Source organism: Apteryx mantelli, chromosome 1, assembly GCF_036417845.1.
Source record: "Apteryx mantelli isolate bAptMan1 chromosome 1, bAptMan1.hap1, whole genome shotgun sequence".
Classification (NCBI taxonomy): Eukaryota; Metazoa; Chordata; class Aves; order Apterygiformes; family Apterygidae; genus Apteryx; species Apteryx mantelli.
This window is the reverse complement of record NC_089978.1, coordinates 198,030,032-198,174,210: the sequence shown is the minus strand read 5'-3', so window position 1 is coordinate 198,174,210 and position 144,179 is coordinate 198,030,032. Positions and strand designations below refer to the sequence as shown.

The 144,179-nt window shown below is 38.5% G+C and overlaps 2 protein-coding genes across 2 annotated transcripts; both read right to left on the bottom strand.

Annotated features, from left to right (window-relative positions):
• Window positions 1-70,796: 70,796 nt before the first annotated feature.
• LOC106495900 (ADP-ribosylation factor-like protein 8B) lies at window positions 70,797-98,921 on the bottom strand. Its single transcript, XM_067315487.1, has 7 exons — window positions 98,643-98,921; window positions 94,140-94,220; window positions 77,837-77,910; window positions 76,966-77,059; window positions 74,650-74,717; window positions 73,236-73,306; window positions 70,797-70,997 (listed from the first exon to the last, which is right to left on the bottom strand). The coding sequence occupies exons 1-7, from the start codon at window positions 98,829-98,831 to the stop codon at window positions 70,948-70,950; spliced, it is 627 nt and encodes a 208-aa protein (XP_067171588.1). The 5' UTR covers window positions 98,832-98,921; the 3' UTR covers window positions 70,797-70,947.
• An 11,441-nt stretch (window positions 98,922-110,362) lies between these two features.
• SPAM1 (sperm adhesion molecule 1) lies at window positions 110,363-118,213 on the bottom strand. Its single transcript, XM_013956463.2, has 3 exons — window positions 117,248-118,213; window positions 114,895-114,984; window positions 110,363-111,076 (listed from the first exon to the last, which is right to left on the bottom strand). Exons 1-3 carry the CDS (start codon window positions 118,211-118,213, stop codon window positions 110,363-110,365), a joined length of 1,770 nt encoding a protein of 589 aa, XP_013811917.1.
• Between the last annotated feature and the right edge of the window lie 25,966 nt (window positions 118,214-144,179).

The window sequence follows — 144,179 nt, the reverse complement described above, 5'->3', positions numbered from 1 at the left end:
CTAGCTGAAGATTTTGAAAATCATCACGAGTAGTAAGCACTTAGATATTTTCTGAGCACTCTACTGATCCTTACTATCTCCTGTATTTCAGAAGTAAGAAAAGCTGTCAAAGCAGTATGTAAATGAGGCATAATTTGCATTTACTTAAGTAATAGAATTATTTCTAATGAACTTTTAATTCATTGTTTCTTGCATAATATGTGAAGGTAATATGAAAGAGAATTCAGACATACTGTTGAAGTATGAAAAGGCTTCCGAGACTTACTGAAAATAAAATAAAACCAAAGCATGCTGCTGCTAAGTTTATGAATAGCCTCCTGACCTGAAGAAGATAAACAGCATTAAGAATGTCTGGGCTTGGAAGTATGAGGAATGAGACGACTTGTTCAACAGCTCAGCAGAGCTTATCTGAACCAAAAAAGTGGAATAAGATATGACAGCATACCTGGTAAGCAAAATAAGGTCATTTTATTAGGCATGTCTTCTAAAACCTATAATCTGTGTTGCTTAACAACTCCTTTTAAACAGTATATAGAATGTCAGAACTGTGGATATGCCACAAAAACATTTATTCCAAGTGCCAGTCAGTGATAATGGTTCACATCACTTTGTCCTGCACTCATTATCATACATCTAAATGACTTGACTAGGTGGTGTCCATCTGCCAAATGTGGTTCGTTCACTCTCTCCTCCCCTCCTGGAGTGTCTTCCTTAGAGTTTAAAAAGTTTATATGTTATTATATGTCACTATTAGCAGTCAGCAGTTTCAGGAGTGAATACAATATAAATAGGACAAGAGGGATAAGTCTTTCTTTCCTCATGCAGATCCTACAATGAAAGTAGTGTGCAATTTGTAAAGGAAAGATCCAGAAGAAGTAGGACTACCTGGAGTCCATGGGACATCAGATTGCCTTCAGGACAAACCTGGTGTTTGTTGTCCAACCACAATATAAATGAATGGATGGATTTTTGCACCTTTCCAAAATGATCTGAACTTTTAGAGAAGGGAACTAATGTTCTTCTAGAATGGTATCAGCATGGCAGAGCTTGAGATTAAAGTTTAGTAGACTGGAACTGAGTAAGTAAACTGGTCTTCATAACAGCCTTTCAGCACTAAAACTCAGGAAAGCAAAAACCGTGCTTGAAAAGAGAGTAATAAGTACATTTTGAAAACCTCCTCCTTTACTTTCTGTGGCATGGTCGAAGGGAGAAGCAGAATAATAAAAATTACTAGACCCAAATTATATCCAAGCTAAACTGGAGTGAATGAGAATCTCTGTAGTACCTTTAATAAATAATGGGGCCATTCATGCCTGTGATTTTTAAGTTAATCCAGAATTGCATGTAAATCAGTGACCAAGAACAGAAGATGTATTATTTCCCTCATTAGCTGGTAGTAAACAAAATGTGCACACTGATGCAAGGGCTTATTTCAATATAAAAAGCTAAATGTTAGTGATAATATCCTCCTCTATGGTATGAGAGCTAGCTATGGATCAGCTATTACAAGTTATTCCTAATACTCAGTCAGGGTTTGTCTAGAAGGTACAAAATGTGGAGAGAAAAAGGCAACAGAAAATATTGCCTCATGAGAAACTGAGATGCCTCATGTAATCACTCCACACTGAATAACACACAGTGACCTCATCAAAGCAAACAACTGGTTTTTACTTCACTGCAGTTCATTGCTTCCTTGGTTAGAAGAGTTCATCAATCAGTCACCATTTGGGGTGGAGGTCTCCATTCCTTTGAGCCTTATGCATTATAGTGGTATTCCATCTTTCTCCTGAATGATTTGGAACTATAAATCAGGGCATACACCCTAACTCGAAGGGCCTCCAGGGCTGGTAGTTTGCACAGAGAAGGGCCTTTGAGATAGCAGTAGTTGAATATGCATGTCTGGAAGAAATCCTAATATGGATGGGCATGTCCTTGATTCATACACCCAAGCAGCAAAGCAACTGTCTACCTATGAAGGCTAAAAGGGGTCCTGTTATCATTAGAGAAATATCTTCTAATGTTTATCGGGCTAGAAAAACGTAGTCATTTACTGAGATAACATGAACAAAGACAGTCCTGCCTTGCAAAGTGAGGGCTCTGCTGGGGCATTATATGCACTTAAAATTGAATTTTGTATGCCCTCTACATTTGCTTTGCCCTTAATGCTATCATGAAATGAATTTCAGGCATATTTGAAGTTAAAACTGTATTAATGATAGCTAAGAGTGCTGTGAGATATATTCATTACACAGAGATGGCTAATTGCTGCAGGTAATTTTATATTAGGTTTGTACTGACAGAAATGACTTGCTAAGGCTTTCAGTGATATAAAAAAGTGGCTTACTCAGATTTATACTGAAGGAAAAAGAAGTTCTTGCTAAAGTTTCTTCATTGAACACATACTTAGCCGAAGTTTTTTACTGGAGACAAATGCCTTCCTAAAACTTGTACTGATTAAAATTTACATGTATTGACAAAGTGAATTTATTTTTGGTTTGATCAATGCCATTTAATGCTCCACTCCTCATAAGTGCAGCTCCATAATTTCAATTTTTCCTTTTGTTTAATTTGTCACAGACAAGTTGCAAGTACACAGCATGGGAGAGGATAGGGCACAAGCAACTGGTGTTAGGATGGGACAGAACAGCCAGAAAAAAAGCCAGCCATAGCAGAGTTATGTCTTCGAGCACATAGCTCTGATGCTTTGATATCTGATTTGCAAAAGCTTCATAGCTTGTGTTTGTAATGGTGATAATGCATCTATAGCTTTTCATGTCCTTTTACATTACAAGATGGTATAAGACAATAGGAATTGAGAAGTCCTCTCTTAAATAATTTCTGAGTCCTCTACTGGTCTATACGTTCTCTGAGTTTCAGAAATCACCATCACCCTGCTATAATATTAAAGGTGAAAAGGTTGTATTGGTGAAAAACACCATGTCCTTGCATGTTCTATGGACATTTATTGGATTTCTTACCTGCACAAAAGCCACCTATGGTGACAAAAGTGAACTCTTCTCTGAGAGAGGGGAATGAACCAACACCTTATACTCTTAATAAGAACATGATGAAAGTCCAAATTACCAAAATTTTAAGAGCTTTCTGTGTGGCTAATAGGGACACAATATTCATTTCTAGTGTGTGCACTGACATTACAGGTGCTTTGTATTCACTGATCCACATGGCTTTGCTGAACTTGTGATCCCTTATATGAAATATCTCTCAGATTTCAGGGAATGTCAATGAGCTTGTCACCTGCCCTCCCTTTATACACAGTGTAGAGCAAGACACACTTTTACAGTTATTCATCTGACCTAGGTAGGACATCTACTTTTGGAGGAGGTAAATTTCACTGCAAAATGTCTCTCTCTTTCTAGTGGAGATAAAGCCTATATAGGAATTCTTGGATAACTAGCTTAGATGTAGATAGCTCTACTGTATATGTCTGCATGTGTTAAGGTGAAGCTCACCTTTTTTGTTCAGGGTACATAATAATAAAAAAATCAGTAGGAGCCATTACTCTTCTATTTCCTATTTGTCTCTATTTTTTATAGTGAGCAGACTCAATTTCCCTTCACGATATGGATCACCAGAATAAAAATAATGAATATAACAATTTATTTCTCAAGTAGATAATGCTTTCTTTGCTTTTCTCTAAGCTTTCCAAGAATCAAAGGGTTTAATACCATCTACGCTCATTCGATCTACACCAAAAGTTTCTCTAATGAAAAATTCCAGATCTTTTCCTTACATCAGTACTGATTTATGACACATTCATACAGCAAAAATGCAACAAAAATAAAACAGTATAGCAGACCTAATGTGCCAAAAGTGTGCATAAAAGCAGAGAAGAAACAATCTCCAAGATAACCTTCCATACTGAAACCAGTCTACTATGCCCTCTTATGCTCGTTTTTGCTACACAGGAGCTCATTTGTTGCATTCTCGTGTGCGCACTTTGGCAGTGCCAGAGCTTCTTAATGGTACAGCCTCATTTTTAATGAGATCAGTAATACAGCAATATAGAAACAGGACATGTATGGTATTTTTCTAATGATTATTATTTATTTTTCACCTCAAACTCCTAGTAGTAGGTCAACAATTATTTAAAGAAGAAAAGGATTTTATTATTCAAGTTTAAGGATGATCAAGGTGAAGCTAAAATCTGAAAAGTCTAAATTACTCATATTTTACATGCAAATGTTCATATAGACTTTGAGCTTCAATGTACTTCAATCAGTCTAGGCAAGGCCTTTCAAAACCAAAATCCACTGAAATAAGTTTTGTTCAAAAGCTCAGCATCATTTACTTATTTTTGCTGCACTTCTACATTGATCTGACACATCAATATGTTCATGTGGAGTAAATGTTTCTTAAAGATTAGAGCAGTTTGTTCACTGCTGATTCCAGTGTGCAATCTTTTTTTTTAATTCACCCCAGCAATTACCTTATGAATGGGAGCAGTTTTCTTCACATTTCGGTATTCTAAAATCTGAAATATATATTTTTGTAGACACATCACAGGTTTTTTTCCTTCTCCAGAGTTAGTCTTAAGGTTTTTTTCTGATGCTAGAAATTATCTTGATGAAGTCTTTATGAATCTTAGCCTCATAAATAGTCTGTCATTAATAAATAATATCCTCATTGCTTTATTATTATTTTTTAGGGAAAAATGTATATTCAATAGGTATAGTGAAATGGGGAATTCCCCTGTGTATTACTCTGAAACCATACATGTCTCTGAGGCTATAGAGAGAGATGAAGACTGGAGATAGGATACTAATTGAAGAGAATGTATTCCTGAGGCAATGCTGCGCAAGTGACTTAGGTGTGCTGTAGAGAAAGTGTCAATGCTTGTAGGAGCATAAAGAAAGGTCTTGAGGGCATTTAGTATAATACACATCCATGCCAACTGATCAGAAGCTAGACGCACGTTAAAAAGCTAGAATCCAGTGACCTCAGCCCACAGGTGGGAAAGGCTGGTGATGCTAAGCCTGTAGGAAGCAGTAGCCAGACAAAAGCATTAACTTTTGAAACTTTTCCAGAGCATAGTCCAATTGCTGGCATTTGCTTTTGATGACAGGCTGGAAAGAACAAACAGCAGGGCCTCATTAACATGCACACACTGTAATTAAAAAAAGAAAAGATGAAAATACAGGAAATGTTTCATCTTCAAAGTAAAGATTTCACTGCAAAGCTCTGCAGACCAAGATCCTGTTCAATTTACCAGTGCTTCCTAAGACAAAAATGATATCGTGCAATTGCCAAAATAAGCAACCAGGTATGTAACATTCTTTATTTTTGTTGTGAGACTGTATGTCTGCTAACACAGCAAATTCAATTACTCATTTAGTGTTCCCATAATTAGAGATGGGAAGTAAGGGTTCCTTTGTACCAAACACTGTTAACAACATCAGAAAGCTCACACATTCTGTTAACATATCAAATAAAAGGCAATCTAAGAGGGTAACATATTGTCACCTTCTTAATTAAATATGTATTCTTATTTCCTAGTGTGTGCATAGTCAATTTACAGTGTATCTGCAATGTGTTTTTGCATGCATAGCTAACAGAAGGAATACTTGAAAATTATGAATCTAGTAATAATTCTACCAACAGCCCAGTTCTGTAAACTCTTTCCCATGTGAATCATCATTCTAGATCCAAGGAGATTAAAAGGACTATTCCTGTGAATATGTGGTTTCACAATTTGTTGTAATGGCATTATAATCTACGCAACAAATATATTACTTGGTGTTTTCTTAAATAGCCATGTGACTTCTTTGTTTTCTGCTTTACAATACACTCAAGTGTTGATTTATTCAGAAGAACAGTAGTCAGTGAGACTCAGTACAGATTTTTTCAAAATGGTAGCATCTCTGAAACAGACACTTCGTACATTTCTTTGACATGAGACACTTAGCCATTGAGGATGTTAGCATGTGAGCTGCCTTTGGAGAGTCCAAAGGAATGTGTGAAACTAAATGATAACAATGTGAGCTCAGAAAATACTTGTTTTGCTAGCAGGTCTGAACCCCAGCCGTCAGTTCAAGAATGCTTTCATATTTGGGAATTGTTTTTTTTAAAAAAACATTTTTAAAGAGAATGAAAAATCCTGGGAAAGAAAGGAGAAGCAGAAGGAAGGAGAGAAAGAGTGAGAGCTCTCATCCTTGAAATAAATGTGATTTGTCAGGATTATAATCATGTGTACTCTGCACTGGGGAAGACAGAGTTAGGGGATACTTTCATAGCTCAGAAGTGGAAAAAAAGATTTCAAGATCAGTCTGCTTTTATGAAAGTTGGTAAAAAGACAAATAAAATCTGCTGGTAGCTCACAGCACATTGAAAGGGGGAAGAATTAGCTTTTTTGCACTTTTCTCTTTTGAAGGCAATTCCATCTAGAACTTCTACAGAAAAGAAACCTCTGAGTTTCCTTTTCTGAGTGTCACATGGCAGAAGTTGCATTTCAAAATGAAAGAATAAATGTCCTCAAATTTCTCTGCCCTTTGAAATTTAGGTATTTCTTTTTCTTTTTTTTTTTTTGCATTAGTTCATGCTTTTTCCTTTTCCCTTTTCTTTCTGTAGCTCCACAGCAACTCAGTAATGATCATCTCTTATTTTACAAGCTAAGCAGAGACCAACTCAGGGCACAGTTGGCAAATATTTTAAAAAGTCGATCCCACTGCAAGCAAAAGATGTAGCAAGCAGCAAAGAAGATTGCTTTCACGGGGCTTGTCTTTAGTAGGCAGTACTTCACAGGGGTGTTTGAGGTCTATATGTTGTAAATGGGATATGTGCTTTACAGTCCTCCTTTTGAGCACAACTGATGGACAGTTAACCCTCAAGCCTAAACAAGAGAAGTGCTGACTTAGGCAAAGCAGTTTAAAAAGCCTCTCATTATTGCTAAGTGCTTTCTATTCCCTTTCAAAAGGAGCTCTTTCTGAGCTTGCATATGCTATATATGCCCAAAAGGCTGGAAGATCAATGAGGGGCTTCCCTATATGTTCAAATACCATCTCATTGTTCTTCAGACCATTCCATCCATATCTGAATACAAAGCATGGCCAGAGGTTAATTGCTGCATCCTATCATTGATTCATCTTTAAATTCTTCTGGAGAAAGGTCCTTTTGTGTAGACCAATTGTATATCCCATGTTTCTCCCACCAGCGTGCCATAGTGTGTTTCAGTATATTCTTTAGTCTGGGAATTCACAATAAGCTACTGCTTTTCCATAGTTTACTGATGACAATTCATCAGTTGAAAATGCCTCTATCAGAGTTTTTTTTCCTGAGAGCAATACCACATGGTGTGTCTCATGCACAGAAATCAACATTTAAAAGCCCTTGCTTCATTATTTTGCCTTATTTCCTGTCCTGATTGAGCAAGAAGGGCAAAGGGCAGGGAGCCTGATGGTATGCGATTGTGGACAGACCTCGGACTGCAGCGGTGAGGAAGCTGTTCAGAGAACGTCACTAAAGAATGAATATTTATGATTTCTTATCCCATAACCTATTTCAAAGTATAAAACCCACAGCACAATAACACTCAGGGCCTGGCAAAACCCACAAAGCAATAAAAATCATTTATTCCGTGAAAGGGAAGACTTGTGTGAAGGTAATTGTAGGCAGATTTTGACCATGTCTTTGATATTGCCTCTGCCTTAACTCTAAATCTAAGGGCTGTAGTATGTCTGCAACTATCCCTGTGGTGAAGAACCAACCAAGCTGGGTGGTTGTAGATAAGAGCAGAATCTATCCCATGATGGGAAGTTTGGGAAGTAGATTCATTTCTTGGGGGAAAGGAAAATACAGAATATCACCTTTATGTTTTCATCAATGCTTTCTTGAATTCTAGATAAGAATAGTTTAGTTTACCAAAAAAAAATTAATGATTTTTTTTATTATTTTGAATGTTTCTATTTTGATAAAAGTCGCAAGAACTTAGATTACAAAGATGTTTTTGTTGCAAAATGTTCCATTTCATCCCTAGGGCCACTTTTCATGTGGCCATTAGGCAATAATTATTCCTAGCAGTCGTTGACAAGGGGAGGTATTCAGAATTCCTGCCCTGGTCGGTAGCCACTTCCTTCGTGAACCTACTCACTTCAGTGGCAGCTTACTCTAGGAAGGTTGCTGTGGATCCTGCTCTGAAATGTCAAGCTCTCTCCCTACAACTCTAAGTGTGGTACCACAATATATGTGGCCTTTTTTGGACTCCATGTTTAAGTGCTTTATAACATTCCTCTTTCCTAGGTGTAAAAATTAAGGGATTGCTCCTCATCAGTCTAGTGCTAGTACTGCAGCAATGGTCAATAAGCCAGTCATGCCATGTTCACACAACTCACCTTTGCTGCTTTCTCTCTCTAAATTGTTAACCCGTTGTGGAACTGCTGAAGAGCCCTTAACATCGCTCTTCCTCCTGGGCTGGCTACCTTGTGCTGCTTCTTGTCCTCCCGGGTGCAAAGGCCTAGACAGAGCCGAGTCGTAGTCCTTGAAGGTTTAGGGAGGAGACTTGGAGGACATCCCTTCTCTAAGCACCTGTATACACCCAGGATGACACTGCGCATTTGAATCTCGGCAATCCGAAGTTTTGCCCCTTGTGCCTGGAAGATTTCTTTCACCTGACCTTCTTCTAGGAAAGAGAGGGGAGAATGTACTGACTAGGAAATTTAAGATTGGTATCAGTTTGCTTTCTCCTCTTTTGCAGATGAATCAGCTTTTACCTCTGCAGTCTGTGCGTGTGTGTGTGCACACGCATGTGTGATTGATTGAAAAATGTGCTTCCAAAACACAGGCAAAATACAGAGATACGCAGGGAAGAGAGCAACACGACAGCATAGCTTATAAAATGATCTGAACCTCTCCAAGCTGAATTTGTGCATTAGGGTTTGGCAAATTGGGCATTATAACATAACCTAGCCTTTCAGTTTGTTTCAGTTTGCCTGGACACTAGCAAGATGTAAACAATGTTAAAAAAAAAAAAGTTTATTTTCAGAAGTGGAAACAGTTTCTAGATTAATATTCTTTCTCTTCTTCCTTGCCACATTGCATGACACTGCATGTTGTCCTGGCTCTGCTCCTCACCACCCACGAACCAAGAGATTAAATTCATTGGCTTCAGTCTCCCCATGAATCTGTATGAGTTATCAGGCAGCTCCAGCTACCCCTTTGCATTATTTTTCACTGTAGCTTTGACTTGCTAGCTCAACAGTAAATCTTCAGTTCATTTCTCTCCACATCCTCTCATTGCTTGCAGGGTCAGGCAGAGGGAACCTCCAACCCCACCAAACAGGAACTACTTTCAAGATGAAAAACGCTCAAGGCATGAGCACCCCTGCAGACTCTGAGGTGGGTTGTAGTGGTGGTAGCTGGTGGATTGTAGAGGTGACTAGCTCAGCCAGAATACCAGTAAGACATTGCAGACTTCTGGCTTGCTCATCCAGGTGAAAAGAAAATAGATGGTTCTAACAAAAAGCCTGTTTTATTGATCTGTGTACATCTTCCTTGATAGTAATTAACTGTGAAATGTCTCAGATTCCTACAATAATGTCTGTTAATTCTTTTTGCAGTTACAGATAGACACAGCCCTTCCTGCATTTCAAACATCAAAAATTCCAGAACAATAAAGATGTTTTTTGCACATTTCAAAAAAATCTCAATGCATTTTTGGGTATGACATTTCAAACAGTTAAACCCACTTATATCCAAAGTGAACTAAAAAGTCATTCAAAACCAGATCATCTTACTCAGATCTGCCCCAGTTCTCAAAGCGCTGAGGTCATTCGCACATGGACCACAGCATCTTGGATCAGTTTCATTTGTGCACAACACTGTCCTGAATCATTCATGAAAATGAAATTTACTCACAGGTATACCTCTCTGTAAATCAGGTTTCTATGATATCTCAGATCAATACCCCAGTCAAAAAGAAGCAACCTTTGCTGGCTACACCCAGCTAAAGAAATAGAGAGAGCAATAAGGGAAAGGTCACTTTCTAGTTGCCATGACTACTTATGAAACAACAGTTATTGAGGGCCCACCATCACTATGTTGCAGTGGTTACAAGCACATTTACTGCAGAAATCCCTGGTAAAGCCTGCGTGCATATTTGGAGCACAACTTGATAGGTTTATTACAATATCTACTTTGTCAATGCTAAACAACTGTGCTACTTGACAGAGACTTTATAAAGCTTTTTAGGAAATGAAAATGCCTAATCTGGTCACTAAATGGAAATTTTAGGCATGAAGTCATTCAAGCGCAGATACTAGTCATACAAGACCTCTGAACATGTATATTTTGTACATCTAATTCCTGGCAGCAGAAGGAATGCCCTTCTATATAGATGTCCTCATTTGTTTGCAGCAGTGGGCATGACCTCCTTCAGAGGGTTCATGAGCTTGTCCTTCGACAAACAGAAAGCAAACAGCTCCAGCAGAAAATGGTTGTGCTTCAAGGTAGCAGAGCTACAGCAAGCAACAAACTATTCTGGCTGTTAAATATTTCAATGCAAATAAAAATGACTCGTATAAGATCTAGACTTATTTAGTCCTTTATGTTGTAACGCCTGGCTCCTAAATCTCCTCCTCCCTTTGCCACAGGGAATCTTTTCTAAATAGAACCAGTCAAGAAATAAAACTGTCCCTGTCTCTGGAGACATTCTTTTTCATAGCATTTGGCAGATAGAAAAAGAGTTCAAGGAGAAGAACAATCTCTTGTAGCAGCCAATACCAGTTCCAGACGCATGTCTAAATTCATAATGCCTTCTACAGTGGCCAGGAAAGAGATTTCTGTCTGCAGTCTCCTCCTTTGGCAACAAAGGTGAAAAGAAAGATGCCCAGAGTTTTAGCTAGTGATGCCTGTATTTTTTATTTAAATTCTTTCCTGGTTCAGAGAGTATACATCTTTCATAAACCTACATATTTTAGCAGAAAGTGATGGTTATATACATCAGATTCTTTTGATTTGCCAGTCTGCATTAAGATGGCATAAGATGACATGAGGATAAAAACAACTAGTAACTTAGCAAGCAATCCAGAGTGTGCTTTCTAAATTGTTTGGTTGTAGGGTTTTGTGAAAGTGATGCCTAGCACTATCTTCTTGCATTATGGGTGTTATATTATGTAGACTCTATAGGTGTTCACAGATTCAGGGAGTAAAGCATCCCTTTTTAAAATTGGTATCACAGTTAAGCAAATATAAACGTCACTATGCACTATATTTGCACACGTTAATAGCATAATAACTTGAGTTTAGTAGCTAAGCATAGGTCTATAACAAAAAGTTACAGACATCTCACATACAGCTCTTTTCTGAGGAGTCAGTTGCAAAATCAGTTACAACTAATCTACATCTGTGCTGGCATTTGAAAGGAGCAGATCCATCTTCTCCCAGGTGCCAGCTGTTAGTTCCTGCTTCTTCTTCTGTGCAGGCTCTAATATGTAAGTGGGTACGGAATGAGCCCAATCAGTGACCTGAAAATTAATCATAACTTCCTGACAGAACTGTACTTCAGCTGGGTCAGGTCCAACACAATTGCCTGAGCACTAATGCAGCTATAAGGCATGATCTGATGATGTGCATTGGGTTTTAAGGGGTACGGACAGGGACTGGGCCTTTGGCAACAGTGTGAACTTAGATCAGCTTAAACTCCTTGTAAAATTTCATCATAAAGAAATTTAATGGCAAAACTCCACTCAAAAGGAGAGCAATTGGGTGTAAAATGAGTGTTTTCAGAAGACTAAGAAAACACTTTTTTGTTTTGATTCATCTTTAATTAGATGAGAGACAAATATTGCATCACATGCTGTTAGGGCTCAATACCAGGCAATCAACAATATAAAGTTCAATGTTATTTACATTTGGTTACTCTCCCCCTCACTCCCCAATGCATTCTGGTCTTCCCACTCTTTAAAGAGTCACATACAGATTTTTTTTCAGTTTATTACAATGTGAAGGAAAATTACACAGCTAGTCCTCACACAAACCCATACAAAACTTTTGATTGATCAAATTCAGGAGCACAGGATATCCCTCAATATTGTTATTCATCGGCACTCATTGTGCCACAAGTTTGCATAGCAATCCATTAACATGGGAGAAAATAGGTATTCATCAGTTGTTATCCCCAAGATGCAAGATGTGTCCTCTGCTCCCACTGCAGCAGTCTATTTGCAACACAAAATACCTACTTAAGATGAACCTAAAATAACTCATTTTGCCTTCGGATGCAGAGCCCAGACAGAGTTATCCAAAGCTCCATATAGTGTTCCAAAACCAAACCACTCAGGCACAAGTTTCTTAAGTGGGAATAAAATTATTTTACATTTTATCTCCTAAGGTATATTTTTACAGGGACATAAAACAAAGATGATGAAACAGCTTGCACTGGACCGGTGCTAGCAGTCTGACACAGAATCTCTAGGCATGTTTTGGATATGGATAGGAACCCTGCAATGTTATTAGAAAGAGTATTATTACCAGGAATTGTTCCATAGAGGAGGTTAGTATAAACAGCTTGGAAAACACTTTTTCTGTACATGACAATTGTCAGGTATCTTCGTTATGTAGTCACTGAAACAAGAAAAAGGGTGCTGTTTAGACTGGATTTTATCAAATAATAAGACTCCAGAAGTTGTTGTAGAAAATAATCTTGGATTGAGTGGTGATGGGTTATTTCAGTTTAAATTAAATAGAAGAATAAAAACTGTCTGTCGCTAAGACTATTTTGACTGAGAAACTATTGATAAGTTAAAGAAAGTTCATAGTAAAATAAGCTGGATGAAGGCTCACAGAAGACCTTGAAAATGATGTGTCTTCATATCAAAGGAGTTAACGTGATCAGGAATCTGTATTCCCCAATGAAAAAAAAAAAACTAGGACAAGGAACAATCTGATCTACTGGAATAATTGAGGTAAAGAGTCTGAGAATAAGAAGGATACTAAAAATAAGAAGAAAATAGAAAAGGCACAGGCATCTCTGTGCTGGAATTAAAGGAATGCAGCGATTACTATAGTAATGACCATCAAGCTGACTTCACCCTTCTGAAAGGAATTAGAGAGCAAAGCTGTCCAGCCATATCAATAAGTTAATATAGAAAAGAGAAAAGAAGGGGAGCCAGTAACCAGTGCTAAAGAGATAGATAATAAGTGTAAGATAATACTAGTGTGTCCCAAAGCTAAATATATTCTGGTTAGCTTTCCAAGACCGACAATGATGTTGAAAACCTAAGCAAAATGAAACCAGATAATGAGAATGCATGTATAAAACTGGAAATTGTCACAACTGCAGTGGAGGAAGAACTTACAGAACATAGATCCAGAAGTCAAATAATTTTCTCAGAAATGGTACTGAAATTGTAAATTCAATAGCAAGTATTTTAACAAGTCTTTCTGTAAAATTAAAGATAGCTAATGAGGTGCCTATATGTAGGAAAGTGATGTGAGCAATTTGAGGCATCTTAGTCTAACCTCCACCATAGCAGGCTTCAGAACTGATTTGGAAGGAAGGGATGATTGAGGTAGCTGAGATGAAATTCACCATGGCTTGTGAAGTGGAGTTCATGTCAGATTGATCTGGTAGTGTTCTGTGATGTTTTCTAACTGGCTGAATGGCAGAGCTCAGAGGGCTGTGATCAGTGGCGCAGAGTCTAGTTGGAGGCCTGTAGCTAGCGGTGTCCCCCAGGGATCAGTACTGGGTCCAGTCTTGTTCAACTTCTTCATCAATGTCCTGGATGAAGGGACAGAGTGCACCCTCAGCAAGTTTGCTGATGATACAAAACTGGGAGGAGTGGCCGATACACCAGAGGGCTGTGCTGCCATTCAGAGGGACCTGGACAGGCTGGAGAGGTGGGTGGAGAGGAACCTCCTGAAGTTCAACAAAGGCAAGTGCAGGGTCCTGCACCTGGGGAGGAATAACCCCAGTCACCAGTACAGGTTGGGGGTTGACCTGCTGGAAAGCAGCTCTGCGGAGAAGGACCTGGGAGTGCTGGTGGACACCAAGTTAAGCATGAGGCAGCAATGTGCCCTTGTGGCCAAGAAGGCCAATGGTATCCTGGGGTGCATCAGGAAGAGTGTTGCCAGCAGGTCGAGGGAGGTGATTCTCCCCCTCTCCTCAGCCCTGGTGAGCCCACATCTGGAGTACTGCGTCCAGTTCTGGGCTCCCCAGTACAAGAGAGATGTGGCACTACTGGAGCAAGTCCAGCGAAGGGCCTCAAAGATGATTAGGGGACTGGAGCATCTCTCTTATGAGGAAAGACTGAGAGAGCTAGGCCTGTTTAGCCTGGAGAAGAGAAGGCTGAGAGGGGATCTTATCAACGTGTACAAGTATCTGAAGGGAGGGTGTCAAGAGGATGGGACCAGACTCTTTTCAGTGGTGCCCAGCAACAGGATGCGAGGCAACGGGCACAAACTGAAACACAGACAATTCCATCTGAACATGAGAAAAAACTTCTTTAATGTGAGGGTGACAGAGCACTGGAACAAGTTGCCCAGAGAGGTTGTGGACTCTCCTTCTCTGGAGATATTCAAAACCCGCCTGGATGCAATCCTGTGCAATGTGCTCTAGGTGACCCTGCTTGAGCAGAGGGATTGGACTAGATGATCTCCAGATCTTCCAACCTCAACCATTCTGTGATTCTGTCACAGAAAGTGCTGTAGATCATGTATATCTGGATTTTAATAAATATTTTCCTGCTCTTCTGTAAATATGCAAATATTAGTTAAGCTGGAAAACATGGAAGAAAAAACATAACAGAACATGATGGACAGTATTCAATATTCTAAATTCTTTGTTTTTCACTTATGTTAGAGTCCTTTAAAGGAGTGAGTAGGTGAGGGACAACCCGTGGCAGGAGGAGGAGCTTGTTCCTTCTTTTGGAGATATGAAACAGGTTTGAAGGTAAGAAACTTTGAGAGTCTGCAACTTGCAGTGAACAAAAGAGAGAATGAGAGAAACAATACACAGGTCTGGGAGCCAGAGCTCAAGCAAAAAAAAATCAGAGATTACCGTAAGGATGAGAGAGGGAAGGCAGGTCTCAGAGGGGACAGAAAGAGATTCCAGTGGACCGGAGGTGACCGGGCACTTTGCTGCAAGTCAAAGTCATCGAGCTGACTAAACTAAGCCAGAAGCAAAAGTCTTCCTATGAGGACAAAGTGGGCAGGATTGTATTGATTACCCCTTTTTTCCTTACTCTGTCTTACCTAGCCACATTGAGTTTTCTCTGCTTTGGAAGTTAATTATTTATATTCTAATTAAACTTGACTTTTTGAGTTTAAAAGTTTTGTGGCCTTACTGGAGGAACAATAAGGCCTTGCCTACTTCATTTCAAAGTTGTGGCTGACTCAGGGTCCTGTCAGACTGGGGAAGAAAACAGCATAAAAGAAAACTAAAATGGGTAGGGCTGAAGGGAAGGATATTTGGGGGAAAAGAGGTGACCAGTGCAGTTTACCAAGAGCCATTTTTTTCATTAGTGACCACAATATAAGTAGTGGAGTGCAAGCTCATGAAATCTGGATGTGGCACAACACAGAAAGCAGCACAAATACAGGGAGTGATGCGATATCATACAAAGAGAAACACGTGATTAAAGGAGTAGAAAAGTAATGCAATGAAATAGTGTAAAACTAACCAACAATATCAGCTGTGAACTCCCATGAAAAACAACAATAAGTTGGGAGCTCTTCAGGTGGAAACAATAGAGGAGAAGACTGATATGAGTGTGATCGGACTCAGAATAACTGAATCATCAACATGTTGTGGCCAGAATAAAGGCAAAAGGGATTCTATGATGTTTTAAAAGGGAGATTTCTCATAGAGTAGTAAAACTGTTGATACTTTATCAATTGTACAAGGCATTACTAAGTCCTTGCCTAGAATACCAAATACAAGTCTGATCTCTTACATTCAGAAAAGATGAGGTCAGACCAGAAGAGGCATGAAGAAAGACTATGGGGCTGAGATTCTATACTTTGTGAGAATAATCTAAATAAGCCCAGCAAATTGAAGCCTGAGGGGCAACTGATTGCTTTCTATAAATACATCAGGCAAGTATACGACAAGCTTTAAAGAAAGAACCCCTTTAAGCTAAGGGATAAGCTCAAGTCAGAAATAATAGATATGGCTATGGTGTGTTCATTAACACATTTATGGAAATTAGAAGGCTCCTAACAGTCTGAGAAAATAAGTTCTCTAACACCCTCCACTGAGAAGGGTGGAGGCAAATAGATTAAATAATTTTAGGCAGAACCAAAAATGATTTTTAGATGGGACTTCTGCCTGCAATAGCAGAAGACTAGAGTCCTGACTAAGGAAGTGTATTCTCATCCCATTTCCCTGTGTTCTTGGAGAAGTTAAAGATCAGCAATTAAGGTGAATGGGTTTTCTGTGTCAAAACTGTGTTGGAAGAAACACTTACAAATTAAGAATGATTATATGCAGGCTCTACAAAAAATGGAACTTGTCTTCTATTAAACTGTTTCAACATCTTTTCTGTCTGACTCTAGAAGGAAACATAGAATTACACAGTAGATGCTAAAATTTATATCTACCTGATGGTCTGAGGAGAGCAAGTGTTTTGTTTTGTTTTGATTTTTTCAAAAACATTGGCTCTACTGAAGAAAAATGCCAAATGAAAAGACTCCCTGGTAACAACAAAAATGATGATTTAGAGAATAAATACAATTAAAATTTCATATATTTCTTTTCTCAGGTGTTTTCCCAGGTGTTTTTATATAATCAATACTTTAATGAGAAGCCTAGCATTTTTATCTGTCTCTGATCAAGGCTATTAGGTATGAGGTCTAATGCAATTACAAAATTATATGTTTTGCCATTCATGTCGTTCACATGTTCTTGACTAACATGACTAACATTCTCATGTTTATGTCCTCCAAAGGCAGGGCACATTCTTCAGCCGTGTTTTTTCTGAAATAGATAGCTGGATGTACATTAAAAAAAAATAAAGTGCTATAAAAAAAATGAATGTTGTATACTACATGCATGAGAGGCTGAGGAAGAGAATGAACCACATGAAACAGATGGTTGTCATGTTGCTTAATCAATTACTAGAAAGTCCTGAGATATTATGAAGATGGCACTGTAAGAGAAACTATCCTGAATGACCAAGATTGCTGTTTAATATCTAAATAAGAGATTAGTAACAATCTAGGGCATGTTTGAATTTCATCAAACTTTAAAAATGCCTTGTAATTTCTACTTACATCATCACAGCCTAACAATATTTAATAAATACTTGTGTGTTATCATCTTCAGACTGTCAAAGCTGAGAATGCAGCATCAAATAGCACCATAAGCTTCACCTAAATTATAAATTGCATGGCAAACCATGATTGATTCCTTAATTTCCATTTTAATGGCACTGCAAGTGGCAATATTTACACCCTTTTTGGCACTGCACCTCATTTTGGAGCCACTGAGACTGATAAATAGCATTTTATGTCTATTACCAAGAACATCAGTTGTTTACAATCTGCTTAATCTTGACAGTTTAGATTTACATAAACCAGATAGAGAATAAATTTTGTCTAAGATCTAATATCTGTTTTCTTCAATAATACTGTCTCCAGAGTTGTATTTGGTTCAAAAGCCTAAATAACAAGATGAGCAAAAATAGATGAAATCTTCTGGGATCAATCCTGCTGTTTGCTGCAGTAGAAACAGTACTGGGGTCATAGAACGAAAGACCAAACCTTCTGGATTTTTTGATTAGCAATATTGACTTTAATCTAAGTTTTCAATAGGACAAATATGGAGTTCCTTACACTTGGTTAACACTACCAAATATTTGATGGTTAAAGGAAGTGAATGTCTATTCTGTCAGGATAAGTCAACAAGTAGTGTAATCATCATTCTTTCAGTTATAGTTAAAGATCTGACTTTGTTATGAATGAAAATATCATTTAACATTATTAAATAATCCCCTAAAAATGTTTATAATTTTATATAGAGGCTAGAGCAGCCATTTGCTAGAGAAATTGATATTAGGCAAGTAGGTTTTTGTTTTTGTTTTTGTTTTTATCCACTTGATAAATGTAAGTATTATTTAGCCTGGAAATAAAAAATGTTGTATGCATTCTTCATTTCCACTCCAGACAGAGCTGCTATTCTGAGCCCCTGAAGCTTCTTATCTGGTTGGAACTGTCTATTAAATCCAGAAGTGACCACATCTGGGATCTGATTAGAAAAGAAGTGAAATTTTGCATAAAGACAGTTCTGAGTGTGTTCTTTGCTTTTGTTTTTTGGTAAGAATATTTATACTGTGTAAGACCAAAGGTCTATTCAGATAGTAGTTAGTCTTTGGCAATGGCCAGAGATGCTTGGGAAAGCATAAGAGCAAGGTCAGCATATAGTAGGATACTTCCAGGATACCTTCTTAATTTGCAGCAGTTTCTGGCCAGTGTTAGAAAGGAGAAGATTTCCACAATCTCGCAACATTTTAGGAGTAGGAAAAGGAAAATTAAGGCTATTATTTCTGCATCTAAACCTCTGGTGTTTCACTTCTGCCAATAATTCTCAACCAAAGGATTTTCTGCAAGGTCATTCATAGAGCCACAAGAATAGGGAAGCCAGTTTAATTTAATCACAGTTCTGGTTTTGACACATTTGCCTTTTGGTTTAGGCAATTTGAGGAGGAAAACCAGAGGCTCCACTGCAAATGGTGAATTTTTATGGTGTGTTCTGCAAATTTAAATAGTGCTAGATGGACCAACAAACTTTATACACAACACAGTATAAAACAGTAATTAAATTCACATGGCTTTAAATGAGTTGTTACGCAGAAATACAAGATTTTGTATATAGGTATATTGTTAAAAGGCAGACATATGGAAGAATTTCCCTTTTTCCACATTAAAATATTACTCTTAAGAGAATAATACGCATCCACATAAAAATTTGTACCTTCAACACACCTTAGAAAAAAACTAAATTAATCTTCACAGCACTCTTACAAGGTAAGTGAGTAAACAATATAATACACAAGCAAAGTGGATAAAGAATTATCAAATTATGTTTCTTGTGAGTTCGCTAATAAGTAAATAAACCTGAATCATAGCTCTCTTATTCCATTTTTCATCTTCTGTAGTATTTAACTTTTAACATTTTATACAAGATTCCTGACTTTGTGAGATGCCTTTTCATTAATCTGGTCCTGCTTTGATCTATCTAGAATTTTTACAAATGTTTAACATAGAGATATCATCAGGGAATAACTAGATTCAGAGACTCCCCTATATTATGTCAAACTGCAAGCAGGTATCTGGGGAATAAAGATTCACTTAAAGGTCTCAGATCAATCTTACCAATAGTAGACATTAGGTTAGTGAAGTGAAGACAGGGGTTGGAGACACGGACATATGGATTCAGTTGTGGGCTATTAAACACAATATGACTTTCGTCTTGGAAATTCCCTAAGCACAGGTCAGTGGACCTTGGAGGCTATCCGGAAAAGAGTTACTATATGCATCCCCCGTTCTTCTGATCCTCCCTGGTGATCTGCTGTGAGCGTTTTTCAGAGACAGGACACTGGGCAAGGTGAATCTTTGCTCTGATTTAATACAGCCACTCTTCTGGTATTTTCTTATATTAAAAGCCAAATGATGTGTCAGAAGTTGTTATTGGTTAAAAAAGGAGATTCGGTGACACAAACTCTTTCAAGGGTGATCCCTGTCAAATAGAGAACCGAAGCTAACACAGCCACCCATGCAATTTCCAGAGCTGCTTTACTGCTCCTTCTGCTTTGGGTTTACAAATTAACACACTAATAGAAACCAAATGAAATAATTCTTCTTAATTTGAGAAGCAGTCATCAGGAACTCGCACCTCTGGTGGGGGAGGAAAACCCTCTTTGAAATTCCTTTCTTGTGTAAGTTTGAAAAGAACTATCTACAGTTATAAGTCACTTTAAAAATAACCAGGCACTAAAGTACAATAAGTAGCTGAGCATCATGCTGAAGATCATCATTCACATAGAAAAAAGAGATGAAGCCTCTATTTTCTTTTTTCTAATCACCTCCATTACAAATGAAGGTTCAGTAGTTTAAAGGCTAATCAAATGGAAGTGAAATTCTTGTGGGCTGATGTTCTTGCTTTTTTGTCTAATTGTGCTTTTCTAAAGTAGCCTACCTGAAGGCTGTCCTTAGACTAGTCATCTCTCACTGAGTGACACCTCTCTGTGTGAAATGAGCTTCACAGTTACTTTTCCTTTTCCTGTATTTTCTTCTTAGATAACGGAACACATATAACCAACTGTCCTCAGAAGCAGTCACTTACCAGTATTTCTCAAAATAAATGATAAGGTTCAATTTATATTTAAAAAAATCCCTAACTTAAAATCACAACAGAGAAAAGACATTCAAGCATTTGTTTATCCATGTAATGTTTTAACAAAAGAATCCTTAAATGTATTAGGAAATTTGGATTTTCAAATAAAGGTAATTCTAGATAGAATATTAGAACTTGCATATCTTTAACTAGAGCTGGCCTAAGCAAAACCTTCAAGTTAATTAAAAGGTCAGTAACACATAACAATTTCTCTATTGCTGTATGGTCCAAACTTCAGAACATTTGGAAGGGAGATAATGATATGATAAATAAAAGTAAAAATATGCTCAGTATCCAGGATCAACACACTATATATAAGCAATTCAAAAAGGGCACCAGTAATAACTCTTAGAAGGTTTATATGTACACTGTACAGACATTCATTAATCATCATAATTCCTAGCAGGCAAGAGGGCAAATGCAGTAATCGTCATTTGACAGATAACATGAGAAAATAAAGTCACAGCTTGATCAAGACTGCATGATGAGCCACAGGCAGAGCACATATCAGACTAAGGAGCAGATTATCCACGTGCCCTATAGTGCCCCATAGTGAGCCCATAAAATAGAGACATTAGCAATCAGACAGCAACAAATAACCTTAAAGATAAGGAATGCCATCTATGTTGGTAACTGTACTTTCTCATATTACATACCTGGTGTAACAGCATACCCTGTGGGGCGTCTCAAAATGGAACTTGCCCAGCAAAGTGTTTGGGAAAGTTCTTAAACTGGACTGGACTGGAGTCCTTCAGAGGACACATTCGGTCTGAGGCTTGATGATTTTTTCTTCAGCCAATTGATTGTCTGTTATTTTCTCATGCAAAATAAACGTGCTTTATCAGCAGAGCTGATCAATCCTAAGCAACTGTGCCATACAATTTTTAGCTGTCCTCTCAAATCATAATATGCTACCAAAGCTGAGACAACTGAATTAGTGGGCTGCCAAAGAGCACTGGCTGCCAGGATTTGGGCAGCTAAACTCAGATGCGCTTTTTTTTTGGCTCAATGATATTGCTTTCTCTTTCAAGGATATTTCTTTCCCTTTCCTGGCTACTACCAACTTGATATTTGTATAGTTTTTTGTGGAAGGAGACAATGCTATGCTATGCCCTGACATCATTATCAACACATGGCTTTGGAGTTTTCCACCACTGAACTTTATGGACAGTAAATTTGTAAAAAAGAAAAGGCAAGACAGTTTCTCCTCATCAAAGGGAAAATTCTCACTTTGTGTGAAACTAGGGAAAATTACCATCTCTCTCAAGGGCTTTGATGTAGGAAAGAAGCACGTTTACAGACTAATATGCTGCTTTCACAGTTCACCTAAATTCCTTATGGGGAATACTCTGCCTTCCTGGCCTGACTACCCTGCTGGTAGTAAGGGATAGAGGGATAGCAAGAGAGAATATGTATACATAAAATAAAAATTGTAATCACCTGTTAATTTAGTAATCCTGTAAAAGTTATCATATCTTCCGTCATTATAAGCAAAATAGGATTTGCTTTAGGTTTTCTTTTTTATGATTGTTTTTAAAGCATCACTTTGGATCCAGTATACGTTTCACAGATACTTGTTTTGTCTAAACACATTACTATGGATGTAACGTTGTACTATGTGTGTTGGCATAAAAGAATATAAAGTTTGAAGTATCAATACAGAGCATTCAGTTTTATGGCTTCTGCTTTGCTCAATGTTATCTAGCTACTCTGAGATGTTGGACTTTGACAGGTCTGCCACAAATGTTTATCACTGTAAATACGCAATGGTATTTTAAACTTCTCTGCTTTCAGCATATTCACATTTATAGCATTTGTAAAATACTATAATTCAACTGAAAATAGGGCTTTATTGGTCAGAGCAGACAGAATTTACCTCTTATGAAAGAAAATATTTTTTATAATTCTGTGAGCATCTGATTTTTTTACTTTTTAATGACCCAAACAAACAGTAACCTTGATATTGTTAGGGGGTAGAATAAACACTACTTTAGAGCGTTTACAGTAATATTTTAGGCAACCTACTTTTTAGGTCATACATTAGAAATTGTTCTGTCTGTGCTTTAAAATATTATGGTAACCTATCTTTTCCTTTGCTTATAAACTAGTGGTGAGTATTAGCACCATGGACAGGCTGATTCTTGTAATATATGACAGAGAATGTTATATGCAGAGAGTGCTGTATAACCACACCTTGAAACTTGGCCAAACTCCATATGAAAACTTCAATGACTGGTCATATTGCAGTCAATAGTTCTTACCCATGACAAATATTGTTGTTCAATTTTGTTCTATTAAGAAATCCTGAACTATAATTCAGTATATATAAATACATATGGTGGTCCAAGCCCACAGAGCTTGTTCATTTAAAACTCACTAAAGAAATCAGATAAAATTATCTTTTTACTTATACTAGAAGTATTCCTTTCAATCAGGAGTATATCACTTACAATCAGGAGTCGGATTCACTAGCCTTGTGAGCTGAGTGTGATGTAGAGTGAAAAAAGGCTGATGCAAGTTGTGACAATACTATGGAAAACCTGAGAAGCTCTGGAATACCTTTTTTTTTAACATTATACTCTTTCTCCAGAGCCCAGAAGGCAGAGGAGATGCCCAGGAGACACAGTTCTCGTTGCTCTTACATACAGGCATGCTCTGAAAGCTCAGCAGTCTGCTGTGAACACAGAGTTGGCCCTGGGATTTGGCAGAGTTTTGAATAATGTTTTGCACTGAAGCATGGCCTGGGTAAGGGAGCAGACTCCAGTGCAGAAAAGTTGTCAACATGAGCTACCAGTTTCTAGTCAGGGGTGCAGGATAGACAGTCAAGAAGGCAGCAGAATCACTCTTTGAATCAGTTCAGATTATGTCATTATGTCAAGTACCCCTACCCGATACAGGGCAAGGCAGATGGAACAGGGCAGGGTGAGGGATGACAGGCTAGGCAGCAGTGCTGCACAGAGCACAGATGAGGCAGGGACAGGCGTTGATGGACTGGGTCCAAGCCATGGCTGGACACTTTCTTCTTCCCAGCCATTCACCATCTGGCAAGGCAAACGCACACAGAGGTTAAAAATCAAATCTATCACGTTCCTGATTTTCAGGCGGGTCTTTCTGGCAGCGATACTTTCCTTCTTGTGTACCCTGACCTTTGTGGAGAGCTGTGATGCAAAAAGAATCCAGTCCTTAGTCCTGCAGCCTTTGGAGGCAGGGCCAGTGTGTTTCTTCCCACTGCAATACCTGAGCGGGCTCTTTTACCGTCTGTACCATTCAGTGCCTCCTCAACAGGAGGTCTCTCTGGCTCCAGAACAGCTATTGTCCTTACTCTTATTACACATAAACTTTGAGCCTCTACTGCAGTGATTTATGGTTCACAGTTATTCCCATATCTCCATATGTTTCTGTTTCACGGAGCTATTTGGTATATTTTCAACAAATATGTTTTGCACCAAATCTTCTGCCTGCAGTAAAATACTTCTGGGACCAATTTTGTGGACTGGAGCCCTACATCCATTTTCTTTCAGCTTACAGCTTTCTGCTGGCTGCAGCAGGCCCACATACCTCAGGGCATTTTGGGTTGCAGATTCCAGGTTTGTGCACTGCGCTGATGGGACAGACAGATGGCTGACATCTGCAGGTAGCCAGCGGGTGGTACATTGCGAGGAGGGCAGCAGCCTTCCTTTCCACTGTCCTGTGGATCAAGTATCTGCAGAAAATAACAGAAACAGGATGCAATGCAGATTTAAAAAGGAGACAGAAACATCCAGGATCACTTGCCTGCTAGTTTTGAGACTGGGAAGGGTGAAAGAAGGATATACATCCTTGGAGCTCTAACCAGTTACTGCTTCTTTTTACACATCAAGGGCATCCATGGCAAAAGACATGCAAAATCTGCATGAGCATATTTTCCTTTTCAATTCTTTACATTGATGTCAATTTCTTAAACATTGAAAACTGTCATCTTTAATGATTTGAGGAAATGTATTACAAAAATTAACCTGGCTGTGAGAGAAACTCACTCCCATTAATATTTTTTTCTCTGACTGTTAGCAATTACAACTTATCAAGAATACCAAAAATGTAAACCTAACATTGGTAACCCCAGCGAGGCCATATGGAGCATATACCAGTGTGCTTGGACAGACACCCAACAGACACCTCCTCAGATACCAAATACTCTTGCTCATTCCACCATTGTCATTCAGTGAATGTGATATAGAAAGAATCAGTGGAAATGAGCTTTTCCTTTTCCAAGAGTAATTGCTTACTTAATAGTAGCTGAGTTCTCTGCTTCTCCTTCAAATAATAAAATTCCTGAAGTGACCAGATAACTCGCTTCTTATCACGCTCCGGAACACAGTGAATGTTCCCACTGGGTCTAAAAAACTCTAATTTAAAATCAAAAAGCTCTCTCTTGTTTACCCATAATTTACATTGTAAAGTGTGTGACAAAGCTAGAAAGTCCCAGAGGGCGATGCCTTCTCTCCTGTCAGTTTGGATATATTCTCATACATCTTGCAAGTCTCCAGGATTTTACAGTTACACTGAATATCCCAAGGCAAAAAAAAAAAAAAAAAAAAGAGAGAAGAGAAGAGAAGAGAAGAAAGAAAAAAAGCCTAGAAATCTCATTGTGTCTGTGACTCTTACAAACAACCTTGTCTCTTGTAGAGGATTTTTCGTTATCAGTAACATGATGCAGACACACCAGACTTTGGATGAGCCATCCTCTGCCCATCCCATCTCCTTTCTGTGGAGAAGTTCCTTCACAGGAAAGGGAGCAATGTTAGAGTGGTCTGCACAGTTATCAGGACAAAGAATGAAAATGGTATCTACTTTCTCTCTTCTGTATTGTTCCAGGATAACAAGAATAAAATTAGCTTATTAGAATAACAAGGATGTGTGAGTTTTATTTCTTCATTCCTCCCCCCATAATTTTATTATGAGTGGTACCATTTTGACAATGATGGAGACAGAAGTAGAGAACAGCTGCGGCGTGGGTAACAGAAGCAGAACCTCTCTCTTTGTGTCCAATCCATATTGTTTAGGAATGAAATGCAGGAACTACATCTCTAAAGTGGTTGAGTATATTGCCCATTCTGCCTTTTTCCTCTCTGTTTAGGCCTCCTGAGTGCCCTGCCAATTAGTTCCACTGGCGAGATGGGTTTATCTTGTGGGAACCCACCCACTTGGAAGACAGTTTTCAGGTCTAAACTCCCAAGGAGATTTAAAAAAAAACTTTCAGTCACAGAAATCTAAAGAATGCTGAAGTGAGAAGCTCACAAGGATGCATTTATCAGAAAAGGATTGGTCTCAGGGGTGCTGCAGGGGACAGTAGTTGGCCCATTACAGTTCAATATTTTCATCGCTGGTTGGGTGTCCTGCAGAAAATGATTGCTGATACAGTGTATTCATGCTGCACATCACTGGGGAAAGAATCGACAATGGTGAAGAAATACCTCCAAAACTAAATATTTTTTTTATACAGAAAACAATTGGAGATGCTGTATACAACTTCGTGCTTTATGTTTGCTTTTAATTTATGCAAATAACTTCTGCACTGAAAAATCAGTTTATTTCAACTAGAAATTCTTCATGAACTTGGCCCAATTTCTCCAAATATTTTTAGCCAAACAAATGTGTTTGAGGGAATGGTGTTATTACCATTCCTTTTTATCCACTAGCTTAGGCACTTGTTCGCTGCATGAGAGACCAGGGATCAAGCCTTTCTGCCTGAAGGGATCTGAACTCACATCTGCCACACACCAATAAAGTATTATCAGTCTGTTAGAGTCGCTGTGCTCAGTGTAAACTATTTAAAATTCATTGAAGCATCATGTGAAGGAGTGAATCATTTCACTCCCTAACTTGATCTCCTGGCACTGTGATAGGATGTGGGACATTTTCATTCTCATCGCTGCTCCAGTGAGTCTTTTAATATTAATGTGAAATAGAATACAACCAACAAGAGAGACAAAAGGCACCTCACTGTGGGTTGATGGTATTTATACCAGCGTGGTATTTAGGGAAGTTTCCTGAGAAATATTGGTTCAAGTCTTCTCAAGTAGAGCACAGAAATGAACATGAGTCTTTGACCTTCTTGAGGATTTTGCTAAGCCCTAGAAATTGGATAAAAGGAGATCAATGACTAAACCATCACTAATTCTAGCTCTTCATTTCCTTTGCTGATCTTAAATTGCCTGAAAATCAAATATTCTGTTCATGTTCAATGTAATGCTTCATTAAACACGTACCAATCTTTCATTTTTTCTGGTTTGGCAAGGAAACAACAAATCAAAATATAGAATTTGTTTGATCCAAATGAATTTATTTATTATTTTGTTCAGCTGGTGAACAGAAAATCAGCTACTCACAGGGCTTTAATTACATTCATTTAGGGGGAAAGGATCCTTAGCACTGTATTCAATTGTCACCTAAAAACTTTATCAAGCCTTTAATGTGCACTTGCTGAAGTCTGAATGATTGTATCGGTGGTGACTGAAAGCCTATTATGTGATTTTAATTACTGAGAGGGCAATCAATCTCTGTTCCCTGCAGCTATTACTGTGCAAAGTTCTGTTTAGTGCCCATTTTACTCATTTTCTTTTTTGGGTAGAGGAAAATTAACCGGATTAAGTTTTTCCTCTAGTGGTATAAACTGATCCCCAAAACATATATTTCATTTTAGGGTTTAATTCTAGTTGCCTTACTGAAGCAAGAAGAGCATCTGAGAGCAGTACATTTCCCAATATCAGCAGAGGGAATAATATTTTGCCATAGCTTTATATTTGCTTGTTGGAAGCTTTGTTTTGCATATGAAGGTTTTTTGGCTGGGTGGTTGTGTGGGTGGTTGATTTTCCTGTATAAAATAGTCTAATAACAAAAAAAGTGATGGCTTCTTGGGAGATGGAAAGATAAAAGTGTTTTCCAATTTTAGATTCTAGAGAATTTGTCCCTTTGGTTATTTAGTTGTCTAAAGCTGAGGATCTCAACAGGAAAAGGTTGGTAAGGCTGGAAGCCCTCAGAAACCTACACGACAAAATGATACATGCTGTCCAATCTTAAAGTAATTGTCTCTTGCAAAATGAAAACAGTTTTTTTATTTTTCTTTTAGTCCTCCTTGAAGTCATTCTGCTATAAGTAAGGCTTAAATAAGAGCCCAAGATAACCCAGCTGTTCCTTGCTTAATACTTTTGTTGCCATTTATTCTGTCATGAACCTATTCTGCAAGCAGTTTCACAAGCGTCTAACTGAATTCAGTGTGAGTAGTCTTGCTTGAATTCCAAACTTTAGTAATCCTTGGCTAAATCAGGACCACAAGGTCATTATGAGTCTTACAACTCTCTTGCAGCATTCCCTCACTGTCTTGGAATAATATATCCAAACCTCCTGTCTAAGGTGATACCTTGTAAGTATTTGACACGTTCATTTTTCTTAAGATCAGGTAGTCTTTGGACCTACAAACCAATTCATTGAATCTAAGCTAGTTTCACTGTTCCCACTATAGTTAATGAGGGAGAGTGAGTCAAAAAAGAAAGTATTTTCTCTTAGACACTTTCTCTTGACTATGATTGTAAAGAGGATCTAGGTGATTTGCTTAGACCTTTAAACTAATACTAGCTGAGCTGAATTCCATATGGCATTTAAATGAACTAAGCCCATTTCTAATCAGTATTAGGATTTGGAAGTCACTGCTGATTTTCAAGCTTCGCTATCTAGCCATTTTTATATTTTCTATGTCATTGTCCATGAAAATGTTTCACTAGTATCTAGCATGGCTGCATTTAAATTAATGATATGCTCCACAGAATATTTGATTTTATGTGGAGAAGCACTTAACTATTCTAAATATCATAGCGTATTCTTTGTATCCAGTGGACCACTCCTGCACTAATGAATGAATAAATGATAGAATGAACTCCAGTATGTTTAATTTTTCTATAGCATAGAATCTCTAGTGTCAGTTGTATGTCATGCAATTAAGTCAGTTCTTTATAAAATAAATAAATAAAATCTGTTGAAAGATAAAAATAGATCAAAGGTCACTTTGGATTAGGAGTCTCAGTGACATATAATCATCTTAACTTCATCTCTCACTATAGAGAATACTGTGACAAGCAGGACACTGCAAAGACCTATTCAAGGTTTTGTGAAGCTTTGAAGTATTAAAGAAGTCAGTCCTGGCATGAACCACAATCCCTAAGATTCATTCTTTGTCAGTACTATTTTCCCTTTTCAAAGAATGACTACTTAAAAATCCTTCTACAGTAAAAGCTGCAGTTACTGTGGTTCATTTCTTGTGAGCAGCAGAACAGAAAAAATGATAAAGAATTGAGATAAATGTGCAGAAGACTATTCTGCAGATGCTGATCTTTCTGTATTAATGGACAATTTCTTTGAGGATATTATATATACTGTGCTGGCATATAGTTTTTCATTTGTACTTTTATCAACTGTAACTTCACAGTTCTTCCTGTTTCATCTCACTGACTCTTCATTCTCAACTGTTCAGATTCAGCCTATTTGAGAGTGAGTGGAGGAGAGAGGAAAGACAGCTCAGAAAGAAATCAGCCTGCGAGAAAGTGCAGCAGCATAATATGAAAATATGATCAAACTGTCACCATGATTAATATTTTTAGCCTTCCTCTCATCATCTTCTCATAAAAATTCCTCTTTGCCTGTGGTCTTAGAACCAGCAATATCACTTCTCTTGATTCTACTTTACCTCTAGGTCTTTTACTTTTTTGCCCCATCCTTCTGAAGTTCAGTTTTGCTCTTTTCACTCATGCTCCCCACCTTTTCCCTTTCCATTACCCACAGGCAACCACTTTCTCTCTTTCTGAGAGAAAAAGATGGCTTGAGTGGCCATTTGCCATTACCAAAGAAGCTCTGCTCAACTCAGCCCTGTGACCATTTCCTTCACTTACAAACACAAATACACCACCCTCTCCAGGTCCCTGTTCCTGCAAAAAGCTGATCCTGTAGCTTTCAGCCTATCCTGAGTGAATGTGTTTTCATCAACTAAAACACATCCAAGATAAAAAAGAACTAGAACAGAATTTTTAATCTAATTTCTCTAATTTTTATCTAATTACAATAAGTCTACTTTTGTAAATGAGGAAGATAGATAGAAATTAAAAATAAAATGTTATCAAGTTTAGGTGATCTGGAGATCTGGTCAATAGGTACCATAAAAATCAGATTTCATAAAAAACAAATTTCAGGCCCACTCTGAGCACAATACAAGAATGTAGAATAATTTGAATGGACTGAAGAAATTTTTCCTAACACAATTTTTTAATATTGGTTGGTTGTAGTATTTATATTAGAATGATAAATCACAGTTTTGACAACAAGTAATCATAGCTGGTTACTGCATTTCAGATTGGAGAGTGGAGAAATGACATTTTAAGGATTTTCTTTTCTAATTTACTACTTTTCATTATATTAAGTTATTTCAACATTTAAAGCATGAAACTTGCCGATTTGCCAGTTTGTCCTCACTCTTTAAATCCATCAGTTATTGTACCCTAACATAAATTCTGATCAAGCATGTCACAGCAAAGCTAAAACTTTGCATGAGCAATCACATCTACTTGTATTCATAACTTGCAGGTTAGGAATTCATCTCCTGAAATAATTCAATCTACAGCTAGATAGAAGTATTCATCAGAATTCAGTATTGCTACCAATCACTACAGTATTTAAAAAAAGATAAGGAAAAAAAAAAACAGAACACCATAAGTAAAGGAGAAAAACAAAGTTAAAAATAAACTTCTCTCAGTGCTCTGTGCTTCACACAATCAATTTTTGCTTTGTCTCTAAGGGACACTCTTCCTGACAAATCTTAAGTCTAGCAATTGCTAAGGTTACGTTCTACAGCTGAATCAACTGTGGCATCAATTCATTGCAATTGCACACATCTGGTACACAGTTATGTAGTTTATTTGCTTGCTAAGGTAGCTGAAAAACAAATTTTAAATTGAAGGGATAATTTACAGATGTTTGAAAGGATACGAAAATTGTAGGTGCTTCCCAGGAGCTATCTCATTATTTAAACAGGACTGTATAGAAAGCTGTGTATTAAAATTTGAGTGCTCAGTGCTAGATATTCAGGTTATTCTGTCTGAAAGAAATGCTACCAGATGTAATGAATAAGGCTGACATTGCATACTGGCTAGTGGAAGAAGGCAGGAAGTGCTTTTCCTTTTTTTTGTTGTTTTTTATTTTGCTAGAAGTCCAGCCACTTAGATCTCCCTATATTAAAGAGCTTTTCCTTACACTAGAAGAACAAATAACTGGACGAGTTCCATAATATAATATTTTCCTTGTGTTCCAGGAAGATATTCTGTTCTGTGAAATCATGATACAATCCATCCTTCCCTCTCCATTCTTCTATAGTTGAGTTGGTACAACAAACCCTCAGCACTGGAACACTGCTTCAGCTGGCATACTCTGAAAGGGTAGGAGCCAGCAGAAGTTGACCCTGTTACTTCCAGTGCCATTTCTGTCTTAGATCTTAAACTCAGGAAGAGAAAATTAAAGGTAGGATCCTACCTGAATAGTTTATGTTCCTGCTTTCAGCATAGTTCCATGTAGTCCTGGCTGAGGGGATGCAGAGTTGCTATCATTCAACCTTCCTCAGATAGCTGTTTAAATTCTTGCCCAGTTAATGGAGAAAAAATGCCTAAAAAAAGACTCTCTATTCTCCATTGAGTTATATGACTGAAGAGGACAGGTCAAGTTTGGAAACTGCTACTTCCACTGAGAGTACAGATGACTCAAATGGAAATGTTAGGAGCCTTCATCCACCCAGGATCCAGTCTAAAGGGTTCTCTTACACAGGGGACTGGAAAAGAGCAAGAGGGATGATAGTGGTAGGGCATGACATCTACACTGCTAGAATGCTCCCCAGGGAAAGAATGCCTTTAGTCTTTAGTCAGTCTGAGAATGGTGCCACGTCTCTGATTCCACCTGAGTATCTTAACCACTAAGCCATGAGCTATGGAGGGTGAGAACAATGTTTGCCTGCATCCCTGGAGAGGAGTTAGTAGGCAGTGAGGAACACACATGGAATCAGAAAGACAGAAGAGAAGAGGGAGCCAGGCTCCTTCCTGGAAGAATTCAGAACAAAAGTTTCCTATTCCCAGAATACATACTAATTCCACATAACAGCATCATTGTATTAAAGAAAAGTAGGAATAACCTCGAGAAAAGGGAGCAAAATCCCACTTCTTCCCAATCAGGCATTAAACTAGCATTGAGCTACCTATTATTTGACCTCCCTTTTGCCCTGTCATTGACATGTTCCTAGGTATGCAGCAGCTTGGAAGAGAAGTACTTCCATCTAGGATATTCATAGCATAATTAGGAAACTCATTAAGAATGTAGATTAGTTCTCATATAGACAGAGGATGCATCCACATTAGCATTTCAGTTTGGATCAGAAGTGCACTTTTGAAGAAATGTTCCAAATATCCCTACTTACCGTGCTTTGGTTCACATTGAAGAGTGTCTTGGAATGCATTAACTGGATTTTCTTTGGACAAAGCTCAGTTACAAGGTGTTTTCCAGGAACTCAGCTAACATGCTCAAATTGCCTATATGTGTTCAGTCTACAACACTAGACAAGAGCTTGTCTGGAGTAAAACCTCCTGACATGTACAGCAAAGACATCATGTCTTCAGCACCAGCTGTTTTAATCTAGAAATCTGCTCCTATCGGGGCTGTACTATTTGTCAGTGAAGAGACAGCCTCAGAAGGCTGAGTCCTATTTCCTGATGCAATGCTCTATGCAGTAGACTGTTATACAGAAGATCATCATCACTAATCCAAAGATGTACAAGGAAGGAGGACTATCTAACTTCAAATGTTAAGTCAATTCTTGCCTTGATTCACTGCTTTTCTTCCACTCTTAAATTTCTGTTTCCCAGTTGTAGCTTTTTCAACAGAAATGTCTAAAAACACTGCCCATGATAGCTGGCTTTGAGAGGAAAAGATCTGGTAAGGGTGGGAGAAGAAAACTTCAGCCTGTAAAACCTGCCCAGCAAAGACAACTCAGAGGAACTGCAGATGAGCATCTGTGGTGCATCAAGATCAGGTAGAGGACATAAGCTATTAATGACTTGCTCTAGAATAGTATTGGTACCATGGGCCAAATAGATCTGAAGAGACCCTTATTTCATTTAATAGATACTCCATCTCCACCTAGAATTTGCAGCTGCATTTGTTTCTGAATACATACCGGTACACGTTTGATTCCTTGGCACTTTCCATTCCAGGTTTCTTGAAATTATTTGAGGCCAATATTTTTGTGGTTGTTGTAGGTCTTTGCATCAAAATTTGCTGTGGCATCTACAATCTTTTAGAATTTGGAGAGAGAGAAATGATATCAGTTAACATTTTCTGGCTAAACTATAATTCATGAACAGTTAAAATAATATTCCTTTAGATATGTGGATGTATTTTGTGCCCAGAATACAGAACTGAAAGCTGGTTTTATGACAATAGTATTCAACTTTCTCTCTCATTTGGATAGCTGAAATTATCACCCACTCAGCTTTCCTGCAAAGATTAATAATAATCCTGATGTATTGCTACAGAGATATTCACCACTACAATGTTAAGGGAGACCGGTAGATAGGTAACAATTAATAGAGAAAAACTATCTATGCGGGCAGAGAAAAAGAGGCCAAATAGATTTCAGAAGAACTAAAAAGTATTGTCCAAGAAGATTTTGAGCTGCTTATATTCAGCATGACAAGACAGTAGAGAATGGTGAGACCCGATTGCCCTTGAATTACAGACCAAGGTTCTGCTGTCATACAGTGAGAGGAGGCTGCAGTGGGTAATCTTATGGCACTAGGGTTAAAAAAGGCTGAGTCAGGCACCATTCTTCTGCATTATCAGTAGCCTTAAAATGGTCCAATACCGAATGTTTTTCCCCACACCCTTCTGCTTTCTTCTCAAAGGAGAGCTACTTGAGGGGAAAAAAATAAATATACTGATATATTGTCAGCTGAAAAGAAGTAAACCTGAGGCTCAGGAAGAAGAATTACAATGTTGTTGTGGCAACAGACATGCCCGTTTGTTTCCAAACAGAACCCCACATGAAATATAAGTATTAAAATAAAGCCAGTGAATTAAAACTGCACAGAATATGTTAATATTCCAGCCTGCAGAGAGCGAAGCCATGTGTGAATGTACACCAGCTGCAAGTCAAATGACACAGAAAATCAAGTGATGGGGATGTCTCAAGGCATTCAAAGTTTGAAAGCACAACCAAACTCCCCCAAATTCTGCAGTCTCATCCACATTCAGCACCTGAATGTTGTGAAAAAACACCCCTTAGATCATTTTATTTCTGAGAAGGTTTTTATGCCTGCTTTTCCTTCCCCCTTAGTATGGTGGAAATATCGATCATTTCTACCCTGGCAAAATAAACCCAGCAGAGTGCCGTTACTCCCCGACCCCCCTTGCTTCTTTATTAGGCTGTTCAAAGATCCTCATAAAGGTTCCTGTGCTGTTCAATGATCCTCATAAAGGTTCCTCCTGCCAGGGAGGGTTTCTAGTTCTACTGTTGTTAACTCATGAAAATAAACTGATCTCTAATGTCATATCTCTTTACAGTTATGTCATCTTCCAACCAGAATTTGTCTTAATATACCCTTATCTTTAACCATATCCTTTTTTTAATATCATGCAGTAAGTATTCCTAATAGGTCTATGCGACTTTTTTTTCATTGAATAATAGCATTCAGCAAAAGAAAAATATCTGAGATATTGAATAGCTTGTGGTTAGCTGAGTTTCTAGATGTGCACTCGAGTTCCTTCAGGTCAAGGAATGAGTGGAATTTCAGCTTATTCACTGGAGGACAAGTACTCCAACCACTGAGTAGTTGAGTAAAATAGTATAATATTGCCTCTGTAATGATAAATCCAGTTTTGTCTCTATTGTTTATCTGAGAAGTGCTTGGAAACAAAAGGGTTTTTTGGACTGAAATAGTGTGCTATTGTATGTGTATATATATATGTGTGTGTGTGTGTGTGTGTGTATATATGTATGTATGTATATATGTGTGTGTATGTGTATATATATATATGTGTGTGTGTGTGTGTATAAATATATAGATATATAAAGTATGTTTCCTAATGTATTTTTATTATTTTGGCAAGAATTAGAATTGAAATCTTCGCTTTCTCTTCTTCATTTCAAAGCCAAAACAAAAAAATATTATTTAGACAAATAATGTTGAATGGGACTATGGTTGTAATACAACAGGATAAGAATTTCTACAGAAGGATCAGAAACACTCATCAGGTATAGGTCCAGTGGAGTCCAAAGCAAGTACATTTTGGGGAATTTAGTCTATGAGGATTTGAAGAAAGTGTATTTCAGAGGGCATATGAACTGAAATGAGGTGACTGCAGGATTATATGAGTTCCTTGCATTATCTGAGAAAGAATAGAACCGATACGGGATCTGTAGTCAGACCATTTGCAAAAAGTTGTATAGACATAAGGAAGAACTGAGACTAAGATCTAAGTGTTTTCAATATGTTGATGATGATGTTAATTTGCATTGTGTTAGAATAACCAGGTCATCTACTTTGATATTTTCAGTATGTCTGAAGACATAATCTTGAAATAGCACTTTAGCTAAAGAGAATTACTGCTTACCTCATATTATACATGGCTGTCTGCTTATTTATCACAAAGGATAGTTTTTTAAAAACTTTTTAAAAAAATATACCATATAAGTCATTTATTTTATCAGCTACTACAAACGATAAGATCCTCTTCTGAGGAACCACTATCCAGTCAGGTATCCCATATGCTATAACTGCCTACTGACTCTCATGGTACTCCCATGTGAAATTTTTAGAGAGCAATTCCTCTGCCGAGATTTTGATATGAAACAGATGATGACACGGATGACAAGTGCTAGAAAATAATTCTCAGTTCATCTTCACTCTCTGAATGCAATTTCTCTTTCTAAGCCCCTTCTGATTTCCTTTTATTCTTCAGCTTTAACTGACACTTGAGCAGTATGATTATGTGTGTTAATGTATATGTTTAAAGCTCAGTGAGTCATGGGGCCTTTCCTCTATCTGAAGTGGCCACTGGATCAGAATTCACATAGCTCAGCATAAAATCACCAAGGTCCTTTACGTATGTACAGCTTCCTACTTCATAATCTGCCAAGAGAAGTGAAAAATAGCATTTACGGGGTAAAGTTCAGCCACCTCATGGAGGAGATTAAATACGCCTTTGCGTACATCTAATCTATCACAAATGCCATGGAGCATGCATCCTTACAACATTTTTGGTTAGCAACCTTTTCCCTTCTGTTGTAGAGGTTTCCTGAGTACACCAAAGGAGAGGTGGAAAATCAGTGAAGGTCTTAATGCTTCTGAAAAGGCTCTAGAGCTAACTAGTGGGCTGACCACAGCATCTGCACATAAAACCCGCCATCCTGCCATAGGCTGGCATCTATGGGAACTGTATCTAATAAGCAAAAAGTGTTTTTATTCTTTCTTTTTTTTCAAATTGTTCCTTATTCACATGACAGTTAGTTGTAAGCTTTTGCCTCTGGAAGTGCATGTTGCTCTCTGTCAACTGTAAAGGAGGCCAGAACTGCTTCCCTCAAAGAATGGACAATCTAAATAAATATAATAGAGGCAAAGTGCCTGGCCAGAAATCACCAGAAGGTTGATGGCAGAACTCGGTTGCCTCAACCCCAGTACATTTCCTGACATATTATACTATTTGGCCTCTCAACATTAGTGCCCCCAAATCCTCATCACCTTAAAAGGAAACGCCATTCACCCGACAAATTATCAAAGTGCATGCTGCTCCGTCTTTAGTGCCTTTACATACACTTCCCTCTAGTGTTAGAAGGGAGCAACTGAACAAGCTTCCTGGAGCAATTAGCTTGTCTTTTATTTTTACACCTAGTGTGAACGTCAGTTTTCTCTCTGCTGCATGATGACATCAAAATAAATAGTACCTTAAGTATCACAGCAAAACAGTAAGATTCTATCATTTACTGTCTCTCCCGGGCTATTTCAAGCACTGAGAAGAAACACAAAGTGAAGGTAAAAGGTCGAGGGACATAACATATTCATTAAATTCTGTCAGGAATTTGTGCACTACAGTTGTGTATTAATATGGGACCTGACTTTCAATCATCACCGAAGACAGCACTGCTGGTATGAGTATTCCTAAAGAAGAGTATGTTCATGTCTGAACATCAAGTAAGGATGAACTGACAAGCAAAGCCTTCAGCATAATAACCTTAGCAGCCAAATTTAGAGGACACATTTTGCAAGTCTCTTATTCTAATCTTGGTCAAAGAGGTCACTGACTTTGTTAAGCTATATCCTGGCTAGAAATTTGAAATTGTCCCCAAGAAGTGAAATGCTTCAGGATAGACATTCTAATCTATAAACATGAAGTGAAAAATTATTGCTAACCAAAGACTGGACTTAAAATAAATACGAATGTTGCAAATAGAGTATTTGAGCTAACAGAGCCTCTACTTGAAAACAGACAGATCTTCTGCTGAGTTTGCAAAATTTGTTCAACAACAAGACCAAAACTTTCTCAATATAAAAATATTATCTTTGTACTTGAACAATTAGGTATGTGATTTGATTGGTCACTTCCTGAGGCCATTTCTACTAGGGAAACATACTGCAATTAACTAACGTGACAAAAGGTATCAACTTAGCTATTCTAAACACTGTCCTTATGCAACTTGTTCCATCTTTTTATTTGTTAATCCAAAAAATGTTCTAATTAAACCCTTTAAAAAGTCTCCATGGCTGCCTTCTAAGCAAAGTTTGAAAAAAGAGTATGAAGGCTCCTGCAATTCCTCACAGTAAGGCCAATACACAGTTTCCAGTATTCTCCTGCCTTTCTTATTTACTTTTTCAATTCCTATTTTCATTCCCTACTGTCTTGAATCCCCGCAGACAAATGTGCTGATGCAAATTAACGCAAACTGTTACTATTCTGATTAGCTAGTGTTTACTCCATCCACCTCATATAACTGTAAGCGTCCAGAGAAGATCAAAGACACAAGAGATTTAGCCTCACTATTCACAGGACTTTGTTATGACATATTCAGGAACCTAAACAGAACATCTGAGTAATGCCATTGCAGAGAAATGTTCTGGGATCCATTTGCTTAATAAGGCTCTCTGCCTTAAGTTCTCTCTGCATGAGTGCACTTGTTGCAGCTTTAAGATTTTGGGAAGTCACATATATACCATTTGGTTCATAGTTCTAACCAGGCAATGAAACATGCAGGATCAGGTTCTAAATTTTGGTAATTTGCCTAACTTGAAAATTTGCAGATTTGAAATAGATAAGGACTGAATCCGGATCTTCTGAAGAAAGATTGGGCAACATTTCTTGGACTGCTAATTTGGTTATTGAAAAAAAAGATGTTTCAGAGAAATTGAAGCTATTTGTCGTTTAGGTTTGAATTAGCAAATGGTTTTGGTCATGAAAAGGAAGAAAAGGAGTTTAAACTTTCATTTTAAGATTTCTGAATTAAAGATTTTGACACCAGCACATGCTATGGTTTAATTTCTAAAACAAGGTACAAAACATCTAAAACCAAAATGAAAACTTCTTGAAATTCTATCATTTTTCTGGGTTTTTGTTTTGACCTAAAAGCTAAAATGCAATCCAGGGTTGTAACCACACATCTCCTCATATCCCTATCTTTCTTATCCTTAAGTGTCCCTTTAGACTTTATCAGTAACTTGTACCTCCAGACAGATAACTTTGTAGAGTGTTTTAATTTGTGTGAAGTATAAAATATGGAAGTCTCTTGAATTCTGCAACTACAGAAAGCTACTTAAAGAAGAGAGGCAGAGCTAGAGAGAAACATAAAGATATATTTATATTTATACTTTTATATGTGTTTATACATGAAAGTGAAAGGAACATGACTAAAGGGTACAGTGGTATCAGCTGGAGGGATATGGAGCTGTTCACTTAACCACCTATCTGTATGAATTCTGCCTAAAAAATGCTACTACCATTGCATAGTTTCTCTCTTTATGTGAATTGTGTATCATTTTACTCCATGAGTAATCCTCTTTGGAGAGACATTACTTAGAGGAAAGAGCTCAGCAGCATGACCCAAGGCAATACTTAGGGGCCTGCTGTGCATACACATTAACAGCCTGCAAAGGAAACTCCCTTGTTGGTAATTCTCCTGCACAGCTGAAGTCTCTAATTTGCAGAAGTTTAGTGGTTAAGAAGAAAACTTTGGGTATGATTCATCTGTTTTAACTGAAGTCCTCTAACAGTTAGATGTCCCAGTCTTGCTACTTACCCTTGGCTCTGTAGAGTCAACAGAGAGAAATAAGAGCCTCTAGTAGATGATTCATGTGACCCATCTTGTTTATGGGGATGAAATAAAACGACCTTCTGGAGGTGAATATTTCTCTCCACTGACTGTAAAAGAAGCCGAGAGTAAAAAAAGGCAGACATACACTTCTAACTTTTAGATGACTAATTGGGGCAGATGAATCCCACCATTAGTCCACCAAAGCCAGTGGCTGTCACCACAGCCAGATGAGAGGCTATTCAGAAGGATAATATCTCTCTCCTATTATGTGTCAATAAGTTTGTGCTGAAGTAGTCAGTCTAGCTGGAAGGCAGAATCACAACAATCCTCATAAATGCCAAATAAACTATCACCCATTCAACTGGTGTTGGGTTTTTTTTGATGGGAAAGGTCAGTTTCTGGAGAAAAGTTGATAGTTTTTAGCTGTGGGTTTTGAGGGAAAGGGGCTAAACTACTTTTTTGTTTGGTTGGTTAAATAAGCTAAAAATTTTTTGAATAGAAACAAAGATAGGCAAGATCACTTGCAAAACATTGTACTTGTGATGTTAGTTATAAAACTTACAGTACAGATTTTATTTTCTGTTCATTCAAAAAGAGGAACAGAAAACATTTCCCTGTTAATACAATTACTATCCAGATCCATTGCAGATCTTATTTTCCAGTTAACTATTTAACCATAAAAGCTTTGGCCCTCTCTGCAATCACTCAAATTCTGTGTAATGTACTGTGAATTTATAATTTGCGACCACTGCACATCATCAGGATCATCAAAACTCTGAAATACGTTTGATACAACTCAGCCAAACTTATTTTTAATCATTATTTTTCCATTTTATTATTATTCCATTCAGGAGAAATTCAGAGAAGCTAGATGTCAGTATGTTTTTATCAAACTTGTTCAAATCATGTCTGCAACTGCATTTTGCTTAAGACATCAGTATGCTAAAAGTAAGGGATGCTTCTGGATAACAGGGTATAAAAGTAGGTCAATATATAAAGACATCCTCTCAGTGACATTTTTATGACTTAAAGCAATAGAACATCCTAAACTACTTTTATTTTGAATTCTAATAATGAATTTATCAAGTAAAGTTATGAAATTAATATAAGATTCTCCAGCATTCAGAAGAGGTAAGTTCTCTCATTTAAATCTGCCAATGGAAACTTCAGTTCTAGGTATTATCCTTCCTAAAAGTTCAAAGTTAGCATAAGAATCACTCAGCTGTCTTATTCCTTCTTTCCTCTCAAGGCGAGTTCTTGCACCTTTGCACTACACTGAATGATATGATCTCTATAACATTGAATGTTTAAAAATGACAACTTTAACTAAACCTGCAAAAACACAACGGTGGGGCAGTTAATGAGTAGGCTAATATTCATTAACATAGACTAATATGAGCATTGGAGAAGGAAGTACAATGTTCCCAGCTGTTGAATCTGTTCTTTAAGCCTGCACTGACCTCAGTAATACACATGCTTAAAAAATAGGTTCCAGTAGAGAACCAAATGGTTAAATTGACTGCTTAGTTAAAAATGTGAGTTTCATTTCACCTTTTATTTTCTGTTTGCCAAAAATTTGCAATGCCATCTTTTATCAATAACCACGGTTTAATTGGAAGCATTACTAAGAGACTAGATTTTGAATTTGTTGACTGTAATTATTCATTTTAATTATGCAGTATGCTACCCAAGACTGTTGGTATTGTTCCTGCTCTCTGCCTGTGACACAAACTTTTTGACTGATGAATAATGAATAACGAATGACAGGCAGCAGTCCAAGATTTTAATCGCTTGCAGAAAAATATTACAGAATAGTTCTAGGGATCCACAGACATTTGCATACAATAGACCCTAGTCATGGTGACATTTGTGCACAATGGACCCCACAAAAAGCCACAAACTTAAGGCAGCTCCAGGTATTGTGGGGAAACTTCAGTCTCAGCTGCTTCTCAGGGAAACCATGTTTCATGACTTTTCTAGGGAGTGTTATTCTGCTTGGGCACCTCACTCACCTTTTGAGTCTTTTTGGATGAGTGAATATGATAAATAAAAGTATAGTAGAATATGGCTATTCATCTTCCATCAAAAGAGGTTTTCTTTCATAGTAGATGAAAACTAAGACCTCAAGAAATAATTTTAGTGTCATTTCACATGGTTAGATTTTACTTTGCATCTGGGTCCTGCAACCAGTATGATCTGTTCTCTTTTATTATCTGTAGTCTGGTAAACTCTCAAGGTTTGAAATGGAGCTTAATCCCATGGTGCTAGACATATCTCAAACACAGACGACAACTGTTTAACTGAAGCTCATACAATATACAAAGAAATGTAAATAAGTGTGAAAAAAATCCCCAGAGTATGGCACAAGCAGGCTTGGCAAAATGAAATAACAAAGACAGCTCAGGTGGCATAAAGTCAAGGAGACTTCAGCTTTTGAGTTCTTCTCCGATCTATTAAACAGCAACAGTTTTGATTTTGATTTTGTACTTTTAGAAGAAATATCAATAGTCAGAAATATCCTCAGTTAGAACTTTAAACTTGAATGCCTATAAACTTTACTCTTAAATAAATAAATAAATAAATAAGCTATACTACAGTCCATAGCACAGTACTTTTTTAGGAAAGAAAGCTGAGTCAAGTAAGACCTCAGTTTGAACACTGTCCAGTTTGGGACGCGCTTGGTCCTTGGACAGGAGAAAGCCACAGACCACTTATAGTCTGGTGAACAGCAGTCAGAGTGACGAAATGTCTAGAAAATGTAGTTGCTAAAGGCTGATTGTTTGACTTGACATTAATGATCATTACTACTTTCATGGGGTGAGGAAATTCTTTGTGAAATGTACACTGACTAACATACCCTTGCCTCATATAATGACCTCCCCAAACTGAGAAAGTTCAACAACAAAATAAATACATAGAAAATAGATGGCAAACCTCAAAACTCTTCTTTGAGTTCCTTCATTACTGTAAAATTGAAAAAGTTTCTGCTGTCTGAAAGTTCTCGCTCACAGTGAGACTGTGTATGATCATTCTCAGGGTGGGAGTGTACCTAGAGTGTAACTCTGGACAACACCTAGGTACCTAGGGTATCTAGGCAGAAAATAAAGTTGGACAGGAGGAGAGAGAGCAACAAGGACATGCAGGAAGAGAAAGGAAAATACAGAGAAGATAGAACCTGAGAGGGCGAGGATTAAACTGAAGTCTTGTACAACACCAAGGAACAGAAGGAAAGTGATGAAATGAGACATGTAGAAAGCAATTTTCTCATCTTTGAAATAACTGAAAGATTTGGGAGGATGCAAAAACCTCAGGATATCTACCTATATCATGAGCAATTCACAAACCAAGCAAGGAGTGAGGCAGGAGAAAATGAAGGATATTAACAGAGAAGTCAAATCTCTCAGATTAGGATAATTGGAAGGAGAGTTTAATCAACATCACTGTTCTGCATTGGAGGGCAGGGGTTTCCCAGAGAAAGTCCAAGGACAAGTTATTAAAGTCCAATCCAGTCATTTTCAGGCAGCAGAAAGAGAAATTACTTGTCTGAGAACTTTAATGGTATGCAGGTGAATGCAGAAAAATAAAAATATTCTTACTCACGCTTGAAAGAAATCTGGTTTTACTCTTGAAGACTCCAATCTTTTTTTTAAAATCATTTGAATCCTGCAACACCAGAATCAGATCATAGCAAAGAGCAAGGAATAATAGCAACCACTTAAAGCAGAGACTTCAATAAAACAAAACCAGAAAGGCACACTCAAACAAAATTTTTCCAAAATTTTTGTAAGATTTTCCTAAATTGAAAATCAAAAAAAAAAAGATCAAATAAAATCTCAGGGGAAAGGAAGCGAAGGAAGAGGAAGAAGGAAAAGGAGTAAGGGAAAGGAAAGGAGGGAAGGGAGGGAAGAGAAAACATGAAAGGAGGAAGGAAGAGAGGGGGAGAAGAAGGGAGGAAGGAAGAAGTTATTTCTTTCAAGAAGAGAAGAAATAGGCGAAACATTATATTATGAAATCCTACTGGCTCAGCTTGCCTGACTAAGGAATACAGGGACAGACTCTGGAGACAGCAAGCCAGAATAAGCCTTCATAAAAATGCATTGGACTGTGATGCTGCAAGAAGTGAAAATGGAAAAAGATTAAGAAACAAAGGCTAAGAAAAAAAGGAATTTCCTTGTATGCTGTCCATTGATGAGCAAATAATCTGAATAGTCAGTCTGTGAACTCCAAACAATTTTTTCTTGTAGGTTTGCATATGTTTTAGGCTGAGTCAGTTTTCCCGGTCTTATGCTCTTGGCATTTGATTATTTCAACTAACATATAAAGACAACAATACCTGATAAGAGTATGATTGCAGTGAATACAGTAATTAGGTTGTTAGAAAAGTGAAGCATCCTTTGAAAATGGAAGAAGAGGGTCAATATGTGCATAGTCTGAACAATCTAACATTTGAACAGTACCATTTGAGGCTGAAAGACTTCTTGTTTAAAGTTTTTGTTGAGGAAGGTCTTGGGTGAAAAATCACAGAAAATGAAGCTGGCAGGGACCTTGGATGGTCACTTAATTTTCCCTTTGTTGTGCCCAATAGCAGGGTCCACAGTATTTCATTCCTCAGAGAGATGTTTAATCTGTTCTTAAAACCCTCAACAAACAGTGATTTCACTGCTCTCTTAACTTTCCTGCCTTATTTTTCTTATTATCTGTCCTAAATTTTCTTTGCTCCAGCTTAAGCTTCTCACACCTTCTCCTATGTCCAGTGTATATAAGAACAGTTCATTCGCTGCTTCTTTGCAAAAATCATTTAAATATTGTCAGACTGTAGCTATGTGTCTTGAGTTTGCCTCTTCTCCAAGCTAGACAAACCTGCCTCCTTCATTCTTTGCCCACAAGTCATGTTTTCCTGATCCTTCTGTTGATTTCTTCTGAAATTCATCCAGCTTTTCCGTGTTTGTCTTGACTTGCAGTACCCCAGAATGAACACAATACTTCAGTTGATGTGTTAATTACTGCTGAGTAGAATGAAAGGATTGCTTAATGGGCTCTACAACCATACTGCCTGTTTATATAGCCTGCTAAAATCCTCTTTTTTTCCTGAAGGACAGTTTCTTAACCAGTCTTTTCCTATCTTGATTTTGTGCCATTGATTATTCCTACCTAAGTCTAACATTTTCCACTTTTCCCTGTTGAATAGCCTCCTATTTCTTAAGTCCATTTTTACAATTTTTGAGATTCAATTTTGAATTCTAGACCTGTCTTCCAAAGTGTCTACAGTCCCTCCCAGCCTCAGGTTGTCTGTAGATTTAATAAACAAACTCTCAATTCCTCCATCCAAGACTTCAATGAAAATATTAAACAGACTCACGACAGAGTTCTGTGGAACTCTACTCCATATAAAAGCTTTCCAGTCTGACAGTTATCCATTGATAGCTGCTCTCTGATGACCTCAATCATGTTATTTTAGAAAAATTATCTGAGTGTGTTTGATCAGTGTAGGAAGGAGTATTATGCAGATACTGGGATGATGATACTAACATAAAATTTTAGAGATATGAAAGAAAGTTTTAACAAGGAACACAAATTGTTATTTCTAAAGATCTTCTGTAATTCTCTTTTACATCTTTGAGGTGTCAGAGCAGTATTTTGAGTCTGGAGTTCTCTTTCAGGAGACGATCCCCCCCTACGGTTAAGAACAGGGAGATGTGGATTCTGTGCCATCCTCAACCAGGGTACCCCAGTGGTTTGGGTTGAACACCTGCTAAAGCAGAGCTTTAGGGTCCTGGGAAACTTATTAATTAAAACCTGCCTTTCTAAGGGTTTACCTAAGTGTGTTGTGATTCCCACTCTTACATTAGTACTGAGGCTTAAAGGGCCTTATACTAGTCTCGGTGGCATGATGTTGTTTGGTGTTTCTGGATCTACATGACTAGCCCAAGGCCACACAGCACAACCTCAAAAAGCTTTGAAGTGGGTTTTGGTGACAGTGTCCCATCCCTGCTCTAACATTAGTTTTCTTTGTCATTATATTTAATACCAGGTAGTTCTGGGAACAGGGTTGTTGTTTCCTATGATCCTTATTCTAAAAGTCATCACATACAGAGCTCCTTTGAAGATGACTGCATAGCTGCAAAGGCCTGTCTATGACAGGCCAGGGTCCTGGTCTATATGGCACCAAGCATTCCCCCAGAGATGGAAATAACCAGTGCAACTTCACATGCCTCATTTTGTTGCTCTCTTTTAATGGTATTGGTTTGGTTCCAGATGCTTTCCACTATAAGAAATATTGACTAAATAACAAAACATACATTCATGAAACGTAATGGGGGAATAATATCACCACAGGTCATGCAGTACCAATTAATGTGAACATAGCATCTGCAATGTATTGTTTAATGCTGGCTATAGATAGGCACACCTTTGGAAGCACATACTGGTGATTTATCTCGAGGTAATTCCCCTTCTTAATTACCAATATAAAGTACAGTAAGACATATATGAAAGTACCTCTCATGTCCAAATGGATTTCTGGTGGCTAGATGAAGGTTAAAACTCCTGTTGGCTAATTGCCTCAATTTAATACTGTTAGCAGATGCATTTATAGTTTTAAAACCCTTTTTATGATGTCTAAGTAATTGTATCAATTTGGCAACCATCTACTTAATTTTAAACAGCTTTAACAGAATGCCTAGAGTTGAAAACAATCCTTGTCAATGCTACATAAATTGGCTCATTTTATCTGTTTGTTTTTTTTTTTTTTGTGAAAGGGGGCAATTTGAACAATTACTTTGCATTGAAAACAGCTTTTGTCACTGCTAAATTGAGTCATTTGAACTGTTATTTACATGTACCATAAAATTTTATTTACTGTCAGAGGACTTTTTTTGCAATTGAATTTACATTGTGACTCTAAGATTTTGTTTAGAGTGAAATGGTTAATTTATTGCCTTTTATTATGCACTCCTAGTTGGCATCAAAGTGATTAGGAACAGACATTTTTTAAATAAAATGAATCTCCACCCACCACTAGTCAGGTAGAAATCATTGCCATTATTCATTTCCAGTAGTAAAAGAACATTTTGTGAAAAGTGGGAGAGTCATTGATTGAGTTTTCACCATCTTCCATCTCAAAGCCCAGCTTCTAGCACTTTGTAGCCATTTCCAGAAGACAGCCCATATAGACACTGATTTTGACAGGTTTTTGTTATTGACAGAATTGCCAGGGTAGCTGTGGATTTAGTAATTAATCCCAGACAAGATGCAAAATATCCACTTCTCTTTAGTGACTAGCTCCTATCCATTAAAAAAAGACACCCTCAACAGTACTGACATTGGTTGTGTCACTAATATCTTACATCTACACAGATGTAAGTGGTTAAGTGGTTGTCAGAAGAGCCAGCTTGACAACCTTGGAGACTAAAAATCTTATTTGGCCAGAAAGACACGTGACAGAGGCTGTTTTCCCTGTTCTGCCTTTCAACCTGCTTCACCACTGACCCCATAGATCAGTGGAGAATTCAGCCTACAAGACCAATTTGTCCTTTGACCTCTTTCAAAGTTTACGAACAGAAGGGATCTGTCTGTGCAGTCACAAGGTGGCTGTACATATGTGTATGTCCAAGTTAGGATTGGACATCTGTCTGGTGAGAAGTTATTTTCTCTGAATTTGGGGCTAGAGTTGAACTGTTAAGTCACAAAGTGAGAGGTCTTAATTAAGACAAGAATTGCAGGAGTTACCTGATGTTTTTAAATACCAGCCAGTCCTCCACAGCAATACAAAATGGTCATACTTCATGAATGAGTTTGTATTTCTTTTGGATTCCAACATTCTTGCACTCACTATGATGTGGACTATTTTGCTGGTTCCGGAAAATAATGGGAAGAAAGGTTAATTGTGCCATGGGCTAGTGGGTGCATTTAGTGACCTCTCTAGATCCCATTCAATCTGAATTTCTCTGATAATTCTTCAGTTTATTCTACCTCCATGCTCTGTAACATGTTCTGTCTCACAATTTTTCCTCAGTCCTACAATTGCTCTACCACCTTTACCTTCGATGTATTACAAATTCATTCAATGTATACCGCTCTGCTGCTTCTGCTTGCGGTTGTCAGTTTATTGGTTTTCTTCTAGCCTGGCTATTTCTTGCAGATCCACATGCTGTTTCATTGATTTTCTGATCACACACACATTCTTTTCACTCATATTATAGGTATCGCTTGTGGAGGATATTGTCAAGGTTCTTTGCCCTAATCTTCTTGAGGCTGCTGTCTCAGGGTTTTGCTGCAAATTAAGTACAGATCTTTGTTTGTTTTTTATGCTATGGTATGAATGATTCTCTTGTGCTAATGGCAAAACTGTCACAGGCAGAAGAATCTGTTGTGTTTACTCAACAACAGTGGTAGCAAATTGCTATTATCCTGGACAGTTTTACATTTCTTTAATGCAATTAGCTGTTTTGCTGCCAGAATCCCAAATGTTATTCATCTTGCTTCCGAGGATTTCTTTGACCTTCTTTGACTTTTTTTCTCTGTTTTTGCAACAGTGGTAGCAGAATAGCCAGATGCCATCTCTTTCTTCCAGTTTAACTACACCTTTTTTCTCTGTGCTTGCCTTATGCTTACTGCATAGGCATTCTGAGACAGATATATTTAATTTTTACAAAATAACAACCTACTCTGAACATTTGGGCATTTTCCAGTGAGTCAGACTGATATATGGTGGGTTGTTTTTTTCCTAATCTGTGTTTGCTACCAGATCAGAAGTCACTCTACATCTGTATTACACATAAAAAAATTTTCTCTTTATAGCCTCCTGCTGAACCTATGCAACACTGACCACTGAAACTAGTTGGAATGCTAAGCTAGTTCTTTAATTCTAAGTCTTTAAAATGTTTTGCAGATCTAGAACCTTTCTACTTTGTTGAAAATCTGGTGCACATTTTGGAAGCCTTCCTAAACATCATGAATCTGCTGTCCTACACAGACCATCGGGTAGCCCATCTGCACTACTGAAATGCAGGATATTCACATACATACTCAAGAAGTATATTCAAGAATATTAAATATATTATTCTTTGAATATCAGTATTCAATAATTTAAATGTTGATAGTGAATATTGATATTCGAGAATATCAAATATATTTAAGAAGTACTGGTCTCAGCCAGAGGCCTCTGTGTGATCTCAGACCCATACTCTGGTGTTAAACAGAGATCCCTCAGCAGAGTTCTCTGGAGGATGATAATCCAGTCTACAACTTTCAAAATGTGAAAGGTATTTTTATTTCATATGATAATAAAAGAAAATCTTTCAAATATTTTCCTAATAAGGGAATTGTATTGAATTCTCTCTTGAGGTGGACAAAGCTAGCCTTCACAATTTGCCAGGCATAGTCATATAGCAATAATACTGATTCAAAGCAATTTTTATTTTACTGCTCAGATCACTTTCAACCAGAAAGGCTAAGAAGTTGAAACAATTCCCTTATTTCTTCCCCTAATGCCCAAATCACCAAGTGCAGGGTCTCTGAGGAAAATATTAAAAGCGCTTCTGTACTTCCATGAAATATTCTGGTTTAAATGAAACATACTTTGGAGACGTTTATGTAGGAAAAATGTTCTGCACTGGTCACCTGGTACCTTCGTGACTGGAGCTTATTCAAGTAGGGAAGCTCTCACCTTCCTCCTTCAAATGAGCATTAGGGCCTCTGAAACTCAAGAAACTCCTGTAGCCACCCTGATTCTAGCCACCAGCTCCTTTGTATCATGCCTTATGTTCCTAAGAAAGCTCTTACAAATGCTACCCATGTTCCTCTACTCAAATCTAATAACCTACGTTTATGTTTGGCCTATCTGGACGCAGGCAGGGCAAAAGCCTGAAAAAACTTTGGTAGCACCTGACGATAATCTTCAGCTGTTTAGAGATACTGGGCAAAGATCCCTTTCCATCCTCCTGATACTTCTTCAGCACTTACACTATCAACACTAGGTACAACGGTCTGATATGAGAAAGACAGACAGGACCCAGGCATCACCTGCCATCCTGACTATGGCATAGAATAAAGGTCCTATAAAAATAGTATGTGATCATGTCAGTAAAAGACAGAACCATGACGTACCTGAACCACTGGGAATGTACAGGTATCCTTGACATTAGGCACTTTGGAGTGCTGAGTTTTGTGGTTTAAGACTATTAGAGTATCATTTGTTGTGTATGATTAAATTTAATTTGGATGAGACTTTTTTGTGTGTGTGAGATGCTGTGGTTGTTTAAAGATCTTTAAATCTTTAGTGAAGTAGTGTTTTTATTTTTGCAGCAGGTGCATCAGCCTTAGTTCTGGTAATTAAACATGGAGCCCCTGTTAAGCTTAGAAGGCTGCATTTCAAAAACGGCAGATATCTGAGAGATGTGAAACTAAAGTCATTGACTATTGAATGGCTTCTGTGAGAACATTTTCTTTTGTAGCACCTATAGTTGAAAACCACTTTAGTCAAACACGTAATTGAAGGATGTTCTGGACAATTCAGATAGGGACTGAAAAGACCAAAGTAAAGAGCAAAGTTGTTACAGGAATAGAAGTCCTCTCTATGTCCTTGTCATAGTCTCCTTAAATGGTAAATGCTTTTACATCTGCATGAATGGATTTTAATTAAATGTATTCATAAATAGCATACTGAGATGACACATCTTGTTGCAAATACAATCTGTCAGCAAACAGCATCTGGAAAAGATGTTGCTCCGTCAGCTAAAGCAGATAGAGGAAGCCTCAGCTCATTCCCATGTGAAGATGAGAAGAGTGCAACCTTGCTAACTGAAGGCGATCCATGCAGTCCCTTATTTTTCTAAGATACACTGAAGGACTAAATCTCTGATATTAGAGCCAGGCTAACTGTACTGGACACCATTAACAAATTTCTAATACCCCATGCTGAAAACATCTATCAGCCCATCTATTAACCCATGTTAAATTCATCTATCAGCATCCATGAGCTGAGGTAGAAAGCTTATCTTCCCTTCGTCATTTTCTAAAAATGTCTTCATGGCAAAGAAAAGAATGATGCAGTTATTATCAACAATGAAATAATGTGGACATCCAGTGTAGGCCTACTTGCATTTTAATATCTAGGGCACCTGTTAAGAATAAGATCATTCTGAATAATAAATGTGAACAAATGAAGGGATGGTACACAAGAAGGACTGGCTGTGTGCCAGTACCATCACTGACTGCTACACTGTGCACACATGGCCACCTGCCGTATATGGTGAGGGTGTTTTTAAGCAAGGCCAAAAGCAACTTATTTTCAATATTCTATTTTTTCTATCATTCTTTCTTGCAGTTATTGTTTTTTTGACTGGCTGCTTTAAATCTCAAAAATGTAAATGCCGATCACTGCAGTTCATTCACTGTTAAGCACAAATACTCCACTGAGATTTTCTCTCAGTTTACATACCTGAGATAAAGTCAGTTTACATATCAGCAGACTGTAGGTGTTCACCTTGCTACTTGCTTTGATCTACAGTGCACATTATCACAGTAACGCTTGCAGCCTGAGACCTCTGAGCTCTACTGTCCTATAATAATAGCACTTACTACAGCTGCATGGATATAGGAAAAGGGAAAAAAGCATGAACCTGAGCACAGCAAGGATCTAGCAGTTTTCTGTGGAAGATACCAAGCCATGAATAGTTGCACAGGGGTTATGGAGATTATTTTCGTAATAAAACAACTGCAGCTTTTGGTAGGTGCACTTAATTAGCAAGAAGTGACACCACCAGTAGGTACATTTTTCATGAGAGTGCTATTTATTTACTAGGAACACTGAGTGTTTTATATAATACTAAATCTGAGGGGAAGCTGTCTAGACTTAGCATTGGATTCCTCCATTCGTTAAGACCAGGGAAGGTCCTGAAGTCTGACTACCTTTCTTTCCAACACAGTGAGCTTATCAACAGTTCTTTCACCTCTTGTTAAAATTAAATAGTTACTTTCTCCAAAACCCTTTTGGACTTTTCTAAACTGCCCAACTTCGTTGAATGTCTTTTCTAACAAAAAATGCAAACATTTTTGCAAACTTGAATACATTAGACATCCAAGACTTAAAAATATCTTTTTGATATCTTTTTGAAAGCATACATAGATTAATAAAAATTGAAGCCAAATGCATAGGGATGGTATGGGAGATCCTGTTCTGTCATCAATGTCAGGACTGAGATCAAATATAATTCCAGAAACTGTGATCTTTTTAATAAAAAACATTTCTAAACATTTATAATGTTTTACCCTTAGCCTTTGTAGTCTTTTATTATCCCTCTGAACTGCTGCTAAGTACACTTAATATTACCGTGAGTCTTAAATACTTCCAGCTGATTTTTCTCTGGCTCAGAATAAGCATATTCTTAAAAAAAAGAAATGCAAAAAATCAAACCTAGGAACCTTGAGCATTATTATATGGCCAAGGTTGCTCTTAGTCCATCCTTGCAGTGTAACACAGTGCAACTTAGAACTAAAATGCAATATGTGCTGTAACTTTGATATACAGTATTGCTTGGGCCCTGCATTGCAGAGATACTGACCACATGAAACTCTGCTGAATTCAACTTCAAATTCATTATTTATGAAAATTATGCCATGGAATGGGTATTCTTATTTCCAGATATCTAGGCATATTCCTGGAGAACTGGTATCCTTTCATATTCTTTGTTCATTTGTTGAGCTGCGAATTAGGTTTCTGTTTCCTATTAAGAATTGCTACATGTATATGCGATGTTTCTCATGAAAAAGATTTCAATAAATACAGCTTGGATTAAGAGGGTCCTTTCCACAAATTTACGTATCACCAGTAGCCATAGCCTTGAGTTCATATTCTTGTTACGCTTCATTAAAGGCACAGAAAATCATGGTTGGACAAAAGTGCTTTGAACATGAAGATCAGCAGAAAGATACACCTCACCCAAGCCGGGGGTATGAAGAAGTGCGGTCTCTCAACTGTAGATATCAGTGAGGGCACCTCAATTTCTTAATGCATATAAAACTACACAACATCCCCACAAAGTGCTGTCCTTTCCTTTTTGCACATGGAGGAGGTAGGCACAGTGAACATTAACTGGATTACAGCCCACCCCAAGTTAATATCCAAACCAAATTCATCTTAAAATCAGGCATCTGTCCTTCTAAATGTAATTCAAACTGCAGAGAAAACATGCTTAACTTCCCTAAATACACAATGGAGAGAACAAGACAGCTCTGCACACCTCCAGAGAGCAATTTAGGGTTGCAAAATTAGGCATTTACATCTCTCAACTGAGTATATATAAAGAATCAGAGTGCTACTTGTCCCCACATGGTTGAACAGGCAGTCATCTAGAGCCAACCACTAGCAAATCCCAGGCACGGACTCTCAGCACTTCGGTGGCAATACAAAATGCAGCAATGCTGTTGCTTTTCTTCCTGCAGAGCAGCCTACCAGCTTGAGAGCTTTTCCCAGCAAACAGAAACCCTGGATTTTGGCTGTCCTCAGTCTGAAAGAGTTAATGCCTGAGCTCCCTGATTCCAGAAGAGTACCCTAATATAGGGATACGAGGCATTCATGGCAGAAATACTCCCCCTTCTCCCTGTTCAGTGTAGACCACTATAAAGCCACGAACATAAGACCCTTGGGCTGGGAGAATAGCAGCTTGAGAGAGTCCGATTTTTATGTAGAGGCTTAAGCTCTTATTTAGAAGATGGCAAAGTCATGTGATGTCCTGTACTCCTTGGTCTGCTTTTGTCCTGCAGAGGTCTAATGTAAAATGCATAAACACCCTCACATGTAGGTATGACTGTGACCTGCAAGCATATGCATGAAGTAACCTTATGAATTCAATTAATTCTGTCTGATCTTTGGAGAACATGACTTTCCTGGGCCCATAACTTCACTGACTGTATGTTTGCAGTAGAAAGGGTCTGAATGTCTAAATTAGATCTCTACCATTTTTAATACGCTCCACTGCAGATGAGCAAACAAACAATTTCAAACAATAAAAAATTAACAAATAATATTCAAATAATAATTTAGTAAAGTCATCTTGTTCATTGACAACGCACAGGCAAAAAGAGAGGAAAAATCTGACTCCCAATTTTTTATTATAACTCAGTCATCTCTAAAAAAAACACATATCATCTCACATATTATTATGGTTATTGAGCTTAGCTATATTTCACTTTATAGCAACTTTAGACTAGAAAAAATATTAATTAATTATAGAATATTAATACCTGTGAGGAATGAAAAGACAGTTCCATAGACACTGAGACCCTAATTTTAAAGGGACTAAAGTTTACATGTAAATGAGTTAATTAGGCTATTTAGATGTGTAAAGTTGTGCATTTGTTTAAGTCTTTGTGTTATTAGAATACTGGTGTTTCTCAGATCAGTTTAATCTCAAATAACTGTGCATGCATAAGAAGTATTGCTCCTTTTAACCATTTAAGAAACTGATATAAACATATAAAAGTCCTCAGGGCATGAACTTAAAAATGTAATTGCTGCTTTCCCTTCAGTATGCTTTTTTTGGCTTTTAAAATAAAAAAGCCCAGACAGTGTACTAGATACAAACTTTCACAGAAGTGAAGAACTTTTATCCATCCTAGTGGCCATACCCTGCTGTGCTGACCGCAAACGCAGTCTCTGCCTAGGACCAATAGGTTAGATGTAGCCTCCAAAGAACTGACTCCAAAAAAACTGAATGGTAGGCCTCTATTGTGGTACATCACGAGTAAGAGGATAATGAGCTGATGGCACTAGAGAAACCTTGGCTTCACAAGCAATATTAGATGAGGGAAAGGCCCTCTCTCTAGCAGCCTGACTTTAAAATTTACTGTTTTAGCAGTGTGTGGGAATTCTATTTTTCCTGTCCTGAAGGTTGTGGTTCTCATGCTGAGGGGATTGCTTGGTTATAAATGGGCACAGGAAGGAAACTAACCCTTTATTCCTTTTTCTAGGCTGCTGTAGGATTGGGTTTTTTTCCCCCTTTGCCATATAGCAGAGAGGCATTCACCTCTTTCAGAGGTTATTTTGATTTTATTTGCTTCTTTACATACCATACCACAGCAGAGGGACTCCAGGTTTAGCAGAGGGTGCAGTCTGTTTAACCTGTAGCTATAAAGCTTCTCTGGAAATATTTCCTTAGTGCAGCAGAGTTTGACTTGGTTTGTTAGAAGCTCTGCTGCAAAGGGAATTCAAAAGAAAGCCACTTTGATAAAGCAAACAGTTGCTTTCTTACGACCACTGCCATTAAACAGAGAAAAAAACAGCTGTGACTAATAAGTAGGAGCACAGATGGATAACCAGCCATTACTAAAAAGTAAAGTAGCAAAACAAAACTTCCTGTGTAAATTCTGAGTTTAAAAGGAATCTTCTTGCTTTTCACAGAAAAGTGGATATATTTTGACTTCAGAATTAACATATATATTTAGAAGTCTGCCAGATAGCAAAAACTTACCAGAGAGACTGATTTCTTTGTTGGGTTGATGACTTGTTGATTACTTGACTAATGGCTTAATGACTACTTGATTAATATAATGAGACTGGAGAACCTCATTTATCCTCACAGTTCTTTGAAGATATTAATTAGTTTACAGAACTAATGTCAGAATTGAGATTTTTAGCGTATACCTTTTCAAAATGAGATTTATCCCCTCTTGCAACATTAACTTAGTGTCACTGAGTTCCCAGAGAAAGAGGCAAAGTTAATTTCTCAGACACAGGGCTTAAAAATATTACATTGCGTCTGTTGGTACCTCACTGCCAGTTCATTTGGGCCGATGATTTTCCTTGTAGTATAATGTCAGTCATGGCCAAGAGATGTCTATAATTATTCCTCTGGCAGCTTGCAGAGAGAAGGAAGTCTACCTCCCAGCCATCAGCAATGGTCAGAGCAACTCCTATGGCCACCTACAGTATGGCACAAGGAGGCCTGAGCAGACTGGAAACTGTCCTCGACCATTACTGACTGATGGGAACTGATGAAAGGAAGGCTGTATTTCATCATCATTTGAACCTTTAATGGTGTTTCAGAATGGAAAGTTTGTTTTTTGAAGTTCAGGAACAAATACTTCATGTGGCTCTTCCTTCCTTGGTTTCAAAGTGAAAGACAGTGGAAGTGACTTAGATTTTGCAAAAATAACAGTGGTATAAATTGTATTTGCTGAGTTGGAGCTTAAGTTATTGGAAACCTAGGAAGAATCAAGTCCTATCTGCTAAACTTAATTATTTTATAAAATATCTTGCCATAATATTATATAAAGAGATATGAATTAATTCTAAATAGCAGTTAAACATGAGATTCCTCCTTCACACACACAGACTGGTGTACAGACTCATGAAAAAGGGAGCATGAGGATACTTCAATAAAAGTGAAAATTTCAGTAATATTTCTGCCACTGATAGACTAGCTGCTTTTATCTCAGCCTGATCACTGGATATACTCACCAGGAGAATTTTTTTTTTCTCCAGTTAATTATCTGTAGAAAACAGGAAACATATTTTTTAATATCTATGAAAGAATAACTGAAAATGTTTCCCAGATGGAAGCTTCTCAAATTCTCTGATGTCTCTTAGTTATTGGCAACTCGTCCGTTTTTCATTTTAGAACAATTTCACATCTTCGCACCCACAGCAAAGAATTGATCTCATTTTGACACAGATTATTAAAGATGTTGTGGATGAAATTCTGGCATTATTTAAGTCAGCAGGCATTTTGCCAGTGATTTAAAAAGAGTCAGGACCTGACTGTCTATAATGCCTGGAGCTTTACAGTAAAATTAAAGATGTTCATTCCTCCCACCAGAGTCAAATCTGCTCCCTTATTCAAAATTCTAGTTTTTGGACAATGTGATACCTTTGAGATAAAGTTCCTTGTAACAAAAAGAAAGTGATGTACAGGTTTTTAAGGGCCCTCACAACAATGAACCATTAATTTGTGGAACTTACCTTACAAGATTTCACTGAACTTCACAAAATTACTGAATAGTTATATAATTAATATGAAAATCCGTAATCATTTCAGTTTGGGTTAAATAAGAAAAGTTTGGAAGAATCTAAACCTTCAAACTATGGATTACAAAAAATATTGGCAAGGATAAATTGATCACAGTATAATGTTAGCTTTCACTGTATCTTCTTGAGAATCTGAGCAACCGGAAGGATTGTAAGATATTGAGAAAAGTATTAGAATGTAAATCTATTAAAATTATTTACCTACATCCCTATCATTCTTACTTTTTTGAGGTTTAATATTCTTCACTGGTATCTTGAAACACATATGTTGGAAACATGTACATTTGAAACATGTATGGCTATCTTAAAATGTGATAATGACATGGTTGTCATTATTATTCCTAATCATATATTTTCCATTCTTATTCTGAAGAAAACAAAAGGAGATGAAAAACTCTTGGCCTGTAGGAGGGATTGCCAAGAAGAGACAGTTGAAAAACACTTGACTAAAGCAACAGAAGAGGGTACTTTGAGGACAGCTGAATTCCCTCTCTCCTTCAGTTTCTTAATAAAGAAGTGTTTCCTAAGAGAAGACTTGTAGAGGGAGACACTGAGGACAGGTTCCCATGGCTAGATAACTTTCATTATCATATAGATAAATTAGTTTTTTATAGGTAAAATAATATCATGTTAACCTATATCATGTTAACTTGTGTCTTCATGGCTCAGGATCCCTATTATGCTAGATACTATATGCGCAAATAACAGAGTGCTAATGTTGTCTTAAGATATAGGGCTGAATGTCTGTTTGGAATGATCACCAAGACACATCGATCAATACTGGAATTCCTTTTCATCCCAGTTATCATCTTAAATATGTTTTCCTGGCTAGACTGACTGTTGTGTGTCTCAGAAGTGGCTACTGCACATGAACAGATAAATCACGCCACTCACTCCATCTGTGCAGGCAAACAGTTGTTGCTACACCATATGCTCAAAGGGTCTGACTGGACATTACTGTGCATGTAATATAACCATCCTGTGCACACATAGTGTATGTGTCTGAGATGATGGAGAGCCCTCCAGAAGTATTGTGCCCATGGCCTCCAAAATCCTTAAGTAGTTTGGACAGCTATTCACAGAGTTTACAGCTGTCAAAGGGTAGTCAAGGAAAAAAAAAAACACAACAAAATAGATGAGATGCTGGGGTAGGAAGCTGAAATTTAAAAAAAGCAACAGAGTTTAAAAGAAAAAATGAATCTTTGTCCAACTTGTTTCTGATTAAAGGATGTCAACTTTAGCATGATACAATGAGAAGAGGGAGGGCTGTTAACTTGAATACATCTGTGTTTATAATCTGCAAAACAGCAATAAAGAAAATACTCAACACTTTCTATTTCTGTTTATCCAAAATATGTTGAAAGTATTCTAAATAAACGATTAACTGCTTTGTCTGAAACAGCATGAGCAGAGACAATATTGATCCATCCCAAACCTGTGGGCTTTTTCATTCTATTACGCCTGAAGCACCAGCAGAATCGGCCTGATACCTGCTCTACAGTCTGCCTCACAATCAATTACAACCTACACCAAACTTTTGCATGTCACTATCACTCTGCAAACAAAGCCAGCTCTTCTGAAAGCTCTTCCTTTTCCTTTTTTTAGGGCATTGTACGATCCTAGTTAATGTTGCAAAAAGGCACAACTAGCATTTTATAGAGGCATTTGCTAAAAGCCACTGTTATAATATTATCTATAAAAATTAATCTAATATTTTCAAGGAATTGTGAGGAACTAACAGAGTCCCTTGTTTTCACTAATTTATCCAATTCAGTTAAAGTAGAAATAGACCTTCCATAGACTACAAAGAGTTCAGATTTTCCTGTTTCTCCCAAATTTTAAATACAGGACTATGGAGTGCTGGTTCTGTTCTTTTCATCAAAGCAGCAGCTTTCCAGCAAACTTACTGGTCTATCCAATAACCGCTGAGTGACAACGGGCACAGCATACACTCTAATAAATTGTCAAGCAGAGTCCAGTAAAATCTACAGAAGTAAGTAGCCCAAAGCCTTACCAGAGATTTATGTTGTTTTAAATAGATTTTTCTTGTTGGAGTATCTGAAATTTAGCTCAGGGTATTTCATAAGCACAAAGGCAGTGGCAAACCTCACTATTAATCTCAGGGGAGAATGATGAAGGTACATCAGCTGGCGGCAAATAGAACAAGTGAATGATTCTGTATAACCTATTTATCTTTCTGCCACTCAGCCCTCCTAGCTTGCAAATATATAGCCATAGTATTTGTCCTTAATGATGATTTCACCATCAAGAGCAGGATGAAGTTTGCTTTACATAACTACTGAATCTGAGTACCTAAGCATATATCTAAATATCTTACTGTATTTTTCTCTTGCTTAAAGGAGCACAGGGCATATAGCACATCACTTACTGGTTTTGGCATAGTATATTTACCAGGAGAGTTTCTTCAGATTAAGTTTTGCTCTACATTTTTTGAAATATTCAGCTTCTGATAGAGAGTTGAAAAGAAAAGAATTTTAACAAGCAAGAAACTAACAGTCCATTGACTTACAAAGCAAATTTCATTTCATTACAACTGCAAAAATAATATCTGTTGAATTTCTTTGATTCTCTGTCTGTAAATGTAGCCCCAGCTAGAGCAAAATGATGGTAAAATATATCTTTGGTACATGTCCCCTTGTTACCCCAAAGCTATCTATTTCGGCAATATCTAGGCTGGCAGTTTAATAAACACAGCATGACACAAATCTCTCTAATTGCCAATGAAAATAAGTTTCTCCAACTGACAAAAAAGAGTTCTGCTTGGCTACATCAACCCCATGCTATACACATATTAAAGGAGCATCATATGTTGAAAAAGATGGAATCAAGTGTATAATATCCATGGGACTGTCAGAGATAACAATCCAAAAGGTATAAAAAATAGCTTATGCTGTGTTGCTGAAACCTTCAAAACCAGATGATTATCCGAGTATAAAAAGCACATGCAATGTGCATGTGTACATGTTTTGGTTTCATATTTTGCAGCCAGATTCTAGAGCCTTTTTCCCTTGAAATAGGCCTGCCAAGGACCCTGGTAAATGTTATTCCACACATACAGAATATTAACGTTTCTATTTTTAAGACCAAAACCATGTGGGTTTGGTGAATTCATGAATAAGACCTATCTGTCTGCAGATAGGTAGTCTTTTTCTCACCCATCCAGTTTTTAACAGAGGTCTTTGCATAGAGACAGTACACTAGTCCATGGAAGGATCTGGAAGTCTTTATTGTAGACCATGGCAACATTTGCTTAAACTGATTTTCAAATTCCCAGAACTTTTGTGAATATGGACAAACCAATAGAAGTTTATGCACTAGTGGATTTCACAAGCCTTCTCGAACATCCAGTAGGGTGATTGCCAGGAACTCCTTGAAAACTCTTAAAGTTTATGTGCATTACTCATACCCTGCTATAGGTCACAGAGCTTGCCTGTACGTTGTCAGTCAAAGGAAGACACATCTGCCTCTCAGACTCTCACACCAGTAATTTTCAAATCAGCCAGTGCAGCTAATACTAAAACACGTCCATCACCTTTAACCCCCCTGGGACAGTGTCTTGGGGAGTCAAGCACTTCTTAAGTTTACCAGCTTCCTACTTCAAAAGGTTGTATGTAACATATGCCGGGAAGGAATGCCTTGACATTTGAAAGTGACTTTAAAAACAGCTTTATTTCATGGCAGGCTAAGGTGAAAGCAAATAAAAGTATATATTTGCTAAATACAAATCAGACAACAACAGTTTCAAAATATGAAACCACAAATGTTCAGAAATGAAAAGAAATGAGCCTATATCTGTAATAACTATCCTATACTTGCATAAGCACTTAGCAAGTTAATGAGTTCCAATGTTTTTCACCATAAAAGCCCTTCACACTCAGCCATGAAATGCTCAAACTTCAGGCAGAAACTCATTAATATATTTTATCTTATATTCAAATAAAAAGTGCATCAACTATCATACTATATATATATTTGTATATGCATATGTATTTTTATATGTACATATATACGGATCCTGAGTCCACAGCTTTAGAATGGGAACAGACAGCACAATAACTAATCACTTTGGAGCAATAGTGCATTTGGGGTGAGCTGTCCCCGAACCCTTTCTTGGAGGGACAGGGTACAATGGTCTGGTTTTGGTGAGATCTTCTCTCTTTTTCTCCCTTCCATTAGTTTTCTCAAACAGACCTTGCTCAATATCGTTATCTTCAGAGAGTGTCACCATCCATCTCACTTCCTCAAGTAGGCTGCCTGTTGCCTAGCATCCTTGGGAAGTAGCTAATAGTACCATTTCCAGAAAGAAAGAAGGAAGGAAGGAAGAAAAAAGTTCTAAGATTAATTACTCTCCAGTTAAGAGCAGAAAACACATTTGTTCTGACATATTTATCATCTCACAACATTCAAAAAGGCTAACATCTTGCACTCTAAATAAAAAGCCAGGGACCCTATTCTAAAGAGCTTGAATCTTATTTCAGGTGCAATGGAATGAAGATGATGGGGAAGGACTTTTAGAAGGAAGATGGAAGTAGAGATAAGTAATCACATAATTTCTCGGTAGAGCTTTGTGTGCAGTACAGTGGAACAGAAATGACGGGTTTGATTTATGCTTTGCTCAAACAGATGTCTTTATTTTTTGTAAATGTCACAGTAGAATTGAACCTTACAGAGGATCTAAAGCCACTGTCCTATTTTCATTAAAAACAGGAGGAATTTTTCACTGATCTCCATGGACTTGGGCTGAAGCCTTAACAGACTGGCTGTGACTCACAGCTTCTGTCAGATTTAACTCTGGCAGCCAGAGGTTAGCAGAGAAAGCAGGAGTACAAATAGCACACCCATGGCTCAGTCACTTCACAGGCTGGTATATTAGCTTAAATTGCCATCCATTTCTGTTGAATTTAATATAGAGGCTATGACCTGCAGCAGCGGAGACACAGAGCTGCTGCCCATTCTACCACCTCTGCTGTGAGGAGACAAACTCTGGCAGAGAGATGGAGTGACAACTTGGGGGAAAGGACTTGCTCAGCAGCAACAGCACAACAGCAATCAAAACAACTCAGTGAGGATCATGAATCAGAGGCCAGAAAGATGCAACCCCATGTGCCCTAACATCAGTCGAGCACTTTGCATACACAAGTGTCATCAGAGGAAGGGGAAGGCAACAGTAAGTGAAGCAGACAAATGAGAATCATTAGGGAACAGCATGAAAAAAGGAAGCCAGATGAAAGTGATAAGGGAAACAGTCACTTAAATCTTCTTCCCCTTTGTGTATTATATTAATTTATATGGTTGTTATTTTTGTGAGGAGATATTTTTCCCCAAGGAGTAATCTGTCAGTTTTCATTAGCCCCTGGACAGGCAAATCTCAGCCTGCACAGATGACCTCTAATTCCCCTCCCCAAATGGTGGCTTTCCATCACCCGAGGCTTTGCACAGCGTGTTTCTCTGTTTACGTTACCTGATAGACCAGATTGGCTGCACTTGGCACAAAATAAAGGATTTGAGCCTCAAATAGTGTAGATCTGACTCCACCGTCTTCAGCCGAGGTTCACTGATCAATGCTCAGCATGAAGCATTGAATTTTATTGCATTAGGACTAATAGCAAAGATTTTACTGTCCCCATTAAAATTCTTCTGTTAAAGACACAAAGTATGACAGTTAAATGTAATTAAAACTATCCAACATAAATATGAATACATTTTGTTGCATCAGTGTGAAAATAACTCTTGCTGAGCCCTAATCTTTCATCTCTTGTTTTAAAGATAATGATATATTAGTTTACAGCTTCAGTAAATTCAGAAGGCCTGATGCTTATACTTCTTACATCTGACTTCTGAGTCTAGTTTCTCAAAAGTACTGCATGGTTATTTTGATAGTTATGCTAGATTTAATTAGAAAGCAGTTTTCCAAAAGTTCAGATACTCTGTATTATTTTGTTAGTGTTTCCCTCTTTTGTAGTAAGTTCAGCAGAGACTGAACTACAGCTTTGAACATTGTTTTGATACAATGTAAGGCAATGTAACAGCTTTGACTTTATTATCAAGGAAAACCAATTAATACACATCAGTAAGAAAATCCTTAGAAAAACAAAGCCCCTCTGAAGGATAATCCCTCTCTTCAATAAAATCTTCCGTGTTCCCCAAATCCTTTAGTTTTCCCTTTTCACAGAAACATAAACCCATTTGTAAAATATCTCATGATGGTCATATAAATGTAAAGGTAAAAAGGGAGTTAATGACCTTACTATAATTTGACTTCAAACAAATAATCAAGAACCAGTTTTAAAGCAAAAAATTTGCAGATGTGTGTAGGATTAATAGCTATATCTCTTTACCAGTATCTTGAAAATATAAGTCATAATGTATTGCACGCTCTTCCTCCATTCCTATAAACCAAAATGTTTTCAGAAAGAATGGTTGGTTCTGGCACATGGTTCTGTGTAGTCTTTGCTGAATATTGCTTTCTTGAAGCATTAAGGATACAATTCTATCAGCATTTATAAGCGATTCAGCTCTGATTTTTTTGTGCAATTGATGCAAATGAAGCATGTAATAATGCTTTGTCAAATGCCTGAAAAATAGCTTTAGGACTTTCTAGTTATAGGAGAGATAAGAATGAAGAAACTTTGAGAAGGTAAAGAACAGGTTAAGGACATGTAACTTATATCATTCTTCCAATACGCAGAAAAGTTTATGCTTTGTCTACCTCCAAGCCTGAATACGCGTGCTCACCTTAACATTTTGCAGTAAGGTAGTTTTGCTTCCTAGATTACACAACAAATACACCTAGTATATTAGAAGCTGCATGGATGATATCTACATGACATGTGCATTTGCTGATGATTGTGGGCAAATGCCAAGCACTTTGGGTGACAGCCACATATTTGGATCATCACCATATTAACTGAAAAGCATCTCCAAATACAGACATTTTATGTTACATATATTCATTTAGTGCATCTACAAAAGTGGCAGCTCAGAGCACAAACCACTGTTAAGCCCCAGGGCTGAAACTCACAATTAATAAGATTTCAGAAATTCAGTACAGGCTAGGGCATAAACACTGAGAAAATCTCAGAGTGCAGGGAAGACTATATAGAGTCAAAGATGTAGGACTTGAGGAATTAAAATGGTTAAAAGGTCCACTGCCAGTATAATATTTTTAATATCTGACTTCCTCACAAGCAAAACTAACAAAATCAGACTCTCAGGTTCTTGGGGATAGACAGCAGGCCTCCTGAGTAATTCTCAGCCAAGCAATAAAACCATATTTTCCTTCACTTCATTTCAAGGCAGACTTGCTTTACAGTGCCAGTAATTCACCTTTCTCAGAGATTAAGTGGCTTTCTATGGATAGTAAAACTTCCTTTTTGAACAAGACATTTCTCTACTCCTGGAAGGTCCTTTAAGCAAACTGGCAGAGTTTTCCATATAGCACAAGGGAATAAACTGGCTGATGAACAGATGCATGATATTGTTGCATTTCCCTTCCCTCAGTACTGAACCTGAGGTTGTACAAATGTCTTTTAATATGTCATTCTTCAGATTAACATTCAGCCCCAAGATGAACAAGGCATCTTCCATGTGCTGCATAACAAGCACTTAAGAAATGGGCAGCGTGATGGTTTTGGAGCTGAGTTTTGGAGTGCCTAGGAAGGGGACTTTGTGTCAAGATGGAACATACCGAATGCAGTCAGATGTGAAGTGATATCCAGACACTTAATTAATCTGATCTGCAAGCTGAATTTTGTGGCATAGTGTATAAGAAATACTGAATATTGAAAATGTATCCAGACATGCTGGGCTCTTTTGCCCATTAGATCAAGTACATATTCTTCTAAAAAGCTATCTAATTTTGACCTTATTGAAATAGGCAGGGAGCCAACTAGTCATTTGCAGGTACAGCTACATGTAATGCACATGGATGTACATTTGTACATCCAGTCAGAGTAGCTGCATGTGCACTTGTGTACATGGATAAAGACCTAGTGTGTAGATTGGATTTAAGGGATTAAAAATAAAGGCAAGGATATGTCTTCAAAACTCAGTTTACTCCTCTCTGGAAACTGATAGTGGATGATTGTTTTTCTAAATGCCTCATTTTAGCTATATCTTGAAGAACATATTTAAATATTGACCAAGAAATGTCAAGAATTTTTTTTTGTCTATAATTGATATACATTTTGCTATATCATACATTAATATATAACTTTCTATTGTAGCTTCTGAACTGAAGAGGCATTGGATCACCTCTTCTTTAGCCAGAAAGATGTTTTTCTGCATACAGAAGAAGCACTTTACCCTGTTTAAAAACTGTTCATCCCCAGGATTTATGGGTACCTATGTGAGCAAGAAGGTGAAGAAGAGTAGACATACAATATTTTTCCATCACACTTCATCGCATATGTCAAGAACAAAATACAGACCAACAGCTTTTGTGGGAACCTTTTAAAAATTGAAGTGCTACTGCCAAAAGAGTGGGGAAGAAGAAAACAGCTGAAGGAAGGTATAAGACGCCATGCAAACAGTCGTGACTGCATTGGGATCTACTCCAGCCTCTTTTTCAGATTGGAGGAAAACTTTCCATAGCTCGCAAGGGTGGAGAGCCTTGCTTAGAGATCCCTTCCTCTCTCAGAAGGTCTTCACCTGGTTATTAGTATTACAATGGGCAATTTGATTTAAAAGGTGGAAATCTTTTATTCTTCAACCTCTATAACAAGGTTCTTGGTCTTATATGACTGTACTGCACAGTATCTCCAAAACAAGTGACATGCTGCAAACTTGCATTCCTTGTCCTTTAATTGATAAATAAACTTTAAATACCAGCAGTGCATGTGTCTGCTTTTACATTGAAGGATGGATTAGGGAAACGTATTGACTTGTTTTCCACTTCAGTGAAAATACTTTCCACGCAATCTATAGATAAAAATAAGCAAAGAGTCAAGCAATGCTGCTTAACAAACCCATTTATTTTAAATGCACTTCACTGCAAAAACCTTGTTCCTGAAAAAGTATATTGCCTACATAGATATATCATAGTGCTTCAATTTTTGAAACTGGAAGGCAGATGAGCTACCTTCCTTGGGGACCATTTTGTAAAATTATGTGCACTAGGTGCAGTCTGGTCCATTCACTGTCAAAAAACAAAAGCATTTTCTAAGTGTATATCTGTGAGCCCTAGGGATGAGTTGTCTCTGGCAGCAAGGATTAAGTGTTCAGACATGACAGAGAAATCACCTCCCTCTTTCTCCAGCTCCTGAGTGCAGGGCTCCAACTCCAGTGCAGCATGTGCTAGACAGCACAGCACAACACATGAAAAGCAAAATCATCTAGAGAAGCAGTTCTCAGACTAGGGCCTTAGGTACCCAAAGAAATCTTTGAAGGCTACTAGGCCCCATAACCTGTCCACACTATCTTGGCCTTGGAAAGCCATTGCAAAAATCCAAATAGCAACCTTCGAGGACATGGCTAACCCTTCTGAATGGTCTTTCAATGCAGACACCAAAACGTATTTGATACACCCTCCTCCAGAGGGGCCAGATCCACCAATCCATGCCCCAAGGCAGAGTCTGTACCACTTAATGCTAAAACACTACCTGCCCACCCTCTTAAAAATGTGCTTTTGCAAAATCTGACAGATGTGGTGATCCCAGGTCCTTCTTTTACCAGCTTGGCCATGCTCCGATTCCAGCAACAGGAGCCTGTCAGAAGAAATGCTGTACTGTGCCACAAAGAGCTGGACACTCAGCTCACCTCAGGGGAGGACTCTGTGGCAGGGCCAGACCCTTCCTCACCCTGCTCCTTCTCCCTCTCCCAGGTAAAGAGCAGAGACCCACAGATGGCTACCGTGAGCTGCACTTCACCTGGCCCTTTGCCTTTGCAAGACAGCAGGCCTGGGGTCAGGCTCATCAAGTGCTGAGCTAGCAGTGGGCAGCTGGTCCCAATCCTCTTAGCTACGATATGGCTATGATGGCATCAGCCTTCTTCCCTTTCCTACCAACCAGCAAGGGCCAGCTCAGCAACCACATCTGGAAAGGCAAGAGAGCAGCTTTTGCCAGAGCCAGTATGACAGAAGGCACTATCACACAAGCAGAGAAAAGGCTAAGAGAAATGGGATTTGGGGTACAGTATATTCTGCAGAATACACAAACCCTGCCATTGCCTGCTGCTTGGCTTAGTCCCAGTTCTCAGCCTACTCTTTCCCACCATGCTCCCACTGCTTTCCTTCAGTTCAAATTTGCTGACATGCTAGACATTGGCAAAAGGGACCATGACCATGAAGAACCCCCATAGAAGTGTCCCATTCCCAATCTAAGATCACACCAGAAACAAAGGTCAGAACAGTTGAGGTCATCAAGGGATGACTTTATGCCCCTTCTAGAAGAAGACTGTGTGGACTATACCCATTCTGCCCATAAGTTAAGTTCAGAGAGAATGGGAACAAGAGCCATTCATTTTGTGCAAAAAAGCACACAAAAATGAATCTCTTGTCTGTCTAGACCTATCTTGAACATTACTGTCTCTGAACCTGGCTCTCCCACAAGCCCAGTCATGTGAAATGTGCTAGGTGCAAATAGCTCCTAAACAAAGGTTAAAGCAAGTATGGACAAGTGACTCGTGCCTGAGCTGCAAGAAAAGATGGCTATCTTGAAAGGGGGCCATCCTAGAAAGGCAGGAATGTCCTCCTTCTGTAGAGCTTAGTACTGTTGAGGGGCAATGCTCAACGGCCAGTAGGCCACAAGTAATTTGGAAAGTCTTCTGTTGAAAGCTTCAGGAAGCAGAACATCTATTTTAGTCATCTGTCTTTCACGGAGTCTTTGTGTCTGTACTGACGGAGCTGAGTGTGACTCCTCATAGACATCCCATTTCAGTGGGTTCTGCGGTGGGGGAAGAACATCAGTCTGCTCAGTCCCAAGCCTTGGGTGGCTTTTAGATGATCACAACATTCTGAGGACCTGGGATATTGTTTTTTGTCAGTCACCTGTGATGGTCTGTCTATGCCTCTAACCTGACTGCATGGCAAGGATAGTTTGATTTGGACCATAATGGTCATATTTAGTATCTTGCCAGGGATAAAATGCATCATTTGATCATGTCACATTTGATGACACATGAAACCATCCTTTCTCATAAGTAAGGAGGACATAGGGACCTCTCTTCTCGCACTCCTTTGCCTTCAATAACCTATGTTGTGTCACTTGGTGCTGTTAAACTCTGCTGACTCTGGACCAGGTTTGCAGACAATTCCCATAGAAGATGGCATCAGTGCCCTAGGTCCCAGACCCAAAAAGTTGATGGAGAGATATCATGGGTCCTGCCAATATACCCCAGAATCTTTGAAGGGAAAAGCATAAATGTGTCCCGCTCTTTGAAGGCATTTAAGTAGGACATATCTATGGGAAAAAGTGCTGTATAGACAGTCTATATAGACTGCCCTGTATAGACAACAAGGCAGGGACTGGCCTTGAAAGCATAATGCAGAAAACTAACAGCCCAGAAACCAGCCCCTGGACCATACCACACCTCCCACACACCTTTTTATGCTACGAGGTTATGGCCTGAGGTAGGCAGTGTTTATTATGTAAGGCCTTGCAGGATCACTGGGTGTGCGTGGCACAGTCCAGTGTGGGTCATAGCAATGGTAGAAGAGTCTTGCTGAAGATGCCAGCCAAGGGTACAGATTGTTCTGTTTTACAAGCTTTTAAATATTTTTCGTTACTATAGACAATTTTTTTATTTGTTCCACTGGTCTGCTCAAAAGTCTCATGACAGTTGGTATGTACACCCTGTCATAAAGCACAGAACAAAGGCATTCAGTTTAGCATGCTGCTCAGGATGCTGAAGTACAACTGTTTTACAAAATGGCTTATTCAGGAACATATTATGTATGTATCACTGCTCTATACAATAAATGTGGAAGGTTTTATAGTGTATTTGATAAAAACCTGACTTTCGTTTGTTTTCTTTTTTCATATCATTTAACTAAAATTTAAGTTTGGAATTGCTTTCTAAAATACACAATGCAAACAGAAAAGAATACGGGGAAAACTGCATCTCTAGCAGAAAAAAAAATCAATAAAAAGTGCTGAATGTAAAACAGATGGGTGGCACCTGGTGGCTCTCTATAGCCCTGGGTGACTGTTACGCTATTCCCATGCTTGGAGGAGGGAGGAAGGGAAACATGTCTGTATCATTTTTGTACTCTTGTTATTTCAGGGCTCTTGACATTGTGGGGTCTGGGGTTACCAGCTGTGCCTGCACTGAAGGTTAGACCTAATTCCCCAATTGTCCAGACCGCAACCCAACATTGCTCTCTTCTCATACCCTGCAGGGATGTTGTGCATGTAGATCTCATCCCAACAGAGTCAGGGTATGACTATCTTGCACCTCTGGGGATCAGGACTGCCAAGTGTGCCATGGCACTTACTGCCTCACAGCAGAGCCAGAGCTTGACAGCACCTCATGCTGCTCTGTCTGTCTGTCAGCTCTTCAGGAGTGCTGAGAAGCAGATATCGGTGACCAGGCTGGTCACTCTGCACACCTCCACATCTGCTCTTCCTCTGAAACACACCTAACATGGGACCTGTACAAGGCACAGCATCACATATTGCTGACTCAGCAAGGGGATGCTTCCCTGCACAGACAATCCTTGTAGGAAAAAGTGTGCAACCAAGCAACTTTGCCACAGTTCTGTCTCCAGCAGTCTAAACCTCAGTAACACTCCTATGCTCATGTGCAGTCTCAGAAAAAGGGCGTCAAGAGTTGACAGCTACAATTCATCTTTCTAGCAATTCTACCGAGTGTGACAGCAAACACCCATCTTCAGCCAAGCCCATTTTGAAAAATCACTTCAAGGCAAGCTGTTGAAAACAGACAGGCTGTTTCTAATGGCAACAGTGAGGCCAGTTCCTGTGCTGAGTTGCCTCGGTTCAGATACAAGGTCACGCAATAGGACAAATAAAAAGAATTCAGCATATGCTTTATAATGGAACAATTTTAATAACAAAATCCCTTATTCCCAGCTCTTGTTCATAGAGATTCATTAGGCCAACCTGGAACCTAACCTTTTCCCTCCAGAAGCTGTCCTTAGTTTGCGTAGGTACTTAGTGATGTGTACCAAAAGTTAACTTTTCCTTGTTAACTTTTTTGGATCTCTCTTAAGGAAATATCACATTAAACAAAAGCAAGGGGAGGATAGAAGCCAGCACCACTTTTCTCCCTAGGGCTATCTTGCAAAACAGTGGCTGGTTCCAGTCAGTCAGCAAAGAGCGAGCTTACTTCACACCCCACAAACTTCCCACAGCAAAGGGGCAGAAGTGGTTCAAATTAAGGCATGATGCAGTAAGATTTGATATGGAGCTCCTATGCCAGTGACATGAGCTTGCATGCCATATTAGTAGGCGGAAAGGATGAGGCATTACTGTCAAAAAGCATAGCTACAGGAAGGATGTCAAGAACATGGGTATTGACGTGGCTCTTCTCTTGTGTTTTACACAGAATGACTACAGTTCTAGCTCCAGTGCCTTTTGCGATGGCTCAACAACTTAAAAAGACCACGAGCAACAACAATGAAGTGTTTCATATTTACCATTTTAGCCATCTAATGTTGGTTTTCAGAATACGAAATGATTCTAGATGGATTATGTCTCAAAATTTGGAGGATTGTTTCCAATATCCCCGATCAGCAGACATCCATTATTTACTTATTTATTGAGCACTCAGCATGTAACACACAGTCAAATCACACACTTAACTGCTAGAAAAAATAAGCCAGTCTGGTTAGGCGTCCGCATAAAGTATTGCAAACATGTACAAAGAAGTGCTATACCCTATCATGTTTGTAGTAGCATTCCTGTGACACTTGAGATAGATAGATTTTATCACAAACAATGTTTTAAGCAGCTTATTAAAGCCTCCAACCTAAAAGCATCCTCAAGTGGAAGACTTGTCAAAGAATACTATTTTTATTGTTTATGTATTTAAGAATTGCATAAACTTATAACTTTTTATAATGTTATAACCATCAGCTCATCTACCATATCTTTATACCAGAATCCAAGAACCTCTCCCTGCTCTATCTATATAAAAAGTGTCTTTGAAAGACTTGGCCATTGAACATCTATCCTGCTTAATTCTATCAACTAAGGTTGACATTATCTTTCCATCTTTCACAGAATTTTCAAAATTCCAAGAACAGATCCCATCAGAATGCTTCTAAGTGAAGCACTCATAAGCAGATGATCTCCAGGAAGATAGCACATAAAAGTTTAAGAAGTGAATTTCATCTTTAACCTCTTTCAAAGGAGCTAATCCTACTTCAGAGCCCAGCTATATCAGGCTGCATACTGGGAAATTCTGTAAAATTCAGGAATGAGAGTAGTAGTCCAGAAGCACCATGAAAGTTACTTCAAGCACAAAAAAATGCTCAAGAAATTCATGAGCTTTTGGAATAACCATGTCAGTTGGTCCACACAGACAAGATGCACATGATCTCATCTGCTCTCTTTGTGTATCTCCATCTCTGTTAAATACAGAAAAACTTCCACTGCAGTCCCAGATTCCTTCCTCCCCCAGCAGAGGGGAAGATTGTCTAGAAATTGTTACATTTTTCCATTCCCCAAAAATATGCATATGAATCATTTATATTTGTGACTGAAAAACTAGATAACTACAGATACGTGACTTCTGAAATAAATTCTCCTCAATATGAGTACTCAAAAGTGTTCTGATTAACAATATTCTGTCAAATAAGAAGCTTTTAATTATGTTTTTAATTAATTATTGATGCTTAAATACAGATGTTCATAAGAAAAATGTTTTGTATTAACTATATGATACCATCAGAAAAGTCATATCTGTTTCCATTGTGAAGTTTATTCAAATTAGAAAAAAGTTACTAAGTATTTCACAATTCACATGCATAAACTCAAACATTACAGCCCAAAAAGTATTGATTTCTTTTCAGTCTTATATTAAGGCTTTCAGGAATTTCACCTAGGCAAACAAATATCTGGATTTAAAAAAAAGAAACAAAATAGACAGACCATAATTCATTTAAGTTTTATTTCTGTTAACAAATATGATCAAAGTGAGTCCTGGTAGTATGCAGTTGCATTCTTTATCTTTTCAGTAGTGTATAGCTGATAGGAGTCAAAGTGATCGGGAAAGAAAATTTATCTTCAGCAAAAGTTTTCTTCAACAGTGTCTGGATTTGGAGTGCTGAATAAGCCATTGTAATGTTATGTCTGCCAAGATAAATAAAACAAAATGAAAAACTGAACAGCTTATTTGCAGAGTGTAAAGGGACAATAGAACACCAGCAGGTCAATACAATTAAAAAAAAAAAAAAAGCAAAACCAGAAACCACAGGTTTTCATTCACACTTAATTAAAAATTAATTGCTTAAGACACCAGTTTTTTTTTATTGCTGTTGTTGTTTTTTTGTTTGGTTTTAAATTATGTGCATTTTGTATTCCTGAAACATGATGACTGACATTAAGTTCTCTAAACCACAGATCAAGAACAGCTGAAAAAGGAAAGATTTAAGATGACCATAAAAAAAGAACTTTAAAATTCAAACTATAATGAAATAAAGTGTGAGACAAAGGTCAGAATACATGATCAGAAGTGAAGAGAAGGGCAAGCATCTGACAAAGCATTAAGAAGTCATTTAGGTAGAATGTAGGAGTCCAAGGTCTCTAAAAAACATGCAACATTGGATTAAAATTTAACAGCTGAAGTCATTACCTCTCCTGATACAACCTAATGTGTTGGGCTAAAAACTGGAGCAGTTTACAGACTGATTCATGAGCAGATAAGATGTTTTTGCCTCAAGGCAGTAACATCTGTCAGGGATGTAGGAAGGATGTCAAGGGGCAGCAAAAACTTCAGCCCTCAAATCTAAATTTGCTGCCACATGTCTGTCCTAAGTTCAAGAGAGTACTCTAGGAATTTCCTACCAGACCAGCTTAGGTACTGAGATTTCAGACAAAAGCATCCCATGTCACCTAAAGCAGAGCTAATAACCATATACTGTTCTTCCTCAGACAGTGTCTCAGGACACAGAAACCTGGCAGCTTTACACCTACATCTCCTGATGAGTCCAGTTCACTTGCAGTTTGCACTGAAAAATGACTATCTCATATGACTGCATTGACATCAAACAAAAATTCAGAGGAAGAGCTCCTACCCTGCTCCTTAAAAGCCTAGTAGTTACATCACTTTAATAAGCTGAATAAATTTAGTTTTTCATTATAAAATATATTTGCCAGTCCTTTGATCTCCCCAGATTCTTGCCTGAGCTAGTTTTTCAAGGTCTTCCTTGACCTTGTCACAGTACTCTAGTAATGCTCAAGATAGTTCCAAATAACATGTGATATAAGCAGTCTGTACCCATTTGCTGTTTCCTTGTGCAAGGAAATTCAGGAAGCAGATTAGCCCTTTTAGGCACAATGTTGCACTGGAAGATAAATTCACTGATTCTCAATTAGGACTGGCTTTCTTCTCATTTCCATTCCCACTGTTTCCCATTCAGCTGAGTTCTACAGAGCTGACTAGCTCTTACAGCGAGTTTGGTTTCCTCAGGAAGAGGCTATAAATAAATATTACCAGGCTGTAATCCTCCCATCTAGCACCACTTGTCTTAGCAGTATATGGGAAAAAGGGTGGGAGAGAGGCAGCGCGCCTCCAGCCAACTGCTGGCGCAGCCTGTGCCTCAGGCCGACTCAGGAGTCCCAGCCATTACTGCTCTCCATCCCTTTGTCCTCAGTAGCTCAAAGCCAGCACTGAGTTCTTCACCTGGTAGCCAGAAAAGGGAAAGGGAAAACATGAAAGAGAAAAGGGACAGAAAGGCAAAGAAAAGATGAAAAAGAGAGAGAGAGAGAGAGAAGGGAAAGAACAAAGGACAGATGGGAGGAGACAACTGCATGGGGCTTTTATATGTCCTTACCAACTTCAGAATAAATTTTGCACCTCTCTGGTACCGCAGGGACACTAGTCCCTCAGCTTGAGAAACACCACCATACAGTCACATGAATGTGACTACTTATAGTAAGGCCTACTTATAAAGTAAAATCATGTATGGAGATGCATTAAACATCACCTAAAATTGGAAGGCTGTCATATCTAGTTACCAATTCTTGAAAAGAAACATAGTTTTTGTGATGGATTCAATTACTTTGTTTTTTTATACAATGCTTTTCCAAAGGCATCTGTCAAATTAATTTCATAACTTCTTGCAGAACTAAATCACCCTATGAATGACTTATCTATATGCCTTCTAGTCCTTCTAAATTACATATAATTGTATATAAAAACAAATGATTGAATGTAATACTTGCGACAAAATCTTTCACATAAAATTGAGATTTTCTCTTACATACAGGAGTTAGATATCCAATTCTCTCTCTCTTTTTTTTTTTTTTAATCTGATCAGTGGTGTGAAGTATATACTAATGATGCTGTAAAAAGAAGCAGCAGCTTACCTATGTTATCCTTCTCTTTACAGGAAATAGAATAGCAACAGATTTCTCTGTCTTGAATAGCTGAAAGGTTTCTACAAAAAGAAAATTTCATTAAGTAGTGTTACACCTCCACAAAAGCTGACCACAGAAATTTCCATTAAATTACATCTTTTCTCTTTTTTATTCAGTGGGTTCAGTTCTACTCTCTGATATTCAATTTAAAAAGAATACACTATTGCATACAACAAAAACATTTTTTAAATTATAAAGATTCAAAGGCTATAAAGTCATTTCAAAAAAAATTCAAATTTCTCATTTAGTCACTGTAATATAGAAAGATAGAAAAAAGTAGGAATCCATGAGCTGAAAATAACATTTTGTAGTGGTAACTGGGTAATGGTGCCTTGTCTTAGCAACCATCTTTTATCCTTTTGTATTAGAATTCAAAGTTTTTACATGCACTAACTCTTATACTGAAACAACAATATTCAGATGAGCACAGCATTAATCTTCAGGAAGTTCATTATACCATACACAGCTTAAAGGTATCAGATCAGATTCCTACTGAAAGGATGCTTCTATCTATAGGAAGAAACTACATCTTAATTAACTTTTGTTTCTTTCTGTGAATTCTTGCACCCCCTCAAAGTTTATGAACACTTCACTATTTTTTTCATTTATTTATCCTCCTCCAAGTCATGTAAACATGCAGGAAGCAGATTTTATTCCTGGTGAAGATGGAGAACAGACATACTGAAAAGGGAAGAGTCTTAAGATCACATAGGAGACACTTGAGTAAAAAAGGGAACAAAATGGCCTCTTAAGTCCCAGTTTAGTTGCTTAGCCATCAAACTATCCTTTCCTACTTAAACTTCTTCACTTCACTTCCTACTGATTAAAATTATGTCAGTTGAGGCACAGAAACCTATTCTGCAAAATTATTGCTATACTAGCCATTTTTGCATAAATGTATATTTCCCTTACAAAATGCCTCAATTTAAGTTAGTTTCAGTAATCTGTAAGAATTTGCTTTGGATACATGCCAAAAATATTTGAATTGCTTAAATTTACAGACAGTGGTTTCAATTGATTCTGTTCTAATGCCATTCAAGCATTAAACTGCCACTACAATGTACTCTGAGAAGTGTAAGTGAGGCTATTACTCTCAATAGCAGTTGCATCTTCAGTGATGGGAAAACAGGATATCTGAAACAACTCTATACAACTGAAACAATAATCAAGAGAGGTTCAATTTTACTGCAGTCAGTTATCAGCCTAGGGTGCTATTTCAACTGCCAGCAGAGCTCAAAGCGGAATATCTGAGAACATAAAATGGAATCTGTTATCACTGGCTATTGCCATAGACTACCAATGATTTTCTCGTATGTATTGACTTTCAGAGTGCCTCAGCTTTTTACACAAGCCAGATACTTACAATTTCTCAATTAGCTGCTTTTCATCCAGTGCACCTGGGAGGTCTCTTTTATTTCCAAGGACTAACACCTAAAAGAAAGAATTCCTATTCATTGAAAATCCAGGAGCAATAAAAGTTTATTTTTGTCTTTAACCATTGGCATTCTTTTGGATCTTGCAGCCAAATATTTAAAACACAATAGCTGACACTTTCAAAATTACCAGTGATTGTGGGAACAGACTAGAAGTCCTCCCACCCAGTCTGTGTTAGATGCTGAGTTTCCATCCTCTGAAAAGTGGATCCATCCAATCACCTGAGGGTGCATTAGTATGTCAGCTTGGATCACAAACCCACTTTGGAAGTCAATCTCACAACTGTCCCCACTTAATCTGTTTTGGATCACTTTATGGGATGGTGTCAGATTGCATAAACTGGATTCCTTTTGCATGAAACTAAACCTGAAGGAGAGCATGAACCACTGCACTCAGATCACCAGCAGACACTCAATCTGCACAACCAAGTTAAAGCTCATCCAAAGTAAGCACCCCACAAATATACAGAGTAGAGGCTGGGTCCTCAAGACCACCTGATTCTCTCTACAGTCCCCCTCCTATTTTGCCCACCCACCTCTTAATGTAGACATAGTCCACAGGCAGGCATCCAAACCATAAATCACCCAAACACCAGCTACTGACTGATTCCTCTACTACTCCTTACAGCACCCATAGTAGAAATCAGAAAGGCTGCCATTAGGAGTTAAGATGGAGAAATAAGAAAAGTTTACTGAACAGATGCTGGGACTAAAAGTTCCTAAATGATACTCAAGGCCTCAAGTATAAATAAAGGTCAGATGAATGAGTTGCATACACTCTAAGTAAGTAATGGAAGGTTTTACTAATTATGATTGCATTATTGTCTTCCATATGTGTAACAACTCTGAGTCAAAGTCATGATTGTTCCGTATTTCCCATAGATCCAGAACACGTTAAAACTCGTTGCTTATCCTCTCAGCTTAATAAAGGTACCTTAAAATCTATAATGCCAAAATCTAAGTACAATAAATTAAAGGAAGTTCAATACTAGTTACTACCAATGAAATAATATTAAGTAAAAAAATACATTACTGAACCTTGGAAATAACCATACCTGTCAAGCTGGGCAATTGGAATGTGATATTATGAAGTATAAAAGGAAAAGAGCTTAGTTAAGTACTTCTGAAGATATTAGAGACCTATCGTGCCAGGAAGGGACAGAGAGAAGTAAAACAGGATGTGAGAGCAGAACAACAGAAAGACAACATCACCCTCCATCAATGGCCTGAATGTAGGCTTCTGTAGGATTTGTTCAATAACATATACTTAATACATAAAAATACAATAACAGCAAACCTTACAAAAAAGATGGGGAATCCCTTGAAAAATTCTCCTTCAAGAAAGGGTGTATTTGCTTAACTTTATTCGCATAATGACTTGATGTTAGCCATCTGTCTACTCTTCCTCAGCTGACTTCAAGCATCTCCACTGGCCAAAGTTCCAAATATTTGCTTACAAAATTAAGGGTCAAGCAAGAGCTATAAATTTTTGAGTATCTTTCCTGACTGACCATATACCATTTTTTTCTTTCTTATGATCAAAGGTGTGAACCCTCGTTTGGTGATATCAGCATCAAAGATCAATGATGCTAACCAGACTGACTCATACTAGATCTAAGACAGCAGATTATAATTAATCAAACAATATCAGATTTCCACCTCCCTAATTCCTCACTAGAATTTCAGTAGGACACACTATTCCTTGACAAAATGAAGATCCTACTTGAGAACAGACATATTTTTGCATTTTTTCCCACATATTTTTAGTTTGAAAAACTAAAAAGTCAAGAAAAAGTCAAGAGACAGAAACAGTCAAGTTCTTTCATGTCCTCTGGAAGCAGAGGAGACTATTTGATGTTAGTGTCTGCTAACCTTCAGAAAGACGAAACTCACATGCCTTAAGATACTGCCACAAATGTATCTGGGTCACTGGTTCAAACCCAGTCAACAAGGGGACTGACTGGAAGTAATTACTATCTGATAATGCCACATGTGAAAATGAATTTGTTCCAAATCTATTCTGACCTTTACACTGGAAAATGTACAAACACACTGCAGCACTGATAAGTTGCTGAGTATTGTGAAAAAATGTCACAACAATTTTTGTAATAAGACAGCTCAGTGTATCAAGGTTGCATCACATTTAAGCTAGGATTTTCAAAAGAGTCCAGGAGAACCAATTCATCAGGATTTAGGCTACAGAATCTATATTCATGTAAGAACAATAAAAAAATCAAAATACTTACTGGAATTCCATGCAATTGTGGCTTGTCTATCAAATTGTGTAGCTCATTCTTTGAAGCTTCTACTTTTTCCAAGTCTGCTGCATCTACCATGTAACTACAATGAAAAAATAGTTATTTATGGTTTTGTCCATTACTTATAGAAAGCTGCACTAAAATATCTGAAATGTGACAAATGTGTTCTCATTGACAACAGCATTAAAATACTCCTGAGTTCTATAAGCTATGCATTTATTAATACAGGAGAATGCACAATTAAACACAGGTGGTGGGAAAAAATGGCCTAGAACAGTGTTTGGAACTTGCAGGTTATATACCTGAGTTTGCCGGATGTGTAAAATGTTCTATTTGTATTGCATTGAGTCTTTTTATTGAATGGTTTGTCAGATGTAAGCATATTATTACAGACTTTTCTAGGAACAATCTTATTTATTGTCAGGATATTTTCAGTACTATAATCTAACAGCATCACGGTTAAGGGCAAATGGATGGAAGCTTGGACGCTATTAAATATACCTGTATCTGCATCTATAGCTGGTAATGGGAAACAACAAAAATATTTCAAGTGTAGGAAATAATTTTCTGCCAACTGGATAATGTAACAGGTCTCCTTTGATCTTCATTCAGACTCCAATGAAGTCAGAACAAGTCATTCTAATGTGTCAATCTCACATTCAATAAAGTGTGCAAAAACATTCTCCTCACCTCCTACACCTAGGAGTTATCATCAAGTTAAGCTAAACATCTCACAGTAAGAGAAAAGAAGCATGACTAAGAAAAGGGCAAGTGATGAAGGTGGACAGGGATAAAAGCATATCAATATTAATATATATTTTAAAATGCATTTTGTATGTAGATACACTGGAGAACTTACACAACTGCATTGACTCCTCTGCAATAACGCTCCCACATGCTTCGAAATCTTGGCTGCCCTCCAATGTCCCATACCTGCAAGAGGTAAAAACAAAAACAACTGCCATCCTCAAAACTTTTTAAGTTATTTTGAACTACGTAGTACTGACAGAGATACCTACATTACAACAGAAGTCTTACATACAATGTCGGGTGTATTTACACTGCCTAAATGTAGGTATTTTAGAAAGTGACTGTCTTTGGAGATTGCTCTCCTCAGCTCCTTCCAGTCTGAGTGAGACAGATTCATTCACCAGGCAAGTCAGCCCTGTGACTTTAACAGCATCAAATGTCCATTTGGAGAGGTCTACCTTTTTCCACTGACTGCAAAGAAAGACTAGGGAGGCCAGACTAACTCAGACACCGAAGTGAAGTCTATGAATATACAGTCTAATACCCACAAATAGCATCATTGTAAGAAAACAGTTATTAAGTTGCATTTTTAATGGGCCTAGGGAGATCTGAGATAAGAATGCACCAGGCCTTCAGTGGGATAAAGAAAGATCTTAAGTAAATAAAGAGTTGGTTAGAGAGCAGAGCAAGTCCGAGTAAAGGATGATATAGTCTAGTGACTCCAACACTTTCACAGCTCTCCCATTTGTTCATCAAATGTGCTTTAAAAGACACATGGATTAGCTGATCAGAACCAGAAAGGAAACAGTAGTGTAGGATAGGCCTGAAGTGATTAATCAGTGAATCTCATGGAAAGGGAGCTCAAATTCTGCTTGGAATTATATAAAGCTCCAATCCTGCAAATATTTATGTATGCTTTTAGTGTCTGGCAATCCCACTGAATTCCTTTATACTGAAGTGCTAGCACATTATTTTTCTCTACAGGGGTTACTTATTCTTCTTTTGCCTGCAAAAATTCAGTATTTTGGATAGATGAGAATAAACTTTACAGTTTATGAAGTCAGTGTGAACCAAAACTGTCTCCAAGATCAAAATACCAAAGCAAGGATATAAATCCTGCAAGCAAGGTTAGAGCTCTTGAAGCTATATCCAAAGAGCTATGTTACAGGTTACACGCCTATTAAAATAGTGATGAATATTCAAAACAAAGGGAACATATTTGTTATCATGTCAAGGACAAAGAGAAATAATTACTTCTTATTTCAAGCAGATTTTGCTATCAAAGCAATATGCTTTATATACCAAAAGTAGGAGGCATATCCATTATAGCACAAATTGGATTTGGAAGTAACATACACAGGAGCAAAAGTTTATGCCTTCCTAATTTCCTTAAAAGTTGTTTTCATATTTATACTTTCTAAATTCAAATATATTAAAGCTGCTGTGGCAATAAAGACTCGCACAATAGAGTTAGACTTAACAGACCCTTGGGATTAGGTCTTTTTCAACTACTGCGGACTATTTTTTTTATTCCACAGTCCATAAATCATATTTATGTATCAATTTCTCTGTCATTTTCAACACCTTAGGTTCATATTTTAGAATGAAATATTTCCCAATTCACCATTAAAATCATTCGCTGATTGATATCTTACTGATCCTTCTGGCATAAAATTAATATACCACATAAATGTAAATTGCCTTTGATCCTCTTTATAAGATTAAGAGTTATACACATTAAAGAGAGCAGAGTGAACTTCTGAACATGAACTGGATATCAATTATTATCTGCACTGACACCTGAGGGACTGTTTCAAAAGTCTTAATAAAATAAACCATTTATTTTTAAAGCTTGAAAGAGATGAGTACACAGTTCAATACTATGGCTAGATGAGAAACCTCACACCAACACTAATTGTTCCAATAACTCATCAGGACCTTGAAATTATCAGTAACCATCTGGTGCACATCTGTGCCTCTGGAAAAAGGAACCAAGTTATTTTCTTGGTAGATCAGAAGAAGAAGAAAGAAGGGGAAAGAGGGCAGGGATGTATAGTATTAAGATTAGATTTTCAGAGACTGATAGTGATTATTCCTTGTAGCCAGAAAAATCTCCAAGATGATGTGGCTTGGACTAACCACAAAATAAATGAGATAAAGAAATATTGGTTTTGTGCTTGTTTGATGATATATTGTATCTATACTATATTAGAGTGCATTGCAGAATAAGTATTATTCTCATTAGGAGAAAGAGTCACCTTGAAACAATAGAAAGATAAGTCATTTCCAGTCAGTTTCCCTAATAATGCTTACAGCTATTCATTAAAGTATGGCATGAAAGACACAAAATAGACTAAGTGTTCTTAATAGTGCTTGGAACTCAGTTAATATCAATATGTTCAGTTAAAATTATCTGAAATGGGGAAGGAAAATAAATTGATGACATAAGAAACATTTCCTCACCTCCTTCCCTATCAAAGTGATTCCAGGATTAACTTTCTTATACTTTTTATCATATTGAATAGCCTACAACAGTTAGCTACTTTATTCAAAACACAAATCTCTGCCCTAAACAATTTTCAATCTAAATGACTGAACAGACAGAACTGTGAGAATACCAGATGCACCCCAGAAGGAAAGGCCTTAGTGTTACAGATCTTTTCCTGCATGGGACTTGCATGCTTTTGTACATCACTTGTTTTTGTATCACAGTATTTAACACACAGGTAAAAGTATATTCTGGGTGTGAACTGGGAGAGGGGGTAGAACTTAACAGCAGAGTATACAGCTAGCTATAAAAGGAAAAGTTCATTTTGTCTGGATTGTTTTAAAAATACACTCGATTTCAAATTGCTCCCATGGCTTTTGTTGGTCCCTCAGGAACAACATTTTCACAATACTTTATAGGTAATTTTACCTCTAGATGACCAGCTGATCTTAAGAACCAGAAAATGCCCACAGAATGACTATCATACAGGAAGAAAGTTCTGGTTTCTTTGCTAACCAATGGTATTGTCTCAGAGGAGATTAAAACCTCAAGGAGTTGTTTTTTAGGCTAAATCTCAAAGGCACACATCTTATTCCTATTGCATTTTATAAATCACTGTTTTATTCACTCCTGTCTATTTCTGTTGAGCAGTAATTCTTACCATGCTTGCAGGTCTACATTCTCATAAAGTAATGCAATGTTTTAATTTGTAAACTAGATTAATCTCTATAGTTTGGAGTAACCATTTAACACAGCACTTATCTGTTAAATCAAATTCTTCTAAGACGGGAATCTCTGAATATGCCTCTTGTTCAATTTCCACACTTCATGTGGCTCCAAAGCTCCTTCCTAAGACTGCAGCTATCAGTTATTTTTAAGAAGCAAATCTTTTTCTTTTGCACAGAGGCATATCATGACAGTTGAGCAAAATTGTAGTTGGGGGAATATGTTCAAAGGTTTTTGAAAGTTTTCAGTTACAAGAGGGCTTATTAACACCCTAGCTGTGTTTCTTTTAGCTAGCATGTATTGTGCGAGGGCTTGACAATTAATGAGAAAGTTGCAGGAAGGGAAAAGTAGTATTTTCTAGATGTTAGTTTTTCTTTTTTTTTTTCCAGGCATTCTGGGTAAGATTTATCTTGGTGACTGTGATGTCTACAACGAGGCATTTGTATCTAGACGTCAATGTGTGGGTTCAGTATCTAAGATCCCACTGTAGTCAGTGAAGTCTAGACAGCTGTTCAGCTGACCAGATGGAGATGTCTTCTTTAGGATGACAGAATTATGCTCTAGGCTCTGTTGACAGTACTGACTAGATCCCCACTGTTAAGGGAGCTTAACCCTCATGCTGACATAGAGCTATTTATATTCAGGCATCTTAATCTGCAAGCTGAATCTGACACTACATATCCTTGAACTCAGAAATGTATCTTTCTGATTGGAAGTATAAAATAAAATATCAGCCATAAAACCTTAAGTCCTGAACAAATAGGTGAGGAAATCCTAAACACAGGGAAACGTTTGGTCAGAACAGTATTTGTTCTAACACTTTAAATGTAGCACCAGCAATGCCTGACATCATGTTGTACACAGACAAGCACATGTTCTGACACACAACTGAAGAGCTAGTACATAGACAGTAAACACGCTCATAACATTCAAAGCCAACTCAAATGGATGAAGTCAGGCAGTGACTTTAAAGTACAGGCTTCATCTCTCCCAGCTTCAGCTACCTAAAATGTAGGCATCTAATCCAAGTGACTAAGATCTCTCTACGGTTACTGAAGAGCTCTGTGGGCACCTACAGCAGGAAATGATTGCATCCACCTTGCATATCAGGTGACTCATTCCTGCAAAGCACCCACTGTGCTTCAAAGAATGTAGTTTAGACAACCAGCTCAGGCTAGTTTCTTTATTTCTGCCGGAGGTAGGGGAGACAAATCCTAAATAGTCCTAAAAATCCTAAATAAATTATCACAGAGTGGAATCTTCATTGAGTAATGGTCAGCTTCCTTGTCTAATAAATGGGAAGAATAAAAAGAGCTAAATCAAATAACCTTATAAATGTTCATAAATTGTCCTGTGGATACAAAACTAGCATACTTGTAGAACTAGTCATGTAACCTATGAGGGAAGTTACAATATCCCAGTAGATCTGTTAATTGCACTTCTTATTTATGTATCAACCCATATTTGTCAAATACCTTTACAGTTGCTCTCAGAGCTGAAAAAAGTAATTTGCGTGGCCACATTTTCTGCAGGCAATACTTCCCAGGACACTATGTTCTTTGAAATCAGTCTTGTCCCTTTAAAAAACTCTGCTGGTATTCCTAACTGGTGCTAAAGCCCAAATTTTAAATATTTTGGCAATTAGGTATTTTATTTTAGTCATTTCAGACAGAAAAAAAAACTTATATGCATATTCATGTAGATTATAATTATTTAATTTAATCATAATACTTTCATTAAAGAACTCAAAGAAAGACATAGACTTGGGACACAAAACGGCTGAATATTTTCAGTTCCTGAAAACAGGCTCAGAGACATTTTAATGGAAGGGGTTACTTCTCAACCATCAGGCCATCTTTAGCATTTTATCAGAAACACAGCACACAATGTCAGAAGGATCAACAGCTGGATTTCAAATAGGATACAAAAGCTAATTCTGTTCTCAGTGACCATTTCTGAATCTAGTGTTGTTTATATCCACACTGTGTTCTAAGGAAGAGCAGAAAAGCACCAAGGAGCCCAGGTTTTAAGACAAAACTGTAACCCCTCAATTAAGATGCAACACACCTCTCAACACACAGAGCCAATCCATCCTAGTCTCAGCATTGTGTCTTCCCTCAAGTAGAAAGCCCTGATTCTGCGCGATCACCTGTAACCCTTTGTACCTTTTCACATGATCAAGAGCCACTCTCCAAACATCAAATTCCAAGAGATTCTGGCGAAGCTAGGCATATAGCAGGTATAAGACATGGGCAGAACTTGTATTTGGTAGACTGACAGCAAGGAGACCAAAGGCAAGGCCACCGCTAGCTCAAACAACCAATCAATAACTACTGTAGTGATTATTAATTTCGCTTGTCCTTGAAGAACATATACCCATGAAAGTAAAAATGAATCTTCACTCGAGCAGAGAAAAGCCAGTGGGATGCTCAACAATGCATATGCTGGGAAAAGGTACTGTTGTGTTGGCAGATTAGAAAGGAAAAGAACATTCTGCCATGCTAATTTAAACCCACAGAGCAGCTCCCTAGGACTCTTCTCGTGCGTTCTTCATGCCCTCTGCCAGTCAGGTCTGAATTGTCCTGACATATTCTCAACATTTATCAATGAGGCAAAGCTGCTGAGAGAGCTAATCAAGGGCAGCATTTATGGATCCCAGGTGTCCTGACAGGCTGTTGGAATAAAACATGTGTTTATATAAGTTGCAGATAACTTCAAGCTGAGAGTGGATAAAAATTCTAAACTATCTGGACCAGTTACAGGAACAGTCTGAAATAAAGAAGCCGAAATTTAATACATGCAAGTTTAAGTGCTATATTTAGGCTGAAGAAACAAAACGCACAAAACCAAAATGGTAATAACTAGGCAGAGATACAGAAAAAAAGGCTCTCGAGCATTTCACAAGCTAAATATGTGTCAACAGTGTTATACTGCTGCAAATTTTACATCAGCATGTACTAACGGAAGCATCCTATGTATGACTTTGGAAGTATTTACTGTATCATCCTCAGTTTCAGTGAGGCTCCTGTACTGCATGGAGCATTAGACTACAGAAAAGAGGCAGACAAATTTGAAAAAGTCCAAATCAGAAAAAAGGGTGAGAAAAGATTTTGGAAATATGACCTATAAGAGGGGAAAAAAAAAGAGAAAACACAATGTTTCAAAGACTTGCAAAAGAGGCAGCGTTCTTTATGGCCACCAGATACAGAACAGAAGAAAAAAGCAGCTCAATTTATGACAATGACAGCTCGTATCAGATATTAGCAAAAAGCTTTCTAACACTTAGAGTGAAAGAACATGGTACAAAACAAGGGATATTGTGGAACCTTCTTCATGGAAGAACAAATTTTCAAGAACCAATTATTCAAGTAATAATTGATTCACATCAAAGCATATGGTTTAGACGGTTTTGTGAGATCAACTCTTACTCTCCATCCATTTTTAGTGGTCTTCTCAGTTACTTTGAATAAATAATTAAACATTCAACACTGCCTGTCCTGACTCTGGACACTGGCCTCTGGCTCATGTATGTGCCCCGATCCCTGTAGACTTTTCCATCTAATGCATTATCTTGTCTCACATTCTCTTCAAAGCACAGTTCCCAGCAAAGACACAGTCTCCAAAGCTGCTCTTGCCTAAACGTCAGATGGAAAGGTGCTTTAATACTTTTCCTTCTGCTTCTTTAAATCACTAGCATACTGAGTATTTCTTCTACCTCAGCCACTTTTTAACCCTCCTTTAACTCCTTTTCACAGAATCACAGAACTGTTGTGATTGGAAGAGATGTCTGGACATCGTTCACTCCAACCCCTCTGGTCAAAGCAGGGTCAGCTACAGCAGATTACTCAGGACCTTGTGCGGTTGGGTTTTTAATAACTCCAAGAACGGAAACTCCTGTCTGGGCAAGCTGTTCCAACAATGCTTGATCACCTTCAAAGTAAAAAAGCTTTTTCTTATGTTTAAATGGAATTTCCTGTATTTCAGTTTGTGCCCATTGTCTCTTGTCCTTTCATCATATACCCTGAGAAGAGTCTAGCTTTGTCGTCTTCACTCCCCCCACGAGGTGTTTATATACATAGATAAAATCCCCCCAAGCCTTCTCTTCTACAGGCTAAACAATTCCAGCTCCCTCAGCCTCTCCTCATCTGAAAAATGCTCAAGTCCCTTCATCATCTTTGTGGTCCTTCGCCAGACTTGCTCCAGTAAGTCCACATCTTTCTTTTACTGGGAAGCCCAGAAATGGGGATGGTATTCCAGAAGTAGTCTGGAGAAGGGATCACCTCCCTCAAACTGCTGGTTAGCTCTTCTAATGCAGTCCAGGATGCCCTTGGCCTCCTTTACCAAAAGGGCATACTGCTTGTTCATGATCAACTTTATGTCCACCAGGACACACTGCGTCCTCTTCTGCAAAGCTGCCTTCCAGCCAGTCAGTCCCCAGCCTGTACTCATGAAAGGGGTGCTTCCTCCCCAGCTGCAGGACTTTGCATTTCCCTTTTGTAAACCTCATGAGACTCCTGTTGGCTCATTTCTCCAGATTGTCAATGTCTTTCTGAATGGCAGCACAACCATTTGGTCTATCAACCACTTCTCCCAAGTTTGCCTCGTCTGCAAATTTGTGGAGGGTGCACTCTGTCCCATCGTCCAGGTCATTAATGAAGATGTTAACCCTTCATCCAGTATCAACCCTTAGTATATATCGCTAGTGACTGACCTCCACCTGGGCTTTGTGCTGTTGATCACAATCCCTTGAGCCCAGCAGTACAATCTTTCTTAACTCCCAATTATAAATCACTGGGATACCCCACATAAATTCTTCTTTATAGAAATTACCATGTTTTGACTTTACATCAGCCCAGGTATAGTACGGCCTTTTTAGAGAGATGCAAACCAGCATCTGCTGAAAGACTGCTGGAGCCAGTACAGGCAGCATGCACAGGGGCTGGAATTACTGCATGACATGCAAGATTGTGACATGACAGGTGAGATTTTTATAACTTGCTGAACAGCAGGACGAAGCATTAAAAAGCAGGATGGTTTTGACTCTGTCAGGATGTTTAACAGTGACAACTGAAGAGGAAGAAGTGCAGCAATGGAGGAAACTGGAGAAGAACGCATAGGGCTGTGATCCTCCTCCTCCTTTCTGTCCCAGCAGAGCAAATAGTAAGTAACAAGAAGGGCTGCTGGGCTTGGCTTCCCCCTCCAGCTCGCTCATGTGCTCAGCACAGCCCGGCCTGAAGAGGAGCTGACCTCTAATGGTCACAGCTGCATCCACAGTCCAACCTCTGCAGCCTGAGCCCCCCAGAGCACTGGTCCCTCCAGGCTGCAATATCCGGGGGGAGTGTGGAAACTGTCTGGAAGTGCCATTTCAAGGGAGTAACCTTAAAACAAAGTGCAAGAGCAAGGAAAAGGAAGTTGATCCATCACCTGTGTGTGTTAATGTCCTATGTTGGTCTACTTCTTTTTTACATCTGAAACTATTCCAAGACCATCATTCTGAGAATCAAAGGTTGACTAGTTGGAGTTTCACAATCATTTAAAATAAGTTATGTATGTATGTCTTCTGAGGCTCTAGAAAGTTGGTATGTTAAAAAAAACATGTTTTAGGAATAATTTTCTTGCTTACTGAACAGAAATTAAAGCCAGGGAACCTCATCAAAGCAAAACTATAATTAATACGGAGCTAATCCAAAAATAGAGCAACCCAATCAAAATCAAATCACCATGTGAAGAACAAAACTGTACAGAAATTAAAACTTCAAAATAATTCAGTCATAGAATAAAACAACCAATTATTTGTGAGAAAAAAAAGTGAGAGCCATCAGTTTGGTTATGAACTCCATCAAAACAGTTTTAACAGATACACAAATTGGAGTATGTTAGATATTTTGATGCCGGAAATCATCTTATTATTTAATATCTCAAGCACAGACTCAAAATCTATAAAGTTTTCTGCTTAGATTTCAAATGGTGTATGGTCAGGTCTTTCCCCTTTGCCTCCTTTTTCTTTGGAAATAGTAGGTGACAGGCTTTATAAAATACATTGACAAGGCAAAGTCTGACAATTCATTCCTAAAGCTGACAGGTTTACTTTTCTGATCATGCCCAACTTTGATTAGAGAGCATATGAAATAGGCATCTTCTTACAAATTGTACAGGCCAGCTCAGATCCCTGTTTTTCTCTCAGTGTAATTCATGAAAATACTCATATACACAGGCATGCCAGTGACCATACTATTATACTCTATTAGAGACTAAATATGACAATAAATGTGCTAGCTTATGAAAACAGCTGCAAAAATAGGAAGAAAGTAAAGATTATGGGCTCCACAGTTTTAATATTCTTCTGGAATTTTAATGGAATCTGGAGATAAAATTGTAGTCAAGAAACCAGATGGTGGATGCTGCACTAGCATAGCACCTTTTTCTTAGTGGCCTTTTCTCTTTTTTTCTCATGGCAAAAGAGATAAAATATTATCATCACCTGTTGGTGTTGCAAATTTGTCCCCCTAAGGTGATCAGTCTTGGTCTTCAAGAATGTCATGTTTTCCCTCGGTGACTTTTTTGACCCAGATGGTTTCTCAGCCTTGCTCTTACAGCAAGTTTAATTGCTTCTGTTTGGCAGTGTCCCCTGAGACCTTTCAAAAAGGTCAAATGTAAGACATATCTGCTTACCATGAAGATCATTCCTGACATATTTGAAGGACTTCATAGGTTTAGTAAAATAATGTTTTAGCCAGGAATTTTAATAACAGCTGATATTTGGGTATCATAGGATTTGCCTGCTTGAGAAAGGTAACCTGCTTTGTTGAGATAAAAAGGTTACAGAAAATTTCACTCTAAATCCTAGCTAACTAGACTGCAAATAGCTCATTGAAGCTTTCCAGCAAGAGGCATCTCCCTCAGCATTCTCCAGTCTTCAACTTGTCAACAAATGATGACACTCTTCTTACAGTAAAATAATTTAGGAACCTTTGTTTAGCAGTTAGGCTATAAGATTTTAACAGCTTATCTAGATACAGGAACAGTGACTTACAAGGGTTTCATCTTGACAGGCTTTTAAGGTAAAAAGCTTTCATCTTGACAGGCTTTTAAGGTAAAAAGCGTGCATCTATATACAAGAACTACATTTTCCTAAACTTACCACAAATGTATACTGTTCTAGCAGAGATACCATGAGAACTAGTTGGGATAAACTATTTGCCTATGCAGTTTGGTTTTCAAATCCAACATCTTTTAGAATCTAGTTAACATATTAATGTATCTTAGTATTATCCTCTAATTCCCACAGACTGTATTTTAGAACTTTTCATATAATATGACTTTTGAGATCAAAGTGTAAAACAAGGCACAGTTCCATACATCCCCACAGAAACTCACACATCTCCTCCCTGCAGCAAGTCCTCTCCTTGCAATATCACCTGGGTAAACAACTCCAGTACAAACTTACTAGTCATTTTCCTCATCTACTTGAATTATCCCATCTCAGAAATGCTTTATTTTGAAAAATGTTTACTTGTAAGTGACCTTGGTTTGTCTAGCTGAATGAACCATCAACAGCCTTCTCAGTTTTCTCCATGTCTAGCAATTCTATAGCAGCACCAGTATAGCACCCCAGCTGCTCTTATGTTTCCTTTACATCAACTCTAAATCATGGCCTTATTGTATCTAGTCCAAAGACAGACAGTGAAGGAACTGAAAGGAAATTCTTACTCCAATGGGTTATTTATGAACTATGGCTGCATATGGTAACTATTGTATTGACTGTGCTATCTGTGGACTTCTTTGATCAGGAAGGCAAGGCAGATGAAACGAAAAGTCTATGAAACTTATGTTTAGGAATAATTAAAATGGAGAAGAATCCTCTCCTAGATAAACTGGGAAGCATTGCTAGAGCTCAAGCGGAAGGCACTGGCTCAGTACAAATACACTTTTTTGAAAGACTAGTGAATGCTCTGGCAGTAGGACAAAGAACTTCTGCATGCCTGAAAGAATGATAAGAAAAAAATTACTTCCCGGAGTAAATGAACACTTAAGACAGTTTGACTACTTAAACTGAAATAGCTTCTGCTTGTGGGTATGCATTAGGTCCTTCATATCACAATGCTAATCACAATTTTGTCACTGGTCCAGCATTCATCAATGTAAAGAGGCCAAGAAAGTATAGGATGGCCGTGGGATGCATCTGAATTTGTAAGGCAGTATCTCTGAAGTTCTTGTTGTAAATATGCTTTCTTGATTTGCTCTCATAGCTAGCATACATGTTCACTTGTGTATAGTAACTAGAATCTTGGGGAGAAAAATCTATACAAAAAAAAAAACCCTATACATCAATCAGAGTGTTCTTCTGATATCAATAATGTCCATTGACTTCTCCATAAATTCTCTTTCATAACTAATAGGAATCATGAATTAAACATAAGAATTAGAAAAGCTTAAAAATATCCAAAGTTCATAAATCCTAACAATACAGCATTAAATATTTATTTCTAAAAAATGCTGTCACTGATTCATCTGAATCCACCATCAGTTTGTGCATGCATACTGAACACACAATTTTGGTAGCCTTCTAACAACAGGCTGTGTTAGCTGTGCTTCGAAGTTTGTAGATACCAAGGTGGAAGGATGAAGGAAAGCTTAATTTTTCTCACTAAATGGATAGGTTGCTTTCTTCCTGTCCATACTCCATGTGCTAAGGAAATAAAATGTAGTTTTGCAGCTATTTAAGTCTATCCAGGTTGCCCTGAAATGGGTAGTTTTGCCTGTGCCATACTCCGCTTTCACCCATGGTGGCGGTACCAGCAATCATACAGCTGTTTGAGAAGCACACTAGCTAGGTGTGCTTCTAGGAAGCAAGCTATCTTTTTTTTTTTTTTTTTTTTTTAAGAGGTTGTTTTCAGCTAGATCACCTCGCTGATCTGATCCCTACTTAGCCGTGTGATCACTAGTGCTGATGGAAAAGGGTCAATAGGGTGCTCAGCCAGGACCGAGGTAGAATGTGCAATCTCACCCGGTGGTTTGCTTAAGTTGACTGACATCTCACCTTTAGTCTACGCCACCCTCACTAGGCTGGCCTAATTCCCTTTTACGTTACCCAGAAAGTACACTTGGTTTGTCCCCAAGGTCAAGAAGATCATTCTAGGATTTAGAAGTGCTAGCATGGGCAGAAAAGTAGGTGTGGAGAAAGGATATTTTGTGACTTTTTGAAAAGAGGGGCTGACTTTCCTTTACAAGAAAGAGAAAATGTTTTTGAAAGCAGAATGTGGACCCCCAAAGGAAAAATATTCAGAAGCTTTGATTTTGGTTAAAAAGGCATTATTTTGGGAGAAGATAAACAGGAATGTAAAAAGCTGCTGTTATGCTTAAGTATGTTCTTTGTACAATGGACTTCAACTCTTTGCTCAGCAACACGTGGCTGGTTGTTGAGACATACAGAAGAGGAACCCAAGGCTAGAATTTCTTTCTTTCCTCCCCCCCACCATTTACTGACAAACTCAGTTCTGGACTAAGTGAGGACATTTGTTGCTTCTCTTGAAGGGGTAGGAGCAGATACTTTGAGGTGTTTAGGGTTTGGCATTTGTGCATATACTCAAATGGACAGGGTACAAAGAAAATGGGGAGCAGCAGTTGGGAACATTTGTTGAGGAGAGGCTAATGAAGAGGGAAACTAATACATAAGAAAGACAAGACACAGCTGTTTGCAACGCAGTATACCTTAGTGATATACAGCATAAATATTGCCTATTGCAATCAAAAGAGATGCTCCTGTATACTGAAATTTCCCCTTATCAACCTTACCTTACACATAGTATAAACACTACCACAAGCAAAGCTGGCCACAGAGAAATGAACCAACAGATATGAGGGACAGCTAGGATGATGCTCTATGCACTGTAAATACAGGTGAAAGACAGTGACCAGGTGTTAAACTTCATCACTGATGAAACTGTATGTGACTTTTCACCAGTTTTAAACACAGCATTCACCAGAATCAGGACAGAAAGCATCATGAAATAAGTGTCCATTTACAATGAAAAGCTGCATAATTGTTACCCAGAAGAATGTGCATCTTGTGCAATATTTCTTCTTTCTTCTCAAAGAGCAGTTCAGTTACCATTTACTCTTCTGATTCCTGGGTCCCCTCCAAAAATTGAGCAGTAATTTGGTTTATCTTCCACTGGGTGACTTTAAGCCTGCAATGGTGTACACTTTATGATTCTTTCTGACCTTTTCCACTGCCCTAAAAGCAGTGGAAAAGGTCAGAAAGTGGCTTTGTGCTATCCAGCATTATATGGGACTGGTTGCAAGAACTAGTTTTGAGAGGCTTTTAATTCTGGTCACCTTATGTTTTTCCAGATAAAGTGCAACCGATGCAGGCCTATTTACACTGACATCTAAGTTCCAGAGAGATGCCTGTTGTGTAAAGTAATGCTAGTCTTGACTAGCTAGTCCGGGAGATATACTCCAAAGATTAAATGGATTTCATTACCTTCCATGCATGGTGCCATTAGTTCCTACATATTTGCCTCATACTTGGCAGCAGTACATGAATATAATAAGGGTTTGCAAGACACACTACCAGTAGTGAATTCCATGAAAAAAGGTGCTGAAAAAGTTGATCTTTGGGAACAAACTACACAACAGAGAGCCACTGCACACTCACATTTGTAGGTGTTAATGGTTCAAGCAGCTCCCTGTCCATCCCTGAAGAATTTACAAAAGATTAAAAAAAAAAAAGACAAAAATTCCTTCCATTTCTATATAAAGAAAGTCTGTATAAAGTGGGGGTGTCCTCTCAAAATTTCAGAAGCTTCTCTCCTATAACTCTCACAGGATGTACTTTTCTTGCTACTATATATTTTAATAGAAGCATAATGGAGGTACAATTATTTATATTTAAAACATTAAATTGCTAATATACAAAAGTTGCTCGTTTTGGCTATAAAAAAAGCATTCCTTATTGAAATTTTTTGTATCCTATGAGGACACATTTTTTATTTCAAAAAAAGAGTTTGGTCAGTTTGTACTGAATTTTGCACTGATCATCATATGATAGTCCTTTTTTTTTTTTTTTTTTAAACACATGATCATACACACCCTCTATATTGAAAAGAAGTTTAGGCTTCCATCAATCATTTACCTTTTAGGAAATGCCTGAGATAAAAATACAAGTGCAACCGTATTTTGCCTTCTTGCTCACCTGCTTTGTGATGAGAGTAAGGTCCAGATTGCCTCCCAAACCCAGGCTCTAACTGTGCACTTAAAGACTATTACAGTGCTTAAGTACAAAGTCACAAAATTGAGGTTACAAAGCCAATAATGATTTCCCCCTGCCATTCCCTACCCTTACTGTGGGCCTAGTCTTAAGATGTTCACTACAGCTTTTGTCTTTCTACTATGAAATTAAATTTCATGGGAAATTAAAATCAGACCAGAGCATGGGTAGTGTTAGAGTTTTTATTTCAGCCAAACCTGATGGGCATTTTAAGAAGGTGTATAGGAAGGAGGGTTCAGGGTGAAGAGAGGAAATAGTTGAATAACATGAGACATTTCATTTGGACAGATTTAAAAGACTAGCTGAAAATATTAAGTTGTTACATCTTTTCTAAAAAAAGTGACAAAATCTTTCAAATGTTATTGATTAGGCACTCTAATATGCAAGTGATTGTAGAGGAAGATATTCTACAAGCTTGCAACACAGAAGTAGATACACAATTGAAATGTACAGCTTAAGGCCCTATTGTCATGAAAAATTCTGAAACAGTATACTAAGATACTCAGACCAAAGGAAGAACAAACAGATATGAATTCACAGTATCTATATGGTCATTTTAAGTTTGGCTGATTTTAGTTCAACTTTAACACCTCCCAAGCAAGAGAAATCATTTATTCCTTTTACCACCCCTTTACATGCTCATGGTTTAGAGGGACTGAGTAGATAGCTAGAAAAGGTTTACATTCACATTAGAGGTTACTTCAGAAAATCCTTCCTAGGTTCAGGAATTATACCAGTCTAGAGGGAAAAGAACATTTTTAGAACTGAGGGAGAAAGGAGGGAAAAAGAAGGAAAAGAAAGACTCAGGGAAAAGTAGAGGTAAAAGCAAAAACCTGTATTCATTTCACCTAATTTTAGATAAAAGTTAGGAAACTGATCTAAGCTAATTAGCTAGTCTCCCTTCATAATCAAACAAGAGAGAGCAGTAATGCTAAAGAAGTGATTTATCCTTATTTTGAACTCCTATGACATGAATCACAACCACACTACCAGCATCTATATCCCTCTGTAGGCCTAAGAGATGGTGCCCCAACAATTGACTTATATTACATGTTCTGTTTCTGGAGAGCTAATGTTATGTGAGCTAAATTTCACCTTCCACTGAGATGCCTGAGTCACTTCAGATTTCATTTACAGTTGTGAGAAAGAGTGTGTGTGTGTGGGGGGGGCAGCTCCAGGAGGCAGCTCAGCTCCCCTAATATCCCAGAATTTTATGACCTCTAACCTGAAAGAGTACAACTCAGCTGCGTGACACAGATATCATTAAAACAAATAGATTAATACAGCACAGAAATATAAGTCTACATGCTTAGAAAAGTTACAGTTTTTGAACTAAAAAAACCTGATAAACAAGCTATCATCTTGAACTTGTCTGCTTCCCCCTCCCCATTGTTTCAATAAACTGGGGAAGGGGGGTCACTTTTCAGTATAATTTGTGCATTTGGCAGTACTGTGTGTAGTCAGCATTACTTCCCCTTTTCCTGTCAAATAAATGTATCCCACCTTTCATACAGCAAGAGGATACAATATAAATTGTTGAACATACACAGAGATTTGACTGAAAAGATGCATAAGAAGACAAAACAAGGCCAGGTATACAAAATATTGCAAATTATTAATTTGGATATTTTTCTTTAATAATTGGTAATTATTAGATTAATGTCTTCCAGTTAAAGCAAATATACTTACTTTTGATTCCTTGATCTTATTGACTAGAATTCTTATACAAAATGGATCTCTGAATAATGACTATTAAAAAGAATATTCCCTGTTAATTTTTAGAAATACAAAAAGGAAGAATAACTTCACTCAGTAACTGATTATCTTCCCTGAACCTACTGAATTCTACATTTTCACACTTCCAGTTGAAATAACTTTATTTTTTATAGTTATTCACTGTGTATTAATTCAAACATGCACACTTACCTTTATGGTAACATTTCCTTTTGTTATTTTTCTCATATTGAAGCCTACCGTAGGAATCATATCTTCTGTGAACTGCCCTGACTAGAATACAAAAAAAAATGTATTATAAAATAATTAATAAAGAGCAGATAAGTTTCTCATTTGCAACCTACATATTTTATTTTACAATGTAGTAAAAAAAAAAAAAAATTTTCTGCAAGAGCATTGGCTAGCACTTCAATTAATGCATTGTCATGCCAAGGAAGACAGTTCATTTCAGTTTCTTTAAATGATCTTTTATTCTCCTCAGTGACAAAGATCACCCGAGAAATCACAAGACTTCGGATAATTTTTCATCAGATGCTTGAGCTAACCAGAAAGCAGCTTTGTCAAAATACAATAAAACTGACAACACGAGGGTTTTTCCCTATAGTTTCTCATCACTGCTACCAGTGGTTTAACTCCAAATGCAGCTAATGGTGAAAGAATACTCAATCTAGAAAGTACTAAGTGCGGTCCCTTTCTGTCTGAGTAGATGACAGCAGAAAACTCCCACTGCTAAAGCTAAGAGTAAGATGGAAAGTAAGCACTGGATGGAAAATAAGATGGATAGTAAATAAATACTGAAAAGTATTTTTCCAGTAAGATGGAAGAATATAAGGAACTAACTCAGCACACCCTAAACCCAAAGGAAGTGTCAGATGTCTTCCATCATTAAAAGAAATATTTCTACAAGATAGCAACTTATTGTCAGGACAACGGGAACCTTACAAAAAACCACCCACTGTAGAAGACAGCTTTTAAGGAAAAAGTTGAAGCCCAGCAGAAGATTACTCGTTACTCATTGTTTCCTTCTTCCTTTTCAAAATGTATCATTACTAAAATATTGTATCTCACTAGGAGCAGCACACCAAGATATGTAGAAGGTCACTTAACAGTTATGTCTACACTGAGGGCTAGGAACTCTCTGTAAGGTACACAGTAGTCCTGGTTTTCCAGTCATCCAGAAAGGAGGAGAGGGGGACCTTTTGGACATGCCATTGCCCTTCTGTACCTATCTGCCCATATTCTCATCACCCACCCTTATCATCACCCCCACCTGTGTCCTGGGGTTTTTTGGGGGAAGAAAACCTGGATATGTGGACAAGGAGGAAAGCAGGCCCACTCCAAGAGGACCCTCCCACCTGACAAGTGGGAGCTTCGAGGTTCACCACAGTCGCTGTGCTCCTCACACTGCAGAACCAGCCATCAACTATCCCTACTGCTCTTGCAGGTCACAGTATACTTGCCATAAATTTCTTCTTCACTGTTTGTGGCAGAATGAGAACACTTTACACTTCTAGTTTGTATTCACCAACTAAGATTGACTGTTTTTAATCTAGGACTTAAAAAGCTAACTTTTGATGGTTATTTGCGCCTCTCACATGATTTGGGGTTTTGAAATTAGATCCTTCAGGCAAGAAACAACTTCCATCCATTACTTATTCGATCTTACCTGTGAGAACCTTATTGCTACATTCTGTACTATACATCTTCCCCATCTTTTGTTTCTGAAAGTGTCTTTTTTCTCTTTCCTTGCTTCAGTGACTTGTCAACAGCAGCAGGGAAAAACAGTGAAGACAAATGTACTCGTAGTTTCATACAGATACATGTACCCAGCAGTGACAGAAGTTTTTAATTGGATAAAGTAAGACAAAGCCAATCAGTAACAATCTGCTGTAGCAAGTACTGGCCTAATTTGCTAAAATACGTAGTACATATATTTACAGAGGACAGACATTCACGCAGAGAAACCCTGAGAATGTAATATCATTATTCAAGAACAGGAATGCCTGGAAAACTAGAGAGCTAACCCAGGAAGCTATTTTTTAAGCAAACTCCCTGAAATTAAGGAGTCCATTTTTGTTAGCAAATTGTATGCCATGTGCAATATGTTAAATTGGAAGACATACATCAAAAAACAATCATAATTGCTCTGGTATCGGGGATAGAATGCAAAGAATTAACATCTCCTTTATTGGTCCTTAGTCTTTTCTTCTAAAAAAATTTAATTGTAGTTGAACAGAATCAGCTACAAACTAGTATGTTTACAGTTCTTTATCTTCCTACACAATGAAGAAAAGAAGGTAATGCATTGAATCTTTTGACCATATTACTCCAAAAACTCTGATTACTGTATTTTGTTTCAAGTGTTCTAAGTATCACAAAGCAAAAAAAAATAAAATAAAACAAAAAATTGCTTGCTAAGGAAATTTTACATGACAGATTTTTTGACAGTACTTTTTGTGAATATTCAAGGGGCCATCAAACAATTTTATTGTCATATCTCAATAAAAAACAAAGAGATTACATCCTGACACAGATGAAAATAACTTATGCTAAGAAGTTTGTAATGCCATTCTTAAATGTTGGTGAATATTGCATTGACAATGAATATTGTTATTACCCGTTACTATATCAAAAACAACAGGCCAGATTCTACTTCATTACATCAGTGCACATCCACAGTAAAAAGCAGTGAAATTATCTAAGGTTTCCACTGGTAACAGAGGACTAAATATGGCTCAAACTCTTCAAGGAGGAGACTGTCTCAGAGTGTGTTTATGCAGTGTTAGCACAATAGGGCCTCTGAATATTACTGCAACTTGAACAAATAATTTCTTATCATTTATTTTTATGACCCATTGTAGTTTTAAATGCCCATTGTTTTGTGATGGTTACCTCCATCTCGCCATTCCCTAGCCACATATACAAAAACACACACACACAGTTCCCAATCCATTTGCCATCTCCATATCAACTGCATTCAAGAATAAGCTATTATTCATTGCCTTATCCTAAACTGCTTACTCCCAAATTCTTACCACTCTTCTTTGATGATTACAACAGCAAGTCATCTGCAGACTGAAAGATAAGTTTTTGTAGCTACAAAAATTACTTTTTGTGACAATCCTTAAGTCAGAAAAAATGGATGCCTTTTAGAATATTTTTAAGTTATACATGTGCTGACAAAATCAAACCTGCAGTAATAGCAGTGCTGTTTCATCCATGATGATCTTAGCATGAGAGAGAAAAACACATGATGTCATCCCACAGGTGGTGGTGTATAAATGAGAGGACATTTACTTGCTTAAAGTCTAATGCCACATACTACTATTAGAGCACTGAGGTCTCTGAACTGCTGTGTCCTTATTTGCTCCATTTATGAAATCAATATAAGAAGTAAAATAATTTATTACATTTTTTTCTCCTTCCTCAGCAAAGCATACCCTTGGGAGATGTACACTTCCACATGAGGAGTGCTGAGGCCTATGTTACCAAGAACACCTGAGTGCCTAAAGTCTGAGTTACAATTATTTTCTGTTTATTGATTGCTGATGTCTCCCAAAACATACTTACAGCAGTGCTAGCTGCACTTTCCCTATCCCTTCCCTTTTTCTCCTTCGTTCTCTCTCTCCCCGCTTCCTCACTAATTCATACTCCTGTTCTTTCCCTTAATCCATTAGCGTGTGTTACACATGAAACATACAACAAGCACCATACATCTGTGTCCATCATTGGCTCAATCTCTTTGACCGTAGGCTGCACACCGCCTAACTTTTGTTTGATTTCTTGATCTGACAACTTCTCAGGGTAAGGACTGACTCTTCAAGAACGTCTGGAAGCTCCTATCTCATGGTAGGTGAAGCTACTATAAAGCTAACAGCAGCAATCACCTCAGAGAAACGGGAATGCATTGAGAAGCTTGATGATTAGCAGTTTGCATCTTGTTTGCCTCTTCTGAGAGCAGGAAAGTAAATACTCAGGATGGACCTAAATGCGGAAGGGCAGGCAGCATAGCAAACAAAGATGAGGAAGGTATTTCAGCATGGCTGCAAAATGGAATATGCCATGGTCAGTGTCAAAGTTAGAGATGAACAAGGCCCCAAGGCCACCATCACAGCAGGATGGGAAAGGCAAAATACCAAGGAATTGTGGGAGACATTAATATCGATGCAACTGATGGAAGAATTCAGTCATGGAAGTCACGGCCTTGGAGGAAGCGTGACATTATTGTAATAGAGTCATTTTGGGATACACTGACCACGTAAAGTTAGCTCTGCATTACGGCAAGAGTCTCTGTCTAGGAATCTGCTTTGAGACAGACCCACTTGGTAGTCAGGCACAGGAGACATTTTCTCTCTCTCCCTTAAAATTTTCCAGGCACATCTGAGCCTGCTGTGAGAAGTACGAGGTTGCGAGAGGAACAGGAGCAGCCCTGTCGCCCTCCCTGCGGGACCTCACGGCGGGGGAAGGCCGGCTTCGCCGCGGGCCACGGCGCGCAGCGCCCACCCGTTGCAGGGGCCGCGCAGGGCAGAGCAGGGCTGGGCCCAGCCCCCCGGGACGCCCGCGACGGGCGCTTGCCCCGGCGCCGCCGCCCCACGGCGCCGCCCGGCCGCCGACCCCCGCAGGCCGCGCCGAGCCCGCCAGCGCCCCCCCGCGCCGCGCCGCGCCGCCCCGGGCCGCCGCCCGCCGCTACCGTACCGCCAGCACGGTGAGCAGCGTGGTCTTGCCCGAGTACTGCAGCCCCACCAGGGTGAGCTCCATCTCCTCCTTCCAGAACAGCGAGCGGAGCCACTCCAGCAGCCGGGCCACCAGCGCCAGCATCCCGGCCAGCGCCCCCGACCTGCGGCAGGCGCCCAGCCCCAGCGGCACCGCCTCGCTGCTGGGCATGGGGGCGCGGGGCCAGGCGGCGGGGGGAGGCGCTGGGCCGGGGCTGCGGGCCGGGGGCCGGGCCGGGTGTCTCGCTGCCGGGCTGCGCCGGGAGCCGCGCCGCGCCGCGCCGCTCGGCAGGGCGGCTCACGTGATGGCGCCGCCGCCCTTCTCCCGCTGCCCCTTGCTGCAGACAGGGGAGGGGTTTGGCCGGGCAGGGGCGGTCTGCCGGGGTCGCGGGCGGCCGGCGGGGCCGAGGCGGTGGCGGTGAGTCAGGCACGGGCGGTGGCCGGGGGCGGGAGGGGGAGGCGCCACGTGGGTGAGGTGACGGAGCGTGTCTAGGCCGGGGACGGGCTGGGCCGCGGGGTGCGGGGCGGCCCCACCGCGAGATGGCCGCTGCCGCCAGGGGCGGCCCCGAGGGGTGAAGGAGGGCCAGGGCGGCGGTGGGACCCGAGGGGCGCAGGAGGGTCCGGGTGGGGATGGACGCTGGGCATGGCCCTGAGGGGTGAAGGAGGATCCTGGGTGGGGATGGACACTGGGCATGGCCCCGAGGGGTGATGGAGGGTCTCGGGTGGGAATGGACGCTGAGCATGGCCCCGAGGGGCAAAGGAGGGCCCTAGGTGGGGATGGACGATGAGCATGGCCCCAAGGGGCGAAGGAGAGTCCCAGGTGGGGATGGACACTGGGCTGGGCATGGCCCGAGGGGCAAAGGAGTGTCCTGGGTGGGGATGGACGCTGGGCATTGCCCCGAGGGGCAAAGGAGGGTCATGGGTGGGGATGGATGCTGGGCATGGCCCCAAGGGGCGAAAGAGGGTCCTTGATAGGGATGGACACTGGGTGTGGCTCCAAGGGGTGGAGGAGGGTCGTAGGTGGGGATGGCAGCCGAGGAGGCGGCAGCCTTGCTGGGGCTAAAGGCAGCATTGCTTTGGAAGGAACCAAGTTTTTGGTGCAGGGGGAGTCTCCGAGGGAGACCATGGTGCAGGAGCACCGTCTGGGAGGGGACAGGCTGTGTCCGTGCCAGAGATGTTCCTGGGGAGTGACGTGCAGGTTTTGTGTGAGGGGAGCAGGCTGTCTGTGGCAAACTCGGGGGTGTTTCTCTGCATGGGTGTGGGGAGGCAGCAGGGACTGCACTGGAGCCATCATTTGGTTTCAGTCAGGAGCTTCAGTGGGATGACAGGCAGTGGTCTGCACTGGGGCCACTGTGGACATCTCATTGGTTAGACATAGGGGCATCCTGTGAGGAGTAACAGGCTGCCTCTGCACGTAGCAGCCCATGTGCCTCAGGAAGCAGCAGGGTGGCTCTGTGCTGAGGCATCGTTGGCAGATGACAGGCAGATTGGGCACAGTGAGAAGGGTGCGAGGTGAAATGGCTGGTCCCATGTGGGAGCATGCTGTGACGGGGGCAGGCCAGGCCCTCGCAGGGCTGTCCAAGGTGGGTATGCCACTGTGGATTGCCTGCCAAGGACCCGCCACAGAACCAGTGACATCCACGGGCTGGATTTGCAGTGCATGAGAGTTGGTGGGCCGAATCTTCTCTGTGGAATCAATTTTGTAGGTCCTTCACCTCCAGTGATGGCAGTCCCAGGACTTCCACTCTTCCTATGAAAATCTTATTAAATTGTCCTGTGTATAAGGACAGACTTTCAATTCCAAGGCTTTTCTTGTTTTTATTTGGGTTCTTCCCTGACAGTCAATTTTTGGAGATTCTCCTTTAACTTGCTTTCTTGCTTAAGCATCACTAATGCTTGTTATGGTTGTTTTGTATGGTTGGCAATGACAGGATATGCAGTGTAACAAGAAATCTTCTTTTGCCTGTACCAGATAAGTGACATTTAGTGTGCTGTCTTGCCACACAGCATTAAAAAAAGGCTTGTTTTCTCAATAAATACAAAACTAACACTTAACCTGGATGTATCTGCCAGCCTCTAAAGTTGTCGTTTAAAATATGCATGACGTTCTAGAAGATTACAGTATAAGGATAGTAAGTATAAATGGGTAAGTTTCCTTATCTGCTGTATTGCTTGATGAAGAACTTTCACACAGATATAAACTTCAAACATTTAGTATGGATACTTTTGCTATTGAAACATAGCAAATTCATCAGACCATTTAGAGATTTGTTTTTCATGCTTCTTTTGGAGACAGAATTCATCATATTACAGGATGCAGTTTGAGACAAAACTCATTGGTTATGTCAGTCAGACCACAAAAGCTGGAAGCTCTTGTGACATTGCTGTCAGGAACAATTGGTTCTGGGCTAGCTATAAAGGTGAAAAATTTATGTTTTTTCATGACCTCATGGTAGATACAGTCAAGATGACTCACAAAGTAATTCTAAGATTTTTTTATAGTTATTCAATTATTTACCCTTTTAAATTTAATTGAACGTTTCCAGAAGAAAATTGGACAGTGGAACTGGGCCCTGCCACCTGATGGTAGTATGAGGGAGTTATTTTTCATCCTTCTCTTAATATTAAGTCTGGAGGACAGCAGATGGAATTAGTAAGTGGTGAGTCCCAAACAAACAAAAGGAGGCTCTTTTTCTAATAGCGTATAGTTGGACTGTGGAAGTCATTGCCTCTGGATGTTGTAAATGCCAAAATTTTACATGGGCTCAAGAATGAAGGAATAATTCATGGAAGAAAAAATCCTTTGACAGCTATTATGCACTAAGGTGTTACGTTTGATACAGATAATTGCTTTGTTCTGCTGCTCTTCCCTAAATGTTCTTAATTGTGCGTTGCTGGAGGCAAGGTATTGAGCTAGAAGGAGCGATAGTTTGATCTGATATGGCCATTCTTACGTCATTGAGAATTACTGTTCTTAATGTTTACATTATTCCTGTTTGTCACAGCTCTGTAGATACAACTTGTCAAACTGGAGGCTATGTGACTCAGCAGCTTAAACAATTGTTTGTTCATACCTAAAACTAATTCTTGTTAAGATTTGATGTATAATTTAGTATTTTCCTGAACTTCAGAGTTTTTACTGGAGAGATTGCAGTTGCCCTAGTTATTTTTATTTATTCTTATTACGGTAGTTCACTGGGCTCAATCTTTTGTGTTAGGTGAAGATAGAGTGGTAGAGCTTTAGCCTTAATGATTCACAAATCTAAATGAGCAATACAGATGCCAAGAGAGGAGCTTCCAGAATAAAGGCAAAATTGAATTCTAACAGTCAACAAATATGTAACTGTAATGGCTTTTCCTAAATAAAGGAAAAGTTGTCCTGAGCAACAGAACTAATGAACTTAGTTTCTTCAGGAGCTAAGAACCATAAACCATCCCTCTTCAGTTCTGTAATAACCCTGGTTTTTCTCTTTCTTCTTGTCTCCTATGCTGTCCTCCTGATCCAGAGCTATACATATGTCTATGACAAACTACTTTCAGCAAATAGAATATATAATGGACAGGTTCTGCTTGTAGTTCCCTCAGTGGAGAAACTAATTTGTGTTTCTCTCCCTTATCAAGTTGTCACCTTTTCTGAAGTGTGTAGAAACTTGATAGATTAAGATTGCCACCCAAGTTGATTGAAATTCCCCTGCAGGTTTAAACAATACCAGGAAGATGGATGGTCAGACAACTGGTGAAACCAGAGACAAAACTATTTCATAAGTCTCTTTTCCTTAAGTAAAGAATTAAGTCAGAAAGTGTTGAAGTAGTTAATTTTAAAATTTACAAGCTGGAGTGCTTTGGTGTTTGGGGTGAGAGTCATGATTTTGGATGCCATTCTTAAACCTGAGGCAGTGATTGTGTCAGCTTCAGCCATTTCAAAGCGTGGTACAGCTCTCAAAGTTTCTTGAAAATTGGTGCCATGGTAAAAGGGATGAACCTGAATCAGTTTCTGCATTTAGGGAGAGGGAAGCAGAAATCTGTTGTTTTACTTGTTCCTTGGCCAGATGGCCATTCAAAATATACAAACTAGACTAAGCCAGTCAGCACTCACAAATTTACCAGCCAGTTACTATTTATACATTAATGGGGGGGGCTCACTGGAGGTGTGGCTGGAAAAGATGGGGTAGGAAATACATTATTCTGGCTGGATAAGTAAAAGGGCTTCAGGAAATAATCCATAGGCAAAGCACTAGTCTTTTCTTCTGCTGCTAGGTATATTGTTATTTTAAAAAATTTGTTTCAGCCAAAACAAGTTGTGAATTTTGATTGAATAGGTGAAAAGTTTCTGGCTGCCCTAAAACTGAAATGAAGTTTCCCCCACCCCTGCATATCACCCAGCTGGAGAAGTGTGTAATGAAGGCAAGTCCGTTTGTAAGAGTAGTTTCTGGGAATGAGGAGGTTCTGATTACTGCGGAGGGGTGGGGGGTGGGGGCAAACTCTCATAAAATAGAGCAATCTCTATTTTTGCAAGGATTTTTAAATTTTGCAGTAGTGCTTAAGGCTTGTAGTGATGAAGTTTAAAGCAACTTTAATATATTTAAGACATAGTAACAAATTCTAGAAAATAAATAATTTATTTCATATCCTCATACAAGGCCAGCAGAAGAGAGTCAGGTAAATTTTAAGACATTAGTTCAGTTATGCACTGATTGAAGTCTGTTATAGTGCCGAGGATCAAAATAAAATATATGAAAATTTCCTGGATGGTTTGTCCAAGTTCTAAGATCTGTTACATTTTCTAAAATCTGTTATGAAGTCCTAATTTTTGTGACAAAGTTTCTGATAAGAAAAGACACAGACTGTCTGATAATAATTGCATGTAAAAATATTGCTACCTTGCTACAATAACCAACTTAGAGGACATTTGTTCTGGTAGTTAAAAGCCTCAGCTGGGGCACAAGAGGCCACAATTTATTATCCTGTGTGACTGTAGGCAAGCCACTTAATCTTTCTAGGAAACATTTAACTGCTGATAAAATATTTCATTTTTCTGTCTTGTCCATTGAGATTCACACCCTTCAGCACCAGTTTAGTTGTGCTGTGGGAACGTGTAGCACATAGCATGTTGAGTCTTCCAAGGGCTCTGTCTCTGAAGCAACAGTAAAGCAGCTTACTCCATTGCAGAGACTTACCTGTGTTACAAAAATTTATAACAAAGATCTTAAATTTCTGGTGATGATGATGATGATGGTGGTGGTGCTGTAAATATATGTTCAGCAAAATTTGACCTGAACCAACATCATGTATCCAGACATTTCCGCGTTTGTGCAGGAACAAGGTGTTTGGGTCCCATATCTCTTGTTCTGGGTACTGTGAAAGACATCAGATCAGACTATTTGTAGCTTAAGCTTGGTTTCTAGTGACAGCTGTAGGTCTTAATGAAAAGAAGCCTTCAACTGGATGAATTCTCTAGGGAGGACAGCATGAGAAGAGATGATATCTGACTGATATTTTCAAGTTCGTCCTGATATACCAGATGTTTGAAAAAAACCCTGTAGACTAAGCCATACATGTTTTCTACTAATGAGATATTGCATTAGCAAGAGACTAGTCATCTTTTCTCTTTTGTTGGCCAGAGTCAAACAGCTGCTTTACTAAAGAAAAGAGAAAGGCTTTATTGAACTTTTCAGTGAAAGCATTGTAATGTACTCATTAGTGTTTATGTGCATCATCCATGCCCTCTGCTGGCTGGAATGTCAGAGACTCTAGTATTTATCTTCTCCAGTGATGGAAGGAGTGAAAATAGATTTATGTTAAAGCTGTTACAGTGACAGAGTAGGGCAGATTGAAGTCTGTGTCAAGAAGTCTGTGTTTTGGATCCTGAAGTTTGGTATATGCAGCATGAAAACTATTCAGTTTTTCAGAAAACTATGCATAGGATTTACAAGTCTGTATATTACTACTCCAGTGCCTTTAATTACTGGTTGGGCCCAGTAATAAGATACTTGATCCTTTGTTGTGACATTAACAATGTTATCATTATGGGACTGCAGGGTGCCCTTAGCCTCCCCTTAAATGGGTAATTGTTAGGTCCCTGCCTCAGGAAATCATCACTTGACGCTGGCAAGCTATCTTCTTGTCTCTACCTGTTAGTAGTCTGAGGGAACAGTATGCTCCAGGAGGTGTTTGCCAGCATATGGTTTATTTCTTATGCAGGCTCCTGAAGTTCTGTTGAATAGTATTCTCTAAGATGAAAACAAAGGCAAAGAAGGGTGACTGCATATTGTCTGCCATCTACGTATATGCAGCTGAACACCACACTCCAGAATTGCGTATAAAGATAAACACAGAAACAAAATGTTTGCTGAATATATGAATTAGTGATTCATGTTAATTTTCATATTCTGTTTGTGTCTGTTTACTGATCAATAAACACACTATCAGTTACAAACTAAGAGGAATGTAAGCATACACTGAAAAATGTCATCTAATCACTACTGGCCAAGGAAAACTACAATCAATAGACAATGATGGTGGTAACATATTAGTGAATGTAATGAAATCCAAAGTAATTCCGCTAAGAATACTATTGATAGGTGTGCCCTTTACATCCTTGCCTTTTACTCTCTCATATGTAATGAGGTGACAACAAATGCTGGAAGATTTTGCAGTCCTGAGGACACACTGTTTGACAGTGAAGGGAAAAGTAGCTGCTGAAGGTTCAGATTGCCTACACTAAAGAACTATTCTCTAAAGACCCACATCCATGACTGGTATAAAAAAAATTTAGGACTGGTCTGGAATACTTTATGAATACTTTTGAATGTTTACGTAACCATCATCCCAAAGAAAAATACCAGGATGCTGGGTTAAATTTCAGCAAAGTCTTTCCAGAAAAATAGACAAAAAGGTTCAGGCTAGCCACTTCTCAGGAAACACTCAGAAATGCTAACGGATGAAGTCAGACCAAGAAGCTTTTTGATTCTGTTTCCAGCAACCTATAAACTGGTTTTCAGTAGGACAGGAAAAAAACTACAAAGAAAGAACAGCCAAAAAGAAATTTCTCTAAGAAAGATGGAGTCTTTGTTTAGTAAAGCAGTAAATTGTTTGAAATCATACAATAAAAATGATTTTGTATAGATGTTATTCTTTGGAATGAAACTCATGGCTCTTTTTTGAAATCTTAGATCTTAATCTTGTAGTCTGTTTTGCTTTGGCAGAATGTATACTGCCAGCGTGAAGGGGCTTGCACAACCAGGCTATGAAATAACTTTGAAATAGCATTTAATTGTTTATGTTTGAAGGAGGGAATTTGGTTGTCTTAAAAATGTCATCAATGCTCTATAATTGAATACATTTTAAAATTATGTAACTGTCTTTGCTGTCTTGTTGTTTGTTTTGAAATATGATGGATAAGTGCATGTACAAATCTAATCTGTGTCTGGAAGTTGTCAAGTGCATCTCATACAGGTCTGAAATCTTTCACGCAATTCTTTGCTGATATATATACAACAGAGTGTTCCAGTGTGATACAGGTATTAAAAGAAAATTTTCTGGGCTACTTGGGATGCTAGTCACATCCTAGGCAGTCTACAAAGTGGTGTTATTGGCCTGTCTCTCAAAATCTCTCTTTACATTTTTATTTTTCATACAGAGAAGCAAGAAACTGTAAGACAGACACTAGACTATGATTTCACTTCTGTTCAGGTTCTCTAAGTACCAACAGCCATCTCTCTTAAAAGTGCCAATATCTTTAGATGTCCCATAATAAGCAGCACAATAAACCAGATCCAGATTCTTCAGACAGAGAAGCAGAATTTTAAGAAAAATTTTAACAAAAAGTTGTACACACTGAAGGAGTGCATTGAAGGTAGCTGAACCTCTCTTTTTAGACTATGTCACTTCATTAAACCCATTTTAGCATTCCCCCGTCCCTGAGTGTTGCCAGCTTGAATTCTGCCTGGAATGGAGAAGTACAAAATAATGAATCATAATGAAAGGAATATGAATGTTCCTCTAGTATTTAATCTTTTGAAAAGTACAAGAACATAAGAAAGTCAAACTATAAGGCTACAGAGACAAATAATGGTTACAAGAAATACAGAGAAGGTAAGGGGTTTGTTTGTTTGTTTGTTTTGTCTGCTTTAGGAGAAAACGAATTTGGCTTTGAACATAAGATAATTACCAGCAATGGAAGTTGTAGCTCTGCTTTCCTTCTTTCCTCCTTCCTTACTCTGTGGAGACTTGCTGATTCCATGGTGACTCTTTAACATAGAATATAGGCAAGACACATAGAATACAGAGCAAAATAAAATATTTGGATAATATTACTATTTTACACAGCATGTAGCTGGTCTGAAGCTCACTATGACACAAAGGTGGTAGGATTTAAAACAGGAATTGCAGATACATGTAGATAATGTAAATATCAAAAATGAAAATTTAAAGAGTGGTTGGTAAAGCATTGTGCATGAGTTTGTAGAAACTGTTCTGCATTAGGGCACAAGACAGCTATTTATGCATGGAGATTAGGAAGACACGGTTCTGTGGACTGGTTATTGCAGTTGTCTGCTATCCTTTCACTTCCCTTGTTCTTTTCTGGTCTTGGCTGCTCTCAAGGAAAAGAGATGGGATAAGATGGATGGGTCTTATCTAACAAAGTTACTGTGTTCCTTTATCTTGATAGTGGGCTTTGGGGAAAGGTTGTCTGTATTAAATACCAGGTAGATAAAAAGTGTGGAAAAGGAAGAGACTGATCTGGGTACATTCCGTACTGCTTCACTCTTTTACTTCTCCTGCAGTTCACTACCTCTACATCCACTAGGAGGTCTTAGATGCTCTATCTTAACACTTCTGTTATTTTAAGTTCCCTTTCCTCCTTGCCTTGTGATTTTATCTCTTCCCCCTCACAAATGCTCTGCTTGTTAATACTTAACTGATAGTCAAAAAAACACTTAGGGCAAGACCTGCAGGCTTTGTGATCCTGCAAGTTCCCTTACCACAAAGTGTTGCAAATCTAGTGTCTTTCAGAGAGCTGGATACAAACAAACCTAAGCTCAAGAAATTTTGCCAATATATAATTTAACAAAGCAAGACATTCATTGAACTAAAACTCTATATACCAACATACAATTTTAGCTATGGTAAAGGGTTTCTGCTGAAAATATAAAATTTCGTGTGAGTCAGAATGTTCAGAAGGTATGCTAAAACATTACCAGTGACATTTCCAGTTTTTAGAAATCTTTTGATAGCGATCATGTGTTGATAGCTATCACGTGTCCAGTGTGAAAGGGAGGCACCTGAGATGCAGAAATCATGCAGAAGGCGTACCATGGGTGCTGTTTAGCCACGGTCAAATAACCTTTATCAAAGCTGCAGTGAAGAAACTTTTTTTTACAGAGGTGATCAAAAACAGCTGACTACTTTTCTGCCAGACAGTCCACTACATATATATTTTTTTTATTCATGATTCTTGGAATGCTGATGGCAGAAATAGCTCTGACTTGTGGATTCAACACCATAACTGCAATGAGAAAGTTGTCACTTCCTCTTGATAACTTGCTGTTCAAAAGCCATAAAAACATTATTTCTCCATATTAAATCTGAAGTCTTCATCTATTTTTCTGCACACGTCTGTTAGGATTGACAACCTGAAAATTTGAAGGCAATGGATTGCAGGAATTATGATATGTGTTTTCTGCTAAATTTAGGCTTTTTTTTTTTTTTTTTTAATAAAGGACTACTATATCAAAATCCCAGATAGTTCCATTAGTGAAGTAAGTTGTATCTGTGGGAGAGGATGATTTACTTATGTAGATCATGGCTAGTTATAGGAAGACATTTTTAATCCATCTATGCCAGTAGCCACTCTTCACCCATTACAAGTCAAATCTATTAAGCATCTGACATAACAATTTGTAAAGATTATTTTATTGAATGAACTGCAGTTAATTGCTTCTAAATGCTTAAACTGACTATACATAAATCATAATTGGACTTCTAATAGAAACTGGGGGTGGTTTACTTTGGAGGTATATTTTCTACTTTAACATTGCTTTTGGCAACAAACTCTAAGCAAATAGTCTAAAACTATTGTGGCTATTCAAATGCTGTGTTTAAGAGCAGATACACTGCCATACCTTAGACTTGAGTACCTTATTTCTCTGAGGAATTTTTCCTTATTGAATATGCCAGATTCTTTCTTGTCTCTTATTTTTAATGAAAATGTGAGCTGTATCTCTACAGAACAACAGAGCATTCTATGGGGAATATAGAGCCCAGGAAGCAAAGAAAAGGAGTTGCCCAAAACTAGTGTAGTAACTGTGATATTCCAAAACCACAATACGTTTTTAATTCTAAATAAGACACGCTGTCATATTAGTTGTGGTTCTATTCCATGTCCTGCTCTGTAGTGTCCTGGATGGCATGGCTGGGCCTTGATACTGTGTGTCTTGCTGTGTTCACTATCTCTTTCTCCAGAGATGAATACTGCCACTTTTACAGTCCTTACAGTCAACTACTGTCTACCTGACTTCCCTCACTAGTGCTGTGCACCAGTACTCCCTTCCCAGAGAGTGGACTTGGTGGAACACAGCTTTCTGTGTACTAGTGGAGGGCTTTTAGGGTTCTGTGAGCAGAACAAATAAAAAAGGTGATTCTGAGGTAGTATCCTGGATCACAAGCAGCGGGAGTGAAGAAAGGAGTCCAGGGTCCCCAGAATCATTATATCTTGCTGCCTCCACTGTTGAGTTTTCCTAAGGAACAAACTGGCTTCCACCAAATAGATTGGTTAGGAAATAGGCAGGCAGGCATAGAGGCTGTCCCACACCCACAGCCTTCTCAAAGCCCACTAACTCTTTGTCCGGCTGGTGCTGAGACAGTCGTTCATATCCAGTTGCTAGAGCTGGCTGAACAGAGAAACTAGGATTGGTGGCCAATGCTCATAGGGAGTGAAGAGGTAGATCAGATGAGTAGTTGTGAGTATTGGCCAGACAAAACAATTGAAATCCAAGGAGGGGAACACCTGACATAGGCGGGAAGGCTTGGGAGAAGGGAAGAAAGAAGGAAGGAGTAACTGATACAGCTCAAATTTGAAATGATGAAGTTCTAGTATTTGATGTAAACATTTATGTTAAATTTAGAAACTTTTTAAGAATTAGAAATATATTCAATTAAAGGAAAAAACACACAGTATCTTGGCAGATATTGTGAAAAGTAGAAAAAGAGTAAGTTTTTAAGTAAGATTATGTAAGTTTTAAGCGTAAAATTTACTTTATCAAATAAATTTTATGTTGAAAAATTCCACAAGTCTAAAGTTAAGCCAGGTATTTTTAGGAGCTCATATTCATGTGGAATGAAATTCATTCCTACATAGAGTACCAAACCAGTTGACTACTGAGACTCAATTAAATCCAAGTGGACATAGATTTAACTGGCTTAATTTGAAGTATACAAAATTACATTATGAACAAGTGTGTTTTTCAAATAGAACTGTTACAAATCGTTCATTATTCTGGATTATCCTGTCATACGGTATAATCAGTATATACAGACCACTATATCTTTGGCCCAAATAGTAGTTTAGAATTAAACTGAAGAAATACATTCAAGCTGATGTGTCACCTATGGAATAAAAAAAGTGACCTGATACAGATAAGAGCACAGAGTTGCAGCTGTTTTACACATTTCAGGAATGATTTTCCTATCCAAATAAAGCCTCTAGAATTTCAAACAAAGCCAGGGAAAAAGAATTTCATTCTCACTTTCATGGGTCATTAATATTAAGGTGCTCAAAATTAAAATTAAACAAAACAAGTTAAACATCCTTATCTTAACTGATGAAGAACTACTGAAAGTATGAGTATCATTTGCTTCTAAATCATAACTAGTGGTAGCTGTGACATTGTTATATTCTGTAGTTGTTATATTGGGTATATTATTTCCAATAGTAGATTGGATATCTTTTATTTCATGTTGTGGAGATGTCACCTTACTCAGAGAGGTAAATGAAAAAACAGTTCTGTTAGATGGGATCTTTTCCCCAGAGGCTTCTAGATTAGAAAGTGAATTTGAGGATATGTGAATGCAAATATCTTCTGAAATGCAAGCATGGAGGTAGTGGATGTCACTTATATCAACTCTAGGTTTGCAACTGTACCCTGCGTAACACCGGCAATCAAATTTTTCTATAAACGTTTGCAGATCCTGAAATGCTGGTTGCCCCTGTAGAGTGTATTTTCCATCTTTTGTCATTCGAATGATAATATTCTCTGGGTTCAAATGAAGGTAATCACTGGAATTCCATTTTTTCCGTGCACAAGCACCAGAGTCTTGGCATAATACTTGGCTGCAGATTCTGGCTGCCATTGTTACATTGATGAGGTAAGGAGTCAACGTCCTCCTAAGGTAGTTGTCCAGAGTCCTACAGGTGTTCTGTAAAAAGAACATCATAGCTGAAAGGTTTAGTAAATAAACTATAAAAATGCTGTCATTCTAATGTGCTGTAGTAGATATCTATAAATGTTTCAAGGTTTTGATAATAGTTATAACTGGTTGTTGGAAGCAGGTTTATCTGAAAAGTTGCTATATAGTTCAAGGATCACAGCAAATTTATGTGGGGTGGTTGTTGAGATGTTATTAAAAGCACTCATATCAGAAAGCAGATGAATTAAAACTTTCACTTTATCTGTATGAGTTTGCTTGTAGCATTTGGAATCAGATGCATTTGAAGAAGTTACATGAAGGATCAAAGTTCCTTTCATGTGGCTTGAATATTTTGAAGGGAGTCTGGAAAAAAAAAAAACTTGTCACCCTTAACGAATAATTTTTTCTATCAAATCATCTCTCTGAGACTCTTCAATTTTCCCCTGACCTGAATAGCCATAAACTGCAGGAGTAGGTAGCTTTCACAACATTTTTTGAATGCAAAGCATTTTAGGCTAGAAATATGTTAAGAGACCATCTAATTGATTGTGCAATTGGCATTTATTCTACATATGCTTGCATAGCTTATAACCAGAGGCTTTGGGAATTCTTGTTTGTTTGTTTCAGAAGCTGTGTCTTCTTAGGATATTTGCCTGATAACAGACATCAATAGGTAGATAAAGCTGTTATTTCCACCCATGGAAATCATCTCAGTTAACATGTCCTAGTGCATTGTGCGACTTGTTTATGATCTCTGTATTAGAGCCTTTAGCTTTAGTTTCTGGCTAGTGTCTCAGCGGCAGGATGAAGAATTCAATGTACAGAAGCCCCACTCACTGTTTTTCTCCTTTGCTTTCTTATATATTCAAAGGAAGATCAAATAAAGGATAACCTTTTCATGAGAGTCTGATTTGTTAGTATATCATAAAGTATAGTTTAGCATTTCATGAAAACTTCTTGTTTGTTGATCCCTATTTATAAAAATCATCAAAAACCTTTTTAACTCTCACATTAAAAATATAGAAAATATTTTAAATAATTTTAAAAGTCAAAATTTGTAATAAAGGTGTTGTTTAAATAAAAAATTTTATTCCTTGTTGTGTTAGTTTTGTGGGACTTCTTATGCAGAATATACCTACTTGATAGTTTTCTGTATGGCATTAAAAATACCACTAACTATCTTTTAATAGTTTGATAGTCTGGAACCATTGACATTGAAACATGGTCCCCTTTTGATAAGACAAAAGAAAATAGAAATAAGAGAAGGAAGAATAGCAAAAATTGTATCTCTACTGACTTTTATTTTCAGACTTCCTTTTAAGACACATAGTTGTGTCACGCAATGGCTTTTACCAGCAGACCTAACAACGTGGAATCAAACATGGCTGTTTAAGATCCTGTTTTTACCTTTCTGTCCATGAATTCACAGCAGCGACACAAGGATAGAGCAGCCTTAGTGAACTGGATTGATTTCAACATGTGACAAAAGATCAAAGGAATGGTATAAGAAAGAGAGGAATTAAGGTCAGATAGGAACAGACATACAGAGGGGAAGTGGGGGAAGAATAACAGGAACATGACTTACCTGCCAGGTGTTCAAAAAAAAAGCCTCTGAAAATAGTAATAGCATTTTATTACCTTCCTCAGCCTCATTGGTAAAGCTTGCCTTTTTCTTATCCCTGCACGTCCCTCCTCCATTTAGTGACCAGCAGTGTCCCAAAAGTGGGGCTGTAAGGATGACTCATCCCATGAATGTTAACCAGTAAAAGTCTATTTTGTCATTCCCATTTTAAAATAGCCTCCTAATATCCAGTGTTATTTAGCTCTGTGTCATAGCACCTCCCAGGTTTACCAAAAGCCTTAAGCATCCTTTTTTCAGAATTAACACACATTATGGCATGCATCAGGGTTTTTGTCTCCAACTATGAAGTAGCTTGTGCAAACAAGTCTTCATGTAAACACCTGAACTGAGCAACCTGGAAGACAGGCTTTTGCCCAACCCACTCTGCCTTACTCTCAGAAGGAACTTTGTTTTGTTGTTGCTGAGCCTGTTGGTTATTCAGTCATATCACATAGTATATAGGGCCTTCCTGACCACACAAACCACATAATAAGATCTTTTAATGCCTCAGAGTCATAAGATATACATCCTCTATCTCAGTGAGCTGAAGGAAGGGCAAAGTTTGATTGTACTTCACTGATGGGAAGTAACAGTGGTTCCCCAATGGTCTACCACTGCACTGCAGAATGAGCTGGTTGGGTCTGCAACTGGGGTTTACAATCCAGCCTTATGGGCCTCAATGTCTCCCTTCCAAAGCCAACTCACAAGATTACAGAGTAACTTCTGTGCCCACAAAGCCCTGATGCTGGTGACATATCCTTAGTCTGTATATCTTGCTTGAGCTCTTCACAGGTGAAGTGTGGCTTTTCACCCATCTTTAGCATAGTGAAGTATTTTCCAAGGCCCTTTGTGCCCTTACAAAAGGTGTTAGAGCGCTCACCTCACTAACATCAACTGGAGTTAGAATTTGGTATGTCTAAGAGGGTTTGGGTGTTTTTGTAGCATTCACCTGCAGTATTTGCCATGATGAACTTTAGAATGTTAAAAAAAACACAGCTAAAAGCCAAACAATTATTATATTAAGTTATTCCGTCCAAGTAAACAAACTGGTATGTAGCTATTTGTTTGTTTTTCTTTTAGATATATAAAATCCCAGGCTAGAAAATTTTGGTTGGTATAATTCTCGCAGAAGTGAGGCTCACAGGAATATTTCATTACTGAGAGGCTAGTGATAATGATACCCTTAAAAAAAAAGACTCTGTAAGTGCACAACATTTACTCACTTGCACGACCGTGTAAATACATGGTCTGATTGGGATGTGGAAAATTCTATTTGCTCATACAAATCTCAGAATTCAAACAATAAAAGTGTTGCTCATCTATGTCCTGTTATTGGGGTAGCGTGCAAAAAAGCTTCAGGTGTGCATACTCAAAGCCAGGCACATGCAGAAAGAGTGCAAGTGGGATGCCTTTGACAATTTGACCCTTACAGAACTGCAGGAGTTTTATTTGGCCGTACATTCTGTTACAGAAAGCCCAACAGTGCTGAAGAGTTTCAGTTCTTCACTCTTAGAAGACTTCGAAAGGGGGTGAAAGTTCTTCACATACAGTAGTTTTTTATACCAAGCTTGCCTGGGTATGAATGAGCTAGTTCAAAAGATTTATTTAAACATCCTTATAACAGTGTTTCTCAAACTGTGTATTTGACCTTCCTAAAACAAATTACTTTTTTATTCCTCTTCTGACTCAGATCTTTCTTATACTGGAATTAGTCAGACTACTACTTATGAAACAGAACAGGCTGGAGCTGAAATCCTCCTAGTCTGACTCCTCCTAATGTTTTAAATAGTATTGCGAAGTGCACCATGTTAAAAATAAAAAAAAGAAGAAGGACCTTGGAATAATTGCTCTGAGCAAGCCCAAGGAGTTTTTCTGCACCTCATGACTGGAATGCAATGAAAATATGAGAACTCTTTCCTTAAATTAACAAAACAAGTGCTAACTTGCTTTCAATTATCATAGTAGCTTGTCCAGTTACTTACAACCAACACTGGTACATTCAAAGGTTAAACTCTTAGCCTGCGTAGTCACGGGCAATTTGTATAAGCCTCAGATGTGTTTGTTTTTTTAACTAGAGAAGATATCAGGTCTGCTGACAGTATGGAGTCATCATTTTTAAAGTAAAAGATATGATGTAAATCATAATGCTTTATACCCTTTTCATTTTATTGCTCTTTAAGAACCTCATATAATTAATCTAGCATACCTTATTTTGTGTTAAATTCATATCACCCCAGATCACAATTCCAGAAGCACCCAGAGCAGCAGATTCTCCAATGGTATTTACCAGGTCATCCTGAGAGTAAATGTGCAAAGAATCACACTAATGTAAGTAAGCTATAACATAAGGGCAAAGGGTATAATGCATATAGAAGAATATATAGCCAAAATAACCACTTTGAAACAGCAAGTGATTACATATGATGCAAACACTTTGTTCTCTATTACACTATTTTATTCTGGGATGGAGTTAAGTAGATGATGCCAGAAAATGTTGCCAACTATTTCCAATTTAAATATATCTTCTGGTTAGAAAAACAAGGCTGTAAAATTGAGCCAGTGGTTAGGCATATGACATACACCCATCCAACCATTTCCAACCTTTTGTTTTGTTTTGTTTTGCTTCATTGCCTCCTGGCCACTCAGGGTTGGTAGTAACCAGCTTCAGTAATGCTGCCTGAGGCAGGGCCTGGAAAGCACAGCTTGCTTTACTTAATTTCATTTACCAGAAGGTGCTAGAGCAGAAATGTAGCAAGAGAAAGAGCTTTCACATACAGGAATCTCTTTTCTCGAGAGGATGCCAGTGGCCTTTTACAAAGACTGATTTAGGAATTTTTTTTCTGTTCAGTTCTCCTTTTAAGGTCAGATATTACCCAAGAGACCAGGAGAAAACAACTAACCATGGGGGGAAAGCAAATGAAAAGGAAAGGTGTGAGGGTTACAGGATTTAAAGTTAGTAACTAGAAAAACCATCAGGGATCCTGAACAGCACCCGCTGCTCGTTGAAGGTATCCAGAGAGCTGGGGGCACATTCCAGTGATGCTCTACCTGGGCCTGTGAGAGGACACCAGACACAAGAGTGTCCATGCAGTCACCATCATCACACCCTCAAACTTCCCCTTCTTTGTGGCCTGGATGGCCAGCGGGGCCAGGACCAGGAGGAGGTCCTGCAACTTGGTGGTATCTCTGATAGGGCAGATTTATATAAAAATGTGAGGGAAAAAGTATAGCCAGAACCATAATAAGATGATTAAACTTTAACCAGTGCCTAACCTTGAATAACACCTGAGATATTCAAATATCACTTAGATAGTTACTCCAGTGCATCTAAGGACAGAATTTCCTCACTAGCTTTAAAATTCATCTAACTTATCAGAAGACTTGTGACCTGCTTCGTCTTTTTGTCTATGTGACATTTTTATGTTCTGATTTTAAAAAATGGATTGATTTTTGCACCAGTCTTAGGTAGGCAATGGAGTTTTTTGATTTCTAGAGAACTAATTTAATTATGTCATCAAAATAATCAGAAGAATTGGGGGTGGAAGACGGATAATTTACTGTTTAAGAATCCCTGCAATGGAAGCTGGGCCTGTTTAGCCTGGAGAAGAGAAGGCTGAGAGGAGATCTTATTAATACATACAAATATCTGAAGGGAGGGTGTCAAGAGGATGGAGCCAGACTCTTTTCAGTGGTGCCCAGCAACAGGATGCGAGACAACGGGCACAAACTGAAACACAGGCAGTTCCATCTGAACATGAAAAAAAACTTCTTCACTGTGAGGGTGACAGAGCACTGGAACAAGTTGCCCAGAGAGGTTGTGGACTCTCCTTCTCTGGAGATTTTCAAAACCCTGCTGGACATGATCTTATGCAACGTGCTCTAGGTGACCCTGCTTGAGGGTTGGACTAGATGATCTCCAGAGGTCCCTTCCAACCTCAACCATTCTGTGATTCTGTGACCATTCTGTGAAATTATTTGTTTTAATTTACACATTGTAATTTCAACAGAAAAAAATTGTAATTTTTTGGAGCAAAGAAGTGACTATTGTAATGTCCTCTCCCACTTCAGCTGGGGAACCAGGTCTTACAATAATCATCCATGGGGTCCCTCAACAGTCCTCTAACAAAGCGAGAAGAGAAACATCTCATACATCTCAAAGTAAAAACAAGGAGAAAAAAAATTATTTAAGGAAAAAAAGACTCATTTATTTTTCTTATAACATAAAAGAACAGACATTAGGCCAGCCCAGTTTTACTAATTCTCTTTGGAAGAGATTATTCATATTTCTTTTCTCTGAGTTAATGTACTAAAACATGCTTTCTAGCTTTGTAATATTTTGCAACATGTAGGGACTACTCAGAGAGTAAACCACTATTTAGTAAATACTATGAGGAAGGTTCGAAAATAGACCCTCAGTGCTAGGTTTGACCAAATTTATTTGATGGATTAATTTAATCTTTTTATTCAAAATCTTTACACTTTCTTTCTGATACAAGTTAGCATACTTACTAAATAAACATCACCTAAATTTTAAATATTTAAATTCTAGATCCACTCACCTGAGAGAGATATTCCTCACAGACATCTGTGAATACTGGACGTGTATATACAAAAACTGGAAGAGGATGAGTAGAATTAGAGACATATGAAATTCTAATGGCTTCTTGAACTCTGTTGCGAACAAAGACTTGGGCGTTTCTGGAAGATCTTAAGGCTGTCTCTAGATAGACAGATGGATAAAGTGCAGTGCTTTTCTCCCACAACCAGTTAAGCTCATTATTTCTTGCTATTTCAATATCTAAACAGGTTCCTGTATAATTATGTGGATTTTGTTTGTAATCATAGTTATAACAGTCTGGATAAAGGTAATATCCCCACAGACGATTTGGCTTCATTGCTATGCCCAGCTTTAAAGATTCTAACATAATTGATTTTGCTGCAGCTTCAAATTCCATTTTAGCTATAGTCCTGGCTTCGTCTTCTGATAGACTTAGGTCTCTCTGCTGAACCAGTTCAATGGATTCCTGTCTATAAATATCTTTTGATCCCCAGTTCCTTATCCACACAGGTCTCCAGTTTTCCCAGTCAATGACAGCCAGTCCAAACTGTTCATCTGAAGGAATATAAAACTGAATGTCTTCTTTGGCTTTTTTTAAATGATTCTCCAGCATGGAGAGTTGGGGGAGTCCTCCATTGACTGTCTCTCCCGTGATTTCATTTTTGTAAGGATAGTAACCAAGCCTGTCTGGATAGAATAGAGTGATGTTTTGTCCGATGGATGTCTTCAGTGTGCTTCCAGAGAGAGAAAAAAAATTCATATCTAGCTGCACTCCAGTCCTTTCAGTACAAAGTTCTGTAGGAGCATTCCAGATAGAAAGGAAAGGTGAATTAGAAATAAGTGGACGAGCTCGTACATTCAGAGATGAGCAGCAAGAAACTAGAAGACTGAACACCATACAAGATGCTATAGCAGATGTACAGGTAACACAGATACCAAAACTTTGGATTTGTCTTAGAGTTTCCATTGCAGCATATGTGGTGGCATTAGGTGCTTCTGATCAGACAAACTAAATGCTATCAAGATGCTCGGAAGGATGGCAGTCTGTCAAAAGCTTTAACATACAATATATTTCTTCAAATGAATTAAGCAGTATCCCTTAGGTGTAAAGTAGGGGTGTCCTTTATGCCGGGCTCTCTACCATTTCAGACTGCAGGTAACTTCTCAACAACTTCTAAGACCTAATGCAGAAAAAAAACAGACAAATGTAGGTAAAGTAAGAAATAGTTAATCTTTCTTTTGTAACCATGAAACAAACACCATTTGTGGCTTTGACTATATTGCCATCTTTGAGTAAAATTCCCTTTGAAGGAAAAAGCACAATAGACAATCATAGAAGAAATAAACTATATGAGAATAGATATAAAACTGTCAGTGGGGTGGTGTCCAATGATCCATGGATCAGAATCAGTATGCTCAATATTATTGTTGATTATCCCAATGACTGATGTCACACAATGTTTTCCCTTAGTCAACAGTAATCTATATATAATATTTCTCACCTATCTCAAAACAAAGTTTTAGAACTGAATTTGTTAATATTACAGAGAACTGAAGGTAAGAGCCATGATAACACAGAAGTGGAACTCAGATTGTGGGCACACAGCCAAGAAAATAATGCATATAAACTCATTTAACTCAGTGAGGTATCTGAAATATTGTAAGCATTCTGTCCTCTGGCCACAGCTTTTTAAATAGGGTCAAATGTTGCATATCATCTTAGTATGTGGACATCTACATGTTGCCTAAGGCCATTTGAGATTTACAGATTAAGTGACCCAAAGTCCAAGTCTGCTGAGGAATACAATTCAGTAGGCAAGCTTAGGTGATCCGTGCACACACAGTGAGCAGTCACAGTCACTTTTAATCAAGAATATATGGTAGTGGTGGTGGTTGTGGTGCAGTCATCAACTTTTATGTAGTAGCCCAATAGCTAAAGCAGTCCTCTGTGCGTTAGCACACCTGAATCCACTTTCCTCCTGATCAAACTCCTGACTGTTTAATCCTGGATCCATCACCTCCCTTAGAGTCCTCATGATCAGGCTGTAGAATATATGAGTATGAGTGAGACTAGATGTGAAGGAAAATATGGGAGGCACTGAGAAGTGGGCCACAGTGTGGCTGGGAGTCTAAAATCTCAGAGGAAAGAGGGAAAAAAGCAAAAAAGATTTTGCTTTGCAGTCACTGAATTCAGCTAGGAGTGGAAACCACAAATTTCTGGTCCCTGCACCCTGTATTATCTCTCTCCCTCCCACCAGATATAGGGAAATTGCCTGTGCATTCACTGAATTTTATCATATCTAGCTCTCCTGAAAACTCCAGATTTGCTTGGATTGTTGGAAAAAAGCATGTGTGTGGGGAACTCTTTCAAGAAAAGTCAGAGCAATGTGGCTGATGTCATTTCTGCAAAAATGGTGAAGTCTAGACCTTTTGGGGTCTGAAACAATGGAAGAACCTTCCCCTGGCCATAGACATCACATTCTCTAAAGGTGATTCTAGGATTCTTCTTCATTCAAGAGTAAATCTGCGGACTAGGAGGAAAACCAGGACAAATAGAAAAGTTGTACTTGAGGAGGAGATACCTAGAAGTAGAGTTTCCCAGGGGAGGGGTTTTGCATTACCAAGACACTCGTGAGCTTCCCAGATTAGCAAGTCTATTTTGCAGGTCGCATTTTGCTTCCTCCTCATGCATCACTTCTGATGCTAACAGGCTGTAGGTATATTTCCCCTTTGAAAGTGTTCATTCTTTTTCTTCCTGGGTATGCTGCCAGCTCTTGGGCATCTTGCCAGCAGAGAAGCATAGTGCTGCTAGCCATTTCTTGTGCCATGACCCCAACGTGCTCCAGTGCATGAGACTGCACTTTCCCGTGCAATTCTGCTGTGAGCCAATGTCAGCCTGGCTCCATGGCATACTGTGCTCCGGACAGACCTCTCTGTACATTTCTGCTGTCTTTATTTACCTGAACCGTATGGAGACATTTTAGAGAAACATTTTAGAGAAAGAAAATAATGGCATAGACAGTGAGTCAAACATTTGCTTATTAAAATCAAAAGCTCTCATTTTCTACATAAGGTTATGTTCTGTTACATCTTCTACCTTCACTCTCCCAAATGACCATCCATAAAGCACTGAATCAATGATCGCTGATGATGAATTATCAAATTAACTTTAATTCTACATAGGTAGAATTAGTTCAACTATCCCTATACCATTTCTAAGCATAGTAGGCTGCCCTGCTTATCCAGTACAGTTTACTGCTGTCCAGAAGTTAGGCATGACCACAGGGAGTAACCATATCAGATCATGCAGAACTGGGTTTCCTTTGGCTTATATAGAGAAGGCTTTGCAGACCTGGAGGAGTGGTATGAAGTAGATACGAATCAGAATAATAGAATCATTGAATAGTTTAGGTTGGAAGGGACTGCTGGAGGTCACCTAGTCCAACTTCCCACTCAAAGTATGTTAAATTAGATTGATTTGCTTCAGGACCTAACCAGTCATGATTTAAGTATCTCTGAGAACTGAGATATCACAGCTTCTGTGGACAACCTGTTCCAGTTTTTGACTACCCTTATGGTGAAAACATTTTCCCTTACATCTCATTGGAATATCCCATGTTGCAATTCTCATATGTTGTCTCTCATCCCATCACTGCACCTCTGAGAAGAGTCTGGCTCCCTCTTCTACCATACCATTAGGCATTTAAAGACACCAGTAAGAGATTCCTTTAACCTTCTCAAGGCTGAACAAACCCAGTGGTCTCAGCCTCTCCCTGTTTGTCCTGTGCTCCAGCTCCCTAACTATCACTGTGTCCCTTTGCTTGACTTCCTCCATCATGTCAGTGTCTTTCTTGTAGCACACCCAAAACTGGACACAGTACTCCAAATGCACTACTGAAGTGCTAAACAGAGGGGAATGATCACGTCCCAGCTGGCTACACCCTGGCTGCAGCCTAGCATGTGTTCGGCCTTCGTCTCCACAAGGGCACACTGTTTCTACCAGGACCACCAACTCCAATTCTGCAAAGCTGAAGAAATTGTAAATCCAGTGAGTGAAAGTTGACTGCTGATTGTCAGCACGAACATAGAAAAGTTTGTAGCTTTTATAATCTTCCTCACTATATCCTTCCCCTTACAGAAAGACTGAGTCAACCTTCCCTCACCACTGACCCAGACAGGAGCTGGTGCTGCTGACCCTTTAAAACCAGTTACCTTCCCTATGTAGCTGAGGAGAGAACAACAGCCTATTCAATTTTTTTGCCTTAGAGATGCCAACACGTGTGGATGAAACAAGATGCTCAAGGACACAACCACAAGAATACAACACACTCCAGCTGAAAACTGGCAAACAAGCACCAATAGCAACAGTTCTTGGAAGAGGGTCTGGTAGCAGAGAGAGAAGGCTTTTCAAACCAGAAGTTTATAGTCCTGGAGTAGGAAGTGCATGCAGAAAGAGCACAAAGTGCATCCAGGCATTATCAGACATCTCATTAGAACTCATCTGTAGGTATATATTTAAAAAAAAAGAAAGAAAGAAAAAAAGAAAGGAAAGCAGAATGTAGTATAGGCGATGAGTTGCAACGTACAACAGAGCTAGAACGGCAACACCTTCCTCCCACCAGCCATGCCAGCACATCCGCCTCCTCAGTCTCACTGCTGCTAGAGCCCAATTTCTGAGCATAAGTAAAAGAACTTAAAACAGATTCTCCATTCTCTACCAGGAATGCCATCAGCACCTTTATTCCACAGACCCGCACAAACTTTTAACTAAGGTTTTGGTCTTGTAGTTCACATTCCCTCAACATAGTAACCCAAATTGCTTTTGCGCCATCCGGAGTGTCCGTAGTGCTATGTACACATCTACAAGGAATTCTCCATGGTCTTTCATGAATAGCTGAGCTCTGCTCAAATGTAGCTCTGCACTGTTTTGTTGGGTTTAAATTTTCCTCTTTTTTTTTCCCTCTCTCTCTCTCTCTTCACAGTAAAGCTTTACATTCTTTCCTCAATGGATGATTTTCAACAATATTTTGGAAGAGATGGAAAACAGTGGTTTGAAGGCTAAGCTGCCAGCCAGAAAAGTCAACAACTTGTTTTAAAGGAGAAGTGAAACTGCAGATTCCTGATAACTCAAGATCAAGAGGTGCATATGTTGACTGCATATTGCTTTCAAATTAATAGGTATAGAATAAAAAAAAAAAAACTTAGGTCCTCTTCCATGATCAAGCTCTTTGGTTCTCTTGGGATGATGAACAAGCAGCAGTTAGGTATCCTCACAGTTGGATTTTGGATTCCTTCGTCTAGCCTTCAATTGTACATTCCCCTTTTGTGTTACAAAATCCATATTACTTTCAGGAAGCAAACAGGTTCTTGGTATAGAAGCAGTGGCTGGACTTACATCACTTCTAAACATCCATACACACAATTCACCAGCATTCCATAGCTGAGCTGATAATTGAAGAGATCCTCCAAAGAAGCAGTTTCATAAGCTAGATTTAGATCATAGATCTGATCACCTAAAAAGAAGGTATGATTTTGTTCATTTCAACTGATCCAAGAGATTACTACCCCACTTGCTTGACACCTGCTTGGTGACGCTTGTAGAAAAATGTACTTCATGCGCTTCCCCCAACTACCTAGAGATGACAGCAAGAAAAACCCTCCTCTTCTGCAGGCTAAACAATCCCAGTTCTCTCAGCCTCTCCTCATATGGCAGATGCTCCAATTGTTTAATCGTTGTGGCAATTTGCTGGACTTGCTCCAGTATGTCCACATCTTTCTTTTACTGGGAAGCCCAGAAATGGAGATGGTATTCCAGAAGTAGTCTGGAGAAGGGATCACCTCCCTCAAATTGCTGGTTAGCTCTTCTAATGCAGTCCAGGATGCCCTTGGCCTCCTTTACCAAAAGGGCATACTGCTTGTTCATGATCAACTTTATGTCCACCAGGACACACTGCGTCCTCTTCTGCAAAGCTGCCTTCCAGCCAGTCAGTCCCCAGCCTGTACTCATGAAAGGGGTGCTTCCTCCCCAGCTGCAGGACTTTGCATTTCCCTTTTGTAAACCTCATGAGACTCCTGTTGGCTCATTTCTCCAGATTGTCAATGTCTTTCTGAATGGCAGCACAACCATTTGGTCTATCAACCACTTCTCCCAAGTTTGCCTCGTCTGCAAATTTGTGGAGGGTGCACTCTGTCCCATCGCCCAGATCATTAATGAAGATGTTAAGCAGTGTTGTGTGTCTCTGGGGGACAACACAAGTTATGGGCTTCCAGCTGGAGTTTGTGCCACTGATCATAACCCTTCAATCCTGGTAGTTCAGCTAGCTTTCAGTCCACCTCACTGTCCGTTTATCTGGCCTACACTTCATCAGTTTGTCTGTGAGGATGGTATAGAAGACAGCATCAGAAGCTTTGCTGAAGTCAAGATTAACAATGCTCACTGCTCTCCCCTTGTCCCTCAAGCCAGTAATCTCATTGTAGAAGGCTATCAGGTTGGTCAGGCCTGAGTTCCTCTTTGTAAATCCATGCTGACAACCCTAAATCACTTCTTGTCCTTAAAGTGTTTGGAAATGATTTCCAGGAGGATTTGCTCCATCAGCCTCCCAGTGATTGAGGTGAGGCCAATCTGACCAGCCTGTAGTTCCCCAGATCCTCCTTTTTGCCTTTCTTGAGATAGCAGTGACATTTTCTTTCCTCCAGTCATCAGGAGTCTCCCTCAATTGCCATGACTTTTCAAAGATAATTGATGTCATCGCAATGACATTGGCCAGCTCCTCAGCGCTGGTGGGTGTATCCCATCAGGTCCCATGGACTTGTGTCTGTCCAATTTGTTTAAACATTCTTTAACCTAATCCTCCTCACCAAGGGTAAGTCTTCCTTGCTCCAGATTTTCCCATCAATCTCAGGGGCCTGGGATTCCTGAAGGCTGGTCTTACCATTAAAGACAGAGGCAAAGAAGGTGTTGAGTACCCCTGCCTTTTCTGTGTCCTTTATACCAGGTTACCTCCCCCATTCAGCCACAGACCCACATTTTCCCTGGTCTTCCTCTTGCTGCTGAGGCACCTATATAAGTCTTTCTTGTTGCCCTTCACATCCCTCAGCAGGTTCAGCTGGAGGTAAAGACAACAGTAAAATAAAATAAAAAGAAATAAAATAAAATAAAATAATCACACATGAGGAGCTGAGATACACTGGCATTTGCCAAGACTGTGATCCCCTATCTAATAGATTTTGTCAAACTATAACATAGTTGGATAACAATCAGCTCAAAAAAGGAATTTTAGGAGAAGTAGTCCAGCTTTTACTGTGCCTCTGGCTCTGGATAGGATTTCTTGCCCTCATTGAAGTCAGAAAACTACAGGACACAAATTTTGCTCTTTGTTAGGGTAAACTCTTTTGTAAGTGGATTTCAGTAATAGGCCATTGATGTGCAGGAAAAGCAGAAAGCATTGCTTTGAATAGTATATTTAGCGGTTTAGCTAGAACTTAGTTATTTATTATTGACTTATCTTGCAAAATTTTGCTTAACTGACTGTTGGGAAGTTTTTCTCCTCCAGATTTTGCTGTAATGTACTCTGCTGGGTCTAAGTTAATGGATTATTTTACGTGATAGCTTCCAGTTAAAAGGATTGCCTTTGGCCCAGCTTAACGATGACAGCTCTAATAAATGTTGCTCTTTTCAGTCTCCTTGAGTGTCGGTCTAAGTGAGCTGAGTAATAAAGCTGCCCTTGTCTTTGTCAAAAAGTCAATATCTTTACAATATTTTAACACTAATTGCTCCAGGGCTATCTGACTAGAAGTACATACTGATGGATCTAAATGCCCTTAATCTAGGGAAATAGCTACTGCTTTAGATTTTCCTGAATTTGGCATTTGTACAGTTTACATATGGTAGAAAATCATATGAATTTTCTTCGTTTAATTATTTCATTATTTTTCACAGCATAAATTGGAATGCAAAACCACATATGATTAAAAATGCAGCTGTGCAATATTATGTCTGTATTGTGGGAGATATAGAATCACAGAATAGTTGGAGTTGGAAGGGACCTCTGGAGATCATCTGATCCAACCCCCCTGCTCGAGCAAGGTCAGTTAGAGCAGGTTGTCCAGGACCATGTCCAGTCAGGTTTTGAATATTTCCAGGGATGGAGACTCCACAGCCTCTCTGGGCAACCTGTTCCATTGTTCAACCACCCTCATAGTGAAGAAGTGTTTTCTTGTGTTCAGATAGAATTTCCTGTGTTTCAGTTTGTGCCCCTTGCCTTTTGTCCTATCACTGGGCACCACTGACAGCTACAGAGTCCTAGACCTGGGCCATGCCATGTGACCTAGAAAAAAATGCTCCACTTGGCCAAAGGCAGTGAGAAAATAAAAGAGAGGAGTACAACATCTGTGCTTGAACTTCATGCAAATATTTTGTGCTACTATCTGATGATGTGTCCTATCAAAATCATTTATTATGCTGTTTGGCTTACACCTAAGACATGTCACAAAGTGTTAGAAGAATTCAGCTGTATTTTTTATGGAAATTAGACATGAGAGTTCACATTTAGCCTTGATATAATTAGACATGGCTTAGTCAAGTCTGGTCCACTAACATTAAAAATAAACTTGAGCCGATAAGCACAACCAGTATCTGACATCCTTATGCTAATCCTGTTAACCACATTTCTCAAATTTCAAGCAGAAGTCCATAAATTCTCACATATTCCCTTTTTTACATAGAACACTGACAAACCAGAGGTGCCCTTCATGAATCCCAAGGAAGAAAATGAGTGTTCCTTAGCTATGGTAGTCTGGCTGACTGGCAGCATCTAGAAACAGTTCTAATCTTGAGCTCATCAACATAAATTTCTATAATTTTTGATTATAGATAGAGTTTAAGTGTTTATTAGCTGTTTCTTGCATTGCAAGCTGAATCTGTATATTAACATTAATTCATTGTATAATAATGACAAAATTACAAGGGAAAATACTGATATGAAATCACTTGGTCTTTTCCCTATGTTGAGTAAAGTAAGGATGCAAAAGTTTGCATGTGGAACAGTTTTTGTTAATGGGATCGATGAATGCTTGTCTTTAAATCACTTTAAAGCTGTGGTCAAGTGTGGTCAAATATGCAGATGGGACCAGATTCATATAAAATGTGGGTATGTTGATGTGAAAATAATTCCCAACATTGTAGACACAGTATGGTACTAGATATTGTAACTGTTTATAAGTGTTTGGGACAAACTGCTTTATGTCCTACTTCTTTTATGAAAATATTATTAAATAAAATATGAAGCTGTGAGAGGTGTCTAAAGACTCAGCTATACTTTCTGTGAAGAGATCACCACTGAATACATCTTAAGGAGAAAGTAACAACTGTGACTCCTGAGGAGCAGAGGGATATCTGTTCCTCTAACAATATGTTTGGTTAAGGTATTTAAACCTGAAACCTGAAGCAGAATCCAAAGCTTTTAAAAAAGGTACCTGGAATACTGATGCAGTCCATAGACTGCATAGATCAAAGCAGCCCACACTGTTAGCAAATAGCTGTCTGATATCAACATTTGTATCATTCAGGGACCAATGGAAAATATTTAATGTGTCTGACATCCCTCCTGCCCTGTCCTTGGGTGCCTCAGGTGGTATTGGAAGAAATGACCCCATTCTCTTCCAGTCCACTGTGGAGGAGGCCTTCTTCTGAAAGAAGAGAGTAGTATCACTGCCATCCTTTAAAGCACCCATGCACTGCCTGGCTTTCATAGCTTTGCTCATTCATGAGAACCCACATTCTAAGTGAGACACTTGAGTTCATGCCCCTCTCAGCCTATACAAGATTGTAATCCTCATGCTGCTTTTAAAGGTGTGTCCTGGGCGAGAGGCTGCTCATTACAGACTGATGTCAGAGTCATAAAACAGGCACAGAAGAAAGAAGAAGAATCTCACATTTACATTTCATTCCCTCTGTTCCCCATTTGGGTCTTCATTTTGTCATTTCTAAAATAGAGAGCAATGATATTGAATTAATACAGACGCACACACAAGTGTTGTCAGGCTAATATTAACGCTTGTGAAGAATAGGAAGCTCCTCAGAAAGAAGGTGCAACTCTGGAAGTTTGAACCATCTGTGTTGCACAGTTGATGGCAAGTTTAACCTGGTCAAACACTAAACTTGAAGGATTGATCTTTGCATAGAAGGATTTACCCTAGCTATGAATGTGTTAAGTAAGTTGCACTGTTGTCTGTAAAGGAAGAACTTGATAAGCATTTCTTCTGACACTAGCTTCTAAAACTCCACCCTCACCATAATATAATCTTCTGAGTTGGGTTAATACATCTGTCTGTGGGGCCACACAGTGAATCAATTTCCAGATCTGGTCCAGGTTAAAAGTACCTCAGCCAAAAGAGAAGAGATTTTTTTTTTATTTTTTTCCTGACCAAGTTCACGGTGTAGGTACATAAACCAGCAAAACTGGCTAGTTTAGCCAGCACTGCTGATTTAAGAAATGATTGTCAAACTACACCAAGTGCTGTAGCTGTCCTTAACACCAAGAACTGCCAAACCAGCTCTTCTGTGATTGTTTATTCCCATTCCTGAGTGCTTTTTTTGAATACAGGACAATGGCTGCATGAGGACTTTAAGCCTAAGAAAAAGTCTAAACACAAATTTCTGTACTGACATTCCTGACTGAATTGCTTAGAGAATTTTAGGTTGCCTATAGGAGAAATCAAAATATGCCAGTATTTTAAAGGTCAGTAGCTGAGCCTCCAGGTTGTAGAGAGTCTCCCCTTAAAAATGGATATACAAGAGATTTGGTCAAATTACTGTTTGATTGTTTAAATGTGATGCCACTATATTTTTTTGCTAATATTTCCAATTTTTATATTCTCATTATGACTACTCCAGTGTTCCATGACTAATTGAAAATCTTAGAAAAACTCTCTCTTCCTATTGATTCTCTTTTTTTCCTCTTGCAAATTCTAATTCTCAATTCTGTAAAAATTCCTAATATTCTAGCAGCCTGTTTATTGATGTTCTAATTTGTTTTTGAGTGAGTTAGCCAAATAAACTGTCTGAACACATTTCCAAGAGTATTTGGAAAAATTCATTTGCTGCATTGTGTATAATTAGGCTTGGCAGAACTCAGATTCTGTAATGACAGTTTCCACTGCAGATTTTTAAGAGGAATCAAGGACAAGATGAGAATCCATTGCTTGCCACTTTGCAGAGAACTCCAACTCACTAAGGTTGTTCTGCAAAATGTTTACTGTCTGCTGAATCTTTAGTGCTTTATGGCAAAATGTGTCCAAATTTATTCTCCGCAGCAAAGATTCAAAATCATTAAAGATATTTATTACTAGGCAATTACTAGCACAGATAAATCTGGGAGTCTGTTTGGATCGCATTTCTGTACTACACAAATGTGGGACTTTGGGCAAATCACAGCCAAATTTTCAAAAGCAACTTAGCGATTTCTTTTTTGTTGTTTTTAGTCAAGTATCTTTTGCTGTATCACTCTGAGACCGCTTGAATAATTCTAATTAGTGGCCTTCAGAAAAAAAGTACAACACTTATTTTCTTTGTTTCAGGCTATATATTCAACCTGTTCTTCTCCCTGACTACCTTACAAGGTTGTAGGCATAATTTTCATTCATTATCCTATTCTGTGGGGACAACAACTGAGTAAATGAAATAATCTTTGAATACTTTCATCAAAATACTGCTTTCCAGTTCCACCTAAGATGCCCAGTGTGTTTTTCTTTGCAGCAATATGTTGCACTCCAGTATCATTTTAACCTTTTCTGGATAGCAATGTTTACAAGAGAGCTGTAGTGTAGATCACAGTGTATTTTGAGTTACAGTACAAAAACAGGCTTCCCAAGCAATTTATTAGATCTTGTAGGTGAGCTCTTCCAAACAAGACAACATACCTCCAAGTGTGTGGACAGTAGTGTGCGGAGCCAATAATATGGAGGAGTATAATCCTCCATTAATACACATGCTTATTCTCCTCCTCCCACAGGAATATTATTTTGAAATCCAGAATTCTAAACTGAGCAGAGAAAAATACAATTTTCTTTCCTTCTCAACCTTGACAGCACAGAAATATAACTAAAGTACATTTTTGGTCAAAGCAGATGGCGTTTCACATCTGTGTTAAAAATATTTTTTCCCTCAGCAAATTATTACCCTGTTCTAGCGATTAATATGAAAAATTATCTACACACTACAAAAATAGCTGTGCCTTTGAAAGAGGTGAGACTGTTCTAGAAAGTGTCTATGGGAGAGGCAGAATAGGCTTTTGCCCAGTCCTTTTAAGTAATGCAGTATTAAAATTAACACAGTTTAGAATGTGAAATGGTTTCAGTCAAAAAATTACGTCCTCTGTTTGGAAAAATGAGAATCTTCCAGGAGAGATGGTAAACTCCATCATTAGGGCATCACTTGCATAGTGGCATTCCCTTTGAAAAGTAGGGGAGTAGATGTACTCCTGGAGTAAACCCAACCTCCATGGATAAAATTGTTCCCAGATTTTCCATAGCAATCCTTTATAGCTAGAGCAACAGGAGTGGGAGGTAGGGAATCTTCACAAGTGAATTATCCTTGAAAATAAATATTTCTTATTAACCTCAGTCAGTTTATATATTAGCCTCTCTCTTCGCAGTATATAGTTTCAGTTCTCTTTTGCTATACCTGAATGCTTTCTCTTTTCAGACTTGCTCTCCTGGGATTATAATTCATTTTGTATTCCTTTCTCTCATATGATTGTATATAAATAAATATAATCCGAGGAAAATATGAAATTGCAGTAAAGAAATTAACCTTCCCTCAAGAATAATTGCTCTTTCCTACTGTTTCCTTCTGTGCTCCTTTTCATCCTCTGTTTCTTCACAATCCTCATAGTCTTTTGTTATTTTGATAAACCTACTAATACTGAGGAGCCAGCCTAATTGCCACCCATCCCTGGAGAGAGGTGAGAGAGATGGGTAAGCAGATGTCAAAGTCTCAAAACAAAGGTGAGTACAAAGCTATGCGGAATACTGGTGATTTATAAAGGAGGCCTTATCGAGCACTGTTTTGGGAAATAGTTATGTCAAAGAATTGACAGCTTCGGCTGAAAAGAAAAAAGGAGCACAGTCGGGATCCAAACCTGCCTAAGCAAGCACATTATCATAACCCTTAGAGAAAGCCTAAGGAAAAGGATTTAGAGTAAGGGAGTTGGAAAAGAGAGGCTGGCAGCTCTGAACAAACAACAGTTTCTGTTTGTTTGGATCAGCCACTGTTCAGGGAAGCAAAGTCTCCTACAGTTCCTGTAAACAACCAGCAAGGATACCTGACCTCGCCACCTTTCCTTCTTCTAACTGAAATAACTTGCAAGCCCTCACAAATTCTGGCTAACTAGTGAAAGCAAGAGGCATAAAGAAGCTTTCTGTTTTTAAGGAAAAAGGGCCTCGAAGTCCGTATGCTGAGAGCACGAGTTTGGACCACCTGCATGACGTGGAGCGTGGGCCGTGCAGGCCTTGCTCTCCAAGCCCTTGCTCCAGGCTCCCGCGAGAGGCAGGACGTCGCCCACATCCTCACGCTCTCTGAGTTTGCTCCACGTCGGAGGCCTCAGCAGGAGCCCACACCAACCCATACCTATGCAGGAACTGCCCAGAATTGCCCCTGCTGTTTATAAGCAACTCTGACACAAACCTCTTACCTTTGATTTTTTGTGGATTGCCTTTCCCATCTGTGGCTCTGTATAAAAAATAACTATTACACTGTAACATACCATTTACCTGAGTTGAAAGGCTGAAAACACTAAGGTGTCTTGTCTTCTACCCTTTACTAGAAACAGTCACTAGGGACAAATACCTTAAACTCCCCCAAGCATAAGTTTATACCAGTAGACTCCTAAAGAAACAGAAATCCATATCAGTGTATTGTAGCCTGTAAACAAAACCTATTCCCTGGCCCCAGAAATAATTGTCTAGACTAACAGCTTAATATAGAAAGTACAATAAATATATTAGTATAAGATTGTTTTAGAATTTTTTTTTTATGTGTACACATATATTTTACTCAATAACTATGACAGTTATATGTTTACTGTTTAAAGGTAGTCTTTTGTTTGTGTAATAGTTCAATGGACCACTTGGGATTAAAATATTCAAAACAGGATAAGAAAAAAATAGATAATAGTATCACACTGAGAAGCAGGTAAATATGTGGTTTGTTTAGGATGTTACATGTGATTCTTGACAATCTTTCTGAAAGTCTTATTGACATGTACCTTCCCTTTATGGAGCTCAGAAATTTTAAATTTTGAAATGGTAAAAAATTAAGCAATAAAAATATCTATAGTAAATACTCACCTACATGATACCACAGGTCAGGACTTGCTGAAATGAGTGAATGGGTGAATGGACAAAGTAATTAGCTTTGTCTGGAAAGGCAGGGCTCTGACCCAGCCAATTGGGATTTGTCATTTAGTGAAAAACTTAGCATAATTATAGGGTAGTTGATTAAAGGTGTCTCCTATCATAGCTGATCTCAGTAAGTAGTATAACAAAACACTATCTGTCACAGGTCTTACACTGTGTTCTGTAATCTACCTCACAAACACCAAGCAAATGCTTTAAAAGAGATCTTTTTTTTTTCTTTTCTAAAGTGGGCCTGTTTTACATTTTGACTTCATTTTACATTTAGTGCCCCACTGGTTTGACTACTGAAACTAAAAGATTTTTTCATGGTGTCACTATGGAGAACTGGGGGGGGGGGGCAAAACCATGTTCCCAGGGGCCCTGGCTGAAGTGCCTAGTGCGTCCGGCAGGTGCCACGGTAAGCAGGGTAGCATGAGGAAGTCCTCGACTGACCAGCGGACGCTGCGGTTGCTAAGCCTGGAGATGGCTGAATTGGGCACCACCAGACCTCTCTCACAGAGATTCAGGCAGCACCGCTAGAGCTTCACTTGTGGATGCTGATGTAGGGTATGTTAACACATATCTACATAAAGACATGTAATGGTCTAGACAATAGTAGTTTATAAAACTGTTCTAAAGTTATGAGAAAAATATTCTAAAGCAAAGACCTTCCTAAGATGAAGGAAGAAGATGGAATAGTATTTGTCAATATTTGTATTGTCATATCATCATGCCCTAGTATTACCACTCTGCATTTTACATAAATATTTTAAAACAATATTCATTGGTAAAAATGTAGAATAAAACTCAAAATAAAGCTTTGGAATTTTAAATATTCATTCTGAATATGTCCTTTGCCTGGGTTGAATTCTTTCACCAGGTATTTTTGTCAAAGAAATTGCTTTCCTTCTTCGTGGAAAATATCCAGCCAGCTTTGTGTGTCAGAAGCACAATATAAATAAGTCATGAGACTATGTAGGTCAAATTACTGCTGAGAGATTCATGATAGTTAACAACAGGAGCCAGCTAACTGAAAGCCATTGCTGTTTCAGCCCAAGCTGTAGACTGCAAGGCTCTTCCACTTCACCTGTAGTAATTGTTTTTCTCCCCTGTAACACTGGATCTTTATGGCACAGGATCCACTCCATAGGAATCCTACAGCCAGAATAGCACCCTCCATCTTTACCACCCATTTTGTGGTCTAACATCCATTTCTGCAGTCAAATAGGAATTTCCTCCCAGTATAAGGCCCCCGCTAGCAGCGTTAAATAAATAAATGAAATAAATAATTCTTAAAATGAGAAGGAAGATTTACCATGCTTGGTGAAAGTGATTGTGTGGAATAGAATAAAATCAAGGAGCCTGAGGAGATATGGAAATGGTTCCCTAGAGGTGTGAGAAACAAAAGAAAAGAATAGGTGCAGAGAACTATGACCAAGCCATTCTTCCCACCTCATTAAGCTACTAGTTTGTCTCAGACATTCAGTAACATCCTCTGTGGCTTCTATCATGAAACTATTTCTTTCAAAACAAGACTTCTTGTCCTTGGTACACAAGGTTCCCATCCCTAGAAGTGCAACAGGGTCTGCAAATTATTGCTCCAGTACTCTCCGAGCTTTTCTGTGGGCACAGCCCAGTGTTAATAACAGCCTCACTGGCCCACTGAATGTATTACTCCCCCCACTGAGGCTGCCAGAAAAAAGTGTTAATTTTGTTTGTGTTTTTACGATGTGGACATCTGTCCATTAGCAACTGGAGAAGAGCCACCAGTGTCATGCCCTACAGCTGCCAGACTGCAAGGCAGATACTAACAACTTCCAGTTGCTATTGAATGAGCTGGATTCAACAATAACCTGGTGCTAAATGTTTCAGTTCTCCTGCAAATCATAAGAGTATGAATGTCAGGTGGCTCCTGATTCACTTTGATATAACACAAATTGGAAGGTGTTCTTGTTGATTGTGGGACAGCAGGTGAAGATAAAAAAATAGAAAAGCCACGTCTGGCAGCTAATAAGAGAGGAGATGCCTGAAGCCAGAAGGGAAGAGAAGATTGTAAAGAAAGATATGCAAATGCCACACAGTTTGTATCATTGAATGCTGCAGATAAAAATATAGAGTACGTAACATGCAAGAGCAAAGATGGCTCAAAGCTCCTGAGCAGTGTAGGCAAAATTGAGTTCTGCTGTTCCAAGCAAGAATGAAGGACAGAGCAATTTATTTTTCTCCCATTATTAATCAGTAGCAAAACTCAGTATTGTGACTTTGGCAGGGTGGGTTGCAAAGGAAAGCACACCAGGTCAACTCAAAGGAGGCAGAGGGGTGCTCTGATGATATGGTGTCTCTCTTCCCTTCTCTCTTCTCTTCACACATCCCTGCTTTCCAGCCAGTCTGACCCCACTGTGAAGATGAAACCTACCTCTCTGGTACATCTTCACATCTCAGTGGAGCAAGGCATTGTTGGGCCAGAGCACATGTTAGGACACACATAACCTGTTTCTGACCTCACTCACAACGTGTCAGGTCCTACCCTCCCCATCATATCCTCTTTTCCCAAGCCCATCCTTCACTGAGGTCCTCTTATCTTTTCCTATTCCAGGACAGTTAAGGACCCACACCTCCAGTCTTCATTTCTCCCAAGTGCCTCTCTTAACCTCCACATCTCCCGGGTAGAAGGACCTACTCTGTAATTTGCTTACCTACCATCTCTGTGGTATAGAGCTTATCCTCCATTATCCTTATCCTTTTTTGAGTCCCTCAGGACCCTACTCGGCTTCAGCCTTTCACATTATGGGGCTGACTTCCCTAATCCACTCTCTTTGTGAGGGCCACAGTGTCTGAATCTCAGCACTCTGCAGCCTGTCTCCCCATCCCAGAATCAAGGCAGACTGAGATCTCCTTTCCCTCTTTTCCCCCCACAGGTCACCCATGATCTCAGCATAGGCAGGAGGTAGAGTGCATGGCAAGCAAAGTAAGGCCCCCTTACTGGCAGTGGATGCATCACTGCTTCATGTTTTCAACCATTACTGACATTCTCATACTTTGCCTACACCCATAGCAAGACCTGGAAAGTGTTTTATCCCTGCAGATAAACCGTGGGAGCTCAAGTCTTACTCATAGTTTTGCTTAGGAACATCTATGTTTGGCATGCCCTGTGTGCATCTGGGTTTTTGCTTTCCCAGCTTATTGTAGGTATGACTTTGTCAACAGCCAGAAAACAAATCTTGAGGAGCTGTTGAAACACAGACAATAGCAGGCCTATGCACATCTCTTTGGAGACATGTGCTCTGGTAACTTCCAAGTGTGTGGCACCACTAGGACATAAGCAATCAGAGAGAAAGCCCTTGAGAAGCACAGAAAAAAAACTCTCCAGGGTACCTCTAGGCTTCTTGGCTACACAGAAGCGTATGACTGCTGGAGCACCTCAGTAGCCTATAAACTCAAAACAATATACATCAAAAGAAAATAGAGCAGCTCTGCTCTACCATTTTTTTCCTCTAATATCCTCCCAAGAGTAATCTAACCCATTTTTAAGAATCTGTCCCCAAGCACGCTAATGTGTTTCCACTCTTACTGTAACCTACTAAACAGCTATTTGGATTCTTTGTGACCACATCCTTGATAATTTAGGAAACAAGCTGTAAGGAGGAGGAACAACAACTAGGAAAACACCTGTACATTTGGCTTCACAGCCTTCTTTGCTTGCTTGTTTGACAGCCAGTGGATTTCACTGCACCTTGGACAACAGCACAGCCCTGCAATGCTTGTCAACCTATACAGCTGACAAAATGCACCATTTCTTTTCCTTTAGCCCACGTTGTGTAGTTATCTTCCACAGTACTTTCTCAGCTCCAGGCTAGAGAATTTAGACTGCTTTTCTAAGAATTATAGGTTAATTCCACCCAGGACCTCCAGCAGGTACAGTGTTTAGCTATGCGGAGATAGGCCATCATAAGTGAATATCACCTGTTTGTAGTTTTGCATGAATGAGCCACTTCAGGGGCTAGGGCAGCTGTTCAAAGTCCCCTGTTGCCTAGTACCTAGTGAGCTGAAGCTGCAGGAGATTGGCCAGGGAGTGTGTACTGTGGACATCTTCACAGCTTGCTCACTGAGCATTCAGGTCAGGGAGCTGACCTGAACTCACATGGCTTCTTCTGGCCATTGTCACCAGGTTTCCTTATTATAAAAACCAGGGCACTGGGGAAGAGACATTGAAATCCTTGCACTTCCATATATTGCCCCAGGAGGTAGGCGAAGCATACAACCAGATGAGAGAGCTTGGAAGCATGCTTAGCCTGGGAGAATATTTTCTTTCCTTTCCAGGTGGAAACAGTTCCTAAATGCTGGCAAGACACAGAGTCTAAGAACCAGAGTCCTCTGCTGTAGTACGTCAGTTAAAGCTGTTTTGAAAACTCCCACTCTCCCTTGTCTACTGTTACATTTGACTACTCTGAGAGTATGTCTGCATCATGTGGTAGAGCCCAAAGAAGAGTTTCCTCTGTTATTTCCAAACAAGCTAGTTTATCTACAGGGTACAATGTAGGGCAGCACAATGTAGAGACACCAGCCTGTGTCCTGAAAGTGGTACAGAACAATGCTGAGCCTGAAGAAGTGAGGCTTACTAATCTGGCATAGCCCATTTTTAATTTTTCAGGACTACAGAACCTGAGCAGATGTCTCTTCATGGTAGTGCTGCAGTGTACCTTCTAGGCCTAAAAGCCTAAAGATTTCATCCATATGGATCAGACTGGGAAGGTTTCTGTCCCACACTCAATTCTGCAGAGCAGACATACTGTAGCTGTTTTTGCAGAGCTTTTAGTTCATGCACAGCACTGCACTTCTGCAGCTATGATTTTTCCTGTTCTGGGACTGGCATACTTGTGTATGCCAGGGTACCTCTGACTTGCACAAGCTAGAAAAGTCCTTTGACAGGCAGTACAACTCTCCAGGGAGGCCTCCTACAATGATGTTTGCACTCAGTGTCTTCCAGGGCTCAGATCTAAGCTTTTAAGGATGGCATATAAGTTTGGGGGGGGGGGGGGGGGGCGTTGTTTGTTTGTTTGGGTTTTTTTTGCCTTTTTTCAGTTTTGAATACCTAATTGATTTTCCTTTGGTAACGGAATATCTAATTTACATTTTAATCTTTCTTATTCCTTGCCAAACTGCCATAACAATAGGCACTATCATAATTAGTAAATAAGAATTTTCTTATTTACCTGATTGCCTTTCATGTCTCATTGTGTTTTATGTCAATCTGTGCCAAGGCACTTCCAAGTTATATCTTCAGATGTGGAAGCTAAAAGCAAGCTGAGTGAAATGGTTTTATGTCAAGTAAGATATATTCCTGCATATCATGTGCACATATTGAAAGTAGCAGCTTTAATAAAGAATAAGAGGAGAGGAGGAGACATCCTTCCCTCACCCAGCCCAAGTCCAAAAATTGCTTGGGAAACAACTCCAGCTTAAATAAATGACAGTAGAAAAAGATCCTTCTGAAACGTATCTCACCCCAAAATCTCACTGATGAAAATCAATACAGTGCAGGTAACTGATATATCTAGGTAAATTTTAAGCCATAGTTATTCCACATTCATTAACAGAATGCACATTTGGGATTGTGTCTTTAACAAGAATAGGCCCACTGACCTATTCGTGCACGCTGATGGGTATGTCTAGAAAGTGATCCTCTCCACATGCATGAGTTCAAAGGGTATGTAGCAGAGAGAAGCAGACATCCTCTCCCCAGGGGTGTATAAAGGAGATAAATCATTCTGCATCCATTCCGTGATAAAGACTACAGAATACAAAGACCACTCTCTAGTCTTTCATACATTCCTGATTTCTTTCCAGGTAGGATACCTAGACCACTGGATTCCAGAAAATCCTGCTTCTCACTCTCTGCTGCCAGTTTACTCTTGTATCAAAATGTGTGTCTTATAGGCCAAACCCCTTCCTCTGTTACACAAAAGTAATCCACTTGCAAATCACTAGTGTGGAAGACATGCAAAATGCCTGTTAATATTCTCCATCCACATTTTTCTAAAATACTAATATTTTTATTAGTCATGCTATAGTCACTGAGAAATGTATGGGTAGAACATATCACTTATGATACTGACCAGGAATAATTAACTATCTTTATTGAATAATAGTGACCTCCACCCCAAGCTCATAGACATATCACAGCCCAAAGCAAAGGTTCATGCTAAATACATGAGGGAGGAGGCTTTGTTTTCTGGCTGTTGTTTTGCAACATAGGGTGTACACATGTAAAGAGAGGCAGAGGAGAGCACAGAAGATCCTCGTTTTCTGTGAGAAGAATGAGAATACCTGAACATGAGCTTTTACAAATCAAGCTGCGGTGAATTGACATATTACAGTCCACTGCTGCTATCCTATCTCCAAGCTGGAAGTTCTCCACATGTGTAGCAGAGATGGTAGCACAGGTGTAGGCAGCCTTCCTTAGACAAAATCATCTTCAGTTGTATCTTACCTTAACACAGGGAGCCCTGGATTGCAGTAGCTAGGAGCAGGAACTAAAGTGCTGCTTCTGCTGCAACTACACATTTCAAACTACAAGAAACAGTATTTGACCCATCAGCATGTGAGTGTATAAATTTGCTTGAGAAGTCTATATTCCCTACTAGTTACAGTTTGGTCCTTTATTTTTTTTAACAGAATGGCTGTCCAAGAAAAAAAAAAAGAGAGTTTCATCAAAAAATTCCCATACAGTAGTGCTTTATAGTGCGTTTGATTGATAGGTTTTTGTTCTCTTCTCCTTTGCATTTATTGAACTTGATTTGGAGTTTGATCTCAAGGATTTTCTTGAGACCTTCTTGCAGTTAAATTGGCTCTTTTTCCTGAGCATTCAGAACTTCCCTGCTGAGTCTGCTTTCTCTCACCCTGCTTGTGAAGTCAAGGAGAGCAAAAACTAATTAAAGCATGTCCATAACTATTCATGCACTGGAAGGCTGTTTTCAGATTTAAGTAGTTAAAGGTCATGATTATAAAAATCTTTGTCTTGTTTTATAAGAAGTTCAAGAGTTCTAGAGAATTAGTTCTCTCAATTTTTTTTTCCATTATTTATCCGTTGATCATTTACATATCACTATTGCAGAAGTCTGAAATAGATTAGTATCCATTTCTACCTACATCTATCAAGAAGATATCTATCTCTCTCTTCTGCACAAACTTTACCAGAGGATATTCCTATCTACCAGAGAAAGAGACAAGAATCAGACACAGGAAATTTTCGCTGTAATTTCTATATGAAAGACAACAATATAAATAGTTATAAACCTAGGATGTCTCACAAAATCTTTTTCCACTTGTAAAACAACTTTAAAAAAAATTAAATAAATAGGAATCACAGTTTACTAGAATGCCTGAAGAAACAGGTCCAACTACATCTGTTACACTCAAAAAAAGCCCAATTTACTAAGCTTGCAGAGAAAAATTCTAATTAAATCAGGTCATACATGTTGCTCTGTGTCAAGATGACTACCTGCATTCAAATAAACAAAACAAAACAAAAACCCACAAAGCTTTCATGGGGGTAGGGGTGGAAGATTGCTTACGAGCTAGCTCTAATACCAGTAAGTTTCTGCACCTTCTAACTCAGCTGGAATGTGGCCTTAAAGAAAATCTGCATTATAAACTGCCTCTGAACTATTCCACCTGCCTGTGAAACATATTTAAATGACTTCTGAGAGCTGCAGAGGTAGCAGTTCATTTGGATTGCAAAGCAGTATTGAAATGGTAAGTGTCTTCCCAGGCTATTCATCTCCATATTAAAGACATAAAAAGAACTGTACGGAGTCATAAAGACTAGTGCCAAAACAAATTCAGGAAGACCCACGGCAAGTGAAATGGTGTTTCTGGGCAGCAATGTCAGTGTTCATGGGTTATCATACATATTCCTAAAATATCGTTGTACATTATAAAAATTATACTACACTTCAACACGGCATTGCCCAATATTTTTAGGCCCTGAAGGAATAGCTTTGGGAAATGGCAATTTCCGTAAGAATTTCATATATAGACTACATTTGATTTCTGATAGTTTAATTCTTTGTAACATAGAGTTTCTGGAGGGTATTTTTGATACTCTTCAACTAGTCATTTGAGAACTATTACAGTTTCTTCTATGCTTGACTCTACTCTAAAATTGTCTATATAAAATGATATATGAACTTCTGGAACACTTGTATAAAACAGAGTGAATCATTTATTTTCAATTCTGTCTTTCAGAGAACAAGGGATTTGAACTTGCTAACAAAACCACTAGATCGTTATGAAACCAACAAAACATGAAAGTAAGATAAAGAGATAAAAAGTCCAAAAGCATTATGTAGGATTGTTTTGGATAGTGTATTTGTTGCTATTTTCTCGCTTATATGTTGAGGAAACTCAGAGTAAATCATCTATGACAGACTTTTCTTTGAACATAACAAAGGAAATGATAAGTTTGCTGAAAAAGATCTTGCAAACGAGGGATATCCTACAAATGTAGGAATTCCACTGCTACTATTATATCAGCAGTGCAAAAATTTTCAGAAATAGCTCTTTCTCTCCTGTCATATTAATTTTGAATTCACTTGCTTACAGATAGAAGAGAAATTTAATAACGGATTAGACAATCATCACAGGCTCCTATTTCTTAAACTTTTGCTGATTTTACCATACTAGTTTCTCAAGGAAAGATTAGGGAATCAATCATTCATTTTCAAGATATTTCACAAAGACACCTGAACCCAGTGTAACTAAGTTTGCTATAGTACGCATTATGCATTTTGCATAAGTGAAATACTTTGCTTCCTAATCTGTATAGTTTCATTACACCCTCAGCCAGAAGGATCACAAAGTCAACCACTTCCAGCTTCCACAGGATATACAGCCATTTTACTACAGTATTTAGCAGACCACCCTTACACTCACTTTTTATTCACTGCTTCAAACAGTTTTACAACTCGTAATTTTTTATGATTTCATGTTGGATTTCTCAGGAGCAGATTTAGAGTCAGTTAATACACATCTTTTGCTGTCCCTCCTTCACTCCCTTAACATACTTACTTAAGTATTTTACCTGCTGCAGCTTCTCAGAGGAGGAAGTGTCCAGGAGAACTTGTCCAGTACTATTGATTCACTTTCTGTAGACTGAGTCTATGTTGATTTCTTTGGACTGGAGTAAATGCAGTGAATCCAAACCATGTCACTCATTCAGAGGCTGAGACTATTAACTTACAGTTTTCCTTTAGTCTAAAACAGCTTCTTCTCGACTGTAAATGTTTCCGTATCTGTTAGATATTGGCAGACAGATTATGCTTAAGTAATTCATTGGGAAAAAATACTGAAAAATGATCAGGAAAATACACTGCTATCAGAAAGATGTAAAAAAGCCCCATATTGGAACATCCCATTGCCCAATTGATAGCTGCTATTTATCAGGGGCTATAGCTATAGGACTCTTACTTAGCATAACATGTATACATGTATATCATACATAAAAATTACAGAAAGCAATTGCATTCATATGTGTGTGTCTGTGCACTAAAATTACTGGCCAGCTCAGCATACACAACTTTTTGAAAATCTTTCTGGAAGCCTACCTGTATCCTTAGACAAGTATGTACCTGCTGTTTAGCATGGCCCCCAACAGGGATGGCCTACAGGGCTGACTGATAGACATATGACCTAGAATCTAAAACAAATATCTCAGATTGAAGGAATGGTCAATATAAAGTTGGATGCAAGTCAGTAAAGACATATGCAAAAATTTATACTTAGGTGGAAGAAATCAGCTGAATAGCAATTCATTAGAACATGCAAATCAACAGAGGTCTAGAAAATACAGCAATTTAAGACTGAAGGAATAAAGGACACTGTTTAGTCTTTAGAAGAGAATATTAGGAAAACATGTTAATAGTCCTAATATACATAAAAGAATGAAAGGTTTAAAAAGGGATGAACAAATGTTCATGTTCTCCATGTCCACTAAGGGTTAGAAAACAACTAATGAATTTAAATCACATTAACAAAGACTTAAATATTAGAAAGCTTTATAACACTAAGGGGAGATAAGCACTAACATATTTTGTCTAGGAATGCTGTGAAATCTTTCAAGAAAGTTATAGGTATGCTTAATCCTAACTCTGGAAAGCAAGGAATGGATCAGGTGATCTCCTTAGGACCCTTTCAGGACTGTATTCTTTGAATTCCACAGTATTTTAATGTCACTTTGAGTTAAACTTTTTTCTTTAGATTGGCTGACACACAATTCTTTTTGGCTACGCATATGTCAGACAATATAATAATGCAAGAGATGAGACACAATGCAGCATTGTCTGCCAGATAAAAGCCTTTAAAGGTTGTGCACAATTCCATTGAAAATCAAAGTAAAAATATACCAAATTCCCCATTTTCAAAGTTGCCCATTAGTTTCTGGTGCCATGTATTTTTTTTCCAGAAGCATTAAATGTTCTTTACATTGCCTCAGTCATTCAGAAATTTTAAATAGAAGAGTCTAAAGATGGGTACTTAGACAATGCACCACCTAGAATTAATGTCTATTTTAAAAAATGTAGGCTGATAGTTTTTTCTAATTGCCCAAAAGAAAACATCAATTTTCAGGTCATTTATTTCCTACTTGAGCAAAACAAAACATTTAATTTCTGCACACTGCAGCAAGTAATACAGGAATAAGCTAAACTTTAAACTCACACTTTATCTTGCTTCTGCACTGCAGAACTCATCCAAGACTGCAGAAGCCAATACTAAGCAATTTGTCCAAAGCCGGCTTGTATAACCTTGTGAGGAATTTTTCAGTGTAGCAGCCAGTTTTTCACACTTGCATGCAATATGGTTACAGAATTATTAGGAGAATTTTTAGAGGACTTCAAACACTATAAACATAAGATATAAAAAAAACCCTTGAAATTTATTGCAGGCATTCTTACTAAAAGTAGGTATCAAGACTTGAGAAAATTAGAATCCTCCTGAAAGCTATAGCCTTTATCCCATACTTAAACAATGGCCCTTTGTCCATCCCTTCCCTTTATGGATTCAAAGTATCTACAGTGAAATGTATTTTTTCCTCTATTAAGGCATCACAACTAGGTTTAAAGCTTAGTTGCACTCTGAGTATCCAGTTAATATCATAGCTGCCTGCTGCATTACTTGAAATTAGTATAGTGACTGTTCAGCTCTGCTCAGCTGAAAGTAATTGAGTTAACGGGAATGAAGACTGAGCTATTTTCCAACCGTTCAGGCAGGTCACAGCTTAATAATTTCGAATCATATTGATAGACTGTTAAAGGGCAGTTTGCATCCTGCTGCCTATTTTATCCCACTGGATAAGCTAAAAGATTGAGCTGACAAACTGATACTTTCCTTTATCACTTAGGATGGAACTTCTCTCTGTCACCTAAAAGGTAGGTGTTTACTCCAAGGTAGTCATCCCAAACACACTTTGCCATCAACAGAAAGAAACAGAAACCTCTAGAGCATAATTCATCCTGTCTAGCTAAGGCATCTATTTAGAAGATACCTCCATTTATCCTTGCCAGGAGGTCCCTGTAGTGACTGAGTAAATAGCTGAGTCCATAGGTAAATAGCCTAATAGCCTAATATGTAGGTGGTTAAAACTCTAAGAGTTGAATGTTACTATGCAATTCACCCAGTTAACTTTAGGCATCTAGCTGAGATGCCTACTTCAGGGATGGCCTAGACTATCTCTGAAGGAACTTCTGGAGTTCATTTTAAATGCTGAAGGGTGGGTGAAGGGGAAGGAATCACCCTCAGAGTCTCTCTCTGTTGACTGCAGATAGTACCTAAAGATAGTAGACCTCTAATTAGTGCGTGAAAGATAATGTGTGTAGATGAATTCAGCCCTAAATAGTCAGTTATTCACACATAAAATCAAAAATAATTTATCTCCATAGGAAATGAAAGCATTTTCTATACTGTACAGAACTATTCAAGATGTGATAAAGGACAATGTGAACATGATAACAAAAAATTACTCAAATTGAGGATCAGTGTACAGCTGAAGACCCCACAGGGCAGGAATTGTCTATTTTAGAGGTTCAAGTATATTTTCTCCAAGATACTACACAACTTAATACTTGATGTTTAGCCTAAATTTCAATGAAATTGTATAAAGACAAATAAATTCTAATAACTACCTACTTAAAAGGCAAAAAAACTACAAAAATAAAGTGATAACATGGATATCAGTGACTTTTCCAAAGAGCATACAGCATCAGTTTAATCAAAACACAACCAGTACCAAATTGTCTCTAAAAGAGCCCACTACATAAACAGTTATTAGCAAATTGCTGCAGTAATACACTGCACAAGTTACATTTGTAAAGAACAAATACAGGGCATCATCATGGCCATGAACACGGTTTTAGCAGCCACGAGAGCAGATTCATTAACAGGTGAATCAAAGATAAATGAATGTGGACAGCACTAGTGTTAGTAGGTCATATATACATATATACAGCCCCCTCAGTTTTATTAGTTACAGTTAAGGGGCTATA

What these genes read in the sequence shown, in the direction of transcription:
- LOC106495900 (XM_067315487.1), bottom strand. Translation starts at nt 98,831, where the DNA reads ATGCCCAGCAGCGAGGCGGTGCCGCTGGGGCTGGGCGCCTGCCGCAGG. An exon ending in CGCTGCTCACCGTGCTGGCG is followed by an intron (nt 94,221 to 98,642) that starts GTACGGTAGCGG and finishes TTTGTATTCTAG; the next exon opens with TCAGGGCAGTTCACAGAAGA. An exon ending in AAGGAAATGTTACCATAAAG is followed by an intron (nt 77,911 to 94,139) that starts GTAAGTGTGCAT and finishes TACCTCTTGCAG; the next exon opens with GTATGGGACATTGGAGGGCA.
- SPAM1 (XM_013956463.2), bottom strand. Translation starts at nt 118,213, where the DNA reads ATGGAAACTCTAAGACAAATCCAAAGTTTTGGTATCTGTGTTACCTGT. An exon ending in GTGAGGAATATCTCTCTCAG is followed by an intron (nt 114,985 to 117,247) that starts GTGAGTGGATCT and finishes ATTTACTCTCAG; the next exon opens with GATGACCTGGTAAATACCAT. An exon ending in TGAATTTAACACAAAATAAG is followed by an intron (nt 111,077 to 114,894) that starts GTATGCTAGATT and finishes TTCTTTTTACAG; the next exon opens with AACACCTGTAGGACTCTGGA.